The sequence below is a fragment of the Cnephaeus nilssonii genome (assembly GCF_951640355.1).
Source record: "Cnephaeus nilssonii genome assembly, chromosome: 21".
Lineage (NCBI taxonomy): Eukaryota > Metazoa > Chordata > Mammalia > Chiroptera > Vespertilionidae > Cnephaeus > Cnephaeus nilssonii.
The window spans coordinates 36,580,628-36,723,623 of NC_137092.1; the positions used below are offsets into that span (position 1 = coordinate 36,580,628).

Sequence of the window (142,996 nt, forward strand, 5' to 3'; positions counted from 1 at the left end):
GGGTGCCAGGTAGGTCTGAGCAAAATGGGCTGAGTTTAGGGAAAGCAACAATGTAATGTGACGATAAACGGTAACTGAACTTTGGCCACAATGTGGGGGTTCAATGGGGAGTGGAGGGGACAGAGCCTGCCAGCTCAGAGCACGTTGAGGGGCAGTATAGCCTAGTGCAGTGGTTCTCAACCTTTCTAATGCCGCGACCCTTTAATACAGTTCCTCATGTTGTGGTGACCCCCAACCATAAAATTATTTTCGTTGCTACTTCATAACTGTAATGTTGCTACTGTTATGAATCGTAATGTAAATATCTGTGTTTTCCGATGGTCTTAGGCGACCCTGCTAGCGGTTCTCAACCTGTGGGTCGCGAGTGGCCAGATTATTATGCGTTCAGAGATCATAATAATCTGGCCACTCAGAGTATATTAGAAGGTTTCTGTGAGGAGTCCATGGGTTGCTACAGGTGAAGTGTTGAGTAGAATTGCTCCTGGCCCACAGAAGACACTAGAATGCTTGCCATTATTACCAAAGGGGTTGAAGGGGCAACTGGCACAGACTCAGCTGATTACGGCCATTTAGGGATGCTGGTCTGATGTTTCCAGAACTTCCGAGTTTTTGAGAAAAGCTGGACATCTGGACTTGCATGTGAGATCTTTTAGATTTTTAAATGTTGGCAACTGGCTTAAATGTTCTTCAAACACTACAGAGCCCAAGCTAACCATATTTGTGGGCTGAAGTCATTTTGGGGTCTAAGCTCTGGGTGCAGAATCCCCCCAGGACCCACCCACGCCCTGGAACTAGCTTTGGCAATGGGGTTTTCTCCTCTCTGCCCTGTCAGGGGAGTCCAGCATGGGCCTTGCAGGAGGAGGAGGAAGCACAGGCGGTGACATGGAGGCAGCCGCAGGGTAAAGAGAGGCTGGGTACCGACAGAAACACCATCAGCGGCAAGACTGCATTTACCCGAGATGACCATAAAACCAACGAGACGGACTCTTCAACAAGCAAACAGAACTTCTCTCTGGGAATTAGCATCCTGATCTCTGAAGCAGTCCCTCCACTGTCCCTGCCTCTGCCCCACACCGTGCGGGACTCCTCGCCGTGGGAGCTCCCCTCAGCCACAGCGTAAGCCACACGGGGTTACTGTTACTGATTGTAATACACTCCTTGCAACCTCAAAGGCTAGCTCCCATTTGGTCAAACACTTTTGAAACTAGCTATAGTTCTCAATGATTTATGACTGTTTCTGCTGGTGGGGATCATTGAAATAATTTGACAGGAGCTCCAGAAGTAATCCCCAAAGCAGGGGTTTTAAGTGTGCTTTCAGCACCAACAGCAATTGCTTTGAAGAGGACCACACTCATTTGAATAAGCATGCTATCATGTCTTTGTTCAAACAACCCATTGCAGTTCTAACATTAGGCCCTGGAGGACTCGTGCCCTGAAAATCCCAAGCACTTGCTCACCTTTCTGAATTTTTCTCCTTGGGCAGCAGGAGGTCCTGAGGCTAGTCTTCCTGATCTACTAATAGGGCTGCCAGGGTTCGTATGCAGGGGCACAACACCTGGGACCTAGAGTCCTTTCTCCTCCGTCCTTGTGCCAGAGACAGGCAATTTCTCCCAAGGGCTGGGTCGTCCCACCTGACTTACCACGTGTGCGGAGGGAGGGCTGTCAGAGTTTCTGGAGAGGAGGCTCTCGATACTGAATACACGGAAACTCCTTGACTGATGTCTCCCTGGAAGGACAGAGGACAAAGCCTGATGGCGTAGCCAGTCCTGGCTTCAGCCTGCACACTTCCCGCATCGTGGGCGAAGCGGGTCTGTGTGGGGCCTGGTATGTGGGGGCTGGTGTTCTGTGGCGAGAGGGTCAGAGCTGTAAGGATGATGCGCCCTGAGGCCTGAGGCCCTCCTCAGTGTTGGGGGCACCAGAGAACACCAGCCCAGGGGTGGGAGGCCGGGAAGGAAGTGTCTGGTGTGACCCCTCCCTGCCTGGAATGCTGGCAGCCGCGGTCTTTGTTTTTCAGAAGGTCTTCCCCATCCCTAGACACACCCATCTATCCTCTGCTGCCTTTACATCAGGAAGAACTCAAACCCCAAACCTAGCATGTGAGTCAAGGTCTGTTTAGGCCCAAAGATCCTACTCTTCCCACTGCTGGAAGCTTAGAGAAAGTTGCTTCTGGGTGGTGAGAGGTGCATTCTGGGGACAGAAGTTCTGTAGGTCTGGACTCCATGGATTAGAAGGAAACACTTACCTAGCACTCCTTGCCTCCGGGGCACGAGGTCATAAATATTTTTGGCTCGTTGTCTGGACGGAGGCAGAGTCAGCAAGGGCACCGTGGTAACTCGCAGGTAAGGAACTCGCCCTGCAGGGCAACGACACAGAAGGGGGACCCTGGGGATGAGATGGCCCACCCTCCCCCTGCACCATAAAAAATACCCGTCCCAACTTGACAAATGCCATTTGAGCTACAAGGACGGGGGACTCGGTTGACAGAGCAGGGAGTGAAAACAGGGCCCAGGGGTAGGAGAGCAGTGACTTTCAAGACGGATTTCCAATCTCTCCAATCGGCACTAAGCCTTTTGGACCCACAGCCTAGGACCCTAAGGGAGGCAAGGACCGGCGTGTCCCATAAGGACTCCTTGCGGAAAGAGTTTACCCCCGGAGAATAAACCGGGCTTCATGATTGGCCCTCGTGTGTCTCAACTTTGGACAAGCAGGGGACTCACGCTTCTTCCGTGTGGTCCAGTTCCACAGGACGCAGAGAACCGCGATGACCAGGAGGATGGCAAGGAGTCCGGCCACCCCAGCAAAGATGCTGCTGCTCTGGTCCTTCTCTCTGCAAGGAAACGGAGTGCCATGCCCCAGCCGGGCGGGGAGGCTGGAGAAGATGCTTCCCTCAGGAGTTAGAGCCCAAGGACTCGGAAGGGGAGCCGGGCGAAGGAAGGCCGAGTTGGGGTGGGCTGTGTGGTGGGAGAGGGTCATCTCTTTGTGAACACAGAAGAACTGTCCCATGTGAATGCTCATTGGATGCCAGGGGTTTGCATGTGAAACTTATTTCATCTTTACATCAACCCTACCTCTCTTTGTGACTAAGAAACCTGAGGTTTAGCCTGGCTGATGTGGCGCAGTGGTTGAGTGTTGACCTATGAACCAGGAAGTCACAGTTTGATTCCTGGTCAGGGCACATGCCCAGGTTGCGGGCGCGATCCCCAGTGTGAGGAGTGCAGGAGGCAGTTGATCAACGATTCTCTCTCATCAGTGATATTTCTTTTTTTTAAAAATATATATTTTATTGATTTTTTACAGAGAGGAAGAGAGAGGGATCGAGAGTTAGAAACATCGATGAGAGAGAAACATCGATCAGCTGCCTCTTGCACACCCCCTACTGGGGATGTGCCCGCAACCAAGGTACATGCCCTTGACCGGAATCGAACCCGGGACCCTTCAGTCCACAGGCCGATGCTCTATCCACTGAGCCAAACCGGTTTCGGCATCAGTGATATTTCTTCCTTAATTTTTTAAAAATATATATATTTTATTGATTTTAGAGAGGAAGGAAGAGAGAGAGAGATAGAGGTTCAGAAAGGTAAATAACATGTCAAAGATCACACAGATAGGAAGGATCAAAGATGGAATGTGAGTCAAGGTCTGTTTGGGCCCCAAGATCACACTCTTTGCACTGCATCACATTGGCCTCCAAACTTGCAAAGGCAAGTTCCTCTGTCCTTGCTTCCCCTGGTTGCCACTCCTGGGCTTTCTGTCTTTCCAGGAGCAAAGGATTACCCAATTGACAGGGAGCGGCTCAGTGACAGGGTCCAGCCTGTGTGCACTTGAATAACCTTCACAGCACCAACGTGTGGAGCTGGTCTCCAAGCAACACTCTGTTCTGTGGAATTTAACCAACACAAAGGCCAGTTGCAATTTCCCTGCAGGGATGGGGTGGAGCTGCTGCTCTTCATTGCCTGTTGTAACAGCAAGCGGCCAGTTGAGGCTACAGAAGGAATCACTAGCTGACCTAACTAACTACTAGAAACCAGGTCATCTGTCAGAGGAGGCTTTTGTCTTCTTGGGTTCTAGTCTGGTTTATCCAACTTTATACTGGTCATTTCCACTCGGCTGCCTAACATATCTCAAACCAAATCAGAACTCCCGTTCTCCCCCATACGCCTGCTCCTCCTCTGGTATTTCCCATCACCTAGTGGCTCCATCGAAATCATCCTTGGCTGCTCTCTTTCTTTCATGTCCTACTCCTAGTCAACAGCAGATTCTGTTACTCAACCCTGGGCATCAATCCCAAATGCAGTTACCTCTCACTCCTCCTCTGCCTCCAACCCGCCTAGGCCACGGTGTGCTCCACACGGACCTTTGCAATAACCTTCCTAATGGGTTTCTCGCTTTCACTCTTAGCCCCAACATACCATCTTTACACACGAGCCAGCGTGATCCCCTAAACAGTAAATCAGATTGCGCCCTCTTCTGCTTGCAACCCTCCATGACTTCCCATCACACCTGGGATAACATCCACAGTCCCACCCCCGGGGGGACTTCATGGCACTCATGTTCTGGCCTCTTCCTACCTCCTGGCCTCATTTCCTACCACTTCCCCTCTGACTTTGACGGCCAGGACTCCTTCTGTTCCTTGCCCATGCAAAGCACGGTCCTGTCTCAGACCTCTGCTCTCTCTCCCACCTGCCCGCCTGGCTCAGCCCCTCATTTAATTCAGGTCTTTTCTGAGATGTCACCTCCTCAAACAGGTCTTCCCTGGCCACACCGTATCATCCGCAGTCCCCTTACTCTGCTCTGGTTTTCTTCATAGGGTTTATGACTGACATTATTATATGCTTATTTGTTTATCTGTGATTTTTTTTTTTAATATTTGACTCTCCCACTTGACTATAAGCTCCAGGAGGTCATGGACTTGTCTATCGTGTTCACCTGGTTCCTGGAACAGTAAGGGCCTGAGAAATATTTGTTAAATGAAGGAACGAGCGAATTAATAAACAAATGAATGAATACAGAAATCGTTTTCTTCGGGAATGGGGTGGGGTGGGGAGTCCAGGGTTCTGATGTTATGAATTCATTCCCCATCAATGCCCCTCTCCATCTGCAAGTGACATGTGTTTGTCATGGTAAAAACTTTTATTTCCCCCCAAACTACAGAGATTTAAAATTCATTATCGTTGAGTTGTACTATTATCACAGCACTGAAATGTATACCTACCAGTGCTGCTAAAGTTCCAACTGCTGACGGACTTTTGTTTTTGTTAGGAAGACATGGAAAGTAACGAGTAAGCATTCAATTGATATCTGCCATTAGTTCAGTGAGACTTTATGTCCTAGCATATGTTTATCATACCTGCGATTACATTTTTCATTCATGGCAAGTTTGGAAGGCAAGTTTTTAGGATCTAAAAACACATCTTTGGGAAAAGGGAGCCTTTTGTTTATTTCATGGTGGGACCTAGTGCTTGTTTGAGGAGCTGCTGGTGGGACTGGAGGTAGGAAAGACTGAGGACAGCGGTCAGAGCCCCTGAGAGGTGGGAAACTCAACCAGGCCAGGCCGCTCGCGCTAAGACAACCCTGCGTGATCACAGATTTTCCTCTTCCCCCGAGTCCTTTTTCTCAACACCCACCCCTTTCCTCCCAGAGCGAGCTTCTCTGAGCCTCGCGTTGGGTGGTCTCAGTGGGCCTGAGCCTGGTTGGAAGGGGAGGCAGCTGCCGGGGTGGAAGCCCCCAGGGAAGACCAGGGCCCTCGGGACTTCGGGGAAGGGGGGAGCTCACCGCCCTGAGCCACTCACCTGTCCAGCCTGCTGAGCGTTACCTGCAGAGTGCTGGGCTCCGGAGTCCCCCCTCCGAGTTCTGAAGGGGCCAGGGTGATGACATCCATGGTCCACAGGAGCCTCTGGCTTCGGCCTCTCCTCCTAAGCCTCCTCTCAATCAGAATCAGCTGCCGGCATACGTGCCACTTTTCCTGAGTAGCTGACTCCCACGAGAAAAGGCAAAATTAGTTTGTATTTTACATGTAATCCTGTGTCTGTGGGGGTGGGGGGTGGGGGGAAGGAAAGTCATTTGGTTTTTAAAGTTCCAATCTTTCAAACACCACCCCCTCCCACCCACCCCAACTCCTTACCTTGTGTCTACGCCTAAAATGTCAGGCTGAGTTGACCCCAAACACAAAAGCGACAGGTTCGGTTCTACCTGCATGCGCCTACCTTGCCCACTGCAGGAGGGCAGAGCTCATCTGGGCGTGGGGCTCCCCGAGGGGCAGCGCAGGCGGAAGCACAGTCTCTGCCCGCTGGTGGGAGTGCGAGGGGCACCGAGGGGGAAGCTGCCAGGAGGCCCAGAGAGGCTCTGCGAGAGGCGCATCTTCCCCAACCCCCAGAGCAGAGCGGAGAGAGCAAACGCTTGGCCGGAATGGAAACAGAGAGTCAGAGGCAGGAAGCGACACCACCAACGTGCGCACGGGGCATGGGGCACCGGAAAGGCGCTCAGCTCTCAGCCCGACGGCAGAAAACACGCCGCACTGCTGCTCCCGGGCTGGCAGGCGCTCGGTGGTCTGGGGAGAGGGATTACAGAGGGGCCAGGCGGCAGGCTGGTGATCGCTCACCCTGGGTTTCTGAGGCCGTTCGTGTTTCACCAGGCCCCAGGCTCACAGCGGTGTTTGCAGGTCTAGGAGGACGGCAGGGTGCTTTTTAGGCCCAAATGCGGATCTCTGGCACCTGCTGCTGAGTCGTGGGCGGCGGGTGGAAAGGTTGGCGTCATGAACGCTACCAGATGATTTTGATGGAGCTGATCTGTGTTTCAATGTTTTGAGAACCTTTGTTCCGGGTGTTACCAGCATGGGGCTTATGCTGGGTTCGCGGGGCCCCCGGAGTCCACTCGGTCCGCCCTCAGGGCCCCCACTGCTGGCTGTCTCGCGCACAGGGCTCCCCGGAGGATGGATCCAGTCCTTCCCACACCTGTCTCAGAAGTCAAATAGTTTAGCCCCGGTGTCTGCCTAAAGTGTCCCAGCTTTGAGGATTGCTCCACATTTGTTTCTCACTCTCTTACCCTCTTCCTCTGACCAATCTCCTAAAACCTTCTGTGCATCTTGGGAGAGTCTGAAGACAAGGGGTCCCTAAGGCTTTTATGAAGGTGTGAGGGAGGGCCTCTGACCTCACTCTCCACCAGGAAAGCGATTCAGATAAATAGCAGGGAAGGCAGCAGCGCCTGGTCACCATGTCTCTCTCCCACCCCTTCCTGAGCTGTCAGCCCCTGCCCTGGCCAAGCTCTCCGAGGCCTCCCCCCCCCCCGCCCCCACCGTGGCTCTCCCGGAGCTCTGCCACTCCAGGTCCTCACTGCCCTGCCCCACTTCCCTCCTCCTGCCCAAGCAGCCTGACCTGGCCGGAAGCAGAGATGGCTCAGAGGCAGCTGGTTCTAGAGCTGGAATCGGGGTCTCTGTCCATTTCTGCTTTGGATCGGGACTTTGTAAGAAGGAGGACTCCTCATGGGAAAGAGGTCCATGGCTCTGCTCTGGTTGGTGGCCGGGACTATTGCAAGAGAGGCTCACTCCCTGGCCTGTCCTGAGCCACGGGCGCGAAGAGGGACTGTGAGTGAAGCGGGAATTGGAAAGATGATTCAGGGGAAGGGCAGCCAGAACCAAACCTTAGAACCCTGACTACTACTTTAAAAAAAAAAAAAAAAAGATGTGTTTGTTTTTTTTTAAACTTCCTCCTGCATGTGATCATCTCTTATCTACTCAGCCTGCTTGAGTCAGACTCATCTTTTCTTCTTCTTCTTTTTTTTTTTTAAGTGCCCTTGACCAAAATCGAACCTGGGACCCTTTGGTCTGCAGGCCAATGCTCTATCCACTGAGCCAAACTGGCTAGGGCCAGACTCGTCTTGCCTCTGGTCTTCTGGTTCTCTCCTGCCCACACTGGAGGGAGCAGCCTTCTCAAAGGAGGCTCCCCGGGAAGGATGGACCTCAGGTTTCCAGGCTGGCCGCGCTCTTTCACCTGCTCCTCTTTCCCTCCTCGTGGCACACAAACCAACTACACCAACAATGAAAGCACAAAATAGCTGTCTGAACTTATTCATCATAACAGTGGACGAAACTACTCATTCCTGGGAAATAGTAGATGATTGCTCTAATGTTTCCCTTCAGTCACTTTTAATGACTTCAGGGGTTGAATGTGACATATGATTCTAAACTATTGTGAAAGGAAAAAACATAGGCCAGAATGGTGTTGCCTGTGCTAAAGCCCTAGATTTAATATCTGATTTAATTGAAGTTTCAGCTTCTCCCAGAAATAGTCTTTTAAAATAAATCTTTATTGTTGCGAGTATTACAGATGTCCCCCTTTTATTCCTCCATTGCCCTCCTCCCTGCCTGTTCCCACCCCGCCCCAGGCCTTCACCACCCTATTGTTGGTGACCATAGGCAATGAATATAAATTCTTTGGTTAGTCTCTTCCCAACCCCCTCCCCGCCCTTCCCCTCTGAGATTCATCAGTCTGTTCCAGGTTTCCATGCCTCTGGTTCTATTTTATTCATCAGTTTATTTTGTTCATCAGATTCCTTGTTCATTTATTTTGATTTTTAGATTCAATTGTTGATAGATATGTATTGCCATTTTATTATTCATATTTTGATTTCTCCTCCTCCTCTTCCTCCTCCTCCTCCTCCTCCTCCTCCTCCTCCTCCTTTTTCTTCTTCAAGATTACCCTTAACATTTCATGTAATACTGGTTTGGTAGTAATGAACTTCTTTAGCTCTTTATCTGACCTTCAATTCTAAATGACAGTTTGCTGGGTATGGTAATCTTGGTTGTAAGTCATTGCTATTCATCACTTTGAATATTTCTTGCCACTCCCTTCTGGCCTGCAAAGTTCCTGTTGAGAAATCAGCTGACAGTGGTATGGGCGCTCCCTTGTAGGTAACTAACTGCTTTTCTCTTGCTGCTTTTAAGATTCTCTGTTTTTAACCCTTGGCATTTTAATTATGATGTGTCTTGGTGTGGGCCTCTTTGAGTTCATCTTGTTTGGGACTTTCTGTGCTTCTTGGACTTGTAAGTCTATTTCTTTCACCAGGTAGGGGAGGTTTTCTGTCATTATTTCTTCAAATAGGTTTTTAATATCTTGCTCTCTCTCTTCTCTTTCTGCCCCCCCCCCCCCATAATGCAGATATTGGTTTGCTTGAAGTTGTCCCAGAGGCTCCTTACACTATCTTCATATTTTTGGATTCTTTTTGCTGTTCTGATTGGGTGTTTTTTGTTTTCTCATATTCCAAATTGCTGATTTGATTCTTGGCATCCTCTACTCTACTGTTGATTCCTTTTAAATTATTCTTCATTTCAGTTAGTGTATCCTTCATTTCTGACTGTCCTTTTTCATGTATTTGATGTTCTCATTAATTTCCTTGAAATTCTCACTAAGTCCATTGAAACTCTCTTTAAGGTCCTTGAGCATTCTTATAACCATTGTTTTGAACTCTGTATCTTTTAGTTTGTTTGCTTCTTTGAATTTAGTTATTTTTCTGGAGATTTCTCCTGTTCTTTCATTTGTGATATGCTCCTTTGTCTCCCCATTTTGGCTGCTTCCCTCTGTGTTTGTTTCTATATATTGGGTAGAGCTGCTATGACTCCTGGATTTTGTATAGTGGCATTAATTATAGTGTCTTGTAGGGCCCTGAGCTGTGCACTCTAGGTGCATCTCTGTGTGGGCACTATCTTGTTGTAGTTGAGTCCTGATTGCTGTTGGCATCACTGGGAGGAACTGACCCCAGGCCCATTAGCTGTGATGACCAGCTGCGACTACAGCAGAAGAGCTGCTGTGCAGGAGATGCCCCTATGGAGCAGGACTTGCTTCATTGGGGCTTTGGAGCTCACTGAATCTTCCCCTTGAGTGTATTGCTTGTGAATGTGTAGAATTGTAATCTGGTGTGGTCTGAAGCTGTCCACTGGGTGCACTAGCTTTGGTCCCCCCCCCCCCCCCCCAGAAGTACAAAGTCAGCCACTGCCTGTGCCCTGTCTGGGGCCACCTGTCAGGAGCTACAGAGCAATCTGAAGATGGCTGTGTTGGGCTTGTAAGTGCCAAGGAAAGGCCAAGCTGTGAAGCAAGGCAGGCTGCTGCTAGTGCCAAGCCTGGAGCCTCTTAATGATAGGTATGAGGCATGGTGATGCCAACTGCTGCTGCTTGTTTGAGAGTTTTAGAAAAGTCTGAAGCCTGAGGCAGGACAGGCCATTCAAATGGAAAAGCTGCTGCAAACAGCTTGGGTGGGACTGCAAATTGAGTGGGGTGGGTCTCAGGGAATCACCAGAGCGGAGCAAACAGTGTGAGCCAGGTTGATGGAGACTCAGATCTGGCACCTGCCAGTCAGCTCTGCAATGGAGAGGTCTCAGCATAGGAACAATGACCCCTGTCTGAGAGAAAGCCAACCCCAAGTTCTTGCCCCAATGCCAGCCAATCCAGTTCCTCCCCACATGTCCTTGGATCCCCCCAAGCTGCTGCCTCAGTGTAGGAGCTCAGAGGGAGCAAGTCTGAGTAAGTCCATGGGCTGGCCCTTTAAGAGGAACTGCCTGGGTCTCTAGCAGCCTCTGTGTCACTCAGCCACAATTCCTGCTGGCTTTTATAGCCTAAAGTTTCAGGCACTTCTCTTCACAGCACTGGAACCTGGGCTTAGGGATCTGATGTGGGGCTGGAACCCATTGCTCCTCATGGGAGGCCTCTGCAGCCTAGTTATCTTTCCTGATTAAACTAACGCTACATGTGGGTGTTGGACCAGACCTTTCTGCTCCTCTGCCCCTCCTATCCGTCTCAATGTGCTTTCTTCTTTACTTCTCTAGCTGTAGGACTTCCTTTTAGCCAGATTTCAGGTGGTTTTGAATGATGGTTGTCCTGTATTTTAGTTGTAATTGTGATGTGGGAGGCGGTGAGTACTGCATTAACTATGCTGCCATCTTGGTTCCAGAAATGTAATCTTTTTTTTTTTTTGAATTTCTTTATTGATTAAGGTGTCACATATTTGTCCTCATCCCCCCATTCCCATCCCACACCCCTCCCCACGGATGCCCCAACCCCCTGTTGATCTTAACCATTGGTTAGGCTCGTATGCATGCACACAAGTCCTTTGTTTGATCTCTCCCCCCTCTCCCCACCCTCCTCTACCCTCCCTCTGAGGCCTGATAGTCCGATCGATGCCTCCTTGTTTCTGGGTCTGTTCTTGTTCATCAGTCTATGTTGTTCATCATTTCCCCCAGATGAGCGAGATCATGTGTCACCAGAAACATACCCATAAGAACTGAATGTGAGACGAGCAATAATAGTTATGTTGACAGGCAAATGAATCAGTCTGTAGTGAGTTTCTTTCTGGACCAACAGTTCTTTTGAGACCCAATTTCAATGTCCACCAGTTCCTTATGTGTACATGTCGGCACTGACCCCTCAGCTCTGGATGGTGGACAAACAGAAATGTAATCTTAATCAACCAGTCTGGAGTTTTCTGGCCAAGCACCTGTCTCTATCCTCTGCCTCCCTCGCAAAGGAAGAAGAGACAACCTGCATCATAAAATCATTGCCTTTCCCTTTCCCCCACCCCCAAAAGATGTCCTGGTTTAAAAGTAATTATTATTTTTTCACTAAAAACACCCCTGCCCTGCCCTTCTTCCAATAAAAATCCTCCAATTTGTACAGCCCCTCAGAGCACCCTTCTATTTGCTGGATGGGATGCTGTTTTATTAATTTGCCAATTAGATCTTCAAATTTACTTGGTTGAATTTTGTCCTCTACCAGTATTAGGATTTATTTTAAAACACCAAAAACCTCTCGAAATCCTCCTTGGAAAGACAGAGGCCCCGTGTTGAGTATCACCAGGAGTTCAGATCCTAAATTACTACTTGGGTGATCTTGGGCAGGTCCTCTCGTATTTTTAGGGTGTAAAATGACAATAATAATAGTACTTAGGTAGAGCTGTTGTGAGCGTTAATTGGGCTAACAATGAAAAATGCTTGGCCTTGCACTTGGCATATGCAAGAGCTCATTAAAGGGAGGCTGCTCTTATATTATTATCTCACGATGCATTAGGCTCATTTCTTTATACTTAATGGACTGGCCCCTTTGCCTTTCCCTCTGGACTCTTAGGCTGCCTGCCTTCGGTGTGCTACTTTATTCCTTAAGGGCATAGTGATGAAACAGACATGTCCCTGCCCTCATGCAGTGGTCAGCCTGGGCTGGACCCCTTGCAGGTACTCTGCATGCCAAGCAGACCCACCCAACTCATCGCCACTTTTGTACTCCGGGCCTTTGAAGGGCAAGTTTCTTCATTTTCACAGCAGTTTCTTTTTCTCTAGTAGAATTCCACTTAAATCACATTTAAGAATTTATACTGGTGCCCTAACTGGTTTGGCTCAGTGGATAGAGCATCGGCCTGCGGACTGAAAGGTCCCAGGTTCGATTCCGGTCAAGGGCATGTACCTTGGTTGCGGGCACATCCCCAGTAGGAGGTGTGCAAGAGGCAGCTGATTGATGTTTCTCTCCCATCAATGTTTCTAACTCTCTATCCCTCTCCCTTCCTCTCTGTATAAAAATCAATAAAATATATTAAAAAATAATTTATACTGGTTATTTCTGGATTTGGGACTTGAGGTATTTTGTTACGTGCTTTGGACACTTATTGCTTGAATTATTACAAAGATCAAGTGTCATTTTTATAAAAACAACAACAACACAATTGCTATTTTTTTTTTTTAACCAAGTGCCCTAGCTGTCACCTCCTCTTGAATCCTTCCCCTCCTGAGAACCGGGTTCTTGCCTTCTGTGTCCCCACGGCCAGGCATGGGAGTGCTTCTCAGTTGTTGGGGTTCCATTTTGAAATGTCTGTCTCCCCAAGTAGACCTTGAACCCCTTCTGGGCAAGATACACTATTTGTTGTATCTCTGGCATTTGACACAGCGCCTGACCCTCTGAGACGTTCCCTGAGTACTTGTTGCTGCTGTGAATTTATGACCTAAGTGTGTACGGGGAGAGATATTGAGGAAGAAATCAGTGTCTAGTCTTTCTTCCTGCCGTGCACTCATCAGGCAAAGGAAGAAGGCGAGCCAGGCGCCGCCCTCCCTGCCCCGGTGGGAAGGGCACCCTGAGCTCCTGTGTTGGTCTCCTTGGCCCTCAGGAGGGGTTCCCGTGGTGTTTGTATTTCTGGGCCCTGGTGAAAGCACTCCAGCCAGGCTTCCTTTCGGAAGGGCTGGGAGCTGAAACCAGCAGGCAGGATTACAGCAGGAGCCTCCATGGCGGCCACCCCCACCCTCCCTGCTCATGTGCTTCTATCCCGGAGGCCTTCTCCAGTCCAGACAAGTCTGACACAGAGAACAACGCAGAAATACCTTTCTTTTAAGTTCAAGTTGTGAGAGAGCAGCGTTACGACAGATCTAGAAACTACAGAAATATTGCTCACTTCTCTGCTCCCTGTCCCCACTTCACCCAAGGCCCTTGGGAAGAGGGAGGAGAATTTGGAAGCAAAAGGAGTGTGACCAGACTAACGGGGGATGGTTTCTGTCCCCGCTCAGGCTAAGTCTTCGAAGAGAGCCCTTTCCTTAGGTCTGGGAGCAGGGCGGAGCTTGCCTACAGGCACCAAGAGACCTCTCTCAGACCGTGGTGAGTGCTAGCTAGTCCTGCGCTGCATTTGATTTGACTTCTTGTCCTGCCAGGGCTGGGGAGCAGTTTGTCTTCCTTGCAGGTGTACGTGAAGGCCTGCCTGCACACATCCGGGATGTACAGGGATGCGGGATGCTGCTTGCTGTGTTAGTGCACACACAACGAGGCTACTTCCAGCGGAGTTCAACAATGACAGGGAAACACTAGGTGGACCTTCTCCGATGGTTATTTATTTTTAGGGATGATTATATTTATTCTTTAAAAAATACACACAAAATCTAAAGGATGCCTCATTTTACAACAGGCAGCCACTTTATTTGTCATATGCCTAACATCATAAAGCCCAAATCTAGAGATATTTTTCTCAACAAGGATCAACAACACTTTCACTTAACAAAAATAAGACTACTTGTTGTGGCATCACTGCTACATATAGCAGTACTTTCTGTTAATCCTCAGCTGAGGATATTTTTCCCATTGCTTTTTCAGTGAGAGTGGAAGAGAGGGGGAAGGATAGGAGGGGGGGAGGGAGGAGAGAGAGAGAGAAACATCAATGCGAGAGAGACACATTGATTGATTACTCTTGCAACACAGGTGTGTGCCCTTGACTAGGAATCGAACCTGCAACCTTTCAGTGCACAGGCTGACGCTCTAACCACTGAGCACGCTGGCCAGACCATATAGCTGTACTTTTCACATCAAGTTGGTTTGTTCTTTGAAGTCTTAATCACTAAAATTTTATAGATCATAGGGCAAGAGAACTAGTTTAACAAATTCAATAAAAATATTTCAGAACAATTATACTGTGGCTTTTGATAGCAATTTTATTCTATTTTAAAAAAAATATTTTGATTGATTTTAGAGAAGAAGGGAGAGGGAGATAGAAACATCAATGATGAGAGGCAATCATTGATCAGCTGCCTCCTGCACGCCCCCTACTGGGGATCGAGCCCACAACCCGGGCATGTCCCCTTGCCTGGAATCAAACCTGGGACCCTTCAGTCCACAGACAGATGCTCTGTCCACTGAGCCAAACTGGCTAGGGCTGGACAGCAATCTTAGAGACTAGAGCAAGAATTTGTTAAACTAGTTCTCTTAGGTCGCACAGCAAATAAGCAGCAGGTCAGGATGGCAACACAGGCCTCTATTCCCAGGCCAGCTCCTTCCACCACCTCCCATGAGTGGCCCTGCTCTAACTTTAGGCCATTTCAGTGGGATAGATCTCTGGATTCACAAACCACTGCTCTTTCCACAACAGAATCAGCTTGACAATGAGCTCAGCAGGCTGAACTCTAATCGCGAAGTTGAACTCTCATCACGAATTTGTGCATATATTGAAAATTATAATGGGATGCCATTGAAATAGGACCCAAGCTTGGCCTCTTTGTGCATTTAATCACACAACTTTGTTACATTGTCACCTACGTTCAAATCGTTTCAGCACCGATTATTTGGTTTCTTAATTAGAATCACAGCATTTCGGAGATGGCCAGTTCAGTGTTCTTAAATTATGTTTTTTATAAAGCTATGGCTCACCTGGAAGCCAAATACATTAAAAAAAAAACAACCCATTTTTGTTGAACACCTGTGGGCTGAGTCAACTCTGAGGAAACCTTTCAGATTTTCAAAATGTAGTCTGAAAATCGCCTATGTAATTTAACAGTCTCCTTGTAGAATGGGAAATCAAGCCGGCCGAGAAACGGTGTGGGGCTCAGGACGCGAGTCTCCTGCTTCCTCCAGCTCTCCAGTTTTTCTGTTTTAGATTCTCCACCAGGAGGTGGGCAGGGAATTACTCAAACCCTCTCTCTCCCAACTGATCAGCAGCAGTTGCAGTTCAAAGGTTTGGAAGGGAAGATGTGGAAATTCTGAAGAGTAGGGCTTTGGGTCATCTTGGGGGTGTTCTCCCTTTGTTTTTGTTTTTGTTTGCCTGTTAATCCTCACCTGAGGGTATTTTCCCCATTGCTTTTCAGAGAGAGTGGAAGGGAGGGAGGGAGGAGGAGGGGGAAAGGAGAGAGGGGGAGGGAGAGAGAGAGAGAGAGGAACATCAATGTGAGAGACACATTAATTGGTTGCCTCCCACAGGCACCCCGACTGGGGGCAGGTAGTGAACCCGCAACCCAGGCACGTGCCCTTGACCGGGAATCAAACCCTTTGGTGCGCAGCCCACACTCTAACCATTGGGCTCACTGGCCAGGGCCGTTCTCCCTCTTATATGTGGCTGAGGGCAATCAGTTGTTCCTAGCCCTTCCCTCCCCAGCCTCACTTCCTCTTTCAAGCAAGGTTTCGTGCACATTGCTTTAAATAAGGCCAGCACCGGAAGATCTGGAGCGACAAACCCCAATCAGCCTTTGAATGCAGTATTCCTGGGTCTAACCTGACCAATAGTGCTGTGTGGAGGGTGACCTCCGTGACCTCTGTTACAGGGACATCAGAAAAACCAACTGGTGCCTGAGCCTGAACTCAGGGACCGGGTCCATCCCAGCAGAGAGGGAGGTACCTGGCTGAGCGTGATGGCACCTTCCACTCAGGACAGCATTTCCCCCGCCTACGATTTCACAAGCAGAAGCCAAACTTCTCATTGTGATCTGGCTTTCCAAACATGTAGGTTATTCAAGTCCTCTCTGTCAGTCAGTGTGACATGGCGTTCTGGTTTCACCAGCAGCCTCTCTGGAGACGGCAGTGGGAGGCCACTCCAAGGAGACCGCTCCCTTCTATGTGTGTGTCTCCTGAGGACAAGGAGGTGTCCCAAACAAGTTTCAGAGAAGTTAAGACTTGTGGTTGGTTCCACATCAGCATACAGGAAAGCCCAGAACCCAGACGCGCCTGCCTTCCAAAGCTAAAAGTATTACAGGCATGGACCTCCCCTGGCTTAGGTTCACGCTGGGGACATGATCCACACAGAAAGGGGGACATGCTTGCATGTTTTATTTACAACAGAGTTTCAAAATTATTTGCTGGTAAAGGACATGCCATTTTCATTCTTCTTCCTGCTGGAGTGACCTGAGGACCGTGCCCTAACACTCAGGTCAGAAGCTGGTAACCAGCTCACTGGTACCCAAAGAGTCATCTCTGGATTTTCCAGAGGAATTCAGGGAGTTGCCAGGTTGTGTCTGTACTTGGGAGAGAACTAGTCAGTCTTGGTGGAGACCAACCAACAAACCCAGTGACTGTAGGGGGAGGATACGGTGGCTAAGGGGAGACTCACCAGCTGTTATTAAAGACTAGAGGCCCAGTGCATGAATTTGTGCACAGGTGGGGTCCCTAGGCCTGGCTGGTGATCAGGGCTGATCGGGGCCTGCTGGCCAGGGGCAGGGACCACAGGAGGTTGGCTGGCCGGCTGGGAGGAAGGGCCACAGGAAGTTGGCCAGCTGCAGGAGGTTGGCTGTGGAAGCACACTGACCACCAGGGGGCAGGTCCTGTGTTGAGTGTCTGCCCCCTGGTGGTCAGTGCGCGTCATAGCGACTGCTCGACCAGCTGTTCCAGTTGTTCAGTTGTAACGGTTGCTTAGGCTTTTATATATATAGATTGAGGGCACATAAACTATTCTTTTCTAGAACTGGGGGTAGGGAAATGGTTGGAAGAAAAGAACGTGGTCTTTTCCATGCGGTTACTCCCAAGGAACCGAGCTGGCTTTATACTCTATTAAACCAACATCTTAGGAGACATTGGTCTCTGCCAGAAAGCTACTTTGAAGTTCATTCTTCTCAGTGCCTTACTGTGCACTGGGGCTAGGAGTGTGGATCCTTAAGATCCTATCAGGCTTAGCAGAGAGGCGCAGACCTAGGGCCTAGCAAGGAAAAGGTGAGAGTAGGAGGGGAAGTATAGGGACAAGCTTTACTAAGGACTCTGTGTGGATGTGTTTTGCACCCTTTTTGGCAAGGGGACTGATGATGGGAAGAAAAAAAAGACTAGTTCTGTTTGTGACTTCTGGTATCAAATAAGACCCAGCCCCTGTTATCACCCGCTTTTTCTCTGCAGCTTGTTTAAAGGGACCAAGTGGGCAGCGTGGCTGCCTGCGGAGAGCAGCCTGGGACAGAGGCAAGAAAACGGGGATAAGGCCTCTCACCGCGGAAGCCTTTTCCAACTCGGACTGCCTCCTCCTTCACTACCAGCCTGCTCAGCCAGCCAGGAGGGCTGGGCTGTTCTCCAGCATCACACGGCTCCTGCAGAGCCGTGGGGAGCCCACGGAGCCCTTCCGCTTGTTTTCAGACAGCAGCAAACTTGACGGTGCACAGGATGGGAACTGTAGGAAGGAGGCTTGAGTTCTGAGACATGAAAGCTCAGACCCTAAATGACTTGCCAGAAAACTGTTTTGAGCTGAAATTGGGGCCTCATATCAGTCATGCTAGCGACTCAATGAACGGGACAATTAACAAAAACAAAAACAAAAACGTTGGGAAGGTGGGGGCTGGAGACCCCAGAGTGGAGGTAGGAGAAAGTGCTAACATAAGGGGAACAAATGTTCTCAAAAGGCATTTCATTTAAAAAATAAGTAAACAAGCCAGCCGTCGTGGCTCAGTGATTGAGCATTGACCTATGAACCGGGAGGTCACAGTTCGATTCCCTGTCAGGGTACATGCCCGGGTTGTGGGCTCGATCACAAGTGTGGGGTGTGCAGGAGGCAGCCAATCAATGATTCTCATCATTGATGTTTCTCTCTCTCTCTGAAATCAATAAAAATATTATTTAAAAAATAAGTAATAAATAAAGCAAAGAAAAGAAAGGGCTGCCAAGCTCACTTTGTTTCTTATCCTCCCAAATTCATCCTTTTTCAAAAGCTCCAGCCCCGATTGCAGATTCTAATTGAAGAGAGCAGAGCAAAGCTCGGGCTACGAGGGATGAAACTGGCAACCGGGGCATGAATCACTGAGGGAGACGTGGCAGAGATGCAGATCAGGGTCCACTCATCAGCCGAGTTCTGGGCTTGAAGAGAGGGTTCTCAGCATGGCTGTGACATCCTTTCCCGCCTCCAGCAGACAACCAGGGACATCGCCCCAAAGTGAGACACACCGAGGCCAGCACAGTCACAAGTGGGCACGGGCTTTATTCTCAGTGCACAGCAGTTCTGCGTTCTGCTCATCAGCAACAAGTTTTATTGGTTCCAAAAAATTATCCCTTTTTTCCATCTTTTCAAACTCCTACTCTTCCTGTCTCAGTGGAACAACATATTTGAATTTCAGATTTGTCAGTTTGTAGCATTTTCCCCCCCTAAGAACCATATAAATACATGCAAAACATTGTACAGAGAGCTTAAATAATATCAAAATGCAAATACAGATTGGGTGCACTGTTAAGCCGAACTGCAAATTATGGCAACACACACTGGGGTACACATTGCTCTGATATCACCATTTGCTTATTGATGTCATGCAGACCTCAGCGGCCTATCTTTTGTTTTTATTATTTTATACAAAAAAAAAACAAAACAAAACAAAACACACAAACCAGTGCTTGCTATACTAGTTACAGAAAAAAGAAAAAGAAACTCAAAATTCCTATCTCCGTGCTAATTTGAAAAGAACAAAGTAGTTAGATTGGTTGGCACATATATATGGCATATTCACATATGGCATATATACATATGGGGCGAAAACATGAACCAACAGCCACTTCAGTCAGGGGAGCTCACCTCCCCCCATCCCTCTTAGTCAAGAGGAAAGGGGACAGCGGGCCTAACAGCAGGGCTGGGAGGGCAAAGAAGACTGGCACTGAGCTACCTGCAAGGGTGTCTGGTCTACTCCGAGGGAGGGGCTGGAATGGCTTAAAAACAGCAGGCATTGGAATGCCTCCCCCCCACCGCCGCGGTGGGGCGGCCCCTTGTTCGGAAAGTGAGGAAGTGGGCACTTGGTGATGGTACAGGGGCTGCTTCAGGGGATAGGTAAGGAAGCAGGAGAGAAAGGAAGCGTTTGGGGGGTTCAGGGCACAGGTGAGCTTGCCACGTCCCTCTGGGTTACCGGCGGTGAGGCAATCACTCAGATTTAAGTGCAAACGCTCCCCTCTGACGCTCAAGGGCAAGAAGAAACCAAAACCTACAGAACTCACGAGTGCCAGAGGGGTTTCTAGGAGGTCTCTCTGCAACTTCCAGGGATGCAAGTCATTTCAGAGGTCAGAGGGCGCCTACGGGAGGGACCGAGCCCCAAGACTGTCGGCCAGGGCTAGAAGCAGCCTTTGTCCTCTTCCACTTTATACCTTGCACGAAGCTTCCTAGGGGAGGGGAGGAAGTCCCAACGCAGATCCTTGCATAAAAACTCACTGATGGAAAGTTCCAGGGACAACCGGAGGTAAAAGAGCCTCCTATTGGAGGTAAAATATGCAAACCCCAAATCAGAGGATCCTTGCAGCCCAAGAGATGTTCATGTCTTGGGCTCCACTCTGCCAGCTATGCATCAAGAAACAAAATCCAAGCAAGGCCCCTGACCCTCATCACTAAGCTCCCAGAGCCTGGCACCATCTCCCAGGGGCCCACGCTCATTCGCATCCCCCTGCCCCTTCTTGCTGGATGCTTTCCTTCCCATCAGCCTACCGCCCATTTTCCTAGATTTATCAAGAGAGCAATCTAGGACACTATTTCCCCCTTCTCCCCATCAGACCCTTTTCAAATCCAAAGCACCGTTTTGGGGAAAAGCTTTAACTTATGCCGTATTTACTCACTGCCAGTTGGATCGCTGAAACGGAATAGGAAAAAACTTATATATAAAAAACATAGGCACATAAACACTTAAAACTTACTCAGTTCCGTAGCAACAAAATTTATATTAAAAAAGTCTAGAACCCAACAAGTTTCCCCCCCCCCTAAGTATAAAGATGGCTGTTTGGAGAAAGGAGTGATGCTGCATTGGTTTAAAAACCAATGGCAACTATACGAAGTCCCCTGTCATGTGAAACAGCTGGTTTTGTGCTCCCTCCACAGGGTCACATGACAGCACTGTATTTTACATCCTTTAAACAAAATACATATGGCTGACTCAAAAAATACGTTTCTGATCTAAAGAAAACTATATATATATTTTTTTGCATAATATTTCTATATTTTCTCTCCTACTGTGGAAACGAGAATACACAAAAAACCGTTGACTTGAAAAGTAGACACTAGCTCTCAGGAGTAACCTGTCGGGCACCATGAGAGTCTTTTTGGAGCAGGAATGGTAAAATAGCCTCCAAAGTTTGTTATTGGCTTGTTTTGTTTGTTTTTTTTTTAAAACTGATCTGAGGTAATAAAAGACTTGACAGAACGAAATCTTCCAATGTACTTAATAAATAGACACGTGAACACCTGACACCTCGCGTGAGCGGTCTTTCCTCCCCCATGTGACAGACAGAGAAAAGGGCACTGACGCAGGTCGCCTTTACAAAACCCAAATCCAACGTGGTCGATTCTGTAATAACGGGGATGTGTAGGGAGCATGCTTCTTTACTCCTCCTGCCTCGGCCAGCTCAGGTGAGAGCGGGAGAGGGGGTGGCAGACAGAAGAAAAGGCTGGAGAAGACAGGTTCGGGTGCCCTTCCGCTCACAGACGGACAGCTGGCAGTTCACAAGAGCCTCAAGCCCTTCTCCCTTCTCCCATCGCGCCGCCGCAAAGTGGGGCAGGCTTCCCCAGCTATCCGATGGGAGGAGGGAATTGGCAGACACGAGAGAGCCCCCTGCACGGAGATAGAAATGGAGCTGCTGCAAATGTGGCTCCATCTTGTCCCATGAAGGAACGCTTAGAAAGTCTCCTAGTAAAGTCCCCAGCTCCCGAGAGGCAGGTGAGAGGGGATGCTTTGGGCAGTGTTCAGGGAAAGAAGGCACAGGGCTTGATTGTGTAGCAGGTGAGCTCGCTCTGGAGAGGGGCTTGAGTGGGGCACAAGAGGGGAAGGAGGAGAGGATGGAGGAGAGCTTTGCAGGGTGGGTTTTTTTTTTTTTTCTCCTTTAAGTCAGCGAAGTGTCACTGGAGCCTCCCACTTTGGATCCATAATTTCAAAATCAAAGTATTTGAGAAAGGTTGGGACCTCTTCAGAGACTGCACAAGTTAGGGAACACAGCAAAGAATAGAGTTAGACAACTGAAGGGAATATCAAAGCTGGTATCCAAGCTCAGGTCCTAGACGGCCCTCAGGCCTCTCCCAAGGCTTCTCAACACTCACTCCCCCCATAAGCAGGTCCTGCCCTCGAAGAGCCTTGCCAGGTGGCTTTGAAAGCAGCAGTGGTCACCCCAGGACCCCATAAGAGTTGGCCAGCTCCTGGTCCTCGATACCAAAGTTCAGTTTGGAGACGGGGCCATTCTCAACAGACTCACTTACCACCACTTTAGAAATAAGAGACATCTCAGGCTTACGGTAAAAACTACACACCACACATATGCAAGCTTCATGGTCAAGGTTGATCTCCCTAGGACGGAGAAACCACACATACCTGACAAGTTTAGAAGTAGATAACCGATAACAGCAAGAACACATTCTTACCAGCTCTCAGTTGCTTCAGAAGACCCTATTAGCAAAGAAAACCTGTGTGCCCCTAGAACGAAATCAATGGTTCCATAGGGGCCAGAAGGGAGAATGGTCAAAGTTGACTTAATTCAGTCAGGTCCTTGCCACTTTCTTAATCATTGCAACTTAAAAAAAAAAAAAGTGTAGGTAAGGAAGACAATAGTTAAAGAGACTGGAGAAGTTTGACTGGAAGGGTAGAAAGAGCTAGAGGGCTTTTTTAGGTATAAGCTTTCAAAATGGGAAAACAATTTTAACAACCATCACTCTATAGGCTAATTCCATACATTCCATTCCTGCTTCCCACACATTTCATTTGAGAATATTTGTCTTGCTGAACCCTCAACTGAGGTTATAAATGACACAGAAGTCAGGAGATGGCAACATAAGCATGAATACTGGGGGAGAATTGGGTTGGAATGAATGCTAAGAAGATCATATCACTTCTTTAAAAATGACAACTGATACACTCAAGGAGTAGGTTCTACTATTCATTACCCGGCAGGGGTTTCACTGGGTCCTGCTACAAACCCCAACTCAAGTTTAAGTTGAAATCCTTGTAGGTATGTTCTCTTGCCTCTTCGTGGTCAGGCGGGGCTCACACATACTTGGGAGCAGCTGACATGACAGTGAAAATTCCCATCATCATCTTACAGATGGGAGAGATGAACAAGAAATAGGGAAAGCAAGAATGGGAGTCAGAGAATGACGTTCAAACTGATGTCTCCAGGCTATGTAGAGGGCTGTCAGGGTGGGAGGGAACAATTTGCACCTGGCTGCAATCCACGGCATTGTTGTTTGTGTTGGCGGATGGAGTGACCTCACCATCCAACAGCAGCACCCTAGTCCCAGGCTTAGGGACCTTTCCAAAACTTTCCTCCTCTTGCTCATCCAGGAGTGGTGTTCGTGGCCCCTCCTCATCTATGGCGAATTCAGGGTGGGTCATGAAGTTGTGGATGGAGTTTTGGTTCTTGGGTTTCTGGATGCTTTCATGGAGGGAACTATGGAATGCTTTGACCACTTTGATCTATACCAGGGGGAGGAAGAGAAGGATGAGAAAATACAGATATGAGAGTTGGCCAGTAGAACAAGAAACTGGTGGCTTGAGGAGAGAAACAAAATCCAAACTACCAAACATTATTGATCATCAACAAAAACCATACAATAGGACACTGAAAACATTTACGTGGCTCAACTTTCAAGCATTGGGGTGGGGTGAGGTGAGTAATGGCAAACAACTAGGATGTTTCAAAAGCTGCAGTAAAAAAACAGAAAACCCAAAGCAAAGTTAGCATTCCCAAACAATCCACTCTTAAAATGAAACAGAAAACAAAAAAAAGATTCATTAGTTCTTTTGAACAGAGGGCACAAATGTTGGAACGAGGTGCAAATTAATAGCCAAATTTAAAAGATGAGTCAGACACGTGGATTTCTGTGTTGAGGCCAGGCATTTTGTGAATGTGGGATAAAAAAATGACACATTGAGGTTTAGTTATCTGTTTAAAACCCTCAAAGAGCCAAACACATACCAATCTGTACATAATACACTTGGGGTGATAAGTGACCATGAATTCAATGCAGCAAGGCAGACAAACCAATCTTCATTTGTGTCAGCAGCATGCAAGAAATTAGAACTTATACTGTTCAATTGAAGAATCGCTCTTTCATCAGGTAACACACATATATTTATATCCCACAACCTCCACCCTGTCCCCTTCCTTCTGCCCCTCCCCTGGAAGATGTGGATGAAACACAGGTATCAAAGGTACCAAAAGATGCCTTCCTCCTGATACTGAGAGAAGACCTGCCTCTCACACTCAAATGCATGTCTATGTCTCTGACACATGGCAACTCTGCCCAGTCTCATCGCTTCCTCCAGCCGTTTCTAAATTGCAAAGAGAAGCATAATCTTACGTGAAGGAAAAGGATGGGACCTTGGTTGGGTGCAATCCAGGGGGCAGTGCTACAAACAAGTGGCTTTTCTCATGGGATGGATGAGGAAGATGAAAGAAAAAAAACCAATGTGTAGTTTTACTGGGCAAAGAAAGGGATTCAGTCAATTTAGAGATAGGGGAAAAAATTGACCATAATTAATCTCTGTGACCAGTCTGTGCCTTACCCAACACCACCACTTTGGCAGCCTGCTTTTCTGAACTGCAGGTCTCTCTAAGGCAGGTGTGGGGAACCTTTTTTTCTTCCAAGGGCCATTTGGATATTTATAATATCACTAGAGGCCCGGTGCACGAATTCATGCATGAGTGGGGTGTGGCTGGCCCACCCCGATGGGGGCCCATTGGGCTGGGCTGGCGAGGGGGGGTAGGGTGGGCCAGCCGGCCCTGCCCCCAATTGGGGGCAGGGCTGGCGGCGGGGGGGGGGGGGAGGGGCTGATTGGGGCCGGATTAGATTTGTTGGCTGCCGCAGTGCGCGTCATAGCCACTGGTTGTTCTGGTCATTCCACTGTTCCAGTTGCTGGGCTTTTATATATATATAGATTCTCAGGCCACACAAAACTATCAACTTAAAAATTAGCCTGCTATATTTGGTCAAACATTTAATTAACTCACCCCTAATGCCTTGGCAGGGACAGACCAAATGATTTTGTGGGCCTTATATGGCCCGCGGGCTGGACGTTCCCTACCCCTGCTCCAAGGGATGATTTAGAAACTGGTTTAGTAGGATTGGGATCGGGAGAGAAAGTTGAATCCTGAGAGGTTGGAGAGAGAGGCCAGGGGAAAAGAAAGCAGTTATAGGATTTTCGTTGGTGGCTGATCCTAGTCTTGTTCGAAAATTCTTCCCTTGGAAAAGAAGTGGGAGTAACACAGGAAAAACTGTTGAGGTGGGGAAGGGGGATAGGGGGGAATGATGAGTGTTGGGTTAGGGCATCTCATACATTCCTCTGATGTTTAACCAAAGAATACGTTCCTGGAGAAGAGGTAAGAATGTGGAGACAGCAGAGCACGCAAAGAGTCAGGCAAATCATTTGGTTGGATTGCCTGTCCCAGTACTTCCTATCACTGTATAGCGCCTTCAAAAATAGTGTGCAAAGAAGGTTCCCTAAAGTGTGTCTCCGCTGGCTAGACTTGCCTTATTCTATGACAGCCTGGAGGACCCACCAGGACTGAGGGTGCTCAGAGCTTAGAGGGCAAAGGATTCTTTGCCACTCAATCGAATCAATTCAACACCCCAACCACGCAGAATCAAGGAACCAGGGCACAATTCACCAAGCGGAAGAGAAAGTAAGGACCTACTTTTCCATCCTTCTGTGATTCCTACTGACCATCTGATAGGTGAATTTTACCCATTATGTTCTCTTTGATCCAGATCTAGGTGAGATTAGATGGAATAGAGTCTCCATCGAATCTTCAGGAGGTCCCAAGTTTTAACTGATCTATGTCAAACTTTGAGTAAACCTAAACCCAATGCCTTCTCCCTTGGCCCTGGTCAAGAGAAGGGCTCAAAGCCATGCCACCCCCTACAGGGGTGATAACATAGCCCATACTTCCCATCTGCTCTTGAGATCTCAAAATTTCTAACAAGTGCTGCAGGTGAACAGGTAGGTACCTTTATACCACCAGTTGATCATCTTCGATATCAGTAATTTTCAAACTTCCTGCTTCTGTTGTTTTAAGCATTGAATACTTTATAGAAAGAATTATTTTTGAAGTCTAATACATAAAACAGATTTTTAAAAACTGGGGTTGTAGTGAGGGTCTGGAGCCCTACTTGCTGGCTTTTCCTCTCACCTGTTGGGGTGATCATAACAACTGTTACAGGTAAACAATAAGGGAGATAAAAAAGTGAATTGTGGTGGTGGGGGGTAAATGGAAAAAACAGAAAAATTTTCTTCTTTGGGGGAGCAAGGAACAGCCATCTGGCTAGACTGCAGGACTTCTGGAATCTAAAGGGAAACCAGTCACCTGCAAGGAAGCTCAAGTGAAGTGGAGTCAGAAAGCTAGGGAGTATCATCTGGAGGCAGGGGATGGAGGAAAGGGCGAGGGGGTAGAGGGCATGGGGCCCTGCCAGAATGCTCCTCAAGTGCCACACGGGCCTCAGAGAATACACAACTCATGCTGATGAACAATCACAAAGATAACCATCATCACTCCACCCCAGGTCCTCTTCCCTGCCTGAGGCATCCTGCGTGGTGCATGAGCGGTGTACGGGAAACAAGACATTGCTAGTGAGGCAGGTGCTGTGAAAGCTTTAGGGTCTCTCCACTCAGCCAATCAACCCTTCCTTCCCTGGTCATTGTCTCTGAAAACCTTTGGGAAATGTCTCTTCGGTGGTCCCTGTCCTACTGGTGAAATGGTTCATTGAAGGGCAACTCTTTCTCATGACTCAGGAGCCCCAACCTTAGTGCTAGCTCAATGAACAGGCAGATGAACACTCCATTTCCTGGGCTGGTATTCTGTAGTCTTCTGCTCACTTTTCTTTCTCTGAAGGAAAGCCTACAGAGGGAAATATTAGGGATGTATCTACTGAAAGTTAGACAAATAATTGGATTTATTTGGAGATCTAAAATGGGAAAGGGAGTTTTAAACATGACTATAACTTCTAGGACCTCCAAGGAAGAAGGAGCCAGAGAAAGAGCAAGGATGACCTGTCTCTCCTGAAGGATTTCCTGGTCTTTGATGGTTTGCAGCCTACCGTCTACCAGCAATTCTACAATAGCCCGGTGGGCTCTGGGTCTTCCGCTTAGCTCCTTCTACCGTTGCTAGGATATCTGATACTAACCCTTCCTAGTATAAAAGCATGATTAAACAAAAAGAACAAAAATTAGTTAGAAGGACATAGCAAAACTAGAAGAAAATGGAAATAAGAGAGGAATACGGGAGAATTAGGGCAAGAGGCTCTTGGATATTTGCAAGGTAAGATTTATTTAGTTCTTTGACTGCCTTTGGGCCAAAAGAAATATGTATTTATATATCCCCTCCCCCTCAATACCTCACATGAGACCACTTGCAGTTGGTTAAAAAGACAACAAATAATCTGCCCTGACCAGGTGGCTCAGTTGGTTGGAGTGCTGTCCTGTACACCAAAAGGTTTTGGGTCTGATTCCTGGTCAGGGCACATACCGAGGTTGTGAGTTTGAACCCCAGTCAGGTGTGTACAGGAGGCAACTGATAAATGGTTCTCTCTCACATTGATGTTTCTCTGTTTCTCTCACTCTCTCTCTCAGATCAATAAACATATCCTTGGGTGAGAGTTTTTAAAAAAAGACAACAAATAATCTAAGCTGGTCCATCTATGCAGCTCATAACCACGTGAACTACAAACAGTGCAACTGTTCTTTCTTCACCCCCCAATCCCTGGGTTGGAAGAGGGGGTTAGGAGGAAGGGAGAGACAAACCCTTAGATACTTGAAGCTCACAATATACTTAATACAGAGGGATTCCTTTCCTATCAAATACTGTAATAGCACTACCAACAAACAGACTTCTCTCTCCTCTCTGTATCCCATTTGGGAAAGGTAAAATGACTAGGGATAGGAAGGCATAAGCATTAGCAAGAATCCAATAATCTACCAATGGGAACACCATTGGTTGAGTGTGGGCAGCATCCCAATAGACAGGCTGGCTAAGAAAGGGGTTCCTGAAAGTTAATGTGCAAAATACGATATGAAGGGCTCGCTGTAGGCGAGGCAATACTTTTCAAACTTCCGGTTTCTATCTTTCTATTCTATTCCTAGAAGCAAGAAAAAAAAAAAGTTGCTCTTCAGAAATCCCTACAAAATAAGTTTAATAGGTGAAGAAAAATGTTATTTTGACCTTTTCATATATTTTCCTCCCTAGATGTGAATTAATTGACTCTTAAACCAGAATTTGGTTTAAAGTCCCTGAAAAATAAAACCACAGGGCTGCTCAGCCCTGTGCATTTGAATTGAACACTTTCATGTCTTCATATACAGTTCTAACTTTTATGCCAACACTGCCAGCTAACAGAGTGGTCGCCAAAAAGGAGTATTATTAATGGGAAAATTCAATACTGGTTAATTATGACAGGTCTAGTGGTAAAAAAAACCCCATGGGAACAATAGTCCCCTTCATACCTTTCTTAGGAGACCTCAAACTTGCCCCCAGATGAAGAGAGTTCTGGGTTTCATTTGACCTAACCTTATATCTAGCCTCAGGAAATAGAGTTTAGACTCTGAGGAGCAGATGGAGTGGAACAACAACATATCAGAACAAAGCAAAATACAAAAAAATAAAGTAAAGCAAAACAAAAAACTCGAGGAAGAAACAAGCAATGCAGAGGAACAATTAGAAGACAGGAATATTGTCTTTAAAATGGTTATGGTTTAATAATTTTTCAACATTATAAATAATTAATAAATAAATAATAAATAAATAGGCAGGCACATAGGCTGATTTTTGGAGTGGGCTTTTTATCCAGTTTTTCTTCCCTTCAGTCAAAGATCAAAGGGAAAACCAAAAGAAAAATTCATCCATGGTTGGTTAAAGTGGATGCCACGTGCTCTCTTGTGGTCATTTTAGCAAATCATGCATCATAATAGACTATCACTCACTGCCCAGAGTAGGAGATGGAACAGCAGCAGCAACAGAAGTGGTGGGGGAAGATTTGACTGGTACAACTGTTACATAGGATGAGCTAGGAACATGTTTTACATCAAGGTGTTGACCCATGGTCGGTCGCTTTAGGACTCCCTTAAAATTGGCTCCCGTCTGGAATGTGTTAATTACGTCGATCTGCAAAGAATCAGAGAGTGAAATAGCTTTGCTCCACAGTCAGAGAGAGGTGAAGAGAGAGAAAGGGAGGGTGGTGGAGGGTTCGGGAAGGGGAGAAGGAGCTGGGGAATGGGACAGGAGAGAAAAAGCCAGATATTCCTCACACACAAAGTAGTGGTGAGGAGCAGGGGGAAACGCGTCCATTGCACATCACACTTCATTTAAGGAACAATTTGCCATGGAGTCCAAATACCCAGCCAGAATCCAGCCTGCTCTCCCCTTTTAGCCAATTGGAGGATATTTTAGGTATGCCGGTGTCCAAAGTACCTAAAATTTTTAGGGACTTCCACACTTCATCATGCCTCAGATAGTGATAGCTTATTCACTGTTTTCATCTGTTCTCTTAAAAAATCAGGTGTGCAATTTAAAATAGAAGGCAAAGTATATATTACTGAATCTTGAGGCTCAGGAACCTCTAAACCAATGAAATCGACTACCTATTTTTACAGATTTTCCAAGAAAATAACTCATGTGTTTAAAGGAAAAACAGAAGCATGTAGCAGCCCATACTAGTACATGGCGGGCCATAGTGGAAAGGCTCCTGAATCATGGGTTGCTGGGCTCACTCTCTCATGGGGTTCTTCTCTGAGGCGTCCTTCCCTTGGTCTGAGGTGGGCAGGGACTGAGAATGGAGCTCAGAAAGCCAATGGCCAGGCTCTTTAGAGAGGATGCCACTAGCTGCATTAATGCATTGGAGATCCAGAAATGTCTGGCAGAAATGCTGACAGTAACCCAGCAGGCAGACTGAAGGAAGGAGGGGCAGAAAGAGTTGTTGCTAGTTGGTGGGTGGTGAGCAGCCTTAAGGCCAGCCCTACACAGCGGTCTCTGGTCTCCAGGGCCCTACTCATCTGCGACAGGGGCAATCCATGCCATTTGTTTTCCAACCATGGTCTGGGTGTGGGGCCTTGGTCAAACCTACCATCTTTATCCCTGACCCCTAAGTAACAAGGAACAAATCAAAAGGGGTTCCTTTGTCCTTCAGAATCTGGAAGAAGCATCTTAAAAACGCCCACATGCTTGGTCCCAATGGCCAATCTCCCAGGAATGCTGGAAAGGGGCTGATTCCACTCATCTGACTGCATTTCCCAGGAGAGAAGGTGGGAAAGCAGGCACCGTGCGAGTCAGCTATTCCTACTTGTGAAGCTTCCCGAGAAGCCATGAAGTGTGTAGGGCTAGGTTCTGGATTCTGAGCGAAAACACCACCCCTGCACCAGTTCTCAGTGCCAGGGACAGAGCAGCCTGATCCCCGTAGGAGGAGAGGGTCTGCATGGAGGGAGGGTTCAGCTACATGGAGAAGAGGCAGGAGAGACGCCTCCCTCAGCGCTTTCCTAGGGTCATGAGGTCTCATCTTCCACAAGGAAATCAGATCCCAGATTTACCTTCCCCAGGTTCTAGCCCTTGTTCCCCAAACTTCTGCTTTCTAGAGCTTTTAGCTCCCCCAGCTAAAGGGACCCGAACGGGACAAAGGCTTGGCAACACCTCCCACCCTAAGTGTTGCAATGAAAATGGCAACAAAGGTCAGGAATCAGATGGCAGGGGGTTTTGTTAGGACTCTGCTGAGGCTGAAGAATTGTGCCAGGAGAGAGCTTCAGGTGCCGGATACAGGTTGGGCACAGGCAGCCTCGTCTGCTTATAGTCAGGTGCACACTGCAATGGCACGGATTTGGTTACTGTGGCATTCTTTAACAGGCTGCCTTGGCTGCCTAAGGTTAGGCTTTAATGCCATTCTGGCCCAACTGCCTCACGCTCCAATAGGGAAAGGTAGTATTCTTAAAGCTCCGAAGGCCATGAAACTACACAGTCCAAGGAGTGAGGGGGAAGGAAGGAAGATCCGTGAATCTCAAGCCCCAGGAGAGAAGACTGGCCAGGAGCCAGGAGACACCGGAACAAGGGAATCCTGGCTAGGAAAGAAATCACAGAGTGGAAGAGGAGGCAGAGGATCCTGAGGGGAAGAAAAGCAGACAGGTTATTTCGAAAACAGCAGATGTAAAGGAAAGCACTAGGCCTTAGTGACAGGAGCCAAAGGTGCCAGGTTCCCTGGGCACTGAGGCCACTGCTGGATGGGCCAGCAGCCTGGAGAGTGGTGGGACGAGGGTGGGGACTCGGGATGTCCCGAGGCAGTGTGTGCAGGTCCTGAGGGAATTGCCCTCTCTGGGAGGAGGAACTCGAGGGCGGGGGAGGGAGCCCCAGTGTTTTCCTACCTGGCCCCTTTCCCACTCCCACTTGTTCCTTGCCTCCGGGAGACAAGTTCTCAGCAGGTATTTAGTTTAGAATAGCCATTGTACCTCCTCTCTGTGCACTGAGGAGAAAAGGTGGGAACTTTCTAAATATCTGCAAGGCTAATTTTAGAGAGTGACACTTATTTCTGGGTCTTCAGCCAATCAGTAGAGGGGAATAGGCCTGTTCTCTGCAGAGCATCCTTGACGCCTTGGGATTTCAAGTTTCTTCAAGTGGGAAATCTCAGGACTAACACAACTGAGGCATGTGGGGGCAAGAACAGGGAAAGTGATAGGGTTACCAGGGCCTAGACCAGCCCACTCACCCAGCAGAAGGTAGATACAATGACATAAAAAGTCGGGGAGAGTTTCTGTAAGGTAGGCAGGGGACTTCAGAGCAAGAGGACAGCTTCTCTTCTCTTTCAGAAATTGCAAAAAAACGAAGTTTGAAGAAATGATAGCTTCCTTTTGGGGAAGCAAGTAGCTGCAAACAATACTCAGGCATTGAGAGACTACTGTCATTTACACACACTTAGTCATCAGGTTCCCCACCGTGACCTTAAATTTCAAGTGGGGAAGATATAAGAGGGCGAGTTTCTTTTACAAAAATCCCTCCAGGTAGCATCTACATTACCTGACAGCGGCTTGAGGATGCACATTAAGTGTCTGCTGGGGCTGCTGGCATAGAGATACTGTCTAACTCCTTCCTTCTGAAGGGGAGGGAAGGACTCCGAGCTTTCTCTCCCTGGGTTAGGTCTAGTGCTTGCAAGAGACCTCGTGCAGGAAGCTAGCCCAGCCCAATGGAGGGTGGGAAAGGGGCTTCAGAACCAACCGAAAGCTAAAGGACTGAGCTAACCGTGAGTGTCCCGGGCTCTAGGTCCCATGACTACTCTCCCCTCAGAGGAGCTTGTGCAGCTGCTTCTGCCCCTGTCTGTCCGAAAGCCAGGGAGCTAGGGCTGCCCATTAGTAGCGGGCCTTGTAAGGGAAGAGATGTTGGCCACCAAGAATGGATGCCCTCCCCAAACTTCCCAAGATGGGGAGACTTCTTCTCCCAGGATGCGGCTAGACCACTATCCAAGTACCTGAGTCTGGATACGGTTCAGACCCCGAAACCAGAGGATCTGGCCTCGGCGTAGCTCCATCTCCGCATGGTCAATTTCGTCCATCCCCTCTGCATCCTTGGTGATCTCCTCTTTGGCAGTGCCATGCCCGGCCTCCTTCAGGAACTTCAGGGATTGGGTAGGTATTGTGGAGATGACCTGAGAACAGGTGCAGGAAAAGGGGAAACACCAGAATCAGGGTCAGGCCCTTGGGGAGGTTTCTCTTTGCCCTATGACCCATCCCATTGGGAGAAAAGTGGGGGAAGCACGCGAAGTGCCTATACGCTGTCAGGACCTCAGGAGGGCTTTCTGTATTTGTGGACATCCAGCAGAGAGCTTATATTCTAGCATTTGACCAGGCGTCTGCCTCGTTATAGTTCCTTCTCCTCCTTCTGCCTCAGTACTTCCTTCTCATTATGCTATGTGACTTTTCAGGGAAGTAGAACTAAGATGCCTGGTACATAGTAGGAGGAAAACAAGTCTGGGGAAAGGATGGTCATGTTACATGTGTACAAGTAAGGGGTACACATGTAAGAGAGGGCGTTGGAAAAGAACGAGCCTCTTCTTCGTTACCACCTGCAGAGCAATTCCTTGCTATCAAAGTGTAGTGAAAGGGTACTAAAAGTCTTCTTGGACTTGGGTGAGGAAGGAGGTGGGACAGGCTGTGGAAGAAAGGACATATATGACCAGAAGCCATGGAGCAGTAGGGTAGGCTTGTCATTCAAAATAAATCACTTGGTGAGCTCAGTGCCTGTCAATCAATTGTCCTCCACATCCAAGAGGAGGAGTAGACAGGGCTCGGGCGGGAAAGAAGGGCTGTGTTGGGCAGTCCAACATGGACCCACGGGTATTCAAACAGGAAGAAGGTCAAAGCTGTGCTTTCGGATCTCGGGAGGAGCTGCTGTGATATAGAAGAAAGGCCACAGTCACAGACTAGACTCAGATGAGAGCTTCAAACAGCAGGTGAAACGACCAAGCTTCGCCCTAATGTAAGCTGCCTTAGGGACCCACTGGCAAATGAACTTCAGTAAGCAGAACAGGGCGGAGGGACCTGGGTTAGGAGCTGGGATAGCACCTAATCAGGGAGGGATCTGGGAGGTGTGAGAGAAACAACGAGCAGGTCTCCAGGGAGGGGTCTTTGGGGTCAGTTAGAGCAAAGCAGGGGCCTTGCTAAGTGGTGTTAGGACAGGAATGACACTCGTACCAGACCTGATGACACTGTTATGATATGAACAGCTAACATTTATTGCGTCCATACAGTAGACAGGGTTCTAAGTCATTCTATTCAGTAACTGATTTCCTGATTAACAACAATGAACAATGACCCTGTCATCCTAAGCTGAGGAAACTGAGGCACAGAGTGGTTAAGAAACTTGTTCAAATGATAAAAAGGAGAGCTGGTGTTCAAACTCAGGCAGCGGATCCAACATCCATGCTCTGAGCTATGCGCTAGACTGCTTCTCCAGGGACCTTGTGAGCCTGGATTTCTTTTAGGTGAGAGTCAGGCATTCAACCCAGAGAAGGCCACGGTGAGAAACGGAAGAGTGGGGGAGCCTTAGACCACGCCAGCCGAGTAGCCAGGGCCAGACTGAAGCCTCATTGGAATAAAGACATATGTTTTGTAAACTCTTCTACTTCTAAGACCCTTACTTTATTATTATTATTTTAAAGCAAAATTTCATTTAAATTCTCCACTCCCATCTCAGAGAAGCTCCAGGCCTGGTCAGAGAAAGATCCGAAGCCTCTAGAGTAGGCGTCCTCAAACTACGGCCCGCGGGCCACATGCGGGTGTTTTTGCCATTTTGTTTTTATACTTCAAAATAAGGTATGTGCAGTGTGCATAGGAATTTGTTCATAGTTTTTTTTTTAAACTATAGTCCGGCCCTCCAACGGTCTGAGGGACAGTGAACTGGCCCCCTGTTTGAAAAGTTTGAGGACCCCTGATCTAGAGAGATGGTCAGTGATCATTCTACCTTGGGATCCTACAAGATGGGAAACATTTAAAAACTTGAGGTCTGCAGGCTGTACGCACGCACAGGGAGGCTGGGCCTGTACTCACCTGGCCCCACAGCAGTTCTCCAATACCAATGAAGAGACACCAAAACCACTGGGACAGGCTGAGCTTCGTACAGCTGAAAGGTTTACCCCCAAATTCCACGATGATAATCTTGAAGAGAGAAGGGGTAGCCCGCCATCAGGGAGGTGAGTAAGAGGGAGTTAGCCCTCCAGCTAAGGCCATCAGAGCCACATCAGCCCCTGCCCCAGGACCCTTGTGGTCCAAGTCCTGATTTGCTTGTGGGGAAGGAGAAAGAAAAAAAATGCAGGAGAGAAGGGGAGAAAGACACAGGCTTAGGCACTCTGACAAGGAGACAGTCTTACCTCTGACTAGAGCAAGAAGGAAGGGCCCACTCCTCTTACCACCAGGGCAGCCATGCTCTTGACCCCGGTCCCCACAGGAGCCCACGCCAGGCTTATCTGTCAGCTAATGCACGCCATCCCATCACTGCCCTGTCTCTGTGAACTGCACAGCATGTTCTACTGAGAGAGCCCACAGCACATCTCATGTGTGCTGGCAGGAGGCATGGGAAGGGGGTGGAAGAGAGTGACCCTCCTCTTGGTCACGTTGTGAGGTTTCTGTGTTTTAGGCAGATAATGAAAGGATTCTACACGTCTTGTTTTATTTGTCACCGACATGCTGCCTTGAGCTGGAGCACTTGACACAGCGGGTTCTACGTTTAGAGCCACGTGCAAATGGAAGCCAACGGAGAACCCAGCAGCCCACAGCCCGAGTCCCCATCACTCCCTCACTCCTTTTTCCCCAGGTACTTCGGGAACCCTGGCTCCCAGCTACTGGCCTGTATCACCTCAGACTTCCTATCCCAGCTCCAGCTGGCATCTCACCTGGCTGATGAATGTGCCCATAACCACAGAACAAAAGATGAGATTACGGAAGATGCCTGCAAAGACATTCCTCTCTCCGTGGATCTTGCGTGAGTTGATCTCGTTGAAGAGCTGCATCAGCACAAAAGTGTTGAAAATAATGGTGTAGTGCTGGCTGGGTGGGGAATGTAGAGGTGCGTTCCTCCCACTATCAATGTCAAAGAATTTCTCACCTAGTGGAGAGAGGGGAAGCACTGGAGGGTAAGTATGAACTCAACGAGCTCGGGGTGAGTCAGATACATTGGTGTGGCCGTACTGCCTGCTGATGGCTGGTGTCCATTCGAAGTGGTCAGTATCTGAGCTACGTGAATTATCAAATATGTTAAATGTTAGCCCTGACCTCAACATATCTGACTGTCTCTCAGTATGCTCCGATATTTATCTCCTTGTAGTGCAGCATGGTCGTAAAACTATGTGCACTAGAGTCGGGCAGACATAGGTCCGAATCTCAGCGCCGCTATTATGTGGCCTGAGCTTTTGTTTTATGATCGATAAAAAAAGGTATAATGAAACTCTTAACAGAAGCACATAAGCCGCATGACGTGCCCTAGAGCGGGACAGAGGACACACTCGTGAGTGAAGCTGCTGTTCCTCCTAGTCTTGTGCTCAGCTTGCTCCCTTCTGCCTTCTGTCCTCGGGCCTCTCCCCGCCCCATCTCCGTCCAGCACCCCACCCCCCACCTCAGGCCTCCCCACACTCGGCTCACCGGCAAAGACGAGGAAAAAGATGATCGTGAGCTGATAGACCGCGTGGCCCAGGATGTTCTTCATCATAGTCCGTGAGATCAGAGGCTTATTTCGGCCATAGGGGCGACGCTTCAACAAAGAATCTGTGGGGGGCTCTGTGGCCAGGGCCAGTGAGGCAAACGTGTCCATGATTAGATTCACCCACAGCATCTGCACAGCTTTCAACGGGGAGTCCTGGTGGGAAGAAGAACCAGTGCTTTTAGCTTTCCTCAGAAGCCACCCTCACCTCAATCGTCAGCTTCACCTTTGTCCCTGAAATGGCCTAGCTCCTGGTGTCCACCTAGACTTAGGGTCTGGCCACTTATCGGCTGCCTTCTGCACACTCGCTACTGGTGAGCGAGCCTGCAACCTGGCCCGTGCCCTGACCGGGAATCGAACCGGCCACCTTTTGGTGCCTGGGATGGCACTCACCAACTGAGCCACCCCGGCCAGGGCACTCCCCACGTTCCTTAGCCCCTGCCTCATCGCTCCCAGTTCAGCCCCCTCCACACACACTCCCCTCACCTGAGTGATGCAGGCTCCGGTGAAGGCCACAATCACGGCCACCACATTGACAGTGAGCTGGAACTGCAAGAACTTGGAGATGCTGTCGTAGACGTTGCGTCCCCACATCACTGCCTTCACAATGCTGGTAAAGTTGTCATCTGTCAGGATGATGTCTGATGCCTCCTTTGCCACATCTGTGCCTGCAATACCCTGAGGGAAGACGGGAAGGAAAACTGAGAAACTGGATAAAGCTGCGTTTATTAGCGTTCTGAACCCAGACTCCATTTCCTGACTTCCAAGAAGCTTCCGAACTAGGTCTAACGCTAGAGGGCACACCAGCCACACAAATACTATAGACGAGTTCTTTTCTTTCCCAAATAAACTGATGAACAAAAACAGATCCAGAGACAGAGAAGCAGCGATCAGACTGTCAAACCTCAGAGGGAAGGTAGGGGAGGGTGGGAGTAAGGGGGAGAGATCAACCAAAGGACTTGTATGCATGCATATAAGCCCAACCAATGGACACAGACAACAGGGGGGTGAGGGCATGAGTGTGTGTGGGGGGGGTAGTTGGGAGGTTAATGGGGGGATGAGGATACATATGTAATACCTTAATCAACAAAGAAATTAAAGATTGAAAAAAAAGAAGAAAAAAAGAAAAGAAAAAAAAAGAAAATGAAAATGTGCCACCGTCACGTTACAGAAAAGAGGGCTGAGGCCCAATGCTCCCACCTCACTACTGAACCCAGATGGCAAATTAGTTATCTTTCGATATTCCTCTCTCTTCCCTCCTACTCCCCCACCTTAGAAACGAATTAAAAGATAAGAAACAAGTCCTATCCTACCTCCAAATTCTTAAATTTCCTTTGCCACTGCCGGTATCTCATTTAAGTCCTTATCTGCCCCGCAACTTTAAGCAGAAGCAGTCTGGCAGCACAGTTCTCAAGTCTTATCCTTGTTCAAAACCCCGCCACTGGGCAAGCACTGAAGGCTTCTGAATAGACTATCAGGGCTTGAGAGCTGTGCTTTAGAAGCAGTGAGCTTTCCGGTCTGGCAGTCAGAGCCCTCAATAAGTGAACCTTGAAGCACTTCCAACTTGCTCTTACATATCTTTCTGCCCAACACCCACTGGTTTATTCACAACTCCCTGAATCTCTCATTCACTTTGAGAGCCTAGACTTTTACTTACCCCATTCCCCCAAGTCTGGAACCTCCTCTTTCCCCATCTACTTAAATCCTACCTATCTTGAATGTTCCACTCCATTAAGCTCTGCTTGCTTTGTACGACTGTCCCTAACATCCCTGGCCCGTGCTTCTATTCCACATCAAACATGCCTTGCGACTTCTGTAACCCACAGAGGAGCTTGTCAGTTAATTTGGCTTGCATTACTAGATTATTGGTTTTCTTCACCTGGTAGTATTAATTTCCTATCCAGAGCGCAACAAATGAGTATCTGTTAGACTATACAATTCACTTTTCCCATCAAAAGTTCTCTAATGCTGTACCATGCACTGTAAAAAGAGGAGGAAAAGGAGGAATATCTATCTATACTACCACCATGGTATAATCTCCAAGTTATGTTGTTAAGTGAAAAAAGCAAATGGAAAAAAGGGCATAGTACATGCATTTTATAGGAGCAAACAGAAGGATAAACTGAAAACGAAAGAAGTAAGTTCCATGTGGGATTAACAGGGAGGCAATAGGGTGGAGGTGATAAGAATAGAAGCTAGATTTCTATGAATAGACCTTATTTTCTATATTTGACTTTAGAACTATAGAACTACTTTATATAAGTATTAAACAAAATTAAGTTAAAAAAGCAGTTTCTAGCCCTGGCTGGTGTGGCTCGGTTAGGTGGAGTGTCGTCCTGTGCACTGAAAGGTCATGGGTTCGATTGCAGGTTCAGTCCCTGGTTGGGGTGCATATGAGAGGCAACCAACTGATGTTTCTCCCACGTCACATTTTTTTTCTCTCTCTCTCTAATCAGTAAAAAACATGTGCTCAGGTGAGGGTTAAAAAAAAAAAAAAAAGTTATGCCCTAGCTGGTTTGGCTCAGTGGATAGAGCATCGGCCCATAGACTGAAGGGTCCTGGGTCCGATTATGGTCAAGGGCATGTACCTCAGTTGCAGGCTCAATCCCCAGACCTGGTTGGGGTGCGTGCAGGAGGCAACCAATCGATGTGTCTCTCTCACATCGATGTTTCTCTCTCTGTCTCTCCCCCTCCCTTCCATTATTTAGAAAAATCAATAAACAATATCCTTGGGTGAGGATTAACAACCACGAAACAAACAAAAGGTTCACTCACCATTGAATAAGGTATAAAATTAAAAAGCAAAACAAAGCAATCCCTAAGTTGAAAAGCAATATGATATAAATGAACTGGTGTAACAGTTGGTAGCACAATCATACAAAGGAAAAATGTCACAAGGGACTTTTTAAAAAAAACACAGCAAGTTGATGGCACATTCTTAGTAGGATGTACCTGCGGGGTAAAAAGAATTATAAGAAAAAAACTTTCACTGCTTTTAGTAGAATAATTGTATTGCTTTTTTGAAATCATTATATACAGTATATTTTAGAATAAAGCAAAGAAGAGCACACATTCCACATGAAACATGAATTTTCCACGTGTGCCTAGACACAGAATACTGCCATGTCCACAGGGCAAGTTCAAGTTGGTCTCGAGTTCCTGGGTAATGCCAGTTCCTGATTTCCCTGCCTGTGTCACCTAGTCTTCGTACTCGATGGTCCCCGTTTTTGCATATGATCAGTGGCTGGGTAGGCAGAGAGATGGAGTTAGAGACAGGAGCAGCTGCTTACCATTGCAAAACCCACGTCTGCTTTCTTCAGAGCCGGCCCGTCATTGGTGCCATCACCTGTGACAGCCACCACCTGTCGCTGCTCCCCAACCGTGCTGTCAATGATGCCTGGGAAAAGCAGACACCCTCGGTCAGTCCACCTGTGCCGTCGGAGGCCATTTGGCAAGCCTTGTCCCCACACAAGGTGCTTCTCTGGTCTTCTTCCCTGATCCCGCCATCACCTCCCTTCCCGCTTCCCTCCGCTGATGTGCTAGACCAGTGGTCGGCAAACTCATTAGTCAACAGAGCGGCAAACCGCGGCTCGCGAGCCCCAGTTTGCCGACCACTGTGCTAGACCATCACCCAAGGGCAGGGCGTTGTTTCAAGGGGAGGGCTCTGAGCAAGAAAGTCTGTCCTCCTCACACAGCGCCTGGGGCCCCAAGACAGCTGTTCTGTGGCACACGAGCTCCACATGATTTGCAGGGAGACCTGGGGTCGAACTACCACGTCCACATCCTAGCTGGGCAATGTGGGTAAGCCACCTGTCTTTTCCGCTTCAAACTTAACCTGCCCTGCCTAGTTCATAGTATTATTGGCAAACAACACACAGGGTGGGGCAAAAGCAGGTTTACAGTTGTGAGTAGGTGACACAGTTTATTCTTATATTCTTATTTATTAATTATTGTATTATTTTCCAGACAAACAGCTGTAAACCTGCTTTTCCCCCACCCCGTATGATAATGTTTAAAAAATAACTTTGTTATACGTCTTATACTCACAGGGGCTCAGCTTTTGCTAAACTGCGTATTGTCCCCGGGACCCACCCTCCTCGGGACAGGGAAGTGGCTTTGGTGTATGGTTTCTACCTGTCCCCGCCTGGCCTGTCTTCCCTACCTGTCCCTGCTCAGGGGCTGACCTCACCTTTCACCAGCGTGTGCTTGTCCGTGGGGGAAGATCGCGCCAGGACTCGAAGCTTAGGCCAGACCTTGTCCAGCTTTTCTTGCTCTACCTGCCAATACCAGACCACACCTGGGTCAGCCAAGTTCAGAAGAGCCCCCCCAGGAAGAACCCTCCTGTTCCGCACACTCCAAGCTGCGGGGAGGGCTGTGCTCCACGGCCAGGGGAGGGGTCGCCTGCCCCAGTGCAGATGCAGCAGGTGACCCCGTCTCCAAGGGCAGATTTAGGCCCTGCTTATCTGCCTTCTCCTCCAATTCCCTACCTGGAGCTGATCCCCTATTTCTAGACCCTTGACGGGGGGTGAGCCAGGGTCAGCTAAATGGCTAAAGTGGGGCTTCTGAGGCCTTAGGTTTGATTTGAACATAGACCAGGAAGCTCTGGTCTGCTCCACACCCAGACCACGTCCTCCTACAAACCCGTGCCACTGTTAGTCACAGTGCAGTGGCCCAGGAGGACAGAGGCCGACTGAAAAAAACCGGAAAGATGTGAACAGTTAGTGACACCCCCTCAAAAGTGAGCTTGTGAATGAAGATGGTGAGAAGGAAGCTCTTAATTCTACCGCCTGAGCAGCCTTGGTGGAAGGGGTGTTCACTGTGAATAACTTCTAGTTTAAAAAGCACCCGCTTTCTCCCACGTGCCCCAGGTGCCTAACACGAGACCCGGCCCTTCCCTTGCCAAACGAGGGCCCGGTTCCTCTCACCCAGGACCCACCTCGCCCTTCTCGTTGCGGATGAGCCGGTTGAACTCCTTCCCTTCCAAGCACAGGAATTCGTCCCCAGGTGTGATGATGCCACACTTGGTGGCAATGGCCCGGGCGGTGTTGACGTTGTCTCCCGTCACCATTCTGACAGTGATGCCAGCTCGTTTGCATTTGGCAATAGCGTCTGGGACCTGTGGAGGGCGAGGCAAGAGGAGAGGAGCAGCTGGTGATGCTGGGGAGCGGCCCTGCTCAGCTGCTCCTTCATCGTGGACAGGACGGGGGGGCCCCCCTCGAAGCAGTGCCACCCCACTTCTGTCACGTTGGAATTAGCCTCGTGTACCAGGCGTTGAAGGGGAGACTGGCTGCGGGAGCCAGGAGTAAAAGCTCACTCTCCCACGTACAATCTAGACTCCTCAGCAGGACGGGCACTATGGCCTTCTGAGATCTGGCCACTGCCTTCCTTTCTAGCAGAAGTTTTTACACTCTCCATCCTCTCTCCACCCTCCCTGGCCACTCTCCAACCACATCAATTCCTTGTGGTTTCCCAAACGCAGGACACCCTTCCAAGCTTCTGGGTCTTGATAATTGATAGCCTATCTCCCTGAACTTCTTAGGAGGCAGAGGCTTTTGCAATTCCCTAGTGTCAAGAATAGTGTTGGGCTATTCTGGGGGGGAGGGAGGAATCAACAAAAATAAGTTGATTGAAAGAAGGTGGCCAGAGACAAAGCTGGTGTCCTGATCAGTTCTTCCTCCTGACTATTCTTACGAATCCCACGATGAGCCCAATGAACCCTGAGCTGCGCACCCCGAAGCAGCGCCCACCGTAGGAATGGCACCTTCTGCCAGCTCAGCACTCCGCAGCTCTGTGGAGCTGGCAGCACAGAAACAGCTCTCCGTGTAGGTGACAAGCAGTTGGGTGACTTGGGTGGGTCACAACTGGAAGCAGAGCCAGTGCCCTCGCTCCCGTGACTCCTGGTGGCTTCCCCGCAGGTCACGTTGGGCCTACGCGCGGGCCAGGGGCCCCTGGAAGACTTCCACTCATGTGTTCTCGCCCTTTCTCCAACCCCAGAGCCTCACCTCTGGGCGCACAGGGTCCTCGATGCCCACCACTGCGATGCAGGTCAGTTCAGTGAGGATTTCGCTCTCATTGTCCCACGGGGGCTCTACGTCATTGAAATCTCGATAAGCCAAGCAGATGGTCCGGAGTCCCTCACTGGCCATGGGCTCGATGACCGTGCGCACTATCTCATCTCGGTCCTTATTCTTGAATGGCACTGCTTCTCCGTTCTTGTCCAGGATGCGATTACACCTGGGGAGGGGCACAGTCAGAAAGCAGCCGCCCCCTTCCCACCCAGTGTGTCTCTACCGCCCTCTATAGACATTCTGGCAACTCTGCAGTACTTCTGAAAGCCCTGTTTCCTGGCCAGAAACCTCTATCCACCACCCAGCCGGGCCCCTTTTCAAGGTGGGGTGGCCTGTAGGTAGACAGGCACATCTTAGGTGGAGCGTGTGATTCTCCCATGTCATCTGTTCCCACGCATGTGTGACGCAGTGCCAAGAGTCATTTGTGGAACTTCTCAAAGGTAGAGAGATGTTTTTTTGTGCCCAGTACCTACAACAGTGCTCAGTGGGTAGGGTGTGTTCAGCAAGAATGTGTTCATTGACAGAGGTGGCCAGAGCCAAGTTGGGGTGCTGGTTAATTCAGTTACTGGCCCTATACCCATACAGGTCACCTGGTAATGGCCTGGGGGGATAACCCAGCCACTCTGAGTAGGTTATTGACTTCCCTGTAATTAGAATTGAGAATAAGAAGGAAGAGGGAACATAGAGCTAACATTTCTCGAACTTGCCATGTGCAAGGAAGGTGTTTACATACATCGGATCATTTAATTACAGTCACCCCGCGCGATGGGTGGGTACTGCTCTCGGCTTTCAGATTGGGGATAGAGACTGGAACGGCCTGAATCCTGGCTGTGCCACTATTAGTTGCATCACCTTGAGCGAGTTACTTCACTTCGCTGTACCTCTGTTTTCTCATTTGTAAAAGAGATGATGATAGCATCTTCCTCACTGAACTGTGAGGGTTAGATAAAATGAGCCACCGAAGGGACTTAAAGACAATGCGTGGCCTGAGTCAGTGCTCAGATGCTAGGAGCTGGCGCATCACTCGGTGGGTTCAGCCTGGGGCACGTCCCCTGGACCTTCGTGAGGGAGGATCTGGAAGGGAAGAGGGGGAAGGAGAGCTCACTTGCGCAGAATGATCTCGGAGGCGCCCTTGCTGTACATGCGGTAGCCGCCGCCGGGCTTCTGGATGACCGTGCTCATGGACTTGCGCACCGAGTTGAAGGTGTACACCTTGTAGAGCTTCTCCTCGGGCACCTCATTGCGCACGGCGTGGTAGTCCTGCTTCAGGTCGATGACAAAGCCCAGCAGCGAGCACTCCGTCTTGTTGCCCACCTGCCGCGGCAGGCCCCCCTCCTTCTCCGGAGGCTGGGAGGGAAACATACACGGCACCCTTGAAGAAGATGCCTCAGCCGGGGAGAACTCAGGAAGGAAAGAACGCCCCTCAAACCTTTCACATAGTTGCCCAGGTGGAGGGAGGGTGGCATTTTGTTCTTTTCAAGGGCAGGTGGACAGCGGTCAGTGGGACTGGTCCCTGAGCCATCTGGGTTATGGGCTGTCAGTTTGTCCTGGGGTTGGTGCTGGTGGCTCACCCTTTGTGGGTCTCATTCTAATACCCTCTCTGAGTTTCTGGAAAGTGAGTACTTTACTCCTGATAAGCCCGGTTCTGCTATCAGCACAAGGCCTCTCCCTGGAGATATTGTCTTTACATGGTAATTGGATGGCATTTCACAGCCACAGATTCCTCCCTGTCACCCCCGGCTGTCACTTCCAATCTACTCCTATGGATTATTCCCTAGTCTCACCCCAAACGCGTTCACTTAAGAGTAGGAAATGCAATGTGGAATGGCAGTTCAGGCAGAATGAACAAGAGAAGATGACTTGTCTCAGAGAAAATGAATGTTCCCTCCAACCGCCCATTCTAAATGTCCAGGCAAAGGAAGAGCTTACCAGGATCTTGGAGGTGTAGGCACTGTTGATAGAAATGCCATTGACAAGAAGGTCCAGGACCTTAGGCACGAAGGCATCAGGGCTTGGGATCTGACGGTAATGGGTATTTCCGATATAAGCTTGTACCACAGTCATGCGGTTCATGGTCAACGTGCCTGTCTTGTCAGAGCAAATGGCTGTGGCATTGCCCATTGTCTCACAAGCATCCAGGTGCCGCACCAGGTTATTGTCTTTCATCATTTTCTACAGAGGACAAGAGAAAAGACTTGAGAGGGGACCCACTGAGCTCCCCCAGGATAGGTCAAAGGCCATTTCCTAGCTAACATCTTTCCACATTTCATTCTCTTGTCCCACAGAAAAATGCAGGATACTCTTCTTGTGAATCCTCTTTAGATTCTACTGGGTCATTGAAACACTGATGCAACTATCACAATGGTCCGTCCACAGGGCCCGGGACTGGTGCTCTTAGGAGGTACCACACGGAGTCTACAGAGCATAGGTGGCCAGTCCTTTTGTCAAAGGCTGTGTGGCACTCCCCCCTCCCACCTGTGTCCTGAGGGAAGAGAAAGTGTCCTTCTGGTCTCACCTTCACAGAGTAGGCCAGTGAGATGGTGACAGCCAGCGGCAGCCCCTCGGGCACAGCCACCACCAGGACAGTGATACCGATGATGAAGAACTTGACAAAGTATTGGATGTAGATGGGGGTGCACTCGGCTAGCCATGGCTTGCGCTGTATCACGAAGTTGTCGATCACAAAGTACAGAATCAGGATGAGAACGGTGATAGCAGACATGATCAGACCTGCACAAGAAACAGGTCACGTGAACCCCGGCACCTGGGCATTCCTAGGACCCCTTGGCTTGAGTTGTAGCCTTTGTCACCAATTTTCAAAGCCGCTGCCTCCAGGAAGTCATACTAGAATCCCCTCCCCATTCTTGTTGCTTGCATGAGTGTAGGGAGAGACATGGGTTTTGCATTTCAGAGACACAGGCTCCGTCTCAGCACTGCCCTGATTTGACTCTGGCTTTGGTCTAGTCTCTCACCCTGTCCGGCCTGTTTTCTCACACATAAGTCAGGGGGCTGGCCTAGTGTTCTGAATCAGCATTCTATGATCCTATCTCAGACCTACTCTCTTCCCACGAGTCACAATGCAGTGATTATATTCGCCAGCATCCTAGTAGTTTACCAGGGTAGACTTTCCCCAATAGCAGGCGGAGAATGCCAGGCCATTTTGCAACCTGTTTACAGCGATGCCCCCATGGTGTCAGCATAGCACCCCCAAAGACCAATCTCTAGTACAGTGCCTCCCAGACAAAAGGAGGCAACAACAGCACATATTTATATAGTGCCTACTATGGGCCAGGCAAGCCCTTCATATAAACTAACCTATTTCATCCTCACGACAACCCGGTGAGATAAGTTACTATCATTACCCCCTTTTCTGAGGAAACTAAGGCACAGAGAGGTTTTTGGTATGGCACACTGGTGGGGGGACCAACCATCTGGCTTGCAGGCGAGCAGTTTCCTGGGATGTGGGAGAACTCAGGAGGAAAAGAATTCCCTTTAAAACGTGGTCAACGTGCTAAAAATCAAGAAAGTCCCAAGCAAACTGGGACAGCTGGTCAACCTACACACCAAGGCACATGGAAGGTTCTGTTCAAGGTCTATAAACAACTGGCCCAGCAGTTCCAATGGCCTGGGGTCAGCATCTGGGCAGAGGCGCCGATGTCTGTGGCATCATGTCTGCCTCACACTGTGGTCTGGTTGGGTCTTCACTTTTCCTGAGGGCCTGCTGAGTAAGGCTAGAGGTGATCAATGAGTATCAATGAGAACATCTTCTTTTGCACTTTGCTTCATCATGCTCAGGGCTAAGGTGAGGCAGACAAGATGTCCAGGGTATGAAACTGAAGGAGGTATTCCTCTCTGGGGGGCGCAAGGCACCTCATTTTCCTCATCCCAGTCCTGGCCTCGCTTGAAATGTAAAATAAAACAACAGAGGAGACGACTGGCCAGCCATCAGGAAGTTTGTACTTCCCACAGAACAACACGGGGATTAGGAGGAAAATAGGAAGGATTAGGTGAGTCTGGTTAATGTTCCAAACCTGTGTGACAGGCTCAATAACTTGACTCCACACCTGCATTTCATCTCATCCATGGCTAATTTATATTTAAGAGATTTCATGGTAGTCAAAATTAGTTGGGTAAAAGAACTGAGCAAACAGGCTAGACTAGTGCTAACAGAACTCACTGTGATGTTTAAAATATCCTCTATTTACACTGTCCAATATGGTAGCCACATGTCATTATTGACCAATCAAAATAAGGCTAGTGTGAACTGAGGAACGGAATGTTTAATTATATTTAATTTTAGTTAATTTAACTAGAAACAGCCAAACATGGTTAGCGGCTACGGTAGTGGACAGTAGATTCTAGCCACTCAGTGTGTGCTTAGTGGGTCAGTGGCATTGGCCTCACCTGGGCTTGTTAGAAATGCAGACTCTCAGGCCCTGCCCAGACCTCCTGAATCAGACACCGTGCTTTCACAAGGTCCCAGGTGAACTGTACACACAGAGATGCACTAAGCCAGACTATGACGGTAGTAAGCAGAGGGGTGGGGCCAGGAAATAATTCAACAGTGGTGCCTGGAGGGATATGTCCTTTGAAGGAGCAATCTTCCTTTTGTTCCCGCCTCCAAACCCCTCTCCCCATCCCACCACTGAAAGAATGCAGAGGACAGACTCATAGCGGGAAGTCATGGAGAAGCCACCTCCTCCTCACAAGCGCCGTTAGTGACTTCTCCTCTGCAAATGGCCAGGCCGAAGCCTCCCTTTCCCCCGTAACCACCCCCCCCCCCCCCCCCCCCGCACAGTCCTTATTTTGCGTTTATGGCTCTGTGCCTGGCCTGATGGTACTACTCTGCTAGGGAACGACCTCTAACAACCTTCTCTACCCTTAAGGAATTGACAAGCCCACACATGTGACAGGTAAGCAGTTATTACCGTCTCCCTTCTTGCTAACGTAAATCTCCCGTGTTGTGATATAAGTTCTTCACTTCCCGTGTGTTTGGATGAGAGAGACCTCAGGGCCTTTAACCCTTACACGCGGGCAAACACTTCTCTCTGAGAGCCTAGGCGGGGTCATGATGCGGCTGCCTAGGAGGGGTCATGGTGCGGCTGCCTAGACCGCACCAGCCCCTGGGAGGGCTCAGCTTCCTCTGCCAGACCTGGCGGGTGTGGAGGGAAAGGAAGCGACGCAGCGAGACTCTGGAACAGCCTCGATAAACCACAACAACCGGAAGGCTCCACGCGACTCACCAGCTTTCCCGATCTGAACAGCCAAGCGCGTCAGCTTGCCCTGCAGCACCGACTTCTCCTTCTTGGGCAGCTTGACCACCTTCTTCTCCTTCTCCTCATTGTCGATGCCTTCCTGGCTGTTGAGTGGCTGGATTTCCAGGGCCACTCCATCCTGAGTCTTGGCTAGAGTGCACACAAAATAGGACAGGTGAGCAGGCAGGTAGCAGCACGGAGCAGCAGACAGGTGGAAACCAAAACACCCTTCTGTCTTCTTCCTGGATACACCCTGGACCCCTGACATCAGCCCTGACCACTCTCACCCTAGGCCAGAGAGGGCGCTGGCCTTCAACCCTGTATTAGGGCCGTGGGATAATATTCTAAGGACTGGAGAGAAAACAGGGGTGCTTTTGGGGTATAGATTTCCTCAGATGGTGCAGCTTTCTGGCACCACCTCAGAGCCCCAAGCCAGGTTTATTCTAGGGAGAGGATTAGTCATGCCAGTAAGTGCTATTACCAACAACCACCCTTCCTGGAAGTTAGTACTCGCTGTAGTGAATCTTGCAGAAAGGGGCTGAGGGGAAGGCTGGCAGATGTTTCCAGAGCATAAGGGTCCTAGTCTGCTCTGTGAAAAGGTTCATCTCTCTCTGCGCATAGACTGCCAGGGAAGAAACACAGACCCCAGTCAAGGGTGTTCTCCAGCTCCTCCTTCTATCAGGTGAACAACAAGGGGAGGGAATCTCTGACAAAGGTGGGGGGACACAGAGTAGGACCTGGGGTTAGTCTTCTGGGGGAGAGGGAAGAAGCTGCTGTGAGGGACCCCTGGAATAAGAGAAAGAAGGGATAAAGACAGACATATAAATCCATTTTGCTTTTTAAAGAAGAGAAGGAGAGACCTAAAATTAAAGAATCATTTCTGTGCAGCCCTGGTTCTCCAACGTGAAGACTTCATTTTTAGAGACTGCTATGATACGGTGACAGAGGACCACATTTCTAGGCACTGTCTGAGAGCAGTGCTCTCTGGTTCCCGCACCCTCCAGCTTCACCCCTGCAGAGCTCGGCCCCTTTGCTGAGGATGCCCTTCCTGGGATTCGGTCTCTGCTGTCAGACTCACAAACAAGACAGAGACGGATGTCAGCACAGCCACCAAGAGGAACACACATCAGATCAGGGGGAAGAAAACAGACTGTGGGAAGAACAAAGAAAGAGGGAGGAGAGAGGCACAGAGAAAAGGCTCTCTCCGAGCTCCTGAGACCAGCAGAGGGTTCCAGACCAGAAGAGAACACCGATGAGGAAGCCAGCAAGAGGAGGGTGCAGGGACTGCCCACCCCGGCGCCCTCCGACCCTAAGGACCCTGAAGTCTTCCAACCCAGACACTGATGATTAAATCCAGCCTAGGGTAACGAGGAAAGAGTTCAGCACCCTGGGAAGAACAACAGATGGACCCCACACACTCCCCAAGAGAAACCTTGACAGGAGGTTCCCTGAGCCAACAGCAGAGGGTGCTGTTGTCCCATCTTGGATTGAGACCGGGACCTTGCGACCACCCCAAATCTCTGCACCTTCCTCAGGATGAGGCATCTGGGCCACAGCAGCAGATAACAGATTTATGGCGAGGAAAAGGGAGAAGGCAGATGGCCTGGAAGGTCTGGTTTGAGTGTAGTCAGGTAGAGATGGGAGATGAGTGGGTGGACAGGTTACCTTTGTTGCGATTTTCGGGGACTCCTTGTTTTTTACCTGTTTGAACAAGAGAGAAAAAAGTGGGGTGGAGACCCAAGGTGACTATTAAGAGATCAGATATCCAATTTGTTGGTCCTGCTCAGAGCCCAAAAGGGCGACAGCAAAGGGGAGGAGCTGCAGGGAAGGGGACGTGAAGGAAGCTCCGTCTCTGCTTCTGTCCCTTCTCACCAGGGCTTCTCATGACACCATGGGGAATGGAGCAGACCACTCATGCAGGCGAGCGCACACCCACACAGCGCTGTCTCCCGAGCACGGCTGCATCGCGTGGAGAAATGGGGTGGGGGGGGGGGAGGAGCAAGAGGGTTGAACTGTGTTGGCCTGATGGCAAAGGCTCTGCAGAGTCCCCACGTCATCACCAGCACCAGGCCGCCTCCTCCTCACTCATCTGCAGATAGCTGCAGAGACGAACAGCGTGTTGTTTCCTTTTCATACCCAGCCCCCCACTAAACAGCCCGAGATGGGCCTCCGTCTAAGTGGTGGAGTCCTTCTCTCCTTCCAGGGAAGAAGGAACGCATAGGGAAGGCTGCAGATTTGGTTTTACTATGCTTTTCTCATTTGCCTTCTGTTTTTCCTTCCTTCAAGAACAAGTGAATGGCAAAGGCAGGGCTAACTTCACAGTAGGCATTACCTGTTTGCTCACTCTCCTAGCTGCTCTCTCTCTTCCACTGGCAGCCCATGGTTCAGCAGGAATCCAGCCATCTCCTGGCCAGTTTTTCCTTAGCCCTCATGGTTCATTTGCCCCCCTCTCCCCCCATGTTTGAGGAAGAAAGGGATGGGATCAGAGGGGCATTTAGGGCCAGAGCACTAGCCAACTCATTTGGGGCAGGCTTTATCACTCACCTCTTCACAACCCACCAATATACACAGGGATGGAGGCTCAAATGCAACCTGATTTGGGAGCTAGAGCCAGGATCTGGGGTTCATCAGAGCCCCCTAGAGAGCCAGGGTAGACATCTCCGTCTCCACTCTTCATCCAGCAGTCTCCCATCAGATCTGCTCCCTTGCCTCCTAGCTTGTCCATGGGGACAGGAGGGAAGAGAGTCTCATTCTGAATGCCTCTTACCTTTCTTCTTCTTCTCCTCCTCTTCTCCCTCACTGGCCCCCAAGAGAGTAAAGATGATTCCAGTCTGGGAGTTGACACCCACAGCAGTCACTAACATCCGGCCAGAACCTTCCATGACATGGGTCCCTGTGGGAGAAAGGAGAAGATGGGAAGAGTGTTGTGTTTTACACCTCGCCATGCTCCGGTGTAAAACACAGGCTTCCTTCTTCACCTATGGATAATGATACTCAGCAGAGAGAAGGAAAAGGTCAAGAGCTGGGGCCATTTAAAACAGAATAAGTAGCCCGGCTGGTGTGGCTCAGTGGTTGAGTATCGACCAATGAACCAGGAGGTCACAGTTCAATTCCTGATCAGGGCACATGCCCAGCTTGCAGGCTCGATCCCCAGTTGGGAGTGTGCAGAAGGCAGCTGATCGATGATTCCCTCTCATCATTGATGTTTCTCTCTCTCTCTCTCTCTCCTTCTCCCTTCCCTCTCCAAAACCAATAAAAATACATTAAAAAATAAAATAGATCAAGTAAATTGGGGGATAAGGAGATAAGTGTGTCTAACTGCTTTAGGGTAAGACTCCTTCCCTCACCACCCACCCTCTTCTAGAACTTGCTCCATAGAGAACTTCTGTTAGGTTACCTTAGATCCTTGTATTTAACCCACTCATATGCCATTGCCCCAGGGAAAGGGGACAGAGCGGGGCCTGAATCAGGTCTCTGTGGCTTGGCTGTGCGGGAGGAGGCAGAATGGAAACCAAGGTGGCCAAAGCCATACCTGAGAGCAACATGGGGTCTCTTTCTAAGGATTTCTTGACATGGTCCGATTCCCCAGTTAGAGAGCTCTCGTCAATCTTGAGATCATTCCCCTGGATCAGGATCCCATCTGCAGGCAGCAGGTCACCTAGTGCACAGAGGGGAAGAGGAAGCAGGGAAAGGGGGGCGGTAAGAGCCTGGCGGAGGGTGGGGACCACCCAACCCCATCCCAGACCCTCACCTAGAAGCAATGGCCCAGGGAGTAGCTGGAGAGCCTTTGAAAGACAACCTGGGACAAGACTATTTTCCAGGTATTATATCGTCAAACAATTGCTCATCCCCAAACACCTTCCCATGGCCTGAATATTACATACTTTTAACCCGAAGACACGTAAGTCTGACAATCTTTTAGGAGAGTTTCCGTTAGTTCTTTCTCTGAATTTTCTTTACATAACTCCCTTAAATGAGACTTAGAGGCTAACACAATTTGGCATCATATCTTTTTGGGCCCTCAGCAATAGCGATAGTGGCATGGGTAAGAGAAACATGGAGTTCTCACCGTATTTGATTTGGGCGATATCACCCACCACGATTTCAGCCACAGGGAGCTGGATGATGTGACCATTTCGAATAACGGAGAATTTCTGTTCCTTTTCAATGCGGTTCTGCAGCCCTCGGAACTGCTTCTCTTTGCTCCAATCATTGAAGGCCGTTACTAGCACCACGATGATCACCGAGAACAGAATGGCTGCCCCCTCGATCCAGCCAGCTTCTGACTCCCCTTCATCCTCTGGGCTATTGATAGGTAGACCACACTCTAGCCCAGCGAAAGGAGAGAAAGAAAGGGTCATCTAGGTGCTTTGATTGACATTGAAAAAATGGGGGTAGTGCTTCTGCAATCCCTCAGAATGGAAAGTCAAGGAAAGAGAATCATAAAAAAATTAAACTCTTGGGTAAGAGCTTCCCTCTAGGGATCTTGGAGGACAGCAGGATTGGGCTTCATTTCATCACTATATTTTAACCCAAAAGTAGCAACTGACTAAACAGTGCAAAACACATCAACGCAAATCACAGGCAGGTCACATGTAAAGAACTTATGACTCCCGACACAGTCAGGCGCCTGCTGTTATGTCCCCAGATGCCAATATTGGTGTGGGGCATGTTGGGAAGCAGGGTCGTGTTGGTTGGGTGAGGGTAGAGGATTTGTGACATTCCACATAAGGATTTCACGGGAGAAGGGGGAAAAGATCCTGGGATCAGAATGGGTTGGGAGAATAGCTTATTAGCTACTTGTTGGTTTCCTTTGGAGAACCCACCCTGAATAATGGGGGGAAACGTTTAAGCTATAATCTGTCCACCACTGAGTGCTTTTTGGTGGTTGTGGAAAGAGCCAGGTCCGAGTTCTGCGGGGCTGTTCAAGACACTCACGTTCATTTTCTTCACCATGGGGGCGATAGAAGGACAGAACCAGGGAGATGATGGCTGCGATCTCCAGGATGATGAGGGTGACATCTTGAAGGGCTTCCCACACTAATTCTAAGAAGGTCTTGGGCTTTTTTGGGGGGATTAAGTTCTGTCCAAATACTTGTTTACGTTTTTCCAGATCTGCTGGGTTCCCAGATAGACCTGAAAGGAGATAGGGGAAGAGATGAATGCTAGAGGAAAGCAGTGAAAAGACCCCTTTACAAAAAATACCCCTTGCGCCCTAGCAGGTTTGCTCAGTGGTTAGAGCATTGGCTTGAGGACTAAAGAATCCTGGGTTTGATTCCGGTCAAGGTCATGTACCACGATTGCAGGCTCGATCCCTAACCCTGGTTGGGGCATGTACAAAGGCAACATATTGATGTGTCTCTCTCACATCAATGTTTCCTCTGTCTCTCCCTTCTATTCTCTCTCTAAAAAAAAAATAAAAATAAAAAAAATCAATGGAAAAATATCCTCAGGTGATGATTAACAAAACAAAACAACAAAAAAGACCCCTTGCTTCCTCATCTGCCCAAGTATGAGATCCAGTTAGGGTGGCCAAATTGCCCAATTTGTTCAGGACTCAGGGGGTGTGAAACTTTCAGTAAAAAAATGGGTAAACTGCAACAAGTTAGTCACAGCGGCCACTCACCCTTCTTAGTCTCCTGGGTAAGCTAGCTTATTCCTAAACTTCATCTCCTTACTGAGTTATGCACCAGGCTCCAGCTCTAAGAACACAAACATTCTCTCTCATCATTGATGTTTCTCTCTTCCTCTCCCTTCCTCTCTGAAATCAATAAAAATATATTTAAAAAATGTTTCCTGGGACTCACACAGTACCTCCCTCTCATATTAGCATGTAAATGCTGGCGATGATTTAAAAACAGAGTTAGCTTCCATCCACTGGCTCACACACAAAGGCCAGAAAGAATAAGCTGTCTGCTCAAGGTCATGCTAGGAGGCGAGGAGAGACAGCCCCACCAGGTGTCCTGATTCCAAGTTTCAGTGGCTTTAGGAGATCCACAGAAAAGAGGCGCTGAGACTCCAACCTTGGGCATCCCCTTTGCGCACACATACCCTTCACTCTCTGATACACACACCAAGAATCAAAAGCACACCCCACTAAGAGCTACTGCTGTTCTATTAAGTACTACGTATTTAGACTAAGTACTAGGTACTAAGAGAAGTACTGCTATTCAGGTCGAATAGAAAGAGAACAAAAAAAGTTGGAGCCACAAAGTCAGAGAGTACACCATCCTTGAGAAGCAGCATGCTCCCACTTACACACGTATGCTTGCATACCTGCGCCAGTGTGCACATGTGTTCTGAGCATGTTCCCAGAGAGGAAACAGAATTATTCCCAGTGCTTTCCTTATAGCTAGGCCTCTCTGCTGGGCCCCAGGGGTTTACACTTTAAGGGAAGTGGGGAAATCCTAAAATTCCCATTACTGCCAATTGGCTTGCTTCAAGTTGTTTCCACACAACAGCAAATTAGCCCCTTCTTGGCACATGAAGTTACTGGCCTGCACAGTTGGGTGGGGTCCTCACAGGCAGGGTGGGGCAACCTTTGTCATGAAAAAAGCCAGCAGATGAGGGGGGTTAGAATCAGAGAACAGAGCTTCAAAGAGTGCAAAGAACCCAGCCCGGATGGCTCAGTGGTTGAGCGTCGACCTATGAACCAGAAGGTCATGGTTCGATTCCCGGTCAGGGCATATGCCTGGGTTGCAGGCTGGATCCCCGGTGTGGGGCATGCAGAAAGCAGCCGATCCATGATTCTCTCTCATCATTGATGTTTCTATCTCTCTCTCCCTTTCCCTTCCTCTCTGAAATCAATATAAATGTATTTAAAAACAAACAGTGCAAAGAAAAGCAGATGACAGGACTCTGCCAGGAGAAGACAGAGACACTGGTGCCAGAGGGCTTCTTCAGACTAAAATCAACATGCAGGGTTTCCCCTGGCAGCGGGTGGGGGTGTGGCATGAGGGCAAATATCGACTCTCCCTCTCCACTGAATAGGCCCCAAGAGTGTTACCTTAACTAGGCAAGAGGGAAGATGTGGGTTAGACTGAGGAAGGCTTTCAGACAAAAAAGGATTTTGAAAAGGGAGTCTTGTTTACAGGGTCCGAGACAGCCTCCCCGTCTCTATCCTAAAAACAAAGCCACCAGGAGAGGTGCATGAGATACTCCTCTGCCTGGGAAGGTAGATGTGGGACCCTGCCTGGGTGTAAAGGGGGAGTGAACTGGCATCCACACACGGGGAGTCTGGGATTGGAGAACACTCCACTTGCTAGTGTTTAGGGGAGGAAAACAGGAGCTGGTGGGGGAAGGGGTGCCCGATGCTCATATCCCCAGCCTCCTGCCTCCCAGGGCCCAGCTGCACCACCCTGGCCTCTGGGTGGCACTGCTGAGCTCTGCAGGGGAGCATGCTTTGGCAAGAGGGTTAGAGGCAAGTAGGCTGCTTCCTAGAGGCTCCGAGAAGTCAGGCTCCCAGCAGGGAAGGAAAGCAAGGGCCTGGGAAAGGAGTGCTCCCGGGCAGGGCATTTGATCCCCAGGCAGGCGGAGGCAGAGCTGCCAGGGGCAGGGCCTTGCTGGTTCCTTCTCCCCAGGGACCCTTGGCAGCAAGGCTGTGCCAAGTTGTGACTGTTGTGCTGCAGGGCCAGCCTTGCTTGAGGGAACAGGAGTTCTGATCATCTGTCAGTCTACTTGGGATGTTTCTCAAGGAGACAGGGTTCATAATATAAAGTGATTCACAATGTCATGGGATTCATGATGTAACGGGATTCACAATGTAAAGAGTGGTCGTTGCCTTCTTTACAAGAGCGAGTACACGCTATGAGGGCAAACCATGACATCAGATGTTAGGGATCAACATAAGGAACATCATAGAAGCTTAATGAAGGCCTAACAACAGCCACAGCAACAACCACAACAGCAACCAACACCCATGTGAGGTGGCCCTGCCTTTCTCTGTTCTCATATTAATACCGTGTAATCATCCTTGACTTCTCCCTCTCCCTCTCCCTCTCCCTCTCCCTCTCCCTCTCCCTCTCCCTCTCATCTATTATATCCATTTAGTCAGGAAATCCTGTTAGCTTTACCTTCAAAATACATCGCAAGCCTACTCATTTCTCTTTTTCCATGGCTACCATCCAGGTCTAAAGCAGCAGCAGCAGCAGCAGCAGCAGCATCATCATCATCATCATCATCATCATCATCATCATCATCATCATCATCTCTTGCCTGGATTATTACAACTGCCTTCTAACTGGTCTCCTTGCTTCCCCCCTTGCCTTCTATTCTCATTCTCTTCAATAGAGTAGCCAGGATGATATTCTCCAAACCAACTCATGATGCTCATCTCCTCAGAATCCTCTGGTGGCTTTTCCTTGGAGTGAAACTGGGCACTGAAGACCGTATGATGGCCAATAAGGCCCCCTAGGAGCCCCCAGGCCCCACTCCTTACCTCCCACCATGTTCCCCTTGGCCACGGACATCCCAGCCAAGCTAGCCTTCCTCCCAGTCTCTGAACGCACTCGACATGCTTCTATTTCGGGGCCCCGGTTCCCTTTGCTCAGATTCCTCTTCACTAGGTAGGGTTCATTCCCTCACCTCCTTCCGGTCTTTGTACAAATGTCACCTTCAGAGTGAGGCCTACCCTGACCACTGTATTTAACATTAGGACTTCTCTGCTCCAGCACTCCCCGTCTCCCTTACCCTGCTCATGGTCCCCTCTCCTGGCCTTCTCCCCTAATATATGCTAGAATGCATTCACTTATCGTTTGTCTATCCCCCTCCACGAGGACAGAATTTCTGACTTTGTTCCTTAGGTCCGCAGCAGTGCCTGACACATGGTACCCATCCACATTTGTTGAATGAGCTGAATAAATGAGCAATAAATAAGTTTGCCAACATTTAAGTGATTCCTGTGACAGACGCTTCCTTAGGTACTTCTGTGTCTTCTCATGTAAAATAACCTCATGCGGTAGCTACTATTAACCCCATTTTACATATAAGCAAACTAAGACGTGGAGCGGTTATGTAACTACTCAAGCGGAGTATGTGACCGAGGCTGTCCCGCTCCACAGGGAGCAACTGGATGCCAACCTGGCCACAGAGGGGCTGGGCAGAGGCAGCTGCTTCCCTGAGGCTTCGTCCTGGGGCCACGAGCTTGTCTGGGTTTGCCTGGGACTTCCCTGGTGTTAGCAATGAAGCTCCCGCCTCCTGGGAATGCCCGAGAACACCCCCTCAGTCCCAGGCCAACAGAGAGGGTTGGCCATCCCACTTTATCCACCCAGGGCAGTCCCGTGAGCTGCTTTCCTGTGCCTCTAAGCAGATCAGCCCGTTCCCACTGCTTACAGTTGGGGTGAATCAGCTCTGCCCTCAAGGATGGTGACACCACGTCTGTCAGAGTCCAACCTGTATACTTTGTATTCAATCAAAGGTTCATTCTGGCCTTTCTTGGACCCAAGCGAATGAAACAAGACACAGCATGGAAAACAAAAAAGGTCAGGCCTTGCTCCCACCTAGAGGCCCTCAAAGTCCCACACTTACTTCCTTTGTGCCATTTTCTCTCATCTGTGTGCTCCACCTTAACCACCCTAAGCTCTTCAATAGCTACCTTAAGAAGCCACGGGGCTGTCCCAGTTCCCAGCATGCCCTGTGGCAGGGAGGGGCAGGTTGGGCTATTAGCATAGTAGCCTTGGGAATCCTCCCTCAGACATGTGGCATGGCACCGAAGGCCATGTGGGACTGGGAGCCGGGCCAATCCCCGATTCTGGGCTTTCCATTCCAACTCTCCCTGCCCCTGAGAGGCCGCTGGGCCCGAGCCCAGCAGCCGTAATTGCACACTCATACTTGTCCAGCCCAGGAGAGGGGTTTAGCCCTGATCTCTGCGCTGCTTCTCAGACGCATGGGCTTCCTGGAGGGGGAAGGAAGACTTGGCAGGGAGAGAAGGCTGGAAACATAGGAAAAGGGTTTCCCCTAAAATACGTCAAGAAAATGAGAGGAAACCTTGTCCACCAGAACATGGGAAAGTCCACCCACACAGGAGTGCTCTGGCCCCAGGACCAGACTGAACACATGAGCTGGGAGAGGTGACAAGAATGCAGGCTGTGAAGTCATCGCCCCCACCCCACGCTGGGAGGGACAGGCCCCTGCCCAGGCTGGCGGGAGATGGAAAATCTGTGTGTACAGCGCTGTGCTGGGGCCTGGGGCTAGGGCGGGACGCTGCGGCCCAGCCCTCAGAGGCCCAGCTCCCGCAGAGAGGGCCGGGGCCAGCCACCCAGGAGGCCCAGGACGGTCGGCAGAGGCACCCTTATCAGAACCAGCTCAGCCCCAGGAAGGGTGTGGCTGGGCTGGGCCTCACGAGGGACTTCCCAGCTGTCTGAGTTATGACACCGTGCCAGAGAGACAGCCGAATCTTCGCCCACACAGACAGCACAAGGGCGAGGCTTCTCTGGGCTGACGTGAGGGCAGTCCTCTCTGGGACATGAGCACAGACATCAGAATGCCTTTCAAGTCCTCCCTTAGAAACCCCGGACGAGGGGCTACGGGGAGGAGTAGCTTCAAGTCAATACAGAAAGCCACAGGCATGCCCGGCCAGTGTGGCTCAGTGGTTGAGTGTCGACCTATGAACCAGAAGGTCAAGGTTCCATTCCCGATCAGGGCATATGCCCGGGCTGCGTGCTTGATCGCCAGTGTGGGGCGTGCAGGAGGCAGCTGATCAATGAGATTCTCTCTCATCACTGTTTCTCTCTCTCTTTCCCTCTCCCTTCCTCTCTGAAATCAATAAAAATATATTAAAAAAGAAAGAAAAGGAACCCACAGGCGTTAGCCAGCTCCTGCTGCTGACCAGAGCTGCTTCCAACTTCAGCTTCTCCAGCTGAACACACCCGCAGCTTGGCCTTCCAGCCCCAGAGACAAAGCATCTTCCCCAGGGGCTAGCAGGTGGCGGGCTTGGGGAAGAGTGCCCCCTGCCTCCTTCTCTTCCAAAGCACCCAGTAGAGGTGGGCACGTCCTCAGGGAACAGCCCCTTTTCGGGCCCTCTGCTCTGGGCCCCGTTTTGAACACTCCAACTCTGTCAGCGGGAAGAGCAAGCTCCCCAAGGGCCCCGCGCCCCTCTCCTGGGCCGCCTTCTCCACACTGCGTGCAGGTGCTCCCATCCGGGTCACACTCCCAGCTCACACCTCACGGCTCAACAAGAAGAGTGAAGGCCCCCCTCCAGGCAGAGGCAGCACCAGCCTCAGTCCAGGGTCAAGAGGAACTGACCCTGGCGACGGTTCCATGCAAGGCAGCAACAAGAAGGTGCAGATCAAAACAAACCTTGCAACCGCTTCTGCAGGGCTGCCCAGGGAGAGCAGCGCAGAGGGTTCCAGGCTGGTGGGAGGGAGGGTGCTCAGGTTCAGGAAGATGTAGCCGCTCTCCCCATCAAGACTTCTCTGCCCCCTGCCTGGCAGCATCGTGCCAGCTAACCCAGAAGTCCAGCTCTGGGCAGGGAGGGGCTGGATAGAAAAGACTCCCCAGAGCCTGGGGTTGCGCTAGCGAGAGAAGGCCCACTGCTGTCACGCACCGGTGGCCTAATTCAACCCTAGGCAGGAGCGCAAACCAGACAGAACTCCCAGGATGCACCGTGGAATTCCCTGCAGGGAGGAGGGACGGAGGGAGGGCACGTTTACTCTCCCGTTTTTCTCAATCATCCGCCATATGGCTGTGGATGCTGCTTCCCCCAGGTTTTGTGAAAATCTTGCCCACCCCTCTACCAAGTACTAAATATTCCTTTTATGGAGCGACTGGGCTTGCCTGAACTACTCACTTCACAGCAGAGCTGCTTTCTGGCTGGCTGAGCTGGTCTGTTCTCCCCGCTCCTCCCCCCCACCCCTCTCCAAGATACTCTTTTGTTTTGAGTTTCTCTCGCATCTTAAACCAGGGCTAACATATCTGCACAAAGTGTGACCTCTGCAGGCTGTGAATCTCTGCAGCCATGAGCACAGAAATTGCTTTTAGGATCGTTTATTTGGCATCTTTAGTAGAATCGGGGCAAGGGTGCAAGGGGATGGCTACGGGGCAGAGGGCGAGAGGAAAGAGAGGTCGCTCTGCTCTGCTTCTATCCTGAAATGGATGAGCTCCTAAAAATGGATATCCTCAAACAGAGAGAGAGAAGAAAGTCTCCAAGAAGCCAGTTGCCCATCTTGTATCTGTTCCACCCATAGTCACTCATCTAGTTCCCTACGCCCCCCTCAACACTAACATTCTCTAAAGCAGTGGTCTCTAAGTAGTGGGTGGGCATCCATCTGTCGAGGCCTGGAAAAATACTAGAACTTTTTTTTATATTACTTCATACATCTTTATTTCTTGACTATCTTATGGAAGTAATATTGGTGTTAGAAGTACTAATAGTAATGCAGTAGTGTTGTAGGTGAACACTTATTGGGGGCTATGTGTTCAAATTTGTTTTCCAGATCAACAATTCTATTAGAAATTCCAATCTGCCACAACCCCAGGATGTCCCAGCTTGAGCAGTTCTTGGTAGAACATGGTAAAAGGAGCCGTTAAAGCCCTAAGATCTTAAAAGGGAGGAGATATTAACCTAAATTCTGCAGTTAATGAACCAGAATTGTAATTTGGGCTGATTATCTTATAACAGATTCTCTCCCCTCCTGCCATTTACTCCCCAAAGAATCTCAGCTCCTTAAACCTAGTAGATGCTCACACCTTAGGCCAGGAACAGGCAGTAAGTGGTAGCAATTACCGGGGCTTCAGAGCAGCTACCCAGAGATGTGCTTCTGTGGCGTGCGGATTGTTTTGAGCTGAAGGCAATTTTAGCCTCAGGCTCAGGAGAAACTTACGCCCCTCCCTTTAACCTCCTAGAAGAACTTGAATTAGGGGGCTTCCCCATATATAAGAGATTATCGGAGGTAACATTTTGACTTATCCAAATGGCAGAACAAACTTTTATTTTTTCTTCTGATCATCCTGCAATGACCCTTTGAAGCCCCAAGCCCCCTTACCTCATCCCTGGCTCAGTGTCTTATAACCTCACAATTACCCTTTCTGTCTCTGAACCCTCTCGTGCAAGTGGGGTCTCTAACTCTCTCCTGTATGTGGGGTTCCATTCATATGTATGTATTAAGTTTGGTTATTACCTCTTGCTAATCGGTCTCATGTCTATTTGATGATTAGACCAGCCAGAAGATTGAGGGTGGAGTTACCCTGGAGCATGGCCAGGCCAGAGCTTCCCGAGGCAGGCCGATGATACAGGAGTTCTGTCTCCAACTCCTAGGCCTCCTTCCTGTCCCCTGCAATCCCTTCAGCCTAGGTCCCCATACGTGTGTACTCCCGTAACACCCATCACAGCCCTCTGACAGTATTTCTGAAATGGCCTTCCTTTCTGGGTATTCTCTTATAGCCTGTCAGTTCTATGGAAGGAGGAACTGTGGCTGCTGTGTTCATCATTGTGTCCCCGGCACCAGCTAGACATTAAGTATTTGTTGACTGTGATTGCAAAGGAATTGGAAGCCCTCTGTATCCCATGTCACACCCTCAACTCTGCAGAGGAGGGAAGTCGTAGGGTAGAGAGGGCACATGAAATATAATTCCCACCAACATTCTTCTAGATCCAAATTCAACAGGAATAGTCTTTACCTTTCAGAACAAAGTCCACAGGTAATGATTTATTCTTTAGTGAAGGCTCCCCTTCTCTGTCCTTTCTAGTCTGGGCATAGATCTTCTCCCTACTGTTGGCTCCTCCTCATAAAACATCTTTCTTTTTCCTAAAAAAGGGTAGCACAGCTGAGGACCAATGTGGGAAAGTTCTCTGGGGGAAAGAAGGACACATCCTGTAATCCAATCACAGAGGTTTCTCTGCCTCGCTTTCTCCCACCTCCATGTAATCTTCCTTCCATCCCCTCCTGAATTCTAAACGAGTAAAAGGAGCCGCACAACTGTCATTCTCTGGAGCACCTGCTAGCTCGCTTCCCAGCATGTCAATGGTTTGGCTCAAATAAACTCTTACAAAAATTCCCTACAGGTTTGGATGTTCTTATGTTGATAAATAAAATAAGCTTAAATGATCTGTGCTTTTTGAGATTCCCTGTTGCTGCTCTAGCATGAGGACTGTGAGTCGGAAAACATGAAACATTCCATTGTGTTAAGACCTTAGGCAACTAATCTAGCACCTTTTGGCCTGTTGAGAGAAAGGGTATATATGAATTAAAATTTTTAAATTAAGTCCCACCTGCCTCTAGAATGTGTAAATTTACAATAATAAAACCATGTTAAGGAAAGAGGATAAGTAACAATCGACACCACAGAAATACAAAAGGTAAGAAAATGTTACGAAAACTATATGCCGACAAATTGGACAATTGAGAAGAAATGGTTAAATTCCTAGAAGCATACAATCTCCCAAAGTCGAATCAAAGAAGAAACATAAAATCTGAATAGACCCATTATAACTAACAAAATCAAAGTAGTAATAAAAACTCCCAACAAACAAAAGTCCTGGACCAGATGCCTTCATGGGTAAATTTTACCAAATATTCAAAGAATAACTATCACCTATCCTTCTCAAACTACTCTAAAAAATTCAAGAGGAGGGAAGACTCCCAAGCTCATTTTATGAGGTCAGCATTATCCTAATTTCAAAACCAGATAAAGACCCTACAAAGAAAAGAAAATTATAGGCCAATATCCCCGATGAACATAGATGCAAAAGACCTCAACAAAATATTAGCAAATAAAATTCAGCAACACATTAAAAAGATCATACACCATGATCAAGTGGGATTTACTCCTGGGTGCAAGGTTTGTACAATATCTGAAAATCAATTAACATAATATACCACATAAACAAAGTAAAATATATAAAATCATATATCATATCTATAGATGTAGAAAAAGCATTTGATAAAATCCAGCATCGATTTATGATAAAAATTTTCAGCAGAGTGGGAATAGAGGGAACATACCTGAACATAAAAAAGACGACATATGACAAACCCACTGCCAACATTTATACTCAATAGGCAAAATCTAAAAGTGTTTCCTTTAAGGTCAGAAAAAAAGAGAAGGGATGTCTAGTTTTACCACTCTTTTTCAACATAGTACTAGAAGTCCTAGCCACAGCAATCAGATAAGAAAAATAAATAAAGGACATCCAAATTGGAAAGGAGGAAGTAAAACTGTCATTATTCACAGGTGACATATATTGTACATAGAAAAACGTAAGGAGTTCACCAAAAAACTACTAGAACTGATAAATGAATTTAGTAAAGTAGTAGGATACAAAATAAATATTCGGATATTGGTTATGTTTTTATATACTAATAATGAACTATTAGAAAGGTAAATTAAGAAAACAATTCCATTTATAATTGCCACAAAAAAATTACTTATAAATAAATTTAACCAAGCAGGTACTTGAAAAATTGTAAGACACTCCAGAAAGAGAGTGAAAAAGATACAAATAAATGAAAGCATATACTGTGTTCATGGATTGGAAGAATTAACATTATTAAAATGTCCATACTATCCAAAGCAATCTGTAGATTCAGCATAATTCCTATCAAAATATCAATGGTGGTTTCATAGAACTAGAACAAATAACCCAAAATTTTATATGGAAACACAAAGACTCCAGCAATCTTGAGAAAGAAGCACAAAGTTGGAGGTATCATACTACTTGATACCAAACTATACTACAAGGCTATAGAAATCAAAACAGCATGGTACCAGCATTAAAACATACATATATATCAATGGAACAGACAGAGAACCCATAAATAAACCCACACCTGTATGGTCAATTAATATTTGACAAGGAGGCAAGAACATACAATGGGGTAGAGACAGTCTACTCAATAAATGGTGCTGGGAAAATTGGACAGATACACGCAAAAAATGAAACTAGACCACCTTCATATACCATATGCAAGAATAAATTCAAAATGGATTAAAGACTTAAATGTAAGACTTGAAACCATAAATATCTTAGAAGAAAATATAGGCAGTAAAATCTCTGACATTTCTCTTAGCAATATTTTTTTCTGATGTATCTCCTCAGGTGAGGGAAACAAAAGAAAAAAGAAACAAATGGGACTACATCAGGGTCAAGTTTTTGCACAGCAAAGGAAACCATCAACAAAATGAAAAAAACAACCTACTGAATGAAAGAAGATATTCCCAATGATACATTCAATAAGGGGTTAACATAAAAAATTTGTAAAGAACTCAACACAAACAATCCAATTAAAAAATGGGCAGAGGACCTAAACAGACACATCTCCAAAGAGAACATACAGATGTGGCAATATACAGATGCAAAGATGCTCAACGTCACTAATCATCAGAGAAATATAAATTAAAACCACAATGAGATATCACCTTATACCTGTCAGAATGGCTATCATCAATAAATCAACAAACAGCAAGTGTTGGCGAGGATGTGGAGAAAAGGGACCCCTCGTGCACTGTTGGTGGGAATGCAGACTGGTGCAGCCACGATGGAAAACAGTATGGAGGTTCCTCAAAAAATTAAAAATGGAACTGCCTTATGACCCAGTAATTCCACTTCTAGGTATTTATTCTAAGAAACCCGAAACACTAATTCAAAATAATATATGTACCCCTATGCTCACTGCAGCATTATTTACATTATCCAAGATATGGAAGCAACCCAAGTGCCCATCAATAGATGAGTGGATAAAAAAGCTGTGGTATATACACTGAGTGGCCAGATTATTATGATCTCTGAACACATAATAATCTGGCCACTCAGTGAGTGTGTGTGTGTGTGTGTGTGTGTGTGTGTGTGTATTAGAGGCCTGGCACATGAATTCGTGCATGGGTGGGGTCCGGCCAGCCTGCTGGTTGAACTCCTGGTCGAGGGGACAATTTGCATATTAGACTTTTATTATATAAGATATACACTGAGTGGCCAGATTATTATGCGTTCAGCAATCATAATAATCTGTCCACTCACTGTGTATATACAATGGAATCTTGCTTGGTCAGAAAAAAAACCCAAAGAAATATTACTATTGCGACAACATGGATGGACCTGGAGGGTATTATGCTAAGTTAAATAAGTCAGTCAGAGAAAGACAAATATCATATGATTTCACTTATGTGTAGTATCCAAAGAACATAATAAATGAACAAACAAAACTGGAACAGACTCGTAAACACAGAGAACAGACTGATGGTTGCCAGATTAGGGGAGATGTTGGGGAACTGGGTGAAAAAGGTGAAGGGATTAAAAAGTGCTAATTGGTAGTTACGAAATAGTCATGGGGATGTAAAGTACAGCATAGGAAGTATAGTCAATAATACTGTAATAACTATATATGGTGCCAGATGGGTACTAAAAATATCAGGGGGGTCCTAACTGGTTTGGCTCAGTGGATAGAGCGTCAGCCTGCAGACTGAAAGGTCCCAGGTTCGATTCCGGTCAAGGGCATGTACCTTGGCTGCAGGCACATCCCCAGTAGGAGGTGTGCAGGAGGCAGCTGATCGATGTTTTCTCCCATTGATGTTTCTAACTCTCTATCCCTCTCCCTTCCTCTCTGTAAAAAATCAATAAAATTTATTAAAAAAAATATATCAGGGGGAACACTTTGTAAAATATTTGATTATATAACTACTATGCTGTACACCTGAAACTAATACAAAATAATACTGAATATAAACTGTAATTGAAAGATAAAATTAAAAAATAATGTTTGTGTCAGAAATATTATAAACTCCAAGTTCAATAAGGCCCCTTTGTTGCTATGGTTAAAAAAAAAAAGTCAATCTATACTACAGATGCTGTCAACTAACAAAAAAAGGAAGGTGAAGGGTCATACTCTAGGAACCCATCTTCCCAGCCTTACTTCATCTTGGTTTCCAAAGAACAGAATTCAAGTACCAGGCAAATTTCTTTATTCATATTATTAGTCCACAGGGGCCTCCCACAGGTGACAAGACTTTGCTAGGCTGTTAGGCACTTCAGTGTGGTCTTCTGTGAATAGGCTGGTTTTTATAGCATCAGCTCAGTGGGGTACTTGATATCAATGGTCTTTTCTCAGCCTGCCCAACGAAACAGCTCAGCATTACCCGTGTCTCGGGAGCGACCCCTGTGCCAGAGCTATTTAGTGGTGTCTTTTCCTGCCCCTTTATTCCTCTCACACATGAAGATGTCACTGTTGGCACTGAAGGGTTAAAGATTACTCATAGAAAAGTTGTTTTCTGACACCCTAACTCCCCAGAGCTCAACTACCAGCACCAAGATAAATCTTACACGGAAATAAATCAGGACACGCGTTTGTGATCTAGGAAGCAGGAGAACGGCAGTGGCCACCTGTGCCAATGGCAGAGGTACTGGGCTCTAGGCATGGCCAGGGTCTGTGGCAACAGAGGCACCTGCTGTCCACAGAGGAGGCTTTCAAGTTATCAGCCTGAAACCGGACTGGGAAAGAATCTAAGAGCATTAACTCTGTCTGTAACATGTGATATCTGACGTTGAGATTCAAGTAGAATATATGTTGGCCTTTGGGAATGGAAGCTCTCTAGGAGTCAGAAAGTAAACAGTAGCAGCTATGGCAAAGGACTTAGAAATTTGGGGAGAAAGTCTGGATCCTAGGTTCCAGCTTATTTGGACTCCATAGTTTCACTTTGTGAGAGAAACAACTCACCAAAGGAATCAAGAGCAGGATAGAAAGGGGGAAAGGGAAAAGGAGATCCTGTCTAAATTCTGGTGGGTGCATTATCTGAGTAAAAACTACCAGGAATAGCCTCTCTTTAAGGTCAATGCTACTACAAGAGCGGCAGAATAAAGAAAGTTAGCTGATAAGACTGAGCCACATGAAAGCGACTAAGCCCAGCCAACTCAACCAGATCTCTCTCTCCTCTTTTTTTCTTTTGGCTGCTTTTTGTTTATCCCAACTAGATCTCTTTTTGACATCAAGAGGTGAATGGAAGAAGTGGACAGTGGTTGCAGTTACATGCAGTAAATTTTAGAGATATAATAATGCACTGCACTCATATTTCGGGCAATATCTTCAGACACATGGGCTCCAGGTTAATCTGAGACAGCTAACTTCCTGAATCCCCATTATAAATCTGAGCACTAGGACATACATTGTAGTCTTTAATCCCAATAACTCCATGGGCTAGGTATTAAAATCATTTTCAAAGCAGAAACGGACTTAGAGAGGCTGAGTAAACTGTTCAGTGTTATCCAGGTAGTAAATGATAGAGCTGATATTTGAATCAAAGCCTGTAAGACAGGGAACTGAATTCCAGAAGTAAAGAGAACGTGTAGAGCCGTTCTCAGATTGCAAAGAAAACAAGGCATGGGCAATGAACAGATATCGAGATAAAAATCTCCCCCTCTTCCTCCCCTCTGGCCCCCGCCCCCCCCCCCCCCCCCCGGCTTTTTAAATCCTAAAGAGTCTTTCTTAGAATTGGCAAGAAAGATGATGTGGCCTCCACGGGAGGCTCAGAAATAGTATACATGCAGTAACCTGAAGGCATCTAAAGGACAAGATCTTTATTTCATCTCATGCTACTCAACCATGGCCTGCCTGACTGGTAGGACCGAACAAGGACCTGTAGCATAGATGCTGAAACCAGGCAAAAGTGAGGCGCAAGGTTCGTTTTGTTCCCTCTCCGTTTTTGATGAGACAAAATTTCCTATTACCATGGCTCACTGGGCAAATGGGCTGAGCCAGGCAAGCATAAAGCTGGATATTGCAGTTTCTTTTAAGTATAGATTAAGAAGAACCACATTAAAAGTGCATCAGGCAGGTTGAAAAAGTCATCAATAATTCCATGACCGGAACTAGGAGGAATCCACATATTTGATGGGTACAATTATAATTATATACCTTATGACTTACCACCTTATTTTAAACTGTGTATACATTAGAGATTAACACTGTAAGATCAGTGTGGGGGAAAATGACATCTTAATCCCGTTGCAATAAAAGACTAATACAGAATAAGGGACTTGATGATTATTTACTGATAAAAGCATCTCTAACATAAATGTTTCCAAAATAGAGATAAATATCCTCCTTTCTGTCCATTGATATAGAAAAGGGAGGCAAGAATAATTTTCAGAGAATAGCACATTCCCTAAACATCACGAGTGTGTGGGGGAACATGGCTCTCTATGGCCTCATCACCTTTCCGTGCTTCATATACCATACTTTCCCCACTAGACACAGGTATACCAGTCATGGCTCCAGATGCCTCTTTAGAAGCTGGAAAAACCATATTTTTTAATCCTAGCCACTTCCTCCAACTCCCCACGCCTCATATGGCCTTTACCTTCCACAGGGTTGGTTTTCAGTTTACTGCAGAGATTCATTACACCTCCATAGTGGGCATTGATCTGGGTCAGAGCCTCCGACGAACGCAGCTCCATGAGCTTCCTTAGGTCCATTACTGTGCAGCCAAATTCCCCTTCATGGCTCTCAACCGTCGAGTTGGCCGGCAAGGCATGTTCTGTAGGGTTTGCCATTTTGCCTGCTGTTACCAAGCCCTTCAGTCACCCTCAGTCAGAGAAAATGTGGCGTGCCCCTCCAACTGATCAGGGTCTCTTGCTTCTCTGCCTACTTCCTGTTTCTTGCTTCTGTGGGAGCCCAGTTAGGAAACTGATTTGACTCTGTCTTGTGCAATAAGCTTCAGAGCTTCTAGCCAAGATCCTTTTCCCTTAGGAAGCTTGGCAGCAAGAAGAGGAAGAGTATGGGGGGAACTGAGTGGAAGCCGGACCACGTGTCACGATGACTGGTGCCCCCAGGTGGCGACAGAAGTGGTTGTCCAGGGTAGGTAGGTTCCTAGCTTAGACCAGCTTGCCCAGATGGAAGTGTAAACAGCATGCGCATGTTACCATGGAGGCAACCTTAGCAACAACCAGGAACTGCGATGGTAGAGAGGCAGCAGGAGGAGGAGGAGGGCTCCCTGGATACCAATGACGACTGGATCTCTGGAATAAAGATTCAAAGACAGACAAAAAGAAACAATTAGAGCAGTCATGGTGACCCGCCTGCCGAGGCAAGAGACACTCGTTCTAGCACAAGGGTTTAGGTGACAGTTGGTGCCCGACCTGAACTGACAGCGGAACCCTGAGCTAAGTGAACTCATTCAGGAGAGGCCCCTTCCCCCCTCAGAGGCCCCAGCAGCCTGTCAAGTCCAATGTGGGGAAGTAATTTCAGATACACCCAGGCTTCATATCTCATCCCTCCCAGACCAAGCAACACAAATCCCACCATTTCAGAAACTTGGAAATAAAAGGTTATGAGCTCTCATGGCTCTGATGTTCTCCCTATTTGTGGGACCCGCTACAGAATCCTTTCATTTTGACCTCACTTCTACGAGGTGAGGTCAGAAAAGGGGTGCAGACCCGAGTGCTCCGGAGGATGGCCTGCCGGTCTGCCGCTCTCCCTCCTGCTCCATACCCTTCCCTACTCTCAGCACATACATTTACAAACCAGGAAGATGACTGATGGAAGAGGCCCCATCCCCTAAGGCCCCTCAGAGCACCCAGCCTCCAGTTGTATGGAAATCCTGCAGCTTGCAGTGGTCAACAGGCCAGGCAAGCCAGTGCAGGCCTTGGAGCTAAGCCCCGCCCTCCTCCACAAAGCTTCTGGCGGGAAGGGGAGAGGAACATGCTCTGGCAGTTGGTGAAACAGGGTGGGACCTTTTTACACAAGGGGGCAGAAGGACCTCTGAGGAGAAAAGATAGTGAGTTTACAGCCTGTGAGTGTTAAGTGTTTGCGGGGTGGCAGGGATAAGACAGCGTTCAATGCCGATAGAGCCTAAGGCCACAGCAAGGTCGTAGGGGGAACAGAGTTACTCATCGGAGGCTCTCAAATCAGCATCCCCTTCGCACATGCTGGCTGGAGAGGAGCAGAGCGATGGGCAGGTGAGGATATGGAGGACTGGAGGTGTGGAGGCTTATCCGGAGCCCTGCTCTCGGCTTCAGCTTCAGAGAGGCTTCTGTGTGTCATGCAGGACCATTGCCACTGCCATGTGAAGGGGCTCTTCCTGAAGGCAGCACCAGAGCCCGGAGGCCCAGCCTTGGTTAAACTGTCCCCGCTGACTTGAGTTCGGTTACCAGGGGTGGAGCAAGGAGCTCAGGCTCAGCCTCTCTCTAATAAATAGATGACACTTTCGCTTCTAGAAGGTGAACAAAGCACACGAACTAGCAGATGAGATCTTTTATCAATTACTTTTCTTTTCTTTTTTTCTTTTAAATATATTTTATTGATTTTTTACAGAGAGGAAGGGAGAGGGAGAGGGAGAGTTAGAAACATCGATGAGAGAGAAACATCGATCAGTTGCCTCCTGCACACCACCCACTGGGGATGTGCCCGCAACCAAGGTACATGCCCTTGACCGGAATCGAACCTGGGACCCTTGAGTCTGCAGGCCGACGCTCTATCAACTGAGCCAAACCGGTTAGGGCTATCAATTACTTTTCCAAAAATCACATGTGGCCAAAGTTCCTGCTGATCCCATTGATTGAGGGTATTATGATCCAGTCAATCCTGTTCTGAGTAGGATCCCCTGAGATGGAGGTGATTACAGACCCCCTGTCCCAATGGGCCTTCTGCCGCCTCCTTCTACCCCAGACTTTTAGAGCTATCTTGGCTTAACACAGGGTTAAGCAAGCAGGGTTTTCTTTTGTTGTCGTTATTGTTTTTAATATCACACTCCCTTTATTTTTAGATGCCATCAGAAAATCCTGGAAACAAGGAGGTCTGGAAAAAACCTGAGGCAGTGTGTCCAATTCCCTTAATTCAGACTGGCACAGAGATAATCAGCTCCACAGAGTTTTCTCTCCAGTTCAGCTTCTCCTCCAAGCTACTCTGAGGCAGTGGAGGACAAAGATTCTATCGTAGTAAGAAGCCCACCTTGATCCTTACGTAGACCTCCTAAAGCTTTCAAGAGGATGTTGAAAACAGTGCCGACAGTGCTAAATTGGACATCAAATCTTCTCTCCTCTGTCTCTGCCCACTACAATGTTCATTCCATGAAGGTAGAGATTTTACTCATCTTGTTCACGGCTTTATCCCCAGTGCTAGAGGAGAACCTGCACATGGTGGGCATTTTCAGCTACATTTTTTATTGAATGAACAATAGCAGATTCAGAACCAGATTTACCATCTTCCCAGGCACCCTTTGGGCAAGGCATTTAGCCTTCTTAGGGCTCAGTTCCTTCCACCTTCACCTGGGGGAAGAATCAGCCCTACCTTTGCACACCATTCCTAAAAAAGTGATAAAGGAATGGGATTATAGATAGAAATAATGCTTGGAAATCTTGGATGAAAGATGCCCAGTGCCCAGTATAGGACACTCAGCGAGTTGAGAAAGCTTCATTTGATCTCAGTGAACTTTGTTATCTAGCCCTTTAAGAAGGTCAATCAGCTCCATGGGCCGCTCCATCTTTCCTTGCCAGAGGGAGAATGGAAAATCCCCAGGATGCTTCACCAGCAATAACCATAGCTGGGTAACAACCACTAGGCTACACAGCCTTGGCTCTCTAGGAAAGGAGCAGCCTAAGTCAGAATTCCTGACTTTGAACGTCTCCTCAAGGTATCAAAGAGGAGAGCTTCTTCCACTCGCATAGGCAACCAGTGAGGAAACAGTCACTAAAGATGAAAACACGGCCCAGTGAATGTGGCTCTGTGGTTGAGCATCGACCCATGAACCAGGAGGTTGAAGCTTGATCCCCAGTAGGGGGCGTGCGGGAAGCAGCCGCTTGATGATTTTCTCTCATCACTGATGTTTCTCTCTCCCTCTCCCTTCCTCTTTCTGAAATCAATAAAAACATTTAAAAAAAAAAAAGATGAAAACACATGAGGCACGTGGGAAAAATGAGGTTTGCCTGCTTCGGGTTGCTCAGGAGGTCAAGCACTAAGCTGCTGGCACGAAGTCAAGGGGGCAGTGCCCAGCGGGGAGCCCATTTATTTCTCCATGAAAGTTCTTCCGGGATTCGGAGGTGAGGCAGGTGCCCCTGCCTCCCTGAGCTCTGAGCTCTGAGAACACGAGCTCCCTGCAACGCCTGCACTCGCCTGGTCCCTAACCTTATTAGGCAACCAGCAAAGAATACTCTGTCCACTGCCTGGGCCTCAGACACAACGCTCACTCGGGCGCCTGGGCGGTCAGACCTCTTGTCAGGTCAGGATTAATCATTCGGCTCCGGGCATTCTGGGTAAGGTATGTTCTCACTCCGTTTCCAGCATTTAGCCAGCCTAAGGGATGACAGGATGGGAGAGCGAAGTCTTTCTCGTCCCTTCTGTGGGGCCAAGAAATCCCATCATTCTACATGATCATAAAATCATCTTAATTTTTTTCCTCCTAAAGTCCTGTAATGTGTTCCACAATCTGTAATGATACGTAAAAGCACTGTCACATCAATTCTAGGTACGACAGCTGTGACCCCGCCTTACAGATGAAGACAGGGTGGTCCGAGGAGATAAAAAGTGATTCGGCCTTTGGCAAGTCAGTGACCTTGACTGCCTGGCCTTACTCCTTCCCTGAGTCTGAACCTCCTCATTTTCTGACAAACACCTAAGAGGTCTTAAAAAAAAAAATATATATATATATATACATATATATATATTTATTGATTGATTGATTTCAGAGAGGAAAGGAGAGGGAGGAGAGACAGAAACATCAATGATGAGAGAGAACCATTGACCAGCTGCCTCCCGCACGCCCCCCACCGGGGATGAACCTGCAACCCGGGCATGTGCCCCTGACTGCAATCAAACCTGGGACCCTTCGGTCCGCAGGCTGATGCTCTTATCTACTGAGCCAAACCAGCTAGGGCCTGAGAGGTCTTTTCAAATGCAGGCCTCTCTGGGTTTGTGCTGGTAGTTTCCCTATAAACATGTAGGTTGCAAGCATTTTTGCTGCACAACTAATTGGCCACAAGGCAGTTTTGCCATAAAAGATAAAATAACTGGCTGACAGTTAGGTTTACATTTGGCGGATTTCACGTATTTAAGCTAGTTGTCAGCTGGGTTTTATTTCTCCATGAGTGAAGTTCTTATAGTTACTCCCATTTCACATTATATAAATCTCAGCCTTCACAGCGGTCTGTACAGTGACAAGTAGTGGTGTTCTTAAAATAGTGGGTAACAGCTACGTACAAAGCAGACTGCAAAGCCCTGTGGACGGCCAGACTGCACACTCTACCAGAAAATGATCACAGATCAGCCTGAAAATCCCTCCCTGAGCGCAGGGAGCCCTCCCACTTGTCAAAACCAAGTTGACCAGGCTGTGCAAATTGATACCTCTCTTAGTGCAGGAAGAAGAAATTTTAGCAAAAAGGAAAAAGTGCTATGCCTTACAAGGGGATCAACCAGCAAGCAAATTTTTAAAAAAAGTATAACGCTATCCATGGAAGATGTATTCTCATTTTTCTCAATAGTCTTAAATTTTGGCTTTAATTTTTCATCTTTCATTATCATTATGTCCTTTCTATTTTTTATTATTTTATCTTTCATGGCAAAATTGCTTTAGGCCGCCCTGGCCGGTTTGGCTCAATGGATAGAGCATCGGCCTGCGGACCGAAGGGTCCCGGGTTCAGTTCTGGTCAAGGGCATGTACCTCGATTGCAGGCTCCTCCTCAGCCCAGGTCCTGGTCAGGGCTTGTGCAGGAGGCAACCAATTGATGTGTTTCTCTCACATCGATGTTTCACTCCGTCTTCCCCTCTCTCTTCTACTCTCTCTAAAAAGCAATGGAAAAATATCCTCGAGTGAGGATAAAAAAACAAAATTGCTTTAGGCCAATTTGTTAACAAAAAAGTGTCCGGGGGAACACAGTTGCAGGAAAAATATACCCAGAACCCTCTTGGGTACAGAAAATATCCATTTCCATCTGAAGGTAATGCTGACTCTTGCCCTTGCTCTTTCTCTCTCAGAATCACTTCCATCATACCCCAGGCAGTGAGGGCGAAACAGACCCTCCCTCCCGTTGCCATACATTCCCGAGAAACAAACCACCCCACACTTCCTGATAACTCAGTCTGCAGCGAGGCTCAGTAGCAAGTTCCAGAAAAGAGGACCTGCCTGGGACAAGAACATCATGGCCTAAGCCACCAAACCATAAACCAGTGATGGGCAACCTTTTGAGCTTGGTGTGTCAAACTTCGCCAAAAAACTGAGCATAACTCGGGGAGTGTGTCACTTTGAGGGAAAAACATTATTTCGCAAATGTTTCATCCTCAGGAGCAGCAAATGTTTCACCTCGGCATGCGGCCGCCTCAGAATTGAACCTGGAACCTTTCAGTGCTGACACGCGTGTCATAGGTTCGCCATCACTGCCATAAACAACAGTCAGGTGCTCTGTTTCCTCGTTTTGTCCAAAGAATCCCCGACTCTTGGAAAAGTTCCCGGATGCGAAAGAAGAGACAGATATCCAGGCTCTGAGGAAAAAGGGTAACTCCCCTGTAGAGGAGAGAGTAGGGTATTTTGAAGATTTAAAAGGAACCCACTCCCTCAGTCTTCCCTGCCAAAGGCACCTATTAAATCTGGCCGGATGCGTGGGAGATGAAGCATGAATGGAAATGGGAGAAAGGAAACAGGAGGGGCCTGGGGGCTAGGGCTTCAGGCTGGGGCAGCACTGCAGTCGGAGGACCTGGAATAATAAGCGGCTACACTCAGCTCTGGCCTCTGGGCTGCAGGCAGGGCTGCTGTTCCCTGCCCTCCCCTGCCCGCTTCACGGGGCTGAGCACCTGCTCAGGAGGGAGGTAGCACTCAGAGATGCTCCAGTTGGAGTGGCATCACTGAGGCAGGGAAGGAGGGGAAGGAGGAGAAGGAGAAAGAGGAGGAGGAGGAGAAGAAGGAGGAGGAGAAGAAGGAGGAGGAGAAGAAGGAGGAGGAGGAGAAGGAGAAGGAGGAAGAGGAGGAGGAGAAGGAGGAAGAAAAGGGGGAGAAGAGGAAGAGGAAGAAGAAGAGGAAGAGGAAGAGGAAGAGGAAGGGGAAGGGGAAGAGAAGACCTGGGGAGGGGGTAGGCTGGTCCCACCTTAGGATGCACTCACTGAAATCTGAAACCTGTTTCAGGGCACCCCCCCCCCCCCAAATAAAACGTGTTCTCTTTTCTCTGATCCAGATGCTCCCTTCCTCATCCCAAATGAGGCTCTATTTCTCCCTAATTTCAGGAGAGACAGTGGGTTGGGCAGGGAGGGAAATAATATTTGTTGAGCACCTACAATGAGCCAGGTACCATGCTAAGCATTTTATGTGACAATCAGAGAAAAATCATACACATACACACATACACATGCAAATACATATATATGCACACACACATATATATACACAGATACATACACACACGTATTCTTATGTAGTGCCTAGCATAGTGGCTGATATGTAGTGGTTGGTCCACACACAGTAGTTAGTATCATTATGACAACTATTGTTTCACGGATCCTCACCAACAACCCTCTAAGGAGGGCACCCTATCTCATGCAAGAAAATTTCAGGGAGCCAGGATGTGTGACCAGCCTGAACTCAAAGCCACCCTGCCTCAAGTACAAGGACACTAAGAAAATGGAAACAAAGCTATGGATTTACTTCCTAAAGCTTGATGAGATGGCCCACTCAAGCACGTCAAACTTGCGGCTGGCAGGTCAACCAGGCATGTGGCCTGCTGGCCGCGAGTCTGACATGCTTGGCCCACATAAACCTACCTGCTCCTTGTCCATGACCCGTAAAAGCTCAGAAACAGGGAAACACCTCCTTAACCTCTTTGAATTTTCTGGGCAGTGTAGGGCTAGACCCAGGGCTTCTCAGGGGCAGACACACTCCACCCAGCCCTTCCTCCGCCACATATAGTACCTCTCCCCGCCCCCCCCCCCCCCCCCCCGGCCAGAATACAGTAGGCTCTGGACTGGCATGATTCCAAGCATATCCATTTCCCACCTGGAGATCCGGGAGTGGGGCTGAGGGCTCCTCCACTCTGTCATCGCTCACCCTTGGCCTTGCAACCGGTAGTGACTTGGGAGAGGCTCAGAGAGCCTGCTCTAGATTCTCCCTCCTTTCTCAGCAGGGCACTTCCTGTGCCATCACCCACAGGGTCTTTACACCTTCTCTCAGGCACTCCTGTGCTTCTGGCAAGTTCCTCCACGTGCAGGCTGCCTGGCCTGAGTCCTTCCCCCGCCCCCGCTGGCCCTTCTTTCTGAAGGTTTAAGCTCCACACAGAGGCTGCTCTGCTCCCTCCTCAGACTAGTCATGGTCCCGGGTCTTCCTTCGCTCCCCACGGGTCTTCCTTCGCTCCCCACGGGTCTTCCTTCGCTCCCCACGCCTGCCTGCCCTGCCTGCCCGCATCGCTCCTCTAACACCTGCTGGCCTGCAGAAGCAGACCTGAGCACCCCCGCCCCCCCCCCCCCCCCCCCCCGCAATCTGCCGAGGCTCCAGGGAGGCCTGTGGGAAGAAGGTCAGGGGCAGAGCACATTGGCTAAAGTTCAGGTGGAGGTGGCACCGCCTGTTATCATCAGCAACCACTAGGCCATGCCAGGAAGCCCAGTGGGGGCTGGGGCACCAACACCAGGCCTCTGCATGCCCACAGGATGGCACACTGTAGCCTGTGAGCCTGGGCCTGGAACCTTATGCAAATTCTCAGCACTTCCTAAAGAGAGAACATCACCTCCTGGTTAAGAGGTGGGTCATACACACACACACACACACACACACACACACACACACACACACACACACACACACCCTCCCTCACCCATCCCTGTCCCTCCCCAAAATCGGCTATCCTGACAGCATTTTCTTTTCGCCCCCCGCCCCCACTCCTCCAGGTCTTCATTACCCTATTGCCCATGTACATGGGCTATGCACATAAGCATATGAGTTCTTTGGTTTATCTTTTCTTGTCTCCCCAACCCCACATCGAGGTATGTCAGTCTGTTCCATGCTTCAGGTCTTATTTTGTTGGTCAATTCGTTGTGTTTATTATATTCCATGAATAAGCGAGATCATGTGATATTTGTCTTTCTCAGACTGGCTTATTTCACTTAGCATAATATTTTCCAGGTCCATCCTGACAGCGTTTTCAATCTAGCAGCAACATGTAGCACTAAAATCGAAGCATCTGCCTGGAGAAAATATATCACTCTCAACCTCTGGGTTTCAGGGACCCAGAATTCATCCCTTCTCCCAGAACCATCTGGTACTTCTTGGCCAAGTTAAGACTATGGATACGAAGGACTCAGTCATTTACTGCTGGGTGCATCTCCCAGAGAGTTCTCACACAGGTCCAGAAGGGGACGCGTGCAAGGATGTTCAGTGGAACATGTTTGTGGTGACAGGGAACTGAAGGCCACCTGGGATCCCCTCCCCCGTGATGGGCAAGCTGATAAAGGGGATATTTTACAACAGTTAGAAATACAGATCACATGTACACAAGGTAATACTGGTTATCTTAAAAACAGTGCAAAAGGTGCTGTAACAGCTTTTACATAAATTAGAAACACGTGCATCTAAAGCAGTTCTTCAATGGAGGGTAGAAGAGATCAACCAACGAACGTGTATGTATATATGTATAACCCATGGACACAGTCGGGTGGTGAGGGCCTGGGGCGGGGAGTGGGAGTGGGGGTGGGCTAGAAGAGGTCAATGGGAGAAAAAAGGGGACACATGTAATACTTTCCAACATTAAAGACTTAAAAAAAGCAATTCTATACGTTTGAAGGAACATATTTAAACAAAAGGACACATTAGAATGCTGCTCATACACAAAAAAGGGAACAGATGTGGGATGTGGGGAAACACTGAGTATAGGAAGGGCCTCACATGAGCCAAATGATAAAAATGGGCCACGAGTCCAGTATTGATCAACTCGGTACTCTGTGCGTGAGGTCCAAACACTAAAAACAAAAACACAACACACCACGATGCTGAACCTTTCAGACCTGGAAGAGCTGGACTGTAGACCTGTTATGACAATGACAAAACTTATCAGCTCTGGCCAGATGCCTTCAGCAGTCAGGGGGAAGGTACGGCCCACAGATAGCCTAGACCAGTGGTCGGCAAACTCATCAGTCAACAGAGGCAAATATCAACAGTACAACGATTGAAATTTCTTTTGAGAGCCAAATTTTTTAAACTTAAACTTCTTCTAACGCCACTTCTTCAAAATAGACTCGCCCAGGCCGTGGTATTTTGTGGAAGAGTCACACTCAAGGGGCCAAAGAGCCGCATGTGGCTCGAGAGCCGCAGTTTGCCGACCACAGGCCTAGACATTCTCAAAAGAGTGATACCAAGAACGGATCCAGGGTTGCCCCTCTGTTCCTCTGGCCTGATGACCCAGCCCATGTCAGAGACCCCAGGAATCATCAAGATGAAGACAGAAGCTTCATGGCATGGATCAAGAAACCGAACCAGGAATGTGCCCAAGAGGGCAATGCCTCCCGGCCCCCACCTCCCGTCTCCATCCAAATATAGCATCAATATATCAAGATGAAACAGGGCAGTCCCTCCGCCCCAGAGCCATGGGGAATGTACCCTCCTCCAAAGAATCTGAGTTGTGCTGGCTCAGGTCACCTCTATCGTCTCCCATGATTCAGGGGTGGGAGTGTTCACTGCAAGCCAGAGCTAAACAATGTAGAGGATGAAACAGGAATACTGACCTTTCCCTTCCGAGCAGGAGGGCGGAGCTGATTTCAGTGGGAGTGGCAGTGCCATCAGGAGGTCGGTTGTTTAAGGAAAGGGGTGCTGGCAGCCCCTCTTGATCCCTCCCACCCGACTGTGGGAAATGCTCACGATATGGGTGAGCTAAGTAAGGTGCAGCTCCTTGGGCCTGGGGACAGGAAGCTACTAGGCGAGCAGACAGGACGCGGGCCTTGAGCAGTAATATTCAGATGTCTGGCATGGGCCCTCTCTTGGGCAACACAGATTGCCTTTCTTGGGGCTGCTGTGGTTTTTCCACATTTTGGTCCCAAGGGCACAAAGGGGCTTTTTAGCAGCTGGACTGGGTCCTGCGTTATTTTTAGAAACAAATCTCAGCAGAATCGTGCCATGCCCATGGAGAGGGAGGGGAAGGCCAGTCTCCCTGGGCTTCTGGGTCAGGATCCTGTGGTTCCCAGGCCGCGGGTTCTACCGGAGCTCTCAGGGGTGAGGAGAAAGCTGTCTGGCCTCAGACAGAGGAGGCCACATCCCAGCCGCCGACAGGGAGTGCTGTGGGCAGCTGCTCTTTCCCTAGGGGCCCAGCAAGAGAGGAAGCACAACAGCGTTCCTGTGGGACGCAGACACTAGCCAGAGCACCACACACTGGACATCACGCCTGGCCAGCGCCCCATCGCCTCCCTGCACTCCGTGGCAGCCACCTTACAGAGTGAGGGAACCACGGCTTTGCCTCGCCCGGCCTTCTCTCAGCCCACTGTTCCCTGGAAGTCCCAGGGAATCGGGCAAGAACTCCGTGCTGAGAGGAGGCGTTATCCAGTAGAGAGCTGGGAGCACCCCCTCGCAACCTGTCACCTCACTGCCCCGGGGCCTCTCCTTCTTGTTCACTCATTGCACAGGCAGGAGCCACTAAGTCAGCCTGGGCTCGGCAAGCAGACTGGCACCCTCCCGTGCACTGGCGTCGTGTTTCAGGGCAGTGGTTCTCAAACCTGAGTGAGCACCACCTGGCCAGGAGGGCTGGTTAAGACCTACTGCTGGGCCAGCTCCCAGGGTTTCTGATTCAGGAGTTGTGGGGTGGCGCCAGGGAACATGTACTTCTAGCAAGTTCGCTAACCGGGGGATGCTGACGCTGCTGGTTTGGGGACCAGACTTTCTTCCGCTGCAGAAGTTATGAAGCATCTCTGCAAACAATGCCATGACAACGCCCAACAACACAAGGCTAACGCTCTCGAAGGCCTGGAGTGGGGTCCGGTCCAAACACTGCCCCGGATCTAAGCTGACAGGATAGGCACAGGAGGGTCTCGTCATCTATTATCTCTTGTTTTCCCTTCTCCCTCCTCCAGCCCTCCCAGGATGCTCTGCTTCCATTCATCTCAGGGCAGTCCCCTTCCCGGAGACCCCCGATCTCCCCAAGGAAAGCCCCTGTCCTGTGAGAACACAGAGTGGAGAGGAAGGACCTCGCTGTAGCAGAACCAAAATGTATTCTTCAAGGCAAACCGAGGTACAGCCAGGGTCAGAGACACACCGAGACCCTCTCTGTGGAGGGGGCACCCAGCACCCCCTGCACTCCCGTTTCCTTCATCCGCAGGAGACAGAGCCGGAGGGGGAAATGAGAGGACAAGACCCCCACCACTCACTTCAGGCTCCCCAAGTCTCACCGCCCCTTGGCGCATCTGAACCCTGGCTGCCTTTTCCCTGCCACCCCCAAAGCCCCTACAGAAGGGCCGGCCACGACCTCCTGCCACACCTCTGCGGGGGGGGGGGCACCTACCCACTGCTCTGGGGGGCACAGGCAGCGGCCTGGGCACAGGCGCAGCTGGCGGGGCAGCAGCAGCTGCTGTTTTCCAGCCGGCGGCGGGCTGCTGTAAACACGCGGTGTAGGTTGCTATGGCAAAGCAAGTGTGCAGCCTGGCCCGGCGCTGCTATTTATGTGCCTGTGATGGCAGAGTGGTCTGTTTTTATTATTTTACTTTTAACGTTTCCCTTTCCCAGCCCCCTAAAACAGCCTCAAAAATAAAAATTAAAAAAAAAAAAAAAGAGCCACCGCAACTTTCTCAGGAACAAAAAGAATGGAGCCAGCAGCAAGGCGAAGACCGAAGCGAGCAGGGCGGGGAAGGGGGACGCTCCGCTAAAGAAGGGAAGGTGGGCTCTGGTGCGTACAGCCTCGGCCCAGCTCATCAAGGAGAGGCCGCGACTCAGGCCCTTCTCACCTCTGCACCACCTGCACTCAGTCTTCTCCCTTCCTGGCTAAGCCAGGCTCCAGCCAGCAGCGTTCCTCTCCCCCTCCCCCCTCGCCACCATCCCCACTGTCATCAGGATGAAGAGATTGAGGATCCCACCAGGGGCCATGGGGAGAGAGGCTCGGAGCAGAGTCCCCCACACCGCATGCAGCCTGGCCACCCCCTGCCGGAGGTCCGAAGGGAATGACCTCAGAGGGGCCTCTGAAGGAAGGGACACAGGTCTTTCCTCCACCTGTACAGAGAGCTTTCATCCCGTCCTCACTCCTCAGGGAGCTCTGGGGTGAAGGGGTACTTCCGCACAACAAGATTTCAGTTTCCGTCGGGGTGGTGACCAAGCAGTCAGCATTCAAGATTCCGACGCTGAAGAATGATCAAGAGCGGGGCTGAGTCCTCTGGGACACATCTGTCTCCAGGGCCCCAGGCACCCAGGACAGCACTGGGCAGAGGAGGTAGAGTGTGATCAGAAATCAGCCACTGGAGTCACACACACACAACTGAGCTGGAAGTGGATACTGACGTTGATAAATACGCTACAGGCTGTCAGGCACTAAAGGACATCTCAGTGAGAGAAAGGGAACCACCTTCCAGAAACAGCTAGTTGGAATACAGAAGATGATGCGGGGTCTTATCATCCCTCTTCCTCCACCTATTCCAGCGCCACTGGGTTCCTATGGTCCTCAGAGGAGAAACCTACTCCTACGCCAATTGCTGATGGGCACATGAATCAGTTAAAAGTCAAGTTAGGGCACCGTTAAGAAGGGCACCATCTCAGAACGAAATTGAATGCCTCCCAGATGCCATGATGGCTCAGAAAAAATATCAATGAGAACGAACCCCCCAGGGAGAGGAGAGAGGGCAGGAGAAGGGGGAGGCTGCTGCTGATTCCATCGGGGAAGCACCCTCTGCTGCCTCAGGACTGGTCACAGTCCCAATTGACAGCTGACAAAGTCTTGCTGGGAAAATCAGGACTTGGGACAGAAATCAGTCTTGGCAGCACCTTGAGGTCAGAAGAGCAGAGCAGGCATGGTTTCCGAGCCTGTCAAACCGACTGTCATCAGCACTCCCCTCTTCCTGTGGGGCAGGAAGGGTCTGGGGGAGGTGAGGAAAGGGTCCTCCGTGGGGCACCATCCTGGACAGCTGGGAGTAGGCTGATGGAGAGACACCGCAGGTGAGCTCGCGTCCCTGACACCAGTGTTTCTGTTCCTGAGTCTCAGGGTATTAACTCAAGCTGAGTGGCCATTACTTGGGAAACACATAAAAAGATGAAGAGAAGCAGACATGTCTCAGAGCCACTGACACAGAGCAAGCTTCCAAAATTCATGGGCTCGAAAGAACATCTATTCACAACAGGGCTCAGATCCAAGGCAGGGACAGAGGGCCCATTGTTGAAAGAGACAATGGGTAGGAGACAAAGGCAGCTCAGGCCCAGCTGGTCATTGTTGATGGAAGTCCCAGGGAAGAGAAAGTGCGAGGTACTGTGCATTCTTCTAGGTGGACAGAAAGGTTGCACCATCTCTCTATCCCAACCTCTGCCCCAGGGCCTGACCTAACAGGAGGAGTTAATGAAAGAGCCACCCTTCTCTGCCAATCTCCAGAGATAAACAGTTATCTGGAAGTCCCCAGAACCACTTCTTCAGCACTTCCCCCCTCTCCACCTTCTCCCTTTTGGGGCCCTGTGGTTGGTAGACTGAATGGGTTGGAGGCATAGCTCCCTTGTTCTCCAGGACATAGTACAGGGCTTTTCTGGTGCAGGGAGAAGGAAGACCAGCTATCACCGTGGGAACCATCCACCTCTCTAGGGAGAAGCAAAGGGAAACATAAAGAATTTAAGTTCTCTCAACTCATTGGATTCTAAACTCCCACACACAGCATTTTAAACACCACTGCCGAGCCCCTGAAGGAAGACAGGGGAGGAGAACTATGGTGATGGTGGTGGTGGGGAAGTCTGTAGGAAGTGGCAAAAAAGGATGCTTTCAAGATTATTTCTGAAGCACTGAACTGCCAGAAATGATAGGGAAGATATCTGGTACCAAACTTTCCCCACCTCCTCATTTTTTTCTACATACCTCATTCCCAACTTCTCACTTTGTTTTTCAAATCTATGTATATCCCTTTCCCCATCTTGTCCTGTCTCCCTAACTTCCTCCCTCCTTCTATTTCCTCTCTCTCCCCACCACCACTTATCTACCTCAATCTCAGAATCTCTCTTATTCTCTCTTTTGCACATCTCTAGGGACAGCCTACTTGGATGAAATTCTATTCCCCTTACCTGGGCAATTTCTAAAAATCAATCACCCCTGTCTAGCCCACATTGGTTCAAACAGTGGAAGGAATATGGATATGCTGAGAAGCCAGCAGGGCACCAACACAGGGCCGGTCAATGTCACTGGGGTCATGGATGATGGGCCGAAGGCACACAGGACGAACTCTATGAGCCAATCTGCACTCTCCCAAATCCACTGGGAGCTTGCCCGGCTAAGTCAAATATGTAGCATCTAACTATGCTCAAAGCAGAGGCAAACTGCTAACACTGAGGACTCAAAGTGAGGAGTCCTAACAGAGATGGAGGGAGAGGAAGGATATGAGACTATTCCTATGAATTTAAAACTAGAGTCAGGATTTGGTATGCTCAGCCAAGTTTCCACTCCAGCATAAATAGGGAAGTGGCCTGATCTGGAGGAAGGAGGCTGGGAGAATAAATATAAAAGGCACCTAGGACTACAATCTGACTCTGGCTCCTTTCAATGCTCACATGGAAGCTGGAAACTCAAGAACTGAGCACGATAAGCTAGCCCTTCCTAACGACAAGCTGCAAGACTGTGGCTCCATGGTCACATCTCAGTTCTACTCTGAGCCTGTAAAGCTTGGGTAGGGAACAGGCATAGGAGGCTGAAGTCCAACTCCCTGGTGACATGGCTGCCTTCTTCCAGCTCTCCCCGCCCCTATGCAAGAATTCAAGGGTTCACAGAAGGGACCAGAGCAGCAGGAGGAGCAAAAGGCATCCTAACCCGGCAGAGCCAGACCATCTCCCACTATTTGCCCAACATTTGCTTCTACAAAATTTTGCAGGAGCACTCTTTTCCCAGCTTCTCTAGTCTCACACACCCGGGGGCCGGCTGTTCCAAATCAGTAAGATCTCCATCACCAGAGAGCAAGCCTTTTCGGGGTGCGGGGAGGGATCAGTGCCCTCCCTGCAGGGTTTCAGCCACTGGACTCTCCCCTCCGCCAGCAGTCAAATCCAAAGGGAAGCCGAGGACACACCAGCCTGCTCTCCCCCGCCCTCCTCCACAGCCAGCTGAAGAAAGAGGACTCCTTCGCGGGGGAAGTCCCACAGCAGTGAGGCTATGGAAACTTTGCCGTCTAAGGCTGTGGAATTCTTCGACTGGGCTCCTGCAGTTAATCATCCCAGCGGCCTGGATTCCCAACTTGGGGCTTTAAAAGGTAGCACCCGAGCAAGAAGGACAAACATGTCAAGGAGAAGAAAAAGCAGGAAAGAGTTGGTGGAAGCTGAGAGATAACCACCTCCAACACCCGCCCTGTGAGTAATTGAGTGCGAGGAGGGGAAAGGAGGAAAGAGCACAAGAGAAATAAGTGTAGACTACATCCCAGAATACTCTGCTAGACTCCCAGCCAATGTTAGTACAGTCATACCCCAAAAGATCCTACGGAGAACACTTTCCTAACCCACTTGTAAAAGGATTATCTAGGGATTGGTTGGCTTGAAACATTCTCCTTGGAGCAGATCTGAAAAATCAGAGGCTCCTGTTCCCCTTTGGGAAAAATTTGTAGAGAACTCACAGCTGGGAGTACGAGGCTTTGGAACATTAACTTCCAAAATGGTAGAAGGGGCTTCTTAGGCCATGTTGCCATGGTTTCCTAGACAACAAACGGAGGTTTGGCCCTAAAGAGGGGTGGGAGGGTGAACTGCCTTTTTCTTCCTATGGGAATAGTTTCAAGAGCCAAGATGGGAGGGGAAGAGGGTAAAATGAGACGATTACAGAGGTTACAGGGGAGAGAAAATGGACGGCCTTGACAGTTCCCATTCTTCCTGTATAGGCCAAGGTGGAAGGCCCCATTTATAGAATAAAAAGGCACCACTGAGGGGTGAGAGAAGCCTAGGAAGTAAATAGGAAGATGAGCAGCTCTCTGTATAAGATGCTCAGCCGACTACCATAGGAGGCAGGAGAAACAGAGGCTAAATTGAGCTGCTTTGGGAAAGGCAAGATCCTCCAAAGGCTGAGTTTTACAAGAAGGCAGGTGGGATAACTATCCCCAGAAGTGATATGTAGAGGTGCTGTTACCCAGAACTGAGGCCCAGCCCACTGCCCCCTGCTACACCGGCATCAGCGCATCACCTCCCAGGTCCCCTGGCCAGGAGTCTTCCACTCTCATTCTAAAGGAGCCAGATGGGCAGAGCAGTGCCAAGTGCCAAAATCTGCCCTGTCCTCCCAGCAGGAGCTGTCAGCTGAACAGGGCCACCTGGCCAAGGGGTTCCCTTTCATATTCCTGGGCAGCACTGTACCCTCTGGATGCCTTCCCCTCCACCTCCAGAGCTCGTGCCAGCTTGGCTCCACTGGAGAGATGGAAAGGAGACAGCTGCCCAGGACTCCGCTACACCCAAAGGCAGGGACTGTGGCCCCATTGGAGGGTAAGGACCACAAACGCCCCGTTATCTTCTCAAAGCAGAGAGGGGCCAGGGGTCAAATGACCACAAGCTAGGAAGAAGGCCAGACCTAATCACCATTTCATCACTAGTCATTGCACTAGCGAGTAAATTCCTGGCCTTTTCAGGGAGCAGGTACCCCAGTTTTCCAACTGCATCAAACATCCCAGAGCATCCCAGAATCACAGCCATGTGGGGAACTTTGCAGAAGGTCTAATACTATTTTACATGGAGTTATATTTTACAGTGAAGCATCCATGAGTCACCGGGACAAAGAGGTAGGCTATAGATTGGAAAGCAGGATATAGGCAGATGCAGCCGATGCAATGAAATCTGTATTAGGTGTCAAATGAAGAGCAAGATCACCTGGTAGGACACCTCCGGGGTCGCCCCGCAGGCCAGGTGCAGCCATCAGCTGCTGGGGAAGCCTCCCCCAATGGGCTCGGGCTCAGACCCATACCCCGAGTCAAGGGGAGCTTCCTTAGGGTTTCCCAGAGCTGCTATACACACGTGTGCAAAATGTGCCCTGAACATGGGCACCAGGTGAGGAGGTTGTTGGGAGATGAAACACCCTTAGTGTTGCTGGATAGGCCATGCGCCGATGGGCTGCATTCATCTGAAGGGGGCCTCATTCTACCGACTTTGTAAGCTGCTATGGGCTAGCAGCTGCAATAAACTGTCAAATATTGCTGTGGGTCACAGACCCTATGAAATACCTAAGGAAGAAAACCAGAAGTGAATCCAGTTTGACCAGCGGATGCGCCAGAAGGGCTGAAATGTCACATCAGCCAGGTCCATGGGCCCAGGCCCCCCCGGAGCTCTGTCTGGGGGCCAGACTGCCCCGTGTGGGCCAGGCTCTTCCCCCTCACAGCTCACAGGCTCTCCCATCACAGCTCCTCCCAAGCAGCACCAGATTGGCCTTCCTCTCAGCACACCTTCCTCCAAATCCGTTCTCCTTGGGTCTTAATTTCTTACCCGAGAGTGGAAATAATGAAAGTAATCTACCTCACACAGAAGTTGAAAACATTATCACTTCTTTCATGTATAAGGGACCAGTGCCCTTGGCTGAAGATCAACTGAATTAAGAAGTTATTGAACAACAGAAGCAAAGGGAGACTCCCTCGTCAGAGGCTCCCAGCGCCTCTGGCCCCTTCTCCTATACTTTCCAGGCCTGGCTGCACATCCTGGCCTGTGTGTACCAGGCAGACGCTGATACTGCCATTCATGGACTTGTCCAGCATCTCCAACTTTTGCAGCTGTATCTGGGGTATCTGTCTGCCTGAGGTTCCCTCGTAAGTGGCGCTGGCAAGAAAGAAAGGCAGAGACCAACAGGTGTGGCTCAGTGGTTGAGTGTGGACCTATGCACCAGGAAGTCTCAGGTTCGATTCCTGTCACATGTCTGGGTTGTGGGCTCAATCCCCAGAAGGGGGCGTGAAGGAGGCAGCCGTTGGATGTTTCTCATCAAATGTTTCTATATCTTTCTCCCTCTCCCTTCTTCTCTCTCTAAAAATCAACAAAATCACTTTCTTTTTAAAAAAAAAGGGGGGGGGGAAGCCCTATCTGGTTTTGGCTCAGAGAATAGAGCGTTGACCTGCAGACTGAAGGGTTCCGGGTTCAATTCTAGTCAAGGGCACATGCCTGGGTTGCAGGCTTGATCTCCAGTAGGGGGGCATGCAGGAGGCAGCTGATCAATGATTCTCTCTCATCATTGATGTTTCTCTCTCTTTCTCTCTCTGAAATAAATAAAAATATATTTAAAAAAAAAAGAAAAAAGAAAAAGAAAGGCAGAAAAGTTCATGAGAGTCGAAGAAGGTTGTGGTAAGAACTCACATCCGGGTAAAGCACTCTGATGTGTTATCTCTGGGCAGCCTTTTAAGACAGCCAGGACTGATGACATTACTCCTGCAGATTTTATATCGCCTGGTCTTTACGGCGATGTGACTCAGTTAAGGCCAGGCAACTGCAGAAAGAGCCTAGAAGAAGCGAAGATGTACTCCGTGCCCCAAGGTCCTACCAAGAAAGATAAACAGGAATAAGAGAGCAAGAGAGCAGCCAGTATGAAACAGTCTGAGAATTTCAGGCCCAACCCAGGCCTTTGGAGCTGGAGGATTCCTGCCCCGATGAGCTCAGACGATTGATAGGGGTTTTCCTACTTCCTCCCGGAGGCAACGGTGACACATGCTGAGGGTGTGTGCAATGTGGTGTGTCATCCTCTTAGGCTGTGGACACCTTGAGGGTACAGATTGTGGCCGAGTTAGAGGCGATGGGGACACTTGGAGGGTACGGACTGTGGCCGAGATAGAGGTTATGCAATTCCTGGTGCATGGAGGGGTGTAAAAGAAACAGAGAAAGGAGAACAAAAAAGGATGGAGGAAGACGGAGAGAAAGGAAGGAAGGGGGCCTTCCCCTCCAGGAACTCCTGGACACGGAGTCTAAATAAAGAAGACGCTACACACCCAAGTTAGGAAGCCCTATGATTACAGCGGAGTAGTACAGAAATACCGAAGGGCATTGGAGCCAAGCTGGAGACCAGAAATGACAGAGTTGACAAGGAGAAGAAATATACAAAACAAAACAAACAAAAGCTCAGAACTATAAACAGGTAAAACAAAAGCTGCTCCAGTGGTTCTCAACCTTCCTAATGCCGCGACCCTTTCATACAGTTCCTCATGTTGTGGTGACCCCCAACCATAAAGTTATTTTCGTTGCTACTTCCTAACTGTAATTTTGCTACTGTTATGAGTCGTAATGTAGATATCAGTGTTTAAATAATTTTATGGTTGGGGGTCACCACAACATGAGGAACTGTATGAAAGGGTCGCGGCATTAGAAAGGTTGAGAACCACTGCTCTAGATCCTTTGCCTACAGTCCTGAAAACAGAGTGCCCCAGGCAACGTGGGCTCTGTCCCCCAGAAGGCAAGCAAAGGCGTGGCTGGAGCCCCAGACAACCCTTCTCTCCTTTCCAACTAGCACTTCTGGGTCCAGGTGGTGACACTTGTTGAGAGACCTTTGGCAGGGTGACATCCCAGAAGAGGCTTCAGAGCAGGCTTTGCAAACAGAACACTGGGCGTAACTCCTCACCACCTGGGATGCTGACTCTCCAGTTTCCTGCTTCAAGGAAAGAAAGAGTAGGCTGTTCTCCCCATGTCACTGCAAATCTTGATAGCCCCAAGTTTGATTAAAGAAAAGAGAGCATCCGCATTATACACTGTAATACAGATTTCATTTTTCAGGAAATGTCTCAATTTTTCTACTTATAAGGTAGAGGCATTGATAAATTTAAAAAAAAGAAAAGAGAGCATCCATCCACAGATGAATGGATAAACAAAATGTGGTATATCCCTACAATAAAGTAATACTCAGCCTTAAAGAGGAATGAAATTCAGATACGTGCCATAACATGGGTGAAACTTGAAAATGTTATGCTATTGTAACCAATGTCATCCCAATAAATTCAATAACAAATTAAAAAATTTTAAGTAAAATTAAATTAAAAAAAGAAAACAAACAACAAAAGAAAACGGTATGCTAAATGAAAGAAGCCAGAAACAAAAGGTTCGATACTGTATGATTCCACATAGATGAAGGGCCTACTCTAGGCACGAATTCATAAGGACAGGAAGTAGAGTAGAGGTTGTCAGGGATTGGGGGAGAAGGTACAGGGTGGGGCTATTGTTCAATGGGTACAGAGTTTCTATTTGGGGTGATGAAAAAGTTCTGTAATGGATCGTAGTGATGGTAGCACAATAACGCGAATGTAGTTAAAGCCATTCACCACCATAAAAATATTTTTTTAAAAGAAGAAAACAGGAAAGCAAATAGCAGAGTGCTGGCATAGAGACGGGAGAAGGGTGGGGAAGGGAAGAGCAGAAATAAACCCAGGGCTGTGAGCCTCGCTCCCACTGTCACCAGGCGCTCAGGACCACCTTCCATTGGGGGTGGAAGCCCAGTGGGATAGAGGTCACTTACCCCAGACAGTGACCTCTGACATGCCCAGGACTGGGAGCCCACAGAGGCACAACATCAAACAACTCCCTGGCAAGGCTGAGTGGCAAAGCCAAGGGGCGGGGAAACACACGGGGCTTCTGAAGACCATGCTCCGTGTACAGGGGGGTGACGAGAGGGGAAGGGCGTTGAGAACAATGGACAAGTCATCTTTTCAAGGAGCAGGGGAAAGTCAGCTTCCGTTTCTTCACTCTCGGAAAGTCACCCCAGCATCAGCTCAGAGCACACAGGCGTCTGCTTAGGGCTGATGCCGCTGAGGCCTTCCAGATTCACAATGGAAATACAGAATCTACAGTCTTTTTGAATACCTCAGATATTATTTCATTTGATCCTCCCAACAAACTTGGGAAATGGGTAATACTGTCCCCATTTTGTAGAAAAGAAAACTGGTTAAATACCTTGTCTAGAGCCACACAGTAAGAAGTAGAGCCAGAATTCAAACCTGGGTTTGGCAACGGCCACACTTTTTCTGTAAGACTGCCTTGAAGGTGCTTTTCAGAAATGAGAACTCTTTTTCTCAGGGACCAGGTCACCTCTAAAGTACAGTGCAGTGATCAAGAGCACAGGCTCTGTGGGCCGATGAGAACCCAAGTCCCGATCCACCATCACTACCTACCTGTTTGACCTTGGAAAAGTGAGTCAATGTCTCTGTTCTTTAGTTTTGGCACTGATAAATTTGGGATAATAACAGCGACCCCATTTTAAATATTTCAGGTAATTAATCCATGTACAGGCACACAGTGCTGCTACATGGGAAGCATTCAAATGGAATCACTGTGGCTATTATATAACGCTATCAGTCAGTCCCTGCCACTAGGGACCTGCTCATCAGTCAGAATGTGAGTGAGAAGATACAGCCCTACTTCCCTTGTTCTGTTTCCGGAAGAAAGGAACACCTCAAGGTTGGAAGGGACTGAAGGTCATCTAGATGAATCTCATTTCCAATATTAGAAACCACTTCTTCTTACTGTTACCTAAGAGCCTACACATTAGCTCTTACTCTTTCTTATATAGGCAAACCTCATTTTATTGTGCCTCACAGACGTTGCATTTTTTACCAGTTGAAGGCAAGACCCTCCACCAGCAAGAAGACGATGATGGAACTGAACCCATGATGTCCCCAAGGTATGCCTGTATTAAACTGGGACCTAGCCCTGGTCAGTGCGGCTCAGTTGGTTGAAAGTCGTCCCATGCACAGAGAGGTCACTGGTTCGACCTGGTCTGCAGGCTTGATTCCCAGTAGGAGGCGTGCAGGAGGCAGCCAATCAATCTTTCTCACATTGATGTTTCTCTCTCTTAAATCATTAAAAACACATTAAAAAGTAATAAACTAGGACCTAATTTGTGGCCACCACCAAAACGAGGGGCACACATTCTTGCCATCTTACCATCACCTCTTGTGACAGCTCTTTTTATCCCGTTTCAACAGCTGGAGAAGCTAAGGCCCCAAGTCCTAGAGTTAACTAGTGACCAAGCTGGGCCACGAACCCAGGTCTGCCCGACTCCAAAGCTCACGTGCTCATCCATCACATGCTACTTCTGCCTTAGAGAACAGGCCAGTCTACCACAGGGCAGAGGGGAAAGTAGCTTTGGTTGAATCCCAAATACCTGAAATCCAGGCCCTGTGACTGTGAAAAAGTTCTCTGCCAATAACATCTATCATTTGGGCTTAATCACAAGGAACAACAACAGCCTGTAATTATTGGAATCGTGAGTCTAGGTCAGTGGTCGGCAAACTCATTAGTCAACAGAGCAGCAAACCGCAGCTCGAGAGCCGCATGTGGCTCACGAGCCGCAGTTTGCCAACCACTGATTTAGTGAATGCCTAGCAGTTAATGAACATTATTACCTGACAAGCACTCTGACTTACTTTTACAGATGAGAAAACAGAAGAGCATGTTATGCTCAACACCACAACGTTTCTAAGTCAAGAGGCACGTTTCATATTCACGCTGTCTGAGGCTTTTCTTACCGTCATGCTGCTTCTCAGAACCTCAGTTTGCTTATCCTTCGATAAGAATCGATACTCACTACCATTTTAATTCTCTCTTCGATAAATGAGTGCCTACTAAGTTCCAGACCTTGTTTTACGCCCAGAAGTACAGTAATAATGAAACTAGAATTGTATGCCTATTTTGTGCCTGACACTCTTGCCTTTTTTGCATGAAATTATGAATATGAATGCCTCAAAATTACTAACACGGTAGCTACTCAATAAATGGTAACATTTATTATTTGCTTCTACATCACAGCCTTAATTTTTTTAACTGCCACATTTCCTATTGTCTTCATGTTTCCTTTCCTTTTGATTTTCCTCCCCTCTTGTAGTTTGGAAGTTGCATTATTCCTAGTTTTTTTAGTGTAAGCCTAGAAACCTAACATCTTTAACCTCTTCCCAAACCGTACTAGGACCTTAGACCACTTAAACTCCAATCACACACTTTCCAACTGACATGCTATTGTTACGAGAGATTCATTTTATTAATTATAGCTTCATTTTATCCCTATAAGTTAGACATTGTTATCTTTATTTCCTTTGCCCATGCTCACCATTTCTTTTGCCTATCATTCCTTCCTGAATTTTCTTTTAGGTAATGTTTCTTCTTGAACTATTTCCTTTAGTGGAAACCTCTTTTTGCGTGCCCGTCCCCCCCCCCCCCCCCCCCCAGGGCCTTAATTTTTGCCCTCATTCTTGGAAGATTTCCACTGATAATAGAATTCCTTGTTAGCAGTTATTGTTTTGGCTCAAAGCACTTTTCGTATCCATTATTTCACGATCTTCTGGCTTTTATTATTGAGATTGAGAAATCAGTTGCCATTCTAATTTTATTCCCTTGAAGGCAACTTACTTTTGCGTTTACTTTGAAATTATTTATCCTTGGTGTTCTGTAGTTCCATTATGATGTTTCTAGGGGTGAAGTTGATTTCTTCTTCATGCGATTCATTAGGCCTCATCAATATCATAATTGTATTTAGTCAACTCTTGACCATTTCTTCTTCATTATTGTCATACTCCTACTCCCTGTATTATCTCCTTATGGAACGTTAGTTTAATGCATATTGGGACCTTCTTACTCTATTCTGGAAGTGGGCAAACTGTCTAATAAATCTGGCCTGCTGCCTGGTTTTGTAAATATATAGTGTTATTAGCACCCAGGCTAATTTCATACGACAATAGGAGAGTTGAGTAGTTATGACAGAGACCATATGGGCCATAAAGCCTAAAACATTTACTAGCTGGACACTTACAGAAAAGAATTTGCCGACTCCTGCTCTCTTTTCTATGCCTCTATACCTCTTCCACATTCTTCCATCTTCTTCTCTTCCATCTTCCATATAATTTCTCCAGAAATATCTTCCAATTCACTAATTCTGTCGTCACCTTTAATTATATTATACCTTTTCACTGAAATTTTCTTCACTATATTTCTTTCATTTTTAGTTCTCTTTGGACATCTGAGACATAAGAGATATCTAAAGAGAACTCAATCTAGTCAATTGAGTTTTGTTTCCCTTCACCATTCTTTTATTACCCTCTTATTTGTTTTTAACGTAGTAAATATATATTTTAAATTTTCTATATACAACCACTCCACCCTGGCCGGTGTGGCCCAGTGGCTAGATCGATGGCCCCTGCACCAAAGGGTTGTGGGTTACAACCACTCCAATATCTGCAATTTTTGTGGGTCTGGTCTGTGGAATGTTATTTCTGCTCCTCAACTTCATTGATAACCAGGGAAATACAAATCAAGACCACTAAGAGATACTATGTACACCACTCTGCTGGCAAAAATGAAAAAGTTTGTCAATACCAAGTACTTGAGAGGGCGTGGATCAACAGCATCTCTTACACTTCACTGGTAGGGGCTAAACTACTTCAAATGTATTGGGAAACAACCCGTCACTGCCATGTAAATTTGAATATTCGTATCCCAAGACCTAGCAATTCCCTTCCGAGCTCACTACCCAGGAGAAACTTGCACATGCGCACCAGAGACATGGCCAGGAATGTTTGCGGCGACGCTCTTCAAAACGGCGAAAAAGGCTGCTAGCCTCACCAATGGAACAGCACATAGCAGTGAAAATGAATGAACCTCAGGATGTCATTCCAAAGTATCCAGGATCCCACTCAAGAGGGAGGCATAAATCTTAGTATTATAATACTGAATGAAAATAAGCAAGCCCCAGAAGACTTTGCGTGGTATATATTTTTAATACAAAATATAAAGCAAAACGAAATAAAGTATTTGTTTAGGTATACATGGTTATCAAGAGAATGATAATCACAAAATCCAGGATAGTGGCTACGTTGGGTGAAGAGGTGAGGGGACAGGATAGAAAGGGCACATAGGTGGATGCAAGTTATGGGAGCGATCTCACTTTTTGGCTTGAGGAGTGGGTTCAGGTGTCTTCATTAGGCTATTGAAATAAATAAACTGCACCTGAGAAGGGAAGAATGAGATAGAGAGAGAGAGAAAAGGTTTCCACTATTTCTGCCAGCAACAGTTAGTAATCAGCATGATCAAAGACGGCCATGGATCTACCAAAAGTTAGCAAGACTCGTTTAGATGAGAACTTCTGTCAGCTTCATGGTCCAAAATTGTCATTTAACTACATAGTCAATATACTGCGTTGACCGTATCAGCCTAATAAAAAATATCAATTACTTAGAAATTCTTATTCTAGGGCTGCGGTGGAGGGAGAGGGGGAGTAAGGGAAGCAGGGAGTGGCACACAAAGAAGGTGGGGAAGCTTGGCAGCGGCTTGGGCTCCAGCTTATTTTGGGGGGGCGGGGGGCCGAGGGAGGCAGAAGAGAGGCATCGCATGTCACAATGGAGGGAAACTCAGGGGGTCAGCAGCCGGGGACACAGGCCTCTAGCATCCAGAGTACAACACCCTTGGAAGAACCCAAACCTTTTTCCACCGTGACTTCCTGGGCCCTAAAACCGACACCAGCCTCCTCCCCCTCCCCCCCAATACTGGGAGATCTGGGCTGGGAAGGCCCGAGACAGCGAGAGAGCCTCCGCCCTCGGGAAGTCCCCCTGGGCCTCGATCTCCAGCCCCGCAGCGGAGCTCCCGGGCGCAGGTTGAGACCTGCAGGCGCAGCTCTGCTCCCCGCGGCCGTGGCCCGGCCCCGCCCCGGTGCAGCTGCGGCAGCAGGTCCTCAGCCCTCCGCAGGCTGGCTCTGCACCGCGGGCAGCAAAGGCGGCGGCTGCACCGGCCAGCCAGGGATTACTCACGGAAGGGCCGTGACTCAATCGGTCCAGCAGCCAAGCCGCCCTCCCTCCCAGGACCCGTCCTCCCCCGCCACACCCCGGGGAGGAATCTCCACTGCAGCCTCGAAGGCTGGGACCCGCCCAGTTCTCACCCCGCCCTTCACCTGGCTCCCTCAACACCCCCAGAGCAAAAACCCCGGGGTTTCAGGGCTCAGCGGCCGCCCCGCAGTTTCCTCCTAAGCTGCCGCGGCGCTGGGAACAAGGACCCGGCCGCCCCGTGCTGCGCTCAGCACGCGTGCCTCCTAACAAAAGATCAGAGACCGGGAACGAAAACGGGGGCGATTCCGGGATGGTGGCGCGAAAGACGCTGTTTACATCCGGTGGTCCGCTCTAACGCAGGATGTCACAGCATGTACAGGCGGGGTGATCTCACTGGTCCTCCCTCTGCAGTGCTGGGAGGACAGGGAGGCAAACTGGAGGGCTCCCCACTTCGCATGTGGGGAACCTGACCCCTAGAAGAGAGGGTGAGACTTGGTCAGGTCCCGCGTGAGGGACCCGCCTTGTGGTTTCCTTGGCCTCGACTGGTCTGGTCTGTAAAACGGAGGGCGCTGAGTTATGGCCCCTTCCAGGTTTAGGACTTCTAGCCTTCATCAAACCTTGGCTCGTCTCAGCATCCCCAGGGACACCGGTGAGCCCTAACAGTGTCCTTTGTTATATGGTGCTTTTAACTCCCCCAAACACTTCCATTTGGATTCCACACTCTCCACCTAGAATCCTAATAATCCTAATAATCCTTTGTGGTTAGAAACAAATGACAAACGAGGGAAGTGAAGCTCAGAGGTTAAGGGACTTGCACAAGGTCACACTTAGTTAGTGGTCCGGTCAAGAGTGCAACTCGATTAAGGGGCTCTTCTTCTTCTTCTTCTTCTTTTTTTAAAAAAAATATTTTTAAAATTGATTTTAGAGAGGAAGGGAGAGGGAGAGAGAGATAGAAACATCAATGATGAGAGAGAAACATTGATCGGCTGCCTCCTGCACATCCCCTACTGGGGACTGAGCCTGCAACCCAGGCATGTACCCTGGACCGGAATCGAACCTGGGACCCTTCAGTCTATAGTCCGATGCTCTATCCACTGAGCCAAACCGGTTAGGGCAAGGGGCTCTTCTTAATGCCTTGAGACTCTCAAATCTTTCATCCACTTTGAGCAAGTCATTCACTTCTTGAGACTCAACTCATCCTACCCAACAACGAGGGCTAACATTTCTCATGAACTGGAGCAATGGCTTTCCAATCCTCAGAGGAGCCAGGTGAGTGAGCAGGGGCTTCCCATTGAGGAATCTTCATACATCATAATCTACACATGTGTAGGCACTCTACGGTATACAAAGTACTTTCTCTTTCTAAAAACAATTGATTGATTGATTTTTAGAGAGAAGGAGGTAGAGACACACACAGAGAGAAACATTGATTTGTTGATCCACTTATTTGTGCACTGATTGGTTGATTCTTGTATGTGCCCTGATCAGGGATCAAGCCCACAACCTTGGCTTATTGGGGCGATGCTCTAACCAACTGAGTTACCCAGCCAGGGCTCAAAGCACTTTCGTATCCATTATCCCATGTGATTCTTGTAAAAATACTGAAAGGTAGTCAAGATTATATTATTTGGTATTTTAAGGCGTGAAAAGGCTGAAGTGTAACAGTTAAATGACACGTGCAATAATAACACTCTGTTCTCTTCTTGCCTTGTCTCAGGAGCTTCTAGGGTAACCAATGTGATAATGAAGAATCCTCTGTATTCATACATTCAAAACGTCTCCCTGCACTTTTCTCATCTATCTCTCTAAGATGGCCCAGGAAGGAGGAAGGTGCAGGGGTGAGACCTCCCTAGGAAGGAGGAAGATGCAGGGGTGAGACCTTCCCATGGGCCAGGGGCCACACTATGGGCACCGAGTGGTGGAAAGCTTCCCAGAGTCACGCACGAGGTAATACCAGCTCACGGATGAACCCAAGACTTCGTGTTCCAGCCCTGGAGCCTGCACTGAGCATGTGCCAACATTCTTTGGACAAGCCAGTATCTGATGGAGGCCAACAGCACTCACTCTCGAATTTATAAGAGCTGTTTGGTGCAACCTCCAAGAGGCTGGCACCTCAGGGTGTCATTCCAGAGCATCCTGACTGCTAAGGGTGCTGAGTCATCTACCACAAGCACGGGACCCCTGTCCCTGTCATACACACTGGACCCTGTCTTTGCCCTCAGCCCTACATTTGCTAACTTTTTTTCTCTCTGCGCCTCCCTGCTTTTATTCTTGATCATTTTTTAAAGTATCTTTTATTTTTTTATTTTGAAGGTACATTTATTAAAGCTGGGGACACTGAAACAAGGAAGGGCTTAGCATAGAAAAGCAACAGGAGAGACCTAGGTGGGGCGGCTTTGGTTCCCTAGGAATGTGACAGGAAAGAAGTGAGCCAAGGCGGCTTTAGCTCACTGGAGAGGCGGAGAAAAGGGGGCCTTGGAGACAGGTTCGGGGGGGGGAGGGGGGGGTTAGCCCAGGACGAGCTGCCGCCACCCATTGTTCCTCTGGTTGCAAGTCTAGTGGGGTCCCTTAGAGTTTAGGGGATGCCCTCCTGACTGAGGGGGGGGGGGGGGGAAGAAACGGGGAAAGGTGTAGGAGTGCTCCCGGATGGAGAGCTCACCTTAAAAAGTATATTTTCTTAAAAAATATACTCTGCCTCTTTCACACATACACATCCCGAGAACAAAGGCAGGAAAGCCTCCTGGTTCTCTCTAACCCGAGGCCAGGGCAAGAGTACAAACCCAGCAGGAGCCAGCCTCTCTGACATCCGGTGGATCTGCTCTAATGAGTAACTCCACTCACAGGTTTATAGGGGGGTTGATTTAGGGTGTCCCACGGCTTCCAGAAAGCCTGGCCCTTAGCTGAGCCCGTGTAAAAGCCACTTTGCATTTTTAACTCTCACTTCAAACACAGGTTGGCCTGCACCTTCATGTGGGATCCAGACACACAAAGGGAGGGAAGGAACTTTTCAAAGGCAGTTCAAGAGCTCCAAGCTCTCTCCCTTCTCTGATCTCTTCACCCCACACTCAGACCTCGGCGCTCCACCCAGGCTAGCTCCAGACGGTCCCCTTTCATGGCAAAAGCTGCAGGCATCAGTATCATTATTTCCCTTCTAAAATCACATTGACCTTTCACCTCTGGTGGTCTGCTGTTATTGGATTCCATAACCATGTTTGGAACTGACTGGTGGCCAATTCCTTATGATGTAGGAAAACACTCATGATATAGTATTGGTTAGGAAAAAATCTGAATTAAAAAATTCAATATTCGCCCTGACTGGGTAGCTCAGTAATCAACCAATGAATGCATAAATAAATGAAACAACAAATCGATATTTCTCCCCTCTTCTGCCTCTCTTTCTAAAATCAACAAATAAAATTTAAAAACAATTCAATATTCAATGTATTTCCAATTTATTAAAACATGTATATACTCACTCACATATATAAAAGAATAAAAGGGGCCCGGCTGGTATGGCTCAGTGGTTGAGCATCCACCCAGGAACCAAAAGGTTGCGGGCTCGATTTCTAGTCAGGGCACATGCCTGGTTTGTGGGCTCGATCCCTAGTAGGGATGCGTGCAGGAGGCAGCTGATCGATGATGTTCCTCTCTAATCGATGTCTCTATCTCTCTATCCCTCTCCCTTCCTTTCTCTCTCAAAATCAATTAAAAAAAAGAAAACACATTTTAAAAAAGTAAAATCTATAATAATAAAAGTGCAATATGTTAATTAGACCGACATCCTTCCGGACGACCTTCCAGACGAAGCCGGGGCTGCGAGGGAAGCCCCGGTCCTGGGTGCCAGAGGGAAGCCGGTGCCGGCAGCTGGGGGAAGGAAGGCCTACTCTTGCACGAATTTTGTGCATGGGGCCTCTAGTAAGAGAATAAAGCAGAACATACCAAAATGTTGTTATCCCTGGACTTATAGAAACCTTATTGTTTTCCTTTACGTTTTTCTGAATTTTCCAAACTTTCTAGAAAGATTTTGTATGGAAGCAACAGAGTTCAGACTCGAATTTAAGAGACATGGTTTGAATTCCACATCCCCCACTTAGTAGCCGTGGAACCCTGGATAAAAGATTTCCACTCTCTGAACCTCACTTTCTTCTCTGGGAAAGACCAGGAATGACAAATGCCATATGATTTCACTTATATGTGGAATCTAAAGAACAATATAAGCAAGCAAACAAAACAGAAACAGACTCAAGGAACAGAGGGGGAAGGGAGTGGGGGCCAGGTGAAAAAGGTGATGGGATTGAGAAGCCCAGATTGGTAGTTACACAATAGTCATGGGGGTGTAGGGTAGGAAAGATAGTCAGTGATATTGTAGTAACTATGTATGGTGCCAGGTGGGTACCGGACATATCAGGGGGAGCTCTTTGTAAAAGTATATGATTGTCTAACCACGATGCTGTACACCTGAAACAAACACAAAATAATACTGAATGCAAACTGTAACTGAAAAAAAATTATTTTTAATTAAAAAAGAACCATCACAATGTAAACTGGAGTTCAGGTGTCAATGTCTATATGAGAAGGAAGCCACGACAAGGGGAGGGTGTCACATGAGGAGAGACGACTGAGAAATGCCAGGCCGATGAAAGAAAAGAGAGGCTCTTGGAAGAAAAAAATCACAGGGCTAGCTCAGATGCCAGAATAAACTATAAAAAACAAGCCTAAGAAAAGTATACACCAGTTGGTGCTGGAGAAATCTTGAATAGTTTATGTACACATGGACAAAACTGTTTTTAAATTTTGTATTATTTTGAAACTTGCCTCTCTGGGGTTGGGGCGCACTGGCCATCCCCTCTGGCTGTGAGGGCTCGCTAGTCTGGGGGGGCAGTGGGCTGACCTGCGCAGGTTCCCTTCCCTACCCAACACCCCCTTTTCGGCGAGGTTTCTGTGAGGCCTGTCAATGGTCTCTTTGGGGGCCATTTGGGAGAAAGAGAAACCAATAGTGCAACTGTTTTGAAACTGAAAATTCACAAGTGTCCTTTTAAAATAAAGAACCAGTTCCTCCAACCCTCAAAAAAAAAAAAAGTACACAGCCCAGAAGGTATGAAAAGACAGAGGGGTAGGCAGGGGATGCTCTATCTGGGTAGGGTAGGAGATGGCAGAACTGCCAGGGCTCAGAGAGGATGAACCAAGGAGCTGAGTGGGAAACAGCTCTGACTTAAACTGGGCACAGGTGAGCTCCGGGGAGACAAGGGACACTGGGATGGCCTGCCCCGGGAGCTCTGACGTGCAGCTGTTTACAGCAACAGGTGCCATGAGATGAGGCTGGACAAAAGAAAGAAGTGAAAGGGGAATTGGCACCTTTGCCCAAGTCCCACCATGGAGCCCCAGCCCTCTCCCCACCTCCAAGCAGCGCTCACGCAGAGTTACACAGAGGCGGCCCCAGGGAGCCTCCCAAGCTCCCAGTGGGGCCCAAGGAGGGGGAGGTGGGTGAAGGGGGGGACAGCCCTCAGTCAAGGGCTCAACAGTTCTTGGGAGGCCAAGTCCCTGAGCAAAGTCTCCCGGGGCACTGACCACTGTGTCTTTACCCAACCCAGTCACCAACGTCCCAGGAAGATCCCCACAGTGTCTGCCGCCCAAGTGCCCTTGCCTTCACTCTTAGGAGGTTTATTTTTTTCCATTTTGAGTTTGCAAATTCAAATGCCTACTGGGACCAGACAGGCACAAATACAAGCAAAGCAGGCTGAGCACTGTGCGTCCGGGAGAGGAGGAGGCTGCGGCGAGCCAGAAGGCACAGGCTGGGCTGAGGGAGCGGCAGGGACAGTCCCTGCTGACCACGGCCTGGGGAAAGGCAGGCTGGTTCTGTCAGAGCTTCTGGTTTGTGAAAAGAAGCAATTTGGATTTCTACGTGAAATTTTATACCAGCTATAATTAATCTGCAGGGCTGTTTGGCTAGGAGGAGGCAGAGAATTTGAGAGTTGAAATGTCCTTGAAGTACATTTAGGCCAACGTATTCACTTTAAACATGAAGAAATTGAAGCCCAGCAAGGTTCAGTGATTTCCCAAAAGTGATAAATGGTTCAAATCCCAGGCCCCTCACCTGCCAAGCTAGAGCTCCTTCCTCCAGGCCACCTGCCTGTCACTAGGATGCCTTTGCACTTACTCAGGCATGAGGTGATAGAGTGCTGAACAGGGATGGTGACCCTGGGAAAGAAAAAGGTAAACTTTGCTGTGCTCTGCACTCTAGTTAAAGAAAAATGTCTATCTGCTTATTGTTAACTATCCATCCATCCATCCATCCATCCATCCATCCATCCATCCATCCACCCATCCCTCCCTCCCTCCATCCATCCATCCATCCATCCATCCATCCATCCATCCATCCATCCATCCATCCATCCATCCATCGCTTATGGATGATCACTCTAAGAACCCAGGACTGTGCTAAACCCTGGTCATGCAGAGATGACGAAGGCACCACTTCTCCTTTCAAGGAGCTCACAGGCTGTGAGTGGGCTGGGCTGATGCCACAGCCAGAACTCACCAGTTGACACATCTTCATTAACCCTGCTGCCTCAAGGCCTGCTCACATGAGCTCCCAGCTCATCGCCACGCCCTCACTTCCTCTGAAAGCATCTCGCATCCCCGAGAAAACTGCAAGGGGGCTGGAGAATTTCCCCCACCCCAAGAGAGCCTGGAGCACTTAGGTGAAGGATCGGAAGCAGGAGCAAGAACAGGGACCCAACCCAGCCACTCAATGCCAAGCCCCTTCCAGGGAAGGCAAGTTCCGGTTCGTGCATTGCCTTGGCCAAGCTGTCCCTACAATTTCTGTGTGGGTGTGCGCTGGGGAGAGAGGAAGTCCCAGGCTGGGACTCCCCTGGCTGTGTGTCCAGTGGCCTGCTCAATTCTGATGACAGCTGGTGGCTTCTCTTGGGGACCAAATAGTGATCACATCCCTGGGCCCCAGTTTCCATAATCAAGTGGAGATCAGTCACCCAGTCCGGTTTTCTCCATCAACAAGAAACGTCCCTTCCCAGCAGTGGCTCTTACAGCATCTGCTCCTGGGCGAGGAATGCAGGGCAGGAACAAACAGGGCGAGGCGGGTGCAGCTCCGCACCTGCCACTCTGCCTTATCTTGCTGGGACTCTCGTTGCGCAAGCATCAAGCACAATCCCAGCGCTGGCACTGAGGACAGCCTGTCATGTGGAGATGATGGGAGTCCCCAGGGCCGCGGCAGGCCCTCTGCAGCAGGCTGGGGCTTCTGGGCCTTTCTGTCACTGGGCGATAAGAGACGATAACCCTCTGATAAAGGTGTCAAGCCAAAGGTTAGCAGAGAGTAGGTGGGCAGGTCTGTGCCAACATCCATGGAGAAGGAAAAGAGAAATGGAAGGATGGAAGAGGAAAAATAAAAATTCAACCAACACTTACTAGGGGCCAGGCCCTTGGAACATGTATCACCCTTGATATTCATGTATTATCCTCATTTCCCAGAGAACATGGAGTCTTTGAGGTTAAATAAGTTGTCCAGGGTCATAGAGCTGGCCAGGCAGACTGGAACTCGGTTCCACGGACTCTCCCAAATCTGTGCTGTGATAGAAAACCATGCGGCTGGGATTGGGAAGGCTGACTGGCTGACACAGGGAATTGCTGTAGAGAAAGGCACTGGGAGAGATTCAGCATTTGGTGAACTCTCACCCCTGGGGCTGAAAATCCAGTGGAAATTGGTGGTTTGTTCCAGTGATAGAGGGCTTGGCATCCTGTTTCCTCGTCTCAGTGAGTGGGTGACCCTGTGTTAGGGATCGCTCCTTTCTCCTGCTCCCCTCACCGGCTGAGTGTCTATGTACAGGGTTCTAGGGCCGTACTTTCCTTGACTCCCCCACATTGAGGGACTGTGTCTAATGCCCCCATCAGAGTTGACTGTGGGAGTTGAGTAGGATCAAGAGGCACGCCCACAGGCACACCCCTACATATTTCAGTGGCCCCTTTTCCAAGGCCTAGACTATTACTTTTTCTTCTCTGACCGTGGGAAGCCTAGGCGTGCAGATGATACCAAAGCAAAAGACACTCAGAAATGTTCTCATTGAACATTTACTATGTGTCAGGGACTGTTACAGGTGCCTGGGGCACAGCAGTGAACAAAAAGAATAAGATCCTTGCCCTCATGGAACGTACGTTCCAACAGGATCAAAGTGAAATCGTCTTTTTCTTTCCTTTTTTTTTTTTTTTAAAGAACGAGCATGGATCTTAGTGTCAGAGAAGGCCTGGGTCAAATAACCAACCCTAACCAGCCAGATGACCTCTGGGCAAGCTACTTAACTCACCGAATGTTAGCTTTCTTATCTGTAAAACACAGACAATAACATATTGTAGGGATGTTATAATGATTACAGATAATGCATATAAAATGCCTGACATAGAGCAGGGTTCAAAATGGTAACCTATTTGCCAAGCCCACCTAAAAACACATATTCCAGGACAACTCACATGGCCTCTTATTTCTGCAACCAGGACACCATCTCCATGATATCTTAGAGAGAGTCAGGTGAGGTGAAGAGCATACTTGGATTTGAATCCACCTAAGGTCAAGGAATTTCCCCCCTAGAAACACCTGCTCCCACCATAGGCCCTGATGAAGGGATAGGCCTACTCCCACCCCCAGCAGGCCATAGACAGCAGGGGTGCACATTGGACCTGGCTGGAACCAGCATCTCCTGGCTTTTGGACTGACAGACTGAGTTTACTTACCCTGGAGAGGTAAGTGGGAAGGTCATATGAAGTCACCCCACCCCCAGCAGGCCATAGACAGCAGGGGTGCACATTGGACCTGGCTGGAACCAGCATCTCCTGGCTTTTGGACTGACAGACTGAGTTTACTTACCCTGGAGAGGTAAGTGGGAAGGTCATATGAACTTGGCCACTGAACCTGCGGCTTGGTTAACCACAATGGGTGCTCACACGTGGATGAGGGGGCAGCGAAGGGGGGAGTCTTTGTGGCTCTGCAGATGGCACAGCCCACACCGGGACTGTGCTTCCCACCCGTCTGTGATGGGTCTCCGTGACCTCCCAGTCAAGCCCCTTTTACTTTCACTTCTTTGAGTGGGTTTCTGTTCTTACAACCAGCTAATCTCCAAGACAAATCCTGTACCTGTCTCAGAAGGTGGTTGTTGTGACATAATTTGAAAGCAGCTGGCATTTAGTCGACACGCAGTAAATGCTGTTGAACCTCTCCCTTCTCTTGGCAAGCAGTCAGTCACTTAGCAATGGAAAGAGGAAATCCATATGTGGGCTGGAGCAGGGTAGGACCTCAGCCTGATGCTTTATGAACATCTTTACTAACCTGTAAAATGAAGACAACAGTAGCGTTGACTCCATTATTTCCTAAGAATATTAAATGGGAGATCCAAATCTAATACCTAGCACATAATTAATGAATGTTCGTTAGCTCAGACAATCACACTGTGGTTATTATTATTTAAGATGCAACAAGTATTGTTGCAGGTCTTGATCTAGGTGAGGAGGGAAGACGCGGTGAGAGCAGGCTCTGGAGTGGAGAGTGAGGCCTGGGGCTGGGCAGTGAAGAGAAGGGCCGGAAATGACGTGCTAGCACACAGACCTAGTATGTCAGCATTCATGCCGTGCTCTCGCCCCCCGGGTCTCATTGTCTGTCAGGACACTCTATAGGGTACAGAATGGAAGGTGATATTATACACATTTTATAGATGGGGAAACTGAGGCTTAATAAAAGTGTGTATAATATGTACCAACCAAATCTAAGTCCACTCTTTTTTTTAAATATTTTATTGATTTTTTACAGAGAGGAAGGGAGAGCGATAGAGAGTTAGAAACACTGATGAGAGAGAAACATCGATCAGCTGCCTCCTGCACACTCCCTACTGGGGATGTGCCCGCAACCAAGGTACATGCCCTTGACCAGAATCGAACCTGGGACCCTTGAGTCCACAGGCTGACGCTCTATCCACTGAGCCAAACCGGTCAGGGCTAAGTCCACTCTTTTATCCTGTAATACTACACTGCCTCTGGAAAGGAGGGCAAGAGGCCAACATAAGAAGTAAGGATTAAAAGAGAAACTGAGGGTTTCATTCCAAGGTTCCATTCAGATCCCTTCTGGGCATCCCAGCAGACTCAGAGGCCCCAAAATAGAAGCAGGGGGGTCAAAATCAGGTAACACTGGGGTGCCACCCCAGGGAAAGACAGACCGGACTAGCTGAACACCCGGCTTCAGCACCAGCACCAGGCCCTGGCCCGGGAGAAGCCTGGCTCTGGCAAAGGGCAAGGGCAAGTCCTTCCTTCACCACCAGGCCACAATCTCTGGGTAACCTAGGGGCGACCCTGCAGTGGTCTCCAAGGCCCCTCCAGTTCAACCGAGTGTGGAGTCAAGGCCTTCTACTCCTGAAGTCAGGGTTCAAGTGTTCTCTAGGGACACAAGTGCAAGTTCCTGAGAACACTGCTCCCGTCGGGGCCTGCGGCACGCCCCAGGCTCAGGACACTCATCCTGCGGCTGAAAGTAGGCATTCTCAGCCACTCCCTGCCTCCTGGACACCACGTCTCCCCAAAGCCTAGCACAGCGCCTGACGTGCAGTTTGAATCCACGTCCATGTTTGTTGAATAAACAAATGAGCCAGCGAATGAGTGACAGGTTGGCTCTGGCGATACAATCAGCCTGTGTTGTCACATGATAGCAACCTCGCTCTGCTGACTCTCAGCCCCCAAATCAGGGCTCCACAGCCACCCGGGCTTAGTCAGCTGCCGAGGAAGAAATTGGTCAGAGTGCTTCCCCTCCACACTTCCTCTGACCTTTCAGAGAAGCCACACCTGGGAAAGGGCAGGGGCCAGGGTGCCCAGGCAGGAGGAAGGCCCTGCCCGGCCTCCCCACGGCCTCTGCACCCTCTCACGACCCTGCTTCTCTGGCTCAGGGCTCCCTGCCGGAGCGGGGCTGCGGAAGGGCCACGAGGAGAAACGCAGCTCCACTGGGAGCCGCACAGGGATGAGGGTGGTGCCGGGAGTGTTTCTCCTCTGCATCTTCTCGCGTGCTAATGACCTTAATTGTTAACAATAGCAGCAACAACCCCGGCACAGAACTTATGGTTTCTGGCATCTTTCTTCCCAAGTGCTTCTGGCACATGACCTCACGCCACGCAGCATCCTTGCAGGGGCTGGAATGGCTCTCCCTCTGACGTGGGTAGAGAAATTGGGGACCGAGGAGGTTTGTCGTTTATCTAGGTCACACAGTGATACACTGATGGGGGCGGGGGCCCACTCACAGGCCCACTCCAGCTCTGGCTCAGGCTCAACCCAGTCTGGTGTCCTTGGGCAGCTCTCTAGGTTTCAGTTTTCTCACTTACAAAAGACGGAAATTGGACCATTTCTTCAACTCTATCCATCTCAAATGCTCTGAACACCCCCGCGCCCCAATCCCTGCACCCAGCCCAAAGCCTGGAGGCTGACATCCTCTGTACCAAGGTCTGGATGCAGCTGCACCTGTTCCAGCATCCTAACAGAATGTCCTACGATGCCTCCCACAACGGAGGCTGTATTACACACGGCGGGGAGGAAACATCCAGATATCACCCTAAGGGTCCATGAGCACCAGGAGAGCAGACAGAAAGCAGGCCGCTGAGGCCAGACGCCATCCTGCCCTGGACACCGGTGCTGGCTCAAAGACGGGGTGGCCCAGTGGGGGGTGCGGGTGGGAGGGAGACAGCCTCCCTCACCTGCCAGAGCATCTGACTCTCCATGATGCTGAGTGTCCTCGACCAGATGCAGCAGCCCAGCCCCTGCTCCCAACCCCCCTCCCCTCCCCCATCCTCTTCTCCATCAAATCTGTCCTCTCTCCTCATCCATATCCTGTTTGGCAAGCACCTGCTCCAAGGGTAACTTCCAGGTGAGCCCTGCCAAATTCTGGTCTCCCATTCCCACAACACCCCTTGGCTCCCAGCATCACGTGTCCCTGTGCCAGATGAGGCCTGAAGGGTGTGTCCCTGCTCTAGTCCACCACTAGACAGGGGGAAGAGTAGGACGAATATTTTCTACTGCCTCCTTTCTTAGGTTCCTCCATCCTCAGCTCCTAAAATACGAAGCAGGGCATTCAGGGCACTCGAATAGTGGACTCCAAATGGACAGCACTCTCCTCTCTACCCACGGGCAGCAGCTCTGGCCAGTTACCACCAGAAAGGCTAATGCTGGGCTCTCAACCAGAGTCTGGACAAGGGCTCCGCCAATGTGTCTACTTCCAGGGCCAAGAGAGGGAAGGCAGACTGGCCTAGCAGCTGGAGACTTTACCCATTTTTTATTTTTTTTTCTTTTCCAAACCCAACCCACATTTCAGATGAAAACCTTCTCTCTGCATCCCATAGCATTGCCTGGTCCCTGGTTCCCAGTGTCTAATCATATCAATATCAGATCGAAGCATATTCAGCTGTCTTTTGTGGGTCAAAAGTGGTTGCATGTTGGCAATTTCACCTGGCTGGACCTAGTGGCTATTTGGGAATCATGATCCCTAAGGAGACAGGGAGCACGCTGAAGGCTGGGATCTCGGGATCTCCAGCCAATCTTTGTGTTTCTGGCTTAGGACACCGTGGAGTTGTGGCCTCGGAAGCTACCGAGTAGGCACTTCTCAGCTGAACTTCCGGGCAGGTGAGATGGGGAGTATTAGTACACGTCCTGCCCTTAAACCTCAAGGGTGGCTGCCCACAGGCAGAACCTCTCAGCTCTCCGTTGGTCATCCCCAGCAGAAAGATGGAACTTAACTACAGGCTGCAGATGGTGCTAGACTCTATGACAACAGGGTGTGGCTTAGGCACCGAGAGCACGGCCTCTTTGCAGAAAAGCAGAGTCTTGAATCAGAAATGCCTGTTGTCCAAGCTCCTCTTCATCAACTGCCCGGGTCTGGGTCACACCGCAGCCCAGATCACCAGTTTCCGGACTCCCAGTCCCGTGCTCTTCTGGCAGTCCTGGCAGCACCAGGAACAAACTCCTCCCTGTCTGCCTCCTGACTCCCACTTTTTCAGGCTCCCTAGCAAGACAGAAGGGGGATTGACTAAAGGATCAATAATAGCCCTCTCCTACATGAAAAGAGCCTGAGTCACGCCAGGCCTGGCCCCAGGGTTTCCAGGGAGAGGAGAAAGGGAGAGATGAGCAGTCCTGGAAACCTGAGCTCTCTCCAGAGCGGGGCTGAGGGGGTGGGGGCAGCATGGTGATTTGGGTCACAGACAGTGCAAGTCTTTAGGTCTTGCTTAACCCAGGCTTGAAATATCAGGGCAGGCACAGCTGGGTTCTCTCCAAATCACTCAATTATCGAATTCAGAAAGGATGTCTCTGATGGATTCCTTGGGAGACCCCTGCTCAAAAGGCAAGGCGAGTGATTCTGGAAGCCCTCTCTGTGCCTAGGCTTCCTCAGCTGGCCCATGGGATGGGAGGAGGTGGGGGTGGGGGTGGGGAGAATGCCTGCTCCCACTTGGTGCCCAGGGGCCCAGCTGGCCCACCCATTGTGCCCAGCTGCTTCCCATCTGGAAGGAAAAGCCTGGTGTTGGCAGCAGTGAGGGTGAGCGGGAAGACTCCCAGAGGGAAAGCACATTGTCAGGACGTCCCTTGTGTGTGCCAGGTGGGGCTGAGGGAGCTTAGCTGGCCAGGAGTTTGGGGGATGAGTGAGAGGAGTCTAGGAATGTAGGAGTCCTTCTTGACATTGACTTCTCTCCCCAACTTAGTGTTAGGGAAAATTTCAAACCTGAAACATTGGAAACATAGTACAATAAACAACTCAGACCCTTCACTTCGACCCACCAATTGTTAACATTTTGTATGCTTTCTCTTCATGTACACACACACACACACACACACACACACACACACACACACCGTTTTTGAAAAATCACTTGCAGATACTTTGCCCCTGATACTTTTGCATATTCTCTAAGGACAGTCTCCCACAAAACCACCATCATTACCATGATCACATCTTAAAAATTTAACAATAATTACATGCTACCTAATATCTATATGAAAAATTTCCCAGGTGTCCAGGATGTCTTTTACGGCCTTTTTTTTTTTTGTGTGTGTGTGTCCCAGAATCCAATTAAGGTTTATGCAATGTATTTGGCTATAACGTCTCTTTAGCTTCTTTAAATCTACACCAGTTTCTGTCTCCTCACCCTCTCCCCATAACACAATTTTAATGTGTTTTTATGACATCTACTTCCCTGAAATCTTGGTCAGTTGTCATGTAAAATGGCTCACAATCTAGATTTTTCTTTTGTCTCCTCATAATTAGATTCAGGACAAACATTTTTGACAAGAACATGGGTGATGTGGTTGGAATTCTTCTAGCTAGCATATCAAGAGGAATTAATGCCAGGTGATCCCACTAACACTGTCTGGTTACTTGGTTAAGGTGGATAGCGCTCACTCTCTGTAAAGATGGGTTTTTCCTTTGTAAGAAGTAATCCACGAGGTGATACACTGAGACCAACCTTGTTCTCAATGGGATTACCATCCATGAGTAAGCCTAGCCTGAGTCAGCTGTTATATTGGGGGCTGCAAACTGGTTACATTTCAGATTCTGCCATTACTTCTACATTTCATCAGCTGGCATTTATTTGTGAAGAGTTTTCCCTCCCTGCTCCACTTTAACTGACAGAATAGACACATGGAATCTTTTAGTCTGTGTCTTGCAGTCTATTAATGTTATTCTTTTTGATGCTCAATGTGTCCCAAATTGGCGCAGTGGGAGCCCCTTGAAGCCAGCTCCCATGTCCGTTTGTCGTGAGCATGCTCTAGCTTTCTGCATAACATGACTCACTTGTAGTTTCCCAGTCCCAGACCTGAAGTCAGCCATTTCTCCAAGGAGCACTACTTTCTGTCACTGGGCAGTGGTGCTTAGGGATGAAAACCTGGGCATGAGGTGTGTTCAGTGCTACTGAGCAGCCTTCCTTCCACACTCTCCCAGTGGACAGACCTAGGGGAGACAGAGAGAAACACAGGGCTCTTCCCCACCTTTCCCCAGTCCATATTTTTGTCTCTCTTCTTCCATAGTGAAACCCTACTTTTCAGTAATATCAATAGTTACTCACTTGATCTATCCCTACAATAAACAAAAAAGTTTCCAATTTATGACATCAATGACATGACCAATAACATACCTACAAAGTAAAGTTTAACCCTTTGCACTCGCTTGCTTTTTTCTCGATTCCTTTATTCTACTCGGGATTTAATGCTAACCGTGTCGAGTCACACTCGACATCCGAGTGCAAAAGGTTAAGATTTTTTTCCCACAGTTCTTTCTATCCTTGGAATACATATTCTATTAAGGATATAGAGTCAGGACTAAAAAATTAAACTAAAAAATTACTTGCATTGCTTCTTTTCTTGTAATCAAGTGGATATACAGTTAAGTTCATTGCCTCTGTGTGGTCAGCTTTAGGGTTTGTTTTTTTCTTTCTTTGGATCTAATTTAATTTGTGAATATGTAAAATATTTACCTGGTTCAAAAATCAAAATTGCCTGGCCCGGCCGGTGTGGCTCAGTGATTGAGTGTCGACCTATGAACCAGGAGGTCATGGTTTGATTCCAAAAATCAAAATTGCCTGGCCCGGCTGGTGTGGCTCAGTGATTGAGTGTCAACCTATGAACCAGGAGGTCATGGTTTGATTCCCAGTCAAGGTACATGCCCAGGTTTCAAGGCAGCTGATCAATGATTCTCTCTCATCACTGATGTGTCTATCTCTCTCTCCCTCTCCTTTCCTCTCTGAAATAGATAAATTATATATATATATATATATATATATATATATGTATATATATATATATATATATATATATATATATATATATTTAAAAAATAAAAACTGCCTAAAAAGGTGTAATCAGTAAACCTTTACTTCCATTCCTCTCTCCTTTACCTTGTTCCCACTCACTCCATATAGGTAACCATTTTAATTAATTTCTGGTTTGTTTTTCCTGTGTGTGTGTATGTGTGTGGGTGTGTGTGTGCATGAGTGTGTGTGCGTGAGTGTGCATGTATGTCCGCAAAAAAGTATTTCTGCCGCTTTCTCAACCCAAAGGTGTCATACTACATGCATTCTTTTGCATCTTGCTTTTTTCATTTAATAACTCATCCTAGAAATGATATCATATAAGTTCATAGGGCTCCTTCCTATTCCTTGTTTTTGGCTTCATAGTTCTCTACTATATGGATGTCCTGTTGCTCCCTCAACCAGTCCATTAAAGACGGGCATTGGGTAGTTTCCAATGATTTCCTATCCTATTACAAATATGCCTCAGAGGACCACCGTGTGCATATGTATTTTATAATTGTGAATGTGCATTTTTCTGGATAAATTCCTAGAAGTTGGACTGCTGGGTAAATGCTTATGTTGTTTTGTTAGATATTGCTAACTTCTCCTCCACAGGAGTTTTACTGGTTTGTACACCTGGCATTGATTTAAAATCTAGGAGGTGTTCTGAGCTGAGAGTTTCTCTGAGCCAACCTGAGAGTCTTTAACCTTCCCACCAATAACACACTACCCCAAGCTCCCTCTGCCCTGCAGAAGGCAAGAGCAAAGGTATCTGATTCCCTCCCAGTTCATCCTTCTGAATTTCTGTACTTCGTTTGGAAAAGCAGAGCAGAAAGAAGTGATGAGGCTGAAGGGGTGAGGAGAGGCAAGAGAGCAGGGGACCCGCGCCCCATGACATCTATGTTCTTACCTCCCTGTTCTTGCCTTTGGCCCCTCCACTATCCCCCAACACAAATGGCCTTCGACAGCTCCTCCCCGGACTGGGCTCTGGTTCTAACTAGATCCTGCCTGGTTTCCCTCCTCAATCCACCTTCACGTGGGCCGATCACAGAGGACTGGGGCAGGGTGGAGGCAGAAGTCTAAAGTCCCTGTTACCTCTGTTTTAACACGTGCAGAGGAGATAAGTCAGTGGAACAAGAATGGCTCATACAAAGGAAAAAGCAGACAGAGAGATGCTGGGAGAGGAAGCTGAGCCCAAAACATTCCACACAAGCCCCTGGGACTCCAGCCCCAGCACCTGCTTTATTGCTATGGCCACTCCACAGAAAGGGGAAATGAGTGGGGGAAAGGATGCCCTCCCAGTTTGAGGGGGCCCAGGAGTTCTGCTTCCTTGTGACCCAGAAGCCTTGCCTTTCTCCCTCCTCCCCCCTTTTCACCCCTACCACCAAATGGCAATTGGGGAGGACAGGAATCAATGCATATCTGAGGAGCAGGGAGCTGAAGGGAGCCCTGGCTAAGGGGTAGGCTCAGGGGAAGAGGTCCGAGGGTAGGAAGAACTCCCCCAGGGAAGCCAGTGAGGCCCAGGGTAGGGCATTCCTCTTCAAGGTCAAATCAAACACCTGGGTCACCCTAAGCCAAACATGCTTGGGGACCAAGAATGAGCACCTTCCTTTCCTTCCTGCAAAGCTTGGCGGATCTGGAATGCCCTGGACAGGGCTTATCCATGTCCTTGGGTGCTGGTCAAGGACAGGAGCATAGAATACGCGAGAAAAGGGCCCATGGAGGTTACTGAGAGAAGCTAAATTCTGGAGTAGGAGGCAGTTTGCTGTGGAATGCTTGAATCGCTGACAGGTGGCAGCTGGCTCAGTGCTGGGTCAGCCCAGGCCCTTTCCTCTCAAGACCCTCCAGCGTGTGAGAGTGGGGAACACTAAGGCTCCCCATATCCTTGCTTAGGAACTTCACCTCCCCACCACACCACCTTACTTCTTCCAGCACTCACACCAAGGGAAAACTCTTTTTAAAAAAAAAAAAAAAAATTTTAAAAATATATTTTTATTGATTTCAGAAAGGAAATCAAGAGATAGAAACATCAATGATGAGAGAGAATCATTGATCGGTTGCCTCCTGCACGCCCCCTACTGGGGATCAAGCCCACAACCCAGGCATGTGCCCTTGACTGGAATTGAACCTGGAACCCTGCAGTCCACAGGCCAACGCCCTATCCACTGAGCCAAACCAGCCAGGGCTAAGGGAAAACTCTCAACGGCTCTACTTTGGCCCTCCCATTTTGACTTTCTTTTGACACCAAAGACCATAGGAATCTGACTAATCTGACTCAGCCACTTCCTCCCACTATTACTGTGGAAGCATCTGCCTGGGTGAGGTTGGTTCCCAGTCTCCCCCCAAAATGCTACTTGCTTCTTCCAACAAACATTGACCAAGCGCTTTTTGCGCTTTTTACGCTTGGGCACTGCGCTAGGTGCGGGGAGTCCCTGAGGCTGCGGGAGCTGTGCTCCTTCGACTTGACCTTGAATTTAGCCTGGGACACGGAGGGGGACACTGTAAGGGGGAAAGGACTGAGGCTCCCTCCTCGGCGGCTCGGAGCACCTTCTGCACCGAGGAGAACTCGGATCTAGGCAGAGCCGGGGGCGGAGCCGAGGCGCGCGGGAGCCGGCAGCGGTGCAGGCGGGCGCAGAGCCGCCTGGGAGGGGCGGCAGGTTCGCAACGAACAGGATCCAGCCCTGCAGCCCCGGACCCACTGCTCAAGGCTGCGGCGGAGCAGGGGCCTCAGAGCACGCTCAATAGAGACCCCTCCCCAAACCTACCAGGATCTACCCCTCGTCCGAGAACTGAAAACAGGAAGGTGGGCTGCGGGAATGGTGGGATTATGCCCAAGAGGGAAGGGCGTGCGGGCGGGGAGCGTCATGATTTAGGGGGTGTACCTTGGCAAGATGGTGGCAGAGAGGATAGGGCTCCCGTGCAGGAGCAAAGAAATGGACCCGCACCCTCTTCCTGCAGAACAAGGGCTTGGATCCTATCTTGGATCCCCTGCCCAACGGGGAAGCCCTCATTCCCTCTGGATGAGGGAACAGCTGTTCAGCTTTGGGGGGCCGTCAGGTCAACCATCCAACACCTCAAAATGAAAACTGGCTCCTATTGTTTCCTGGACCCCATTTAAGCTCTCCTCCCAGTCCCTTCTCTCCAGTTCCTAAGCTCCTTTTAACTAACACTCCAACCAAACTAGCTGGGGCGGGGGGCAGCAGCTTCCTCTCCCCCGGCCTGACCCCCCACACGTGTGTGGGCTTCACGACCAGCCAACGAGGGAGCCACCGCCTCTTCCTGCCTCCTCCTCCTCCTCCCAGACCTTCCCCACCTAGTCCCTCCTGCCCCCGAGGCCCCTCTCCACGGCCCCTCCCCAGGGCCAGTCCGGCCAAGGAAGACCCCCGTCTCTTCCCTTCTTCCAGGCAAAGAGGGCTCGGAGCTCAGGGGGGCTGGAGGGGCACCCCCACGCAGGAAGACCAGAAGGGGCAGCTTTGGGAGGGGCTCAAGGAGGGCAGGGAGGACCCTAGGAGCGGTGGATAAAATAAAAAATAAATAAGAAAACAGCAGAGGATCTCCACCCAGAGGAGGAGGTGGCGCAGCAGAATGGATTTCGCTTCCCCTCCCCCCCCCCAGCGGCGTCAGTTGAGGGCCAGTGAATTTCTTCATCTGACATACCCCCCCCCCCCCCAAACAGGCCAACCGGCGCCGACGTCGCGTCTGCAAGTTATTGTAAGTCCAGCAGGAATGCCCAGGAGGGAGCTGCCTCCGGCCTGCAGCGTGCCCACTCGCTCCCAGGAGGTGGCCGGCCCCTCCCGCGCCCTCCACACCCAGCCGAGGAGCGCGCTGGCTCCTTCAAAGAGATGGAGGAGTGTGAGGCCGGACTCACTCCGGGGAGGATGCCAGTCAGCCTCCTCCGCCCCAAGAGCCAGCCAAGAATGTGAGCGAGCGTGTGTGGAAGGGAGGGCGGGAGGGACAATCCAGCCTTAATTTCTCCCTCTTCAGCCCCAAGACACTCAGGGACACTCCTCCCAAAGGCGCCTACGACCAGACCCCCACCGCGGAGCACCCGCCAGCCCCCCCTTCACCAGCCTGGAGATTGCAAACTTTCCAACGTCCCCTCCTCCCCTTTCTTCCCTCGGGGACCCGGGCTGCACGGGGCGTTGCCCTCGGAGACACTCGCACAGTTGGTTCCTGACTCTCCGCACACAGTCGAACAACAGCGGCGCAGGGAACGCTCAGCTTTTCCACGGCTAATTATAGACGTGAAAGTCTGAGGATGTTTTGCAAGTGGCAGGGAGAAACTGCCGGGGTTTCTCCACAAAGCCAAAGACATTTAATGTGTGCACCCCTTCCTCACCCAACTTCTCCCAGCTACCGCCCCCCACCTCCAGGGAGCCCATCTCCCATCCCCACAGCAGCCCCTCCTTCTCGTTGCAGATTTCTTACTCCGTTCTTTTTTTTTCTTTTTTTCTTTTTTCCATCTCTCTTTGGGGCTTTCGAGAAAGGGAACAGACGCGGAAAATATTTTTGCAAGTTTTCCATTCAGCGGCTCATTCCCAAGCCGAGGGGGAGGGGGAGGGCAGGAGCAGATGGGGGCAATGAACTGTTTTTTCCAAAAGCTCCATTTGGGTGTGAAAAAGACAATCCCTCCATGTCCCTACCCCCACCGGCCCAGGAATGACAAAAACTAGGAAAAGAAAAAAATAAGTCACTTGTTTGATTATACGATTTCTCAGAACTGAGTCTAGGAAGGAAATACAGTATTTGACAAATCTGTACACACACACTCACACACACACACACACACACACACACACACCCCAAACCCAGTAACAAGAAATATGCCAGGAACAGGGAATTCAGGGAGTTTTAGAAGCCAGTGAGAGGAAAGAAACAAAGTTTGCACATCGCGAGTCAATTCATTCTCTTGCAAGCCTACCTCTCTTTCTTTCTAGCAAAGATCCAGGCTTCTGCAAGCAGGACTCTCCCTCCGGGTTTCCATGGACAGGGCAGGGAGGGGGTGACCCCTGGTCTCCCCAATGAGCAGCCACGCTAGAGATGCCGGCTGGCGCTCTCGCCTTCTTTTTGCCGCGGCCAGGGAGCGGGCCGGTCTCCGCCGCCGGCCCTCCCGCGGGGAAGGACCTCAGGTTCCTGGAAGCAGATGCTGCGGGGGAGCTGGGCGGGGGCCTCCGGTCTTGCTTTCCTCGGAAGGATGGTTCCCCAGGAAGTTCGTGCCTTCCCCTTCGATCCCCAGCGTGGATGGTCTCAACAGCAGAGCTTTCTTAAGAAAATGCTTGTCATGGCAACAGCTTCGGCCAACTCGGACCGACTCCAGTCCGCCCGCTCTCCCCGGCGGCGCGGGAGGAGAAGGGGCGGAGCGCGAGCCGCGAGGGAGGCGGGGCTTGGCGCGGGGCCAGCCGCGCTCCGCCGTTAAGGTGGCCCGGCCGTGAGCCGCGCTGCTTCCGGGTCCGTCTTAAGGGGGACTGGGGGAAAGGAAGGGGAGGAATCCTTCCTCCGGGGGGTGTTCTCCCCGCCCCGGGCTCTCTCACTTGTTGAAAGGAAAGTAGGTGGGGTGGAGGTGGGGCGTGGATGTGGGTAGCAGTGTTCAAACCGTTGCTGGGTGGAGGGAAAAAAGGAAGCTTCTGCAGGCGGTTGGCTTCCTGCAGCTCCTAGGGGCCCCTCAACCTCTTACTCACTGAGACACAGGAACCAGAAACCCGAGGTGTGTGTGTAAACTTGTACCATCTCCTCCCACCCTCTGCCCCAGTCTGAATAGGGGGCTCAATGGAGAAGGAAAAGGAATTGCTTGGGATGCGCGCACACACACACGAATGCACACGCCTCGTACACAGTCCTCACCCAGATTTCACACACACAGTCCTGGGTCACATGTTGCTCCCTCTTGCCTCTGTACCCCCAAGAGGCACCTCCATAGTGCATGATACCAGCTGCCTATTTTTGAGACCTACTATGTGTGGTCTGTGGCACCAAAAGCTTTGCATGTAGGGTTTCCTTTCTAATACTCATGGCAATCTTATTATTACCCTTATTTCAGAGGTAAGAAAATTGAGGGGTCAGTGACTGGCCCAAGGTTACTCATCTGGATGAACCAGGATGCAAGGCCAAGTCAGACGGACTCCAAGGCTTCCTCTACTTTTCTGCACCTGTATCAAACTCCAGCACACATTTCCATTTTAATCTGTACACAGTCAGATGTCGCGCACACTTATGCACAGCCTATAAACTGTTAATCACCCCCCCGCAGCCACACACCTACCAGCACTGTACAACAGTGCCACCCATAGATTTTGCCTAGAACCTTATGGCTTTCAAGTACAAACATGCACCATAACTGGTTCACACACCACGTCTTCATTGACTGAGCTGTTCCCACACCTACTTCCAGCACACACACTCCCTCATATACATATGCTGCTATGGAAGGCAGGTTAGAGTTGCAAACTGCCGCGAAGAAAGTGACTCACCACAACTTCAGGGTTTTGAGAAGAGGCCTCTTTGATCCTCCCAGCTTAACCCAACTTTTCACACCGGGAGAGTCCTTCCTGCCCCAGGTCAAAGAACCACATGCACATTGAGAAACAGAATTGTGAATTACTAGTAGACCCTGGGCCCTGGTTTCCCTCTGCCCCTGAGCACCCTTCCCAACTTCCTAACATTTGGGTCCTTTCTCTTCTCTCTTAACTTTCCTATCCTCCTATTTTTCAACAACGCATCGACATCCTATTGCTGAGCTAGGGAAAGTTAAACAGACAAAAGTGAAGTAACTTTTTAAAATATTGTTCCCTAAAGCAAGGTATATTTATCTGAATAGACTTAAAGTTAAAAAAAATTTCTTATTTTTAAATTACAGTTGACATGCACTCTTATTTAGTTTCAGTCATACAAGCCATTAGACATTTATGTAACGTACAAACTGATCTAGTACTCATCTGACAACATACATAGTTATTACAATACTAGATGCCCAGTGCATGAATTCATGCACCAGTGGGGTCCCTCAGCCTGGCCTGTGGGATCAGGCCAAAACTGGCTCTCCGACATCCCCCGAGGGATCCTGGATTGCAAGGGGGTGCAGGCCAGGCCAAGGGACCCCACCAGTGCACGATCAGGGCTGGGGAGGGATGCAGGAGGTTGGCCAGCTGGGGAGGGACCGTGGGAGGGCTCCAAGGCGTGCCTGGCCCGTCTTGCTCAGTCCTGATCAGCTGGACCCCAGCAGCAAGCTAACCTACTGGTTGGAGCATCTGCCCCCTGGTGGTCAGTGCACGTCATAGTGAGCGGTTGAGCAACCTTAGCATATCATTAGCATATTACGCTTTGATTGGTTGAACTGCCAACCGGACCACCAGACACTTAGCATTTTAGGCTTTTATTATATAGGATTACTGACTATATTCCATATGCTGTACTTTACTATATTCCTTTTGCTGTCCCATGACTATTCTGTAATGACCAATTTGTACTTCTTTGAAAAAAATTTTTAAATGCTTTTATTGATTTTTAGAGGGAGAGAAAGTGGGGGGGTGCGGGGGGGGGGGGAGAAAGAGAGAGAGAAACCTCAGTGTGAGAAAGAAACATTGATCAGTAGCCTCCAGTATGTACTCCCATCAGGGATTGAACCTGCAACCTGGGTATGTGCCCTGACTTGGAATCGAACCTGTGACCTTTTTGTACACAGGACGATGCTCAACCAACTGAACCACACTGGCCAAGGCCGATTTGTGCTTCTTCATCCCTTCACCTTTTCCACCCATCCTCTCCCCCAGAACTCCTCCCATCTGGTAACTGGCCAAATGTTCTCTGTATCTATGAGTCTGTTTCTGGTTTGCTTGTTGGTTTGTTTTGTTTCTTAGATTCCACATATAAGTGAAATCATGTGGCATTTGTCTTCCTCTATCTGACTTAGTTTACTCAGCACAATACCCTTTAGGACCATCCATGTTGTTGCAGATGGCAAGATGTTATTCTCTTTTCTGGCTGAGTCATTTTCCATGGTATATATGCGCCACTTCTTTATTCATTCATCTATTGATGGACACTTGGTTTGTTTCTATGTCTTGGCTATTGTAAATAATGCTGCACTAAACATATGGATGTATATGCATTTTTGATTTAGTGTTTTGGGTTTCTTCAGATAAACACAACAAGTCCAGAAGTGGAATTGCTGGGTCCTTGTTTGTCTCTTGTTGTACACTTTGTAACAAGAAGTCTAGTATAACTATTGCAGGCCAGAGGGAACGGCACGAAATACTCAAAGTGATGAAATATTTCTGTATAACTATTGCTACTCGGGCTTTTGTTTTGCTGTGTTTTCATGTTCATGAAATATTTTTTCCATCTCTTTACTTTAAGTCTCTGTGTGTCTTTCTATCTGAATTGTGTAAGGGTCATGTTTTGTTATCCATTCATCTACATATGAGCTTTTATTTTAAAATATGTTTTTATTGATTTCAGAGAGGAAGGAAGAGGGAGAGATAGATAAAAACATCAATGATGAGAGAATCATTGATCGGCTGCCTCCTGCACAGCCCCTACCAGGGACTGGGGATTGAGCCTGCAACCCAGGCATGTGCCCTGACTGGGAATCGAACCCTGACCTCCTTGTTCATAGGTCGATGTTGGCTGGGCTTGATTGGAGCTTTTAATCTATTGGCATTTAAAGTAATTATTGATAGCTGGGCTTGATTGGAGCTTTTAACCATTTGCATTTAAAGTAATTGTTGCCTGACCTGGCATGGCTGAGCATTGACCTACGAACAAAGAGGTCAGGGTTCGATTCTGCTCAGGGCACATGCCTGGGTTGCAGGCTTGATCCTTGGTGGGGAGCCTGCAGGAGGCAACCAATCAATGATTCTCTCTCATCATTAATGTTTCTCTCTTCCTCTACCTTCCTCTCTGAAATCAATAAAAGAAAAATAAAATATTAATAAAATAAAATAACTCTCCTGATGTTTAAAATAAATAAAAATAAAGTAATTGTTGATAGCTGGGCTTGATTGGAGCTTTTAATCAATTTGCATTTAAAGTAATTGTTAATAGCCTGGTTGCGTGGCTCAGTGGTTGTATAGACCCATGAACCAGAAGGTCACGGTTTGATTCTGGTTAGGGCACATGCCCAGGTTGTGGGCTCGAACACCAGTAGGGGGCATGCAGGAGGCAGCTGATCAATGATTCTCTCTCATCATTGATGTTTCTCTCTCTCTCTCTCTCTCTCTCTCTCTACCTTCCTCTCTGAAATCAATAAAAATATTTAAAAATAAAGTCATTATTGATATGCTTGTATTTATTGCCATTTTATTATTTATATTTTTATCTTTGTTTTCCTTCTTAAAGGAGACACTTTAACATTTCATATAATACTGGTTTGGTGGTCCCTTTTATTTGGGACATGTTTGTCTCCTTATTTTGGTAGCCTCCCTGTGTTTGTTTCTTTCTTTTTAAAAAAAAATATACTTTTATTGATTGTTTACAGAGAGGAAGGGAGAGGGAGAGAGAGTTAGAAACGTTGATGAGAAAGAAACATCGATCAGCTGCCTCCTGCACACCCCCCACTGGGGATGTGCCTGCCACCAAGGTACATGCCCTTGACCGGAATCGAACCTGGAACCCTTGAGTCCGCAGACTGACGCTCTATCCACTGAGCCAAACTGGTCCGGGCCCTGTGTTTGTTTCTATGTATTAGGTAGAGCTGCTGTGTCTCCTGGTTTGGTAGAGTGGCCTTCTGGGTCCTGTGGGCCCAGTTGCACAGCCTCCCTGATCTCGTAAGCAGGGCATTCCTGTTGTCCCCTCCTCCCCAGTGTGGGCTAGGTGTACCCTCCTATTGTAGTTGAGCCTCGATTGCTGTTGTCATGTCAATGTGGGGATTTACCCCAAGGTCAATTGGCTGTGAGGATTGACCACAACCACAGCAGAGGATCTGCTGTGCAGGGGCTGACCCCACAGAGCAGGACTTGCTTTAGAGGCTTCCGGTGCCTGATAAGTTCACCTGCTGAGTGTGTCGTTCCTGGAGGTGGTTGGATGGTGCTCTGGTGTGGTCTGAAGCGATGTACAGGGTGTGCTGGCTTTGGAGCCTCCCAGGAGGTGCAGGCCAAGGTCAGCTACTGCCTGTGCCCTGCCTGGGGCCACCGAGCTGGAGCTACAAAGTGATTTGCAGATGGCTGCTACTTGTACTGGGCTTGGAGGTGACTGGAGGAGGCCAAACAGCACACCAAGGCGAGCAGCCACTAATGCCGGGCCTGGGGCCACTTAGCAAGAGGTACAGGCACACCAAGGCCAGCTGCTGCTTGTTTGGGGCTTAAGAGCCTTTGAGAGATTTTAGGAATGTGCACAGCCTGAGCTAAGATAGGCTATTTTTATGGAAAAGCCACCGGAAAGGGCTTAAGTGGGTCTGAAAGTTGGGTAGGGTGGGGGGTCTCCGTGAATCACCTGTGAAACTTTTTTTAGATTGGTTGGGCTGGGCTCAGAACTTGGAGTTCCTAATGTGGTGCTAGAGATTTCCTGCTGCCATCTATCTTGGGAACCAAATCCAAAATAATCTCCTGTCTGTCCTTGTGCCTCTCCTCCCCAGCCCAGCCCAGCCCAGCTGATGGAAGCTTGCAGAGGTGGGGAGGGGAGTTTAGGACCACCTTCTATGAAAGTCACCTGTGGATAGTTTTCTAGGCATCCTTTCTAGGGATTGAAGGTCTCACCCGCCTTGCACTAGGACAGTGGTCGGCAAACTCATTAGTCAACAGAGCCAAATATCAACAGTACAACTAAAAGATTAAATAGAGGGCTGGAGACCATGGAATACCAGGATACAGGCTTTATTGGAGATCACCCTGCCGGGCCGTCTTCCAGAAGGGAAAAAGGGACGGGCCAGGGGTGAGAGCGCCTTTTTAGGGGAGGAAGGAGGGGACAGGGCTTAGGGCACTCAGCACACGCTGATTGGTGGTTTCATGTAAGGTACATGATTAGGCACCTAGGGATTTAGGAATTGAGGGCTTAGGGTATATGGCAGGTGCTGATTGGTGGTTCAATGTACAGTTCATATAAGGTGTTCAGGAATGTCTGGCTGCAGGTGGAGTTTACGTCATACTCCGTCCATCAGTTGGGGGAAGGGAGGATCTATCATTAACGATTGAAATTTCTTTTGAGAGCCAAATTTTTTAAACTTAATCTTCTTCTAACGCCACTTCTTCAAAATAGACTCTCCCAGGCCGTGGTATTTTGTGGAAGAGCCACACTCAAGGGGCCAAAGAGCCGCATGTGGCTCTCGAGCCGCAGTTTGCCGACCACAGCACTAGGAGGACACCAAAGGTGAGACTTTTTTCTCATTCACTCCCTGCCCCTTCCCAAACTTCCCTGGTCCCTCCCACCCCACCCTGCTCTCCAGGGCATTTCAGTGGTAGAACTAATGGCAGGAAGAGAGATGGTACCTTGTTAGAGTTTGGAAGTTCCTATCAAAATGTCAGCGTCAGGAGCCCAGATCCATTGTTGGAAAGACGGAATGAATAGAAAGGAATCGACTGGATAGGGCTTCAGATTTAATGGCTTGTCAGGTTCCCTGCTGGATTGCAACAGTTTGACATTTTAGTGCCCAATGAGTGTCAAATGCATCTTTATCATGACATGGTGCTTTCACTATATTAAAGTTATTTTAAGCTTGTCTACCGTGGCTGTGAGGGGAGGCATTGCCTCACTGTTCAGTAAACTTGTCTGGGGGGAAATCACAACTTAGGCCAGATGTGTGGTCCCAGCAGAGGAGAAGCCTGCTTTGGCTGCCTGGCATGTGGAGCTGAAAATGATGCCTGGTGAGTATTTGAAAGGCAAGATCCTCTCCTCAGACTTCTTGGGTTCAGGGAGGCAGGCTGTGCAGGGGAGGTACTGCCCAAAGAGTCTCTGATGTCTGCCCCAGCCCTGGCTGACATCAGAGCAGGGCAGGCTAGGAGGATTCAGGGCAGGCCAGGAGCATGAATTCTGTGGTAGCCAGCAGGTAGGTCCTCCCTTCTTGAAGAGCCCAGTGCTCCCCATCCCCGGTGGGGGGTTGCAGGATGACAGAAGAGGCACTCCCCACCTCACTCCAACCCTCAGCCCCACGTAGACAGGAGGGAAGGCTGTGAGAGGTAGGTCCAAGTGACTCTAGGGGCAGAGGCAGCCGGATCGCTACAGCCGAGCCCACCATCGGAGCCTGTGCTTTCTGAAAACCCAGAAGCCTCGGTGCCTTGCTTCTTCCAGCAGCAGCTCGAGGTCTACGTGGATAAAAATAAATCTGCCCATAAAAATAACCACTGCATGTGGGAAAGTGGAGTCGTGCCCCTTCCCCCCACCGTGGGCAAGAGGGAGGCTCTGTCTCCACCATCAAAAGTTCCTGGTTAGGCTGCTGTGCGAGGCTGGCTGCCCTAGCCGCTTAGTAGCCCCCTTTCCTCCTCATCCCTGCGCGTCCTTGACTTCCCAGTTTCTCTGCTTCTGTAGCTCTAGCCTGGCTCTTCTTAGCTGGGTGTCATGGGCTCTCCAGGGCAGGTCGGTCTCGGGGTGAGCCTTGTGGCTCCCCCATCTCTCACTGGAAGATACTGTAGTCAGCCTTGTCTCTCCCCGAGGTGTTTAACAAATATGTTCCTCTGGCCTCCCGAGAGCTCCAGCTTGAGATCCCCAACCACCTTTGCCATTTCTCTCCACTTCCCTTGAATGCAAATGGCATCTCTTCCCATCACGGGGACCTATAGTTTGTCTGTCTAGAACAGCAAGTATCCCCCCACGCCCAGACCCAATGCTTCTTTAAGAGGGTATTTCTCCTCACTGTTAATACGGAACTGTTATTTTTTTTAGAGGTCCCACTCCTAACTGATCTAAACTGAGTCAATGACATCCTTTCCTGGGATTTTTAAACTTAAGACCGAAGAGTGTCCCTCCAGCAGCGGACACTGTGCGGAGTGAAGCTCTGGGAATATCAGGGGTCACGTTTCCTGCCACACGGAAGAAGCCTGCCAGTAGGAAAGAGTAGAGCTTCTAGGTGGGGAGAGGCAGAGGAGAACGCTGAATGAGTCTTGGCAGCATTTGAGTCAACTCCATTTCATATCCTTCTGTACCCTTGATGTTCATTCCTGCAATGAGTTAATCACATGGCTCATTATACACGATTAAATTGTGGAGTTTCTTTGTCACTTGTATTAAGTAATATAGAAATGTAATATAGATAGGAATATAGGAATCCTTTGAGCTGGTACCTACCATTTAGGTGCACTCATTTCAGAAAATTTTATTCATTAATGACTACCTACTATTTAAGTCAGTACACATTTCTTGAATGTCTACTATTTCAACATCCACTGGGCCCAGATGATGAATACAGAGATAATAACGCTTATAATTTAGTGGAGGAAAAAGATATATCCATAGCATAAATAATAAAAATAGAAGGTGTTATAATTATTCTTTTAAACATACTTATCGAGTGCCTACTATGTGCTGGTAGTACATATGAAAAGATGAAGTCTGCAAATACACCTATGGACATTTCAGGAGTGCTTCCTTCTGACAGGAACTTTAGAAGGCTCTAGTATTTGGAAAATCTTGAAGAATAATCTTGACACTGTTTTGGGTGGGGGGTTGGGGGGAGCAGTAAGGGTAATGATATGAGCCAAGGTATGGAGGTAGAAAAATAGAGTGAAGCCTGGGCAGATGGGTTGGGACTAAACTCTAGAGGGCCCTGAGTGGCTCCATCAGGTCTGTGGCTATCAATCTGGCTGTGGCAGCAATGTATAAGGTCAATTGGAAACCTACGTGGCAGGTGGGGAAAATCTGCGCCTGGTGCAATGTGGGGCAATATAACATAGATCTGTATGTGTGGACAAAAAAGGTGTTCTGTAATAAATCTAACTGAAAGTAACCTCACAGAGTGATCTGATCATAAATTCCTACCTGGGCAGATCATGGTGGGTAGTCATGCCTCAGGCCTATATCTCCCCTAGTAAAAGGAATCTTTGCCTTAAGCAAACACTGTCCATTGTTTTTGTACACCTAGGTTAACAGACCCTTGAAATGCCTCTTTTTCAGACCCCTCAGAAGAGTAACCACCCTCAAGAAAGAACATAATCTTGTAACTATCCTATAATCCAATCATAGAGGGTTCCCTGCCTTGCTTTCTCCAGCATTCATAAGACCTATCTTACATTCCCTCCTTAATTTCAAAGACATAAACAGAACTACAAACTGTCATTCTAGGAAGCATTTCCCCCCAGTCTGTTGAGATCTTGCCTCCAGGAGCGTCCTCTGTTTGGCTCAACTCAACTCTAATAAATGCTTATAATTTTTTTCTACAAGTTTGGACATTCTTACCTCAACATATGACACAGTCCCTTTCTTATAGAAGCCTCTAGTTGTGGAGACACATAAAACAGATGCACAGCAAAACCAAGTCTGTGATTAAGTCTAAAAGTTGGGTCCAGATGACAAGTCCAGTGGAAGTCTGGTAGGGGGGAAGCTGGAGATGGCTGGAGCTTTTGCGCTTTCTTAGAGTTGGTGGGATGCCAGCTGGACTTTGGAATTCTTCCAAGTGTCTCTCATTCCTCTGCAGAACAAGTCCGGTGATGGCTGGAGGCAGTGTGGACAAGAGACATTTATCCAAGCAACATCTGCCCTCGTGACCTTTATCTGTCCTTATCATACATAACCCAAGGTTACTGATGGGGTGGAAGCTGGATCCTGGAAGAGAGAGCGTGGGAAACTAATTTAGCTGCAGACTGGCCCACAAGACTGCCAACTAAGGGACTGAGGGCTGAAGTGCTAGGCAGAGATACCAAGGCTGAAATCCCTTGCCCAGCTTATGTGAATATGTGGTTGAGTGTCAACCCATGAACCAGGAAGTCAGAGTTTGATTCCTGGTCAGGGCACACACCCAGGTTTTGGGAGCGATCCCCAGTAGGGGGCGTGCCGGAGGCCGTCGATGGATGATTCTCTTTCATTATTGATGCTTCTTTCTCCCCCTCTCCCTTCCTCTTTCTGAAATCAATAAAAATATATACACACTTACAAAAAAAAAAAAAAAAAAAGAAATCCCCAAGATGATAGGAGCTAAAGGAAGGCTGCAACTAGATAAGAACACAGATAGCCCAGGTTCACCCTTCAAGACAAGTTCATCTACAATCAAACAACTAACTCTCAAGTCTGTGGTGAGCATTGCTTTAGGAACTAGATAGGGAGAACTCTGCTCTTGGAAGACTGATGATGACTTCAGCTGGGAGGGTCCAGGGAAGATAAGGATGGATGGTTTTTGGCAGTATTGGAGATAAGCAGATGTCTCAGCAGCAACAGCAGCAGCAAGCTCAGCTTTTCTTCCTCTGTAGGAACCTTGCTGGGCCCTCCACAGGAGCGCTGGCTCCAGCTCACACCCTTGCTGAGTGTGGGTGGTCATCTACACTCAACAAGCAACCATCTCATTTCCCCACGTGCTGCGGCTCCTGTGGAGAGGACCGGGTAGGACAGCCTTTCCTGCGATCATTATAGAACGCGTGTCACGATCTGCAAGGGTGATGCAGAATTACATCAAAGGGGCTGGCTCTGCCGGCTTGGAGGAGCTGGTGTCAGAGGACCACCAGTCTGTCACCACAGAGATCCTTTCGGCTCAACTTTGGTTTGTTGTCCGTTTGGTGTTTTGTTGTGTTGCTGGTTTCATGCTCTGATTCTGGCAATAACTAGGTTTAGTGGGGGTGCAGAATTCCATTCTACTCTTTGATTTCAGGCAGATGTCCTGTTTGAGGAGGTTAGGGGGAGAAGGCATCTGAGCTGGGCCGTGGGAGTTTGTTTTCATAGGAAAACCCTGAATGCTGGGCCACAGGCTACTGTAGGAAGCATAATCTCTTCTTCTTTCCTCTCTCTCTCTCTCTCTCTCTCTCTCTCTTTCTTTCTCTCTTTCTTTCTTTCTAAAAATTATTTTTATTGATTTCAGAGAGGAAGGGAGAGGGAGAGAGAGAGATAGAAACATCAATGCTGAGAGAGAATCATTGGTTGGCTGCCTCCTGCACACCCCACAGTGGGGATCGAGCCCACAACCTGGGCATGTGCCCTGACCAGGAATCAAACCATGACCTCCTGGTTCATAGGTCCACGCTCAACCACTGAGCGACACCGGCCGGGCCTCACCTCTTCATCTTTGCATTGCTGGTGACTTAGCACATCAATGACGTCTGGGGCTGATACCATTGTAATTAACCTAGTTATTAATAACAGGAAAGAAGGGAAGGCCAGATATTATAGGCCTGTCATTTAGACAGCTTCACCAGGAAGCTGTAACTTTACACTCCTCAGGGGTCCAACACGGGGAAAATAGACACATGTTCATTAAAGTTGGGGGGACTGGTGAAGGTGCTTGCTATCAATCATTCCTGGGGACAGAGATGGTTGGCCCGGAGGGGCATAGTCACTGCAAGCACTGGGGAAACTGGGATACTTCATTCCCCGAACAAAGAAGTTCGTGCTCTTGTGCTCTTACTGGTATTACGCTCTTGGTTCCTCTTGCTGCTCTTGGGACTCGTGCATCTGGGCTCTCCTGCATCTATCCATGTGGCCACGGCCATGCGGACCCCACGCACAATGGACTAATGGGCTGTGACTAGTCTGATGCTGGACTGGACCCGGCTGCAGCATGGATTGGAGCTCTGGACCCTGGCTTTGCTGCTCGCTGTACTGAACCCCCAGCTGCACCTCCTGGATGACTGGACTAAGGGATGTGGGACTTTGGAAACCCAGGGACATCATTCCACACAAATAAAAACCACTCATTTTCCTGCGTGAGTCTCAGAAAATCCTTTTTTCTCGAGATATTGTGAGAACTCCAACCCCAGCAGCAGCCAGTGGGGCAGGGGATACCCCACTTCGTCGATAGCAGGGCCGCGCTGTTAGATGAAGGAGCGCGGACTCTGATGTGGGAAGGCAGACCCACGCAGGTGAGGCCCGAGGTGCTTTGAGGACATGCGGGGTCTGTTTGATTTGCTGGGGAGCGTATCTTGCTGTTCCAATCTCATTCTGTTCAATTGTTTTCAAAGCTACAGTTTGGTTTACAGTTGAACTCATTAACTAGGTTATTTTTCCCCATTACACTCAAGTTTGGTTTGCGATTTGTCTTTCTAACAAAATATTTGCCTCTCATTTGTTTTAGTGAACAGCAAATCTGTGCCATTTAAAAATAGATTTTAGTTAATAGTTGTGCTCAATAGAGCTGAGGAAATGAATGTGGAAGGAAGGGAACAAGTGATGACTTTTAAATTTAATTTTCAGTCCTAATTAGCGTGTCAGCAATGCCTTAAGTGCTCATTAAGTTTCAAATAAGATCAAAGAAAAGCCAATTGGAAGGATCCTTCCTGGCTCCCATGTCAAACAGGAAGCCTTTGCAACCTGTCCCACCTCGCAGGTCCTCTGTTCCAGAGCCTTCGATTGTTCTTCTGTGTTTGCAGTTTACAAAGTGCTTTTCCGCATAGATTATTCCATTTGAACCTTGCAATAGTCCTATATGGGAGGCAGGTTAGGATGTGAGTTATTATTTCCACAGGTCTGCGGTCTCCAAAAACCAGGACAGGTGGGCATGGTCTCGCGCGCACACCCGTGTCCACAGCCACAGTGTTTACAGTTGGGGAAACTGAGGCTCAGACAGGTTGACTGATTGCTTGAGGTTCATGGCAGGAATATAACAGAGGTCCTGTGAAAGCAAGCCCGTGACTCTAGTCCCCTCCCTTGAGTAGACAGGCTTTCTGACTCTCCACCCCTCAGGCCAGTTCTTCAGGCTGCAGAATGGGAAGTACCGGGAGACATGTGAGTACTGGGGGGACAGGGGAGTACGTGGAGACTTGGGCAGTTCTAGGAGGCTTGGGTAGTACTAGGGGATGTGGGGGCACTGGGAGACTTGGGGAGTATGAGAAGACTTGGGGAGTACAGGGAGGCATGGGAAACTTGGGGAGTACTGGGGAGAACAGCCCTGGCTGGGGTGGGGGGGGGGGGAGGGGGCAGTGGGAAGGCAGGGTGGTAGTGGAACCTGCCTCTCTTCCGGAATTGAATTCTAGCCCTTCTGGTCCTCAAGCTGACACTAGATTCCTGGATTTCAAAGATGTCCCTGCCTTCTCCTTCTCCCCTGGGAGGACAGTAAGAAGCGGGCCCTCACAGAAGCTAGAGTGGAATTTAGTTTGCAGGGGAGGCTCAGGCCATTTCCTCTCCCATTATTTAAGCAGCAACTTAGCCCCATCGTCATGAACCCTTCCAGACACCTAGTTAGTGAACCGAAGGCCTCCTATGGGGTTTGGGCCAATGCTCAGGTTGGACACTTACCTGTCAGTCAACCTCCCAACTAATATTTATTGAGCCCCATTATATGCCAAACAATGGGCCAGCCACTTCACTTGCATTGCCTCCTCTCACTCCGGCAGTCCCCGAGAAGTAGGGACAAATTCACTCGTATCAGGGGAAGTGAAGCTCAGAGCGGGTGGAGGACCAGTGCTTGTAGAGCCGGGCCAGCTCTGCTCAGTCTGACTCCTAGAAAGAAAAGACATGAGAGTGGGCCGTGTCTAGACCCAGTTGCCCCAGTGGCCGGAAGGGAGGAAAGAGAGAGATTTTAAATATCTGGCTACTCTGTGTGTCCATCTCGGGTTAACAGCTTCCAGAAGGCAGGAACGGAGATGTGCCCACCATAAAGGCTCTTAGTCAAGGGAGAAGGAGGACGGAAGAGGAGAACCACTTCACCTGGGAAGTGGGACGGATGCGGTGAGCAAGTGGAAGCAAAACAACAGCATACCTGAAAGTGAAGGGAGGCTCTGAAGAGCTGCCCCGCTCTGCTCCTGACCCCCTGCTGGAGAAGGAGGCACCCGTGCCCCTCCTGGGATGTCACTGGCCCTCCAAGCGGACCTGCACAGGGCTCCACCGGTAGAGGCCTCTTCTTCAAAACCCCCCCTAAGCAGACTCTGTTGCCCCCTCACATTAAATATTCTTGCTTTTGTCTAATAGAATCGAGTAAATTCTTCAGAAAGTCTAACCTGAGTCATTCCTATCATGAGGACAATAGCTGAGATATGGGCATTTTGCTGAGTCTTCCCTAGCACCCCACTTCACACGGACATGTGTGACCTGCACTTCTACCTTAAAGGCACCACCTCTGTCTCCTGGAACTGAGCGTGAGGGAGATGGGGAGAGGGCGCCCACTGGAGAGGTGAAGAGGGATTACTTCAACCGGTTGCTCCAGACTGGCTTCAAGTATATTATTCGTTTCTTCTGAGAATTGGTGGTTGCGGGGGGTGGGGGCGGGCGGGGAGAGGAAGGTCCTTGTCACCATCCAAACAGTAGCTGATTCAGGATCAATTCCACACTCTTGCCTGGTGGGCCGCCACTCCCAATCTCTGTGAGGACAGGTCTCCATTACTGCACTTTCCGTTGACCATGGAGACTGCAACAGCCCCAGTGGTGCATCCTGACTGGGCCACCTGCTTCTGAGACCACCGGGCATCATTCACCACAAGAGGCCTTAGTGCCCAACAGGCATTGGATTGTAATTTCTGCTTGGTAATGACCCCAGTGCAGTCAACATGGTATCATCCATGCGATAATCAGCTCAACACGAACCAACCTATTAGGCTTCTTGCATGATGAAGGCTGAGGAACAGTAGTCACCAATTAACTGTTGCTCAAGTCTGTTTGCTCAGCAGTCCCTTAAGACTCAGCTCAAATGTCCTCTGAGGAGCCCTCCCCAAGTCCCCTCTCCCAAACTCCCTCTCAGGTTTCGTGACCCTCGGGGCTTCCAAAGTGTTGGAGCTGATCTCTGTTAAGGCGCTTACTGTGCACTAAGATGATTGTGTGTCAATGTATCTCCTTCCCACTAGACTCCAGGCTTCTTAAGGGCAAAGGTATCTTGCTCATTTCTGTATTTCCAGCAGTTGGCATGGTGCCTGGCATAACAGGTGCCCAGTAATTATAGCAATAATGAATCAACAGTTGAGTGAATACATGAATGAATGTGAACAGTAGTTAATGCTGGAGGGTTTGGAATTAGGCACAAGAAAGAGCATCCTAACTCACTAATAGAATTACAAAGGTGAGCAGGCTCAGAAACTTCTTGCCTGGAGGTGCTTAAGAAGGAGCAATAAGCCATCTGCCTGGTCTGGGCCAATCTTGGGTTTTGCCAGGCCTGGGGACACTGCTGTGGTCTCTGACTCCCTTGGAAACCACAGATACTAAGCAAGGAAGTGAAGAGGAGGGTCAATGACTCTCCCTCTAGGAGCTCCTTCTCTTCCCTCATCTGTTTCCGAGGCTGCTGGTGGCAGAACAAAAGTTGAAGTGCTTAAAAAGCTTTGAGATAGGAAATCCTGGAAGGAGTTAATACTCACTGTGGGTCATATACTTCTGAAATCCTAGGGATTGTGATAAAATTTTAGTTATGCTTATTGTATTTGAGCCTATGACTTCTTTTAACATATTTTTATTGATATTTTTGAGAAAGAGGAATGGAGAAGGAGAGAGAGAATCATCAGTGTGAGAGTGGAACATTGATTGCCTGCCCCCTACTGGGGATAGAGCCCGAAACCTGAAGATAGAGCTCAAAACCTAGGCAAGTGCCCAGGCCGGGACTCAAACCAGCAACCTTTTAGTACAGGGGACAATGCCCAACCAACTGAGCTACACCGGCCAGGGTGAGTCTATGACTTCTTGAGGGGTTGGTATCATTATCTTTATTTTATAGAAGAGAAAACTAAATGCCAGAGAGGTTCAGTAACGTACCCAAGGTTACAGCTTGTCTGTAGCACTAGTAGTAGAAAACCTAGTTTTCTAACTCTAAAGTCCATGTTTTTTTATTCCAAGGCCTAGAGTCCATGGCTCCTGGACCTCTGACTTTCTTCCATCACTGGCCCTTGCCCTCTATTTGTCCTCTTGTAACAGCCTATATAATAAAAGCCTAATATGCAAATCAACCGAACGGCAGAACGATGGGTGGGGGGGATGGGCGGGGCTGGCAAGCAGGCGGGACCAAGCCAGCCAAGGCCAGTGCCAGCAGGCAGAGGGAGGGGCAGTGGTGACCGGCTGCGGTGGAGGGGTGATTAGGGGGCGGGGCCAGCCCTCACTGGCCAGTGCTGTCCCGATCGATTGGCCCACTGGTCACCTCCTGCAGAGGGAGGCCACTGGCGGCAGCGGCGGGGCGATGGGAAGCAGGCCTAAGCCATCAGTTGGACATCCCCGGAGGGCTCCCGGACTGTGAGAGGGCACAATTCCAAACCCCTGCCCTCCCTCTCCCCAAGTGCACGAATTTTGTGCACCGGGCCTCTAGTTTAGTCAGAAGTTTAAGTTCATAAAATAGCCTATTAACTAAGTCTGGCATCTTGGTGGATAAACCCAACCCCAATGAGTCAACTGACAGGTCTGCAGTCTCCAACAACCAGCATAGTGGGCATGGTCTAGCTTGCATACCAGTATCCATGGCCACAGGTCTCTCTCCTGGGCTCCATTCCCTCTACCCCAGGTCATGGCCAGGGATATTTCTCCACTGTCTCCTATCACCAGGAAGCAAAACTTCCTCTGTCTCCAAGAAAACAAACAAACAAACAAACAAACAAACAAAACAAAAATACCTCCTCTGTCTGGGCAGCAAAGTTACCTCAGCTTTCATCACAACTCTCTCAATCTGAGGTCATCCTATCCCCTGACTTATGAAGACTAGAATTTTCCAAGTGGTTTCTGTCCCTTTTGGACACTCAGGAGAGATGAAATTTTGTGAGCCTTTCTTCATTTTTCTTGAACTCACAGTTTTCCTAAATGCCTTGGAGGTAGTTCAAGTCAAGTGCTGTGACCTGTGTCAGGCTCTGTTTTAAGACTGAAGAGCCCTAGCTGGTTTGGCTCAGTGGGTAGAGCACTGGCCTGCAGACTGAAAGGTCCCAGGTTTGATTCCACTCAAGGCACCTGCCTGGGTTTCGGGCTCAGTCCCCAGTGGGGGTCATACAAGAGGCAGCCGATCAATGATTCTCTCTCATCATTGATGTTTCTATCTCTCTTTCACTTCCTCTCTGAAATCAATTAAAAAAAAAATACTGAAGAGACAAAGGTAGAGAATACTGACTGGCTCTTGGGGGCCAGGAGTTTGTCTGCTGTTCATTCAGTCACCCATCTGTTTATATGCTTCACCTCACCCTGGGTGCCTACATAGTAAGAAACTTGACCCGCTGATTCAAGATGGAGTCCCTGGTGGTCAGATGTTGTTTGTCTGCTTCTGGTACCAGCACTTTGCTTTTTCTTTGAAAAAAATCTCGGTTTTCTCATGCTAAAATCTTGCAGTTTGAGTGCAACTGATCCCACCCCTGGCTCCAGGAATGGGCACTTAACCCAAGTCAGACAAAGTGGCTCAATTCTGGGACTTTGGTTGAAACTCTCCCCTTGGAATTGAAGCTGCTTGGGGGGTTGGGGCCGTCTTGCCATTGCTGCCTGCGAGTGGAGCCAATGTAGAAAGTCCAGCTACACGTGGCAGAGAAATTCGTCCTGACCACAGCTTTTTTTTTAAAGTATATTTTTATTGATTTTAGAGAGGAAGGGAGAGGGAGAGAGAGCTAGGAACATCAATGAGAGAATCATTGATTGGCTGCCTCCTGCACACCTTCTACTGGGGATCAAGCTTGCAACCCGGGCATGTGCCCTGACCAGGAATCAAACCGTGACTTCCTGTTTCATAGGTCAACGCTCAACCACTGAGCAACACCAGCCGGGCCTGATCACATCTTAGAGCTCTCTATGCAGCTAGGCCTGACAGACTCATGCATTTTGCTGAAGCCAGGTTTATCTGGGTTTTTAAAAATTGCTATGGGAAAAATTCTGACCAATATTGGAACTGAGGCTCGTGTTCATTAAAAAAAAAAAACAGTCGCCTCTTTCTACTAGCCCCAGGGAATGAAGTGAATTTCTCTTCCTCCTCCATCTCCTATTATACCTTAACCTTTTTTTTTTTTTTTTTAACTTCCCCTTCAAAGTTGTCCTGGAGCTTGATTTAACCTGATTTTATCAAGATCAGCATGTTAGCATGTGTCCTTGGTGGAGGAAGGGCAAGCCTCCAGAGGAATTGTCCTGACAGGGCAGGCGAGGTGCGAGGCCGTGGGGGACTCGGATCCAGGAGCAAAGCAGTGTGCCAGCCCCAGGAGCCCTCAGTTTGGGGCGGGGCGGGGAGCAGGCTGCTTTGAATCCCAGGAACAGCCCTAAGGAAATTCGGTGAGGAGGACTGGGTGGGGAAGGAGCAGTCAGTGAGTTGTATATCCTCCTGAGAAGTTGCTTGCCCTGTCCCTTCTGGTTCCAGAGACTGGGGTAACTGTCCTCTTTGTCTCAAAACCCTGGAATATGTGGATGCCTTGCTCCGATCCTTCTCTATCCAAGGCCCCACCATTCGAAGAGTCAGCTGGGGGTGATTTTACCCATAAGAGCAAAGGGTTATTGTTGTAATGTATTAGACTAAAGGACCCTCCTCTTTGGTGTACTGCAGACAGACTTGCCTACCACACCTTCTGTTTGTTCCCTCCCTCTGTCTTCCCCGGCACCTGCGCCCGTCTTGGCTTCCGGCCGGCCCAGTGTTTGAATTGCCATTGCGGGAAGCACTGTTAATCACCTCCACAATATTTCCCCCCTCTGGCTTCCTCTTCATCAGGAGGTTCTGTGCTTCGATGAGAGGAAGAACATCCTAACTAGCCAATGCCCGGGGGGAGGGAAGCTGAAGGATGTTCCAGCCCAGGACTAATGAGGCAGCCATGCCCGCCAGGCTCCTGTGTCCCCTCTGAGAGCATTTTCCAATCAGGCAGGGGACCAGTGCCTTTCTAGCTTGGCCCTGGCCCAGTCCACAGGTGCTTCCCAAGGTGGCTTGGCTGGGGTCCTTCTGCACTTGAACTGCTCCCCAATGGCCATCGTCCTTTGTGAACTCCAGACCATTGGCTGGCCCCTGGATTACCCATTGCTGTGTCCTTATAGGCTGATTAGATACCCAGCACCAGCTACTTGCACATGAGCACAGAGATACAGCGCTCTTGATTGCTCTGCCTGGCCTGCCTGGGGTTTCCCGGCCTTGCCAATGCAGCTGGCAGTGTTGCTGTCTCAGGCTGACGCCATCTGGCTATTTCCTTTTCTACAGGCTCTAGTCACCTTGAACTAGATCAGCAGGATGGGAATCAGCAAGGTGAGAGAGGAAAAGGCTCTGAGTCCCTCTGCAGGGCATCTGGCTGAGGTGGTAGGAGGCTCATCCATCCCTAATTGACCAGCGGCTCAGAGCAACACGGCCGCCTGGACTCTGAAAGCCATCTGTAGCCTGGACCTTAAGCCCTGATGTCATTAACCTAGCCCTTTAAACTCAGCTCATTCACTCATTCCAAATAGCTGCAGCATCAAGTATGTGCCTGGCGTTGTCATAGCTGCAGGAAGAGTTATGAAAAGCTATAGTGTCGTTGGGTGTAAAATCTTACCTATGAAGAATTAACCAACATGATTAAACAAGATGTGAATGATACAAGAATGGCCCAGAGTGGTCTGATTTATTGCCAAGTGGATCAGTAGGGAAAGTGCTGTGGGGATTCAGAGGATGGCAAGATGACTGGGCACTGGGGGTGTCTGGGAGGTCCATCAGGAGTTGATCCAGGACTGGATTTCAAGAATCTGGACCAGATGGGATGGTTGGGACCAAGGCAGGGAGATCATCTCCCCACAGGATATCAGGGTTGAGGTCAGTTTAATTGAAGCCAAGGATTCTTGTCAGGGTCAGTGGAAGATGAGAGAGTATGACCCTTCTTTCTCCAACTTTGGGGAAAATCAAGAACTCAGCTATCAAAATAAGAAACATTTATTGCTAATGCCTTTTACACAGATTAGCTTTTTTTATTCTCAAAGCAATGCTACGAAATTGGCATTATTATTCTTCCCCATGTTTTAACGATAAGGAACTGATGTCCCAGAGCTATGTTGGGATTTGAACCTGTGTGCCCTCAGAATACTTGTTTTTCTCACATCATGCTGCCCACGCCACCCCATACCTCCCTGACCCCTTTTCTGTGGGTCCTGGTGACTCATACTCTTTCTTGGCTGACACTGTGGTTTTTGATACTGGGTAAATGAAGTCATCTCGATGTTGCTGCTGCTGCTGCCTTCGCCAGGCCCATTGGCCCCACGTCCTTGCTCCTTACGGCTCCTGGCTGCGGGAGCAAGAGCTCTGCAGACTAATGTTGCCTGTTGTTTTGGTTTTATACCCTCTTTTTTTGAAAGAACATGAACTGGGTTCCCCAGGACCTGAGCCAAGGTCATTTAAGAGATATGCTCAGTTATCTCAAAAAAGTATTTCTTATATATCAAGAACCTGTGTCCTTATCTCAGCCTGAGTCCTCTGCCTTCCCTGGGGCTCTTCACTCCCACAGGACCTGGGACAGACTTCACCTTCCTATTTTGTCTGAAGTCTTGAGGCTGATCATAACCCCAAACCTTTTTCTCGGTGCCTTCTTGGCTTTTAGAAATGGGATGTGCTTGTTGTCAGTGTCTGTCTCCCAGAATTCCAGTGGCTGTGCAATTAGGCACACACTGTGCCCCTTGCTGGAGAGATGTGGAGGGAAGAAACACCAAGGATAGCAGAAGGAGGCTAACATATAGTGAATAGCTTCTACCAGCTAGGCACAGTGCCGTACATATATTTCATTATTTATTACTTATTAGTTTATTTTTTAATCATCACCCAAGGACATGATTAAAGAGAGAGAGAGAGAGAGAGAGAGAGAGAGAGAGAGAGAGAGAGAGAGAAATGTGAGAGAGAGACATCAATTGGTTGCCTTCTGTACTTCTGTATGTGCCCTGACTGGGGATTGAATCGGCAAGCTTTCCATGCACAGGATGACGCTCAACCAACCGAGCCACGCCGGTCGGACACCTTATATATATTGTAAAGTTTAATCACACTAGTAGGATATCAGTGCTATTGGCCTCATTTTTTAGTTGAGGAAATTGACATAGAGAGGTTGAAGTGACCGTCAAGGGCCGAGCTAGGATTCCCTTGATTCTGATGTCCTACTGCATCCCACTTGAACTTTACCCTTTAGTCAATAGGGAGTCACTGATGGTACCAAGAGAGATTAAAGTAGTATTTTAGGAAGATGAATCCCACAGCAGTGAATGGGGTGGATGGGAGAGAAGCAAGGTCCAAGCTGTGGGGTCAGTTAGGAGGTTACTGCAATAATGTCACCTTGAGACATTCCCAGGAGCCTGGCAGGAGCTCAAAGGAGGGACAGTTGTAAGAGACACTGAAGAGCAGAGATCAGTAGCTCTCAGCAGCCTGGTAAACCCAGACATGAGGAGGAAGCCCTTATTTCTGATCACTTAGGGTCCCACTGGGTGTTGCTGGCCTGTGCCAGGAGGGCGAGAACCAGCTGTCATTTCTGCTCAGGTGAAGAGGCACACGTGGGGTGAAGGCACTCCTTGGCAGGACTGGGCTAGGTTGGCTCTCTTTTTTTTTTTTAATATATTTTATTGATTTTTTACAGAGAGGAAGAGAGAGGGACTAGAGAGTTAGAAACATCGATGAGAGAGAAACATCGATCAGCTGCCTCTTGCACACCCCCTACTGGGGATGTGCCCGCAACCAAGGTACATGCCCTCGACCGGAATCGAACCTGGGACCCCTCGGTCCGCAGGCCGACGCTCTATCCACTGAGCCAAACCAGTTTTGGCTAGGTTGGCTCTCTTCTTGGGCAAGGCCCATGCCTTTGAAAGGCCTGTCTATCCAGCTGGGAGAACGCCTCCTGTGTGCTCAATAAAGGGTAATTGGCAGTGGTGAGCTCAGAGCATCTCTAAGAGAGAGGGAGCAATCACTGTTTATGAGCAACTCCTCTCCTGGGCTGAAGCAGGCAAATGGGTCTCCTTTCCGGATGGGAAACCGAGGCTCAGAGGTTGTAAAGCTTTCCCACGGTCATCTGGATAGCCAGAGGGCAGAGTTAGGACTCACAGTCCCCACCTTGGACCTGGAGTCCTGCTGCTTTCCCCAGCTCTTCTCAGTTCGGTGTCCTGTAAACAAGGGGAGTTGAAGACAAGTCTTCACAGGAGCAGGCAGCCTACAGTTTACAAAACTACTTCTCTCCCAGGATCTCATTTGCTCCTCACAGCCACCAGGTGTTACTGCACTCATGTTACAGATGAAGAAACGGAGGCATGAAGAATTGAAGGCTGTGGTCATTCCACTGTGAGTGATAGGGTTGGAGTTCAACACAAGGCTTTCTGATGCCTAGGTCCACAGCTCTTTCCAGGAGGCCATGTGAATAGGGAAGCAAACAAAAAATCAAACATCAAGGAGGAGAAATGAGGGTTCAGTGAGCACGGCTCTTCCTAGAGGTGGATGATGAAAGAGAGGACCTCTAGGAAGTCTCCCACTTCCTACCTGTGGAGCTTGTGAAGAGAAAGGAGCAAGAGAATGAGGAAATCTGCCTTTTAGGTGCTCAGTAAATTAGATTGATAGACAGATGGATGGGTGGGTGGGTGGATGGATGGATGGATGGATAAATGGATGGATGAATGGATGGATAAATGGATGGATGGATGGATGGATGAATAGATGTATGTATGCATGGATGGATGGATGAGACTGCACATCCACTCAGGCAACATGCCCCATGGTCCTATTTACAACTCCTGAACAACCTTCGTTGCCCTCTAGACCATCCACATTATCTCATGTTATAGATCACATTCTCTCAATAGGAGTAGCATTGAGAGAGAAGTTGGGAAGTAACTTCCTTTGTTCCAGAAAGGAAGAGGAATGGGTAGAATGGAATGTCTCTCTCACCTGTCCTCAGGTTGGCCTAAATTTTCTGAAGGCCTGCTCTGGGCTGAGAGTCAGGACTCCTGGATTCTAAGCCCAGGGGAGCAGCCATCTTCTCATGGGGCAGTCCACACAGTTTGTGCAGTTGGGCTTAGAAAGAAACCTAGAAGGACCGAGGGGCCCAGGCGCTCTCCTGGATCAACTTCCCTTTCCTCTGCTTATTCTTTGCTCACCTTTCAAAGAAACATTGCAGTGGGGGCCCTTCTCAAACCAGAGAGGGGAAAGGCCAAAGGGTCAGGGACGGTCCATATAGGGCTGTGACTTGTTCCCTGCTCAGGCTCAACTACCACGCGCCACTAGTTAACAGTGGTCTTATCATAAAGAACTCATGGGGCTGGGATCCTGACCCTGGGTTCTGCTTCTACCTGTCACTGAGTAGGCTTGGTATATGACACAGCATCTGCACATAGTAGGCACTTACTAAATATCTGGTGAAAGCATGAGTAAATAAATGAAATAATTTTTAAAACACCAACCAACAAAACAAAAAAATAAGTAAGTAAGCCCTAGCTGGTTTGGCTTAGTGGATAGAGCATCGGCCTGTGGACTGAAGGGTCCCAGGTTTGGTTCCAGTCAAGGGCACATGCCTGGGTTGCAGGCTCAGTCCCCAGTTGGGAGGAGGGCATGCAGGAGGCAGCCAATCAATGACTTTTCTCATCCTTGATGTTTCTATATCTCTCTCCCTCTTTCTTCCTCTCTGAAATCAATAAAAATATATTTAAAAATAAATAAATGAAATGATTAGCTGTGATCTTTCTGGATCTTGGTTTCCACATCTGTAAAAGGGGGATTATAATGCTGGCCTTGTCTTTCTCCAAGCCACCCCCACCCCTTAGGAGGAGATAAATGGATAGATACAAATGGTGCTTATATACCATAAGGTTCTGGGCCCACATTAGGGACTATGCAGTAGTTGATATTTGAGTCACCTCCCCTCTGCCCCCACTATGCACCTGCTATATGCTAACCAGACCTGCTGCTCAGCCCACCCATGCCATACTACTCACCTCTCCAGAGCCTGCTGTCCCATGCCCCATGCCTTCAGGGATCTGTGCACTATGTTAACACACTAGTGATATTATTTACCCTTTTGAACATCTACCACGTGTCAAGCATTTAGAATGTCAACACAAGAACGTCCAAACCGATAGAAAATATGAGAACTTATTTGAATAAACTTGAGGACATGCCCAGAATCAAGATCTCAAAATGCTCTGGAGAATGGCAGGTTGGCAGTTCTTTTTGTACATTTAGAATCAAAGGAGGGAATGTAAGGAAAATCACATGAAATCCATTGATGGTAGATTAAGGAGGAGGTGAAGAAAGCAAGGCAGGGAAATCCCTATGATTGGATAAAAAGTAAAACGAAGAGATGTACTTCTTTCACATTGGTGGGTATAAGATAGTAAACCTTTTTTTTAAAACCCTCACCCAAGGATATTTTTTCCATTGATTTTTTTTTTTTTTTTTTAGAGAGAGAGTGGAGGGGAGGCAGGAGGAGGGGGGAAAGAGGGAAAGAGAGAAAGAGAGAGAGAGAGAGAGAGAGAGAGAGAGAGAGAGAGAGAGAGAGAAACACCGAAGTGAGAGATAAACATCTATTGGAAACATCTATTGGTTGCCTCCTACACGTGCCGCCACCCAGGGCTGGGGATTGAGCCTGCAACTGAGATTATCTTTACCGAGAATCAAACCGGCGAGCCTGGCCAGTTTGGCTCAGTGAATGGAGTGTCAGTCCACAGACTAAAGGGTCCCGGGTTCGATTCCAGTCAAGGGTACATACTTCAGTTGCAGGCTCTATTCCTGGCCCTGGTTGAGGCAGGTGTGGGAGGCAACCAATTGATGTGTCTCTCTCACATTGATGTTTCTCTCTCTATCTCTACGCCTCCCTTCCACTCTCTCTAAAAAAATCAATGGAAAAATATCCTCAGGTGAGGATTAACAAAAATAAAAATTAAAAAAGGAAAAGAACAAACATTTCTCTTAAAACAAAACAAAAACTGGCTACCTTTTGGCCCATGGGCCGACACTCTAACCACTGTGCAACCAGCCGGGGTAACAGTCAACATTTAACATTTACAAAAATAGGGATGGTATATGGATAGCAAAATCATGTGCTCCCTTGAGAGTGGTTTTGCCTCCAGGAGTCTGAAAAAGAGGATCATTTTGGCATTGCAAAGGTATGTTACCCTAGATGCAAAAAACAAAACAAAACAAACAAACAAACAAAAAAACCACCAAAAAAACAACAACAATGGCAGGGCTGGTTTAAGGCAAAGATAAACCCTTTACTAAAGAAGTTTTATGCCTGGGACATGACTACCCACCATGACCTTCCCAGTTAGGAATTTATGATCTGATCACCCTGTGAGGTTACTTCTAGTCACTGAACTTGTCAGGTTTGTTACAGGTTCCCTTTTTCGTTCACAGAAACATGACTTCCTTGAATTCTCACAACAGTCCTCCTCGGGACTCAGGAGTAGAGCTGCTGTGCTGGAGGTGACGGGGTCCTGAGTGGAAGAACCAGGATTCCAGCCAGGTGTCTGATCGCACACCTGGGGCTCCTAACCAGCTACTGTGGATCCCTGTGGCTGATGGCCTACTGGGGCATGCTGGGGGTGGGGGGAGGGGCTTTTACTGCAGAGGTAGAGATGAAAGACCGAGTTCAAGTTCGAGCTGTACCACTTGTTAAACTGGGTTCCTCAAGCGAGTCATGTCAACATTCTAGTTCTCTATCCTGATCTCATAATTGTGAGGATCAAAAGCACAGTGTGTTCAAACCATGCCGTTCCCTGTAAAGTGTCCCTCCGATGCTAGAGATGTTAGATATGATTCTACGGGAGGTCTCGAGGCATGGACTGGTTTAACATGAAGACACGGCTACAGTGGCGGGGATTCCAGGGGCCGCAGCCGGCTGGTGAGATGCTTTGGGGAAAGGGCTCTTTCAAACTTCCCCCGGTCACATAGGAACAACCGAACAACCGAACAACCGCTGGCTTCATTTCCGGTTAGGAAGGGCTCTGTCCTTGGGCTCCCGGAGGTCCTAACCCACAGCAGAGTCCTGGCTTGCCTGGTCTCCGGGGCCCCAGATCCATCGTCTGAATTCATCTGCACCTCAGTTCTCTCTTGAAGAGCTTGCCTACCTATGGGAGGAACAACCCAGGGTACTTGGAGGGCCCCTCCCCGCCTGCTCTCAGCCCAGGGCCTGGGGCGTGAGGAAAGGAAACAGCTCAGTTATAAACTCATCCTCGCTGAGCCTCTTATGGAAACACTGACAGAACCTACAGACAAGCTCCAGCAGCGCTTCTAAACCCCAGCTCTGAGCTAAATATAGCCGCCGGAGGGATGGTGGTGTGGATTTGGGGGAGTAGGGAGGGATGAAGGAGAGTGAGGTTTGGAAGCAGGAAGGAAAATGGGAGGGAGAGAGGAGGGAGAAAGAGAGGAGGCAGCGCTGGTCTGAGGGAGAGAGAAATGGAGAAATGAGAAAATACGAAGATGCACAGGAAAGTTTCAGAGAAAGAGAAAGAGCAGGCAGGCAGGGGACAGGAGGGCAGTCAAGCGTTGCTGGGAAGGGCAGTGACTCTCAGCAGCCCTGCAGGGACAGGGACAGCTTGGTGGGGAAGCGTGGGGTGATGACAGAGGGGGCCCTGGGAGAGGCCCTGGGTCTGACCGCCTGCTGGAAGCCTGGTGATTGTTTGTCTGCTGCAGTGATGGTTAGAGCGGAGACAGCTTTCCTCTCCAGACCCCTGCCCACCTTCCCACATCCTTGCTGGGAGCCAGGCCTGGCATTACATGACCCCTTGGCAGCATTGAAGGTGGCTTAGGTGGGGGGTTGGGTGGTGCTTCCCCATAATGGTGATGGTGGTTGGGGGAGGGGGATGTGGGGGGTGTGTGTCCCTCAATAGGTGGCTGTGGGTTTGGCGATGGCCTGGCTGAGTGAGGATGGGGTGATGGTCGAGTGAGATGGTGCAGCCCCAAGGCCAGGGGAGAAATCTGCTCCACGCTCAGCCCAGCCTGCCAAGGCCCAGGGGGTAAAGCAGGTTGAAGCACTGATGCAGAACCAAGTCAGGAAGGTCAGACCAGCTGAGCTGAACCAGACTCGGCTGGTACTGTGAGCCGGCCGGCGAGACTGCTGGGGTGGGGGTTGGGGTTCCCAGAGGCGGGAGTCCCGGGAAGAGGGGAGACTGCGGAAGCCCCAGCACAGCGGGAGAGACAGGAACTGGGGGTGTGAGAGAGGTTTGGGAAAGTACTGCAAACAGCGTATGCAACTAGATTTGCGTTCACAACGACTTTTGAGTCCACAGCCCTGGCCCTTGGGGTGCGGGATGAGGCTCTGACCAGGTCCCTGCTCTGCGGGTGAAAGGCGACTGCAATCCGGAGGAAGGGTGGGCGTGCATTGCTGCTCTCAGCCAGCAGCGTGTAGTAGCTGCTCAGCAAACACGTGTGGGTGTAGGGCCAGCCAGGTGGATTGAAAACCTCAGGGGAAACAGGAGACTGGAACTCTTTCCTCTTCCTCACCCAACTTCCTTCCCCCAGGTTCCGGGAGGGAGAAATGGGCCAGGAAGGAAAAGGAGGTGCATTCTCTCACTGGCAAGAGCCCCGGAGGAGACAGAACCAGCCTGTCTCCCTCCTCCCAGGCTCCTGGAGCCAGAGCAGAACAGTTCCCAACCCTGCGGGCAGATCAGCCATTATTTATGAGCTCCTCTGGAGGGGCTCCGCGGGGATCTCCAGCTCTGCTCCCCTCCCCCAGCTGCCAAGGGAGGGAGGGAGGGAGGGAGGGAAAGAGGGAGGAAGGGAGGGAGGGAGGGAAAGAGGGAGGAAGGGAGGGAGGGAGGAGGAGGGAGAGAGAAAAAGAGAGAGAGAGAGAGAGAGAGCCGATGGTGCCTGAAGCAGGTGCTTTCTTAAAGGCACAGGCGCTGGAGGGCCTGCATCCCACCCACACCAATTCCAGTGCCAAGGAGAGAGGCAAAGCTCAGACTCCTGCAGGGAGAGTCACTGACAGCCACAGAGGCGACCCCAGCTCAAAGGAAGGAAGGAAGGAAGGAAGGAAGGAAGGAAGGAAGGAAGGAAGGAAGGAAGGAAGGAAGGAAGGAAGGAAGGAAGGAGCTTGAGGCTTTCACACACACCCCGCCCCCTCAAACCAACCCTTCCTCTGATAGTCCATCTGAGCTCTGAGTGCTGGCCCCACACAGAGCCAGTAGGATGGGTGAAAGGTCACCTGACCAATGGGCACAAGCCAAAGAGAAAGGCTGGGGATTTGAGGAATGGGTGGAGGCCTGGGAAAAGGGAGAGGATGGAAATCAACATTTCTGTGTCCCAGGTTTGGGGGCAGGAAACACGTGAATAGTCCAGCCTCTCCCCTGGTGGGAGAGAGAATCACCGAGGGTTCAAGACCCCAAATAGAAAAGGGTGAGAACGAGGGGGTGGGAGAATGGGAGGGAGAGAGAGAG

The 142,996-nt window shown here is 48.9% G+C and overlaps 2 protein-coding genes across 5 annotated transcripts in view; both read right to left on the reverse strand.

The window, feature by feature from the left end:
• Nucleotides 1-7,643, reverse strand: part of LAX1 (lymphocyte transmembrane adaptor 1) — an 8,827-nt gene extending 1,184 nt beyond the window's left edge. The window contains exons 1-6 of one of the 3 annotated variants that reach the window (XM_079760582.1): nt 7,371-7,643; nt 6,599-6,950; nt 5,813-5,970; nt 2,718-2,827; nt 2,243-2,353; nt 1,641-1,726 (exon numbers count right to left, since the gene is read on the reverse strand). In XM_079760582.1, coding sequence (XP_079616708.1) covers nt 1,641-1,726; nt 2,243-2,353; nt 2,718-2,827; nt 5,813-5,874 — 369 coding nt within the window. In that variant the 5' untranslated portion in view covers nt 5,875-5,970; nt 6,599-6,950; nt 7,371-7,643. Of the gene's footprint in view, nt 1-1,640; nt 1,727-2,242; nt 2,354-2,717; nt 3,102-5,789; nt 5,971-6,598; nt 6,951-7,370 lie in introns of those variants that run through there. The other 2 variants (XM_079760581.1, XM_079760580.1) reach the window with 2 other exon arrangements.
• A 10,997-nt stretch (nt 7,644-18,640) lies between these two features.
• On the reverse strand, nt 18,641-115,082 carry ATP2B4 (ATPase plasma membrane Ca2+ transporting 4). 2 transcript variants are annotated; one of them, XM_079760572.1, is made up of 21 exons: nt 114,654-115,082; nt 67,450-68,107; nt 52,105-52,302; nt 51,236-51,493; nt 50,699-50,824; nt 49,934-50,059; nt 48,832-48,867; nt 47,155-47,316; nt 44,427-44,641; nt 43,841-44,083; nt 43,017-43,258; nt 41,846-42,077; nt 40,780-40,959; nt 40,033-40,120; nt 39,134-39,240; nt 36,330-36,521; nt 35,786-35,999; nt 35,041-35,252; nt 34,199-34,306; nt 32,122-32,298; nt 18,641-23,104 (listed from the first exon to the last, which is right to left on the reverse strand). In XM_079760572.1, the coding sequence occupies exons 2-21, from the start codon at nt 67,640-67,642 to the stop codon at nt 22,790-22,792; spliced, it is 3,624 nt and encodes a 1,207-aa protein (XP_079616698.1). In that variant the 5' UTR covers nt 67,643-68,107; nt 114,654-115,082; the 3' UTR covers nt 18,641-22,789. The 2 variants fall into 2 exon arrangements, with proteins under 2 accessions (XP_079616698.1, XP_079616699.1); XM_079760573.1 differs by lacking the exon at nt 48,832-48,867.
• Between the last annotated feature and the right edge of the window lie 27,914 nt (nt 115,083-142,996).

Coding starts and splice junctions, on each gene's coding strand:
- ATP2B4 (XM_079760572.1), bottom strand. CDS start 67,642: ATGGCAAACCCTACAGAACATGCCTTGCCGGCCAACTCGACGGTTGAG. Junction 34,307..35,040: donor TGGGCACATTCATCAGCCAG/GTGAGATGCCAG, acceptor TCTCTCTTCAAG/ATTATCATCGTGGAATTTGG. Junction 23,105..32,121: donor TGAACCGTATCCAGACTCAG/GTACTTGGATAG, acceptor CCCCTGGTATAG/ATCAAAGTGGTCAAAGCATT.